This window comes from Hippoglossus hippoglossus, chromosome 9 (assembly GCF_009819705.1).
Source record: "Hippoglossus hippoglossus isolate fHipHip1 chromosome 9, fHipHip1.pri, whole genome shotgun sequence".
NCBI classification, from domain to species: domain Eukaryota; kingdom Metazoa; phylum Chordata; class Actinopteri; order Pleuronectiformes; family Pleuronectidae; genus Hippoglossus; species Hippoglossus hippoglossus.
In genome coordinates, this window is record NC_047159.1 from 3,152,865 (window position 1) to 3,294,413 (window position 141,549).

Sequence of the window (141,549 nt, forward strand, 5' to 3'; positions counted from 1 at the left end):
TTTCCTGCCAGCAGCATCACACAGCAGAGGAATATAAACAGTGTTGATGTTATTACCTGTTGGTTTATGACTGGAATATTTATTATTTGTGTCCATTATATAAACCTTCACTTCCCCCGAGGCAGAGATTCGTTCGGCCTGACAATCGTTTTTCACCTTTAATCACGTCTCCAGCTCTGAGGGGGTTTTATTTTTAGAGATGAAATAATGACAAATTTCCCCAAAACATTTAATTTAAAAACAAAAAAGAAGCTTTTATTCCAGGTTAAAATAACACGAGACTTGTCCCACAGGTTCCATCTGTACCACAGAGGTCAGAGGTCAAAGGTCAATGACAAGACGCATGTTGGCATGACTTTAAGCTCCAGCTCGACAAAATGATCAAAACTGAAGCTCGACTGAGTTTGTTCGGGACAATGAAGACATTAACATAATCTTATTAAAGCCACAGACGGGAAATAAAGACGGACGTCGTGTCTCCACTTCCTCCTCTTAAGCAATAATACATTCAAGGATGTTTTCTCACATTGTTCACATCTCATCTGGTAAGTTTCCACATTGTAAATCAGGGAGAGGAGACACGTACGTCCCGTCGTCATCGCCTCTTCTTGACCCTGATTGGTTTAAAGCTTTGAGTGAAACCTTGAATCTGTAAATGTCACAGAGGAAATCTCCTCTGGTTCTGAGACTGAGTCCGATCAGCGGTTTCCCTGGTTGATCAGAACAGTGGACACACAACACGTTGTACTTATCTGCTGCTGTTCGCAGGCCGAGCGCCGCGTCCTCGAACCGGCAGCTTCCCTCCTGCCGCCGACCTGCGCTGACGCCCGGCTGCTCGGATGTCGACAACATCCTACACAACGGGTCCGAAAACAAATCTGAAATCAAAGAAGTTATTCAGTCGAGCAACAACTTCCTGGCTTTTATCTCAACGGCGTCAAAAAGTCAGAAGTAAAGTTAGAACTTCTCTCACAGTTTGACTTTCTTTGTTGTTGAAAATCTGAGACAGTTCTGTGTGTGATAAATAATCTGTGGTGAGGATGTTGTGTGTTTGTTGTGTGTGATAAAGAATCAGTGGTGAGGATGTTGTGTGTTTGTTGTGTTTGATATAAAATCAGTGGTGAGGATGTTGTGTGTTTGTTGTGTGTGATATAAAATCAGTGGGGAGAATGTTGTGTGTTTGTTGTGTGTGATATAAAATCAGTGGTGAGGATGTTGTGTGTTTGTTGTGTGTGATATAAAATCAGTGGTGAGGATGTTGTGTGTTTGTTGTGTGTGATATAAAATCAGTGGGGAGAATGTTGTGTGTTTGTTGTGTGTGATATAAAATCAGTGGGGAGAATGTTGTGCGTTTCTTTTTGTGCGTCAGGATTGTGCGGTTGCAGACTAGGGGACGTATCAGATGGAGGTCCAGATCCTGCTGGTATTTTTAGCGCTGAGACAGAAGCCAGAAGGTGTTGGATTACGCAACATGGGCACATGCTGCCTTCACAGTGTGTCCCATCTTATATCAGCGCTCAAGGACCATGATGCATTGCAGCGCAGACTTCGGCTGCAGGTTTCAGACCAATGAGCTCAGAGGACGACGATGAGGTCACGAGATAAAACGTAAATGACTGTTGTCACCATCAGTGGGGGTGGTCGACCATTAACTTAACTTTCTTACTGTTTCTACCTGGTGATGTTTGTGTGGTTACACAATCTTCTGAGAAGCACAACGACAACACCTTCACCTGCTGTCACCTCTACTGTGATCACATTAACGTGTGGATGACACATGTGTGAAATCTCTTGTTGGATGATCGCTGCACTGATTTGGTTCCAATATGAGTCGTTCTGTCGGTTCCTGTTTGTTTATGGAGCTGAAATTTCATAAGTGAAATATCTATATCGTTGTTTATTCTCATGTCCAGACACACAAGTCTCTAAATTTGAAATATATACGGATGAAAGATTTTAGGACAACATAAAACTTTCCTGCAGCCTGAGAGTGGAGCTGTGCTCAGGGGTTTCTGCAGTGAGGTCACAGCGCCCTCTGCTGGAGTGGAGTTTCCTCCGAGGAGCAGACACAACCTTCATTTATCTTTCATCACTAGATTACAACTAAATGCCTGAACTGCCCCAGAACCAAACCTGAACCCGACCTTCAGAAAGCAGCTGGGACGACCTCAAGCTCGTCCCCACCACTGGTTCGTGTACATTGAGACGTTGAATTGAACCAGCAGATGGCAGCAGACCTCTGTGAGACACTGACCTGAGATCAGCTGCAGCGGCACCAACACTGGCTGCTTTGTCTCCTACTGACACTGAGGATGAACGTCACTGAATCACAGACCGGCTGTTGTCTCTGCCAAATATTTGATTTCATACAGTTGTTCTCACAGGGTATTTTTATTTTGATCACAGCCTCAGCGCTCAGACCACAGTGTTTCCTAAAAGATGGTGAGCGTTGGAAGCGGCGGCAGTAAACAGGCCCTGCGTGTTCATCACGAGGAAGCTCAGAAGTCCTCGGCCCGATAAAGACTTGTTCTATCACAGTCCATGTATTCTTGTCCCTTCCTGAGACGTCCTGCTTTTCAGGAGTTTCAGCTGAGATACAGAAGATTTGAACAGAAGAAGAAATGTAAACTTTTGTCGTCCAAAGTAATTTGAAAACACTCCCTAACTCCAGCCACTGAAAATAAAGGATTAAACCTGGAAGCCTACTGATGTCACTTCCTGAGAATATATATATAATATATAATATACTGTATATATATATATATGAGATATGACTCGAGCGGTCGAACCGGTGACAAACTTCAAACCAATCGATCAGAGTAAAATCCTTTTGACTTTACAGTGAACTAGTTAGTAATTCATAATTATTTTAGTTCTTTATCAAGCAAACAAATCTGAAAATGATCAGGACAGACCTTGTGCTTTGTCTTTATATAATAAACTGTTTTTAAACACGTATGAATGGGTCACACAATATCCAGTCTTTTCTCAAATGTTCTAAAGTAATAAATAGTGAGTGAAGACATGAAAGATGAAATCTGAATCCCATGTGATGCTGTGAACGCAGCCTGATCCAGCCGAGGTTTAGCTGCTGCACCTGCAGATCATGAGACCGACTGATAACAGAGCTGCTGTCTCTCCGCTCAACACTGGGCTGTATTGTGGAGACGCAGCCGGAGGCCAATCGATCCAGCCGGAGCCTAAAAAACCATCCTGACTTCACCCCCGACAATCCTGAGAGGAAGCGAGACGGTCACGGACCAAATGGGAAAAAAAATCATCATTATATTGTCTGGGTCGACGTCAAAACATCCACAAAAAACAGTGGAACAAGACTTGTCAGTGATAAGACGAGGAAGAAGAGAGCGGTCAAATATGAAGAGCAAATATGAGTTGTTATAATAAGAGTACGAACGCAGCCTGGACGTCATGAGGACGGCAACCAGTTCTCAGACTGGGCGCTCGTCCTCAGGCACGATGGAAAAAATGATCTGAGCTCAACGCTGATCTTCTCTGAAACTTAGAAAATAAGATTTTTAAACCCTGTGAGCTCAACTCGCTGAGTGATGTTGCTGCGGCTGAATCTTTGTGTGATAAGAACTAGCTCAAATTACAGAACCCATAGTTTGGTCCATGTCCCGTATGCTGACATGGAGAGGAGTTTACAACCTATACTGCAGCCAGCCACCAGGGGGCGATCGATACATTTTGGCTTCGCTTTGGGAGAGACATTTGTTTTGTTTTTTTCAATTCTTCTAATTTTCTAAATTACAATTCTATTCACACATCTGGAATAAGAACAGGATTATTATGTGTAAATCACTTATTATTCTTTTAAATAAAACTTAAAACAGTCGCAGAATTAATTATAGCAGCGTGATGTAATCTGGGTCCCTGTGTGTGTGTGTGTGTGTGTGTGTGTGTGTGTGTGTGTGTGTGTGTGTGTGTGTGTGTGTGTTTATCATGTATTTGAGCGTCGTCACAGATCTATTGTAACATCTTCTCTCCGCCGTCCATCAGCAGACGGCGGAGAGAAGATGCTGATGTGACTGTAACTGCAGCAGGAAGTGAACGCTTCCCACGCAAACTAATCACTGTCACCGCCGCCCCTCACTCACACACACACACACACACACACACACACACACACACACACACACACACACACACCCCTAAAACAAACAGTTAATCCTGTATGAATCCCCACAATGTGACTAACTGATTCTTGTCCTCACAACATCATAAACACACACACACACACACACACGGACACACACACACACGCACACACACACACACACACATACACACACACGGACACACACACACACACACACACACACACACACACACACACACACACACACACTGCATATTCTCTGTAGCCGTCCACAGATTACGCTCCTGCTGTATTCAATGATTAATTAGCTGCTGGTTCCATTATTGATGCTCTGTTTATGTGCAGCAGAGCAGCTGAATAATAGATTGAACCCCGACTCTGCTGCTGCTGCTGCTTTTGGGGAGGTGAAGGGGGGGGGGGGGGGGGGGGGGGAGCAGGGAGCATGGAAGGAAGGAAGCACAAGAGGAAGGAAGAAGCAACAGAGGAAGGAGAGTTCATGTGTCTCTAATGAATGGGATCACACCCATCTTCACACAGTTAAGTTCCTCGACTTGCACAGTTGTGATGCTGTTAAAAGTCCAAAGTACACAAACCTCCTCTGTGGTGGATTGGGTTCATTTCTATTTCTGTCATTTTAAAGGCTCACTAGTAGGCGGGCCTCAGTCCAGGTACGGACACAAACGCCATCATATCGGGGCGATTGGCTAAAACCCGCTAAATCACTGAGAATCAAAGAGCGTTTATATTTCAGCCGACGCAGCGTTTACGCACTAGACCAGTGGCCCAGGAAACCCACAGACCAATCGCATGGCTTGTCAATCATCTCACGTGATGTCACTCAGCCAATCGAATCCATCCCGAGCCGAATCGGTGAGTAAGATACGGTGCGAAGTGAGACAGAGAAAAGTTAAGACACCAGTTTAATCGTGTGAAACAACACTACGGCTCACTCCTCTCAGTCGCCGGGAGAAAAGTGATGCGGGGGCACAAGAGCAGGAGAAAGGGAAGCAGGTGTTAGAGTTGTTGTGTTTGTTGAGACGTGTGTTAGAAACATTTATTAAAATCCATTCAGCTTTGTTGATGCGACAGCTGCTGCTGTGCGAAGAAGAATGTGAAAATAAAATGTATTTAGGCCCAAAACTTAGGGAAACAACCACAGAACAGATGATTGTAGTTTATCTGGATTTTAATTCATCCTGATTCGGTTCATGTCGATCATTATTTCGTCTTCTGGGACGTTTTGTTTCTGCATTTTTCTTTTGCATTGTGTTTTGGTTCTATCGTCGTTGTTTTTAACAAAATAAACCTAATATGTAAAAATCTGACTTGACTGGAGCTGACTAACATTAGGGGATTAATAGTGAACACAATAATAAATCAGACAAAAAATGTGTAGACAAAAAAAATTACCTGTATTTCATCTTATCTTCACATCATTAAAGGAAACAAGCACAGAAACATTACTGGGAAAAACATCCTCAGCTGAAACCCCGATGATTCCACTTGTGGTATTTTCATGTTTTTCTTTCAGTCCAATAACTGATACAATTCTTGGAACGCTCAAGTTTGCACAACAAGTCAGTAAGATTAGAAAAAGCTTTGCCCTCAGGCTTTAACAAAGAATTGTTTGTTGGTTCCTGGAGAGCCGACACGTTGGAGATATGAGATCTTTTTGCCGGCGTGAGACTGAAAAGCCGTTAAAGAAAAAAGTGACGGAGAGAAAACTCTTTGTCTCTCTCGTCTCAAAGCCTCAAAGTCCTTTGTATCAGCACTGGTGATATTAATGGTGGATTAGATCCTAAGTGTGTCTCAAATCAGGGGCCGCGTCCTTTTCCTTCACCGACTGAACGTGCAACCGTTTGTCAAATGAACATGAAACTGAAAGAATTGAAAGTCCAAACATCTTGGACGACAGTGTTTTATAGTTTTGTAATGTAATAGTTAATATTCTGCCATTTTAAGCCAGAAGACAATTTCATCTACAAATATTGTGATGAGTAACTGAAGTTCTCGCTCATTTTTCAGATTAAATTCAAAATATTTACTGGTTTGAGCTTCTTCCGGGTTTTTTACTGTCATGCGTGACAGTAAAAAATATTTTGTTGTTGGACCGATCAGTCACAGAAAACTGGAGATATCACTTCTGAGAAAATGTGAGTAACATTTTATAAATGATCAATGCTGTACCTTTAAGACTTGTTTTCACTGCTGCAGATCCACATGATGATACAAGTACAGTACAAACGTGTGTGTGTGTGTGTGTGTGTGTGTGTGTGTGTGTGTGTGTGTGTGTCTGTGTGTGTGTGTGTGTGTGTGTGTGTGTGTGTGTGTGTGTGTGTGCGTGCGTGTTAACATGGATTCCTTTCATTCAGAGTAAATTGTTCAGTAATGTAATCTCCCTCAAAAAGAGGGAAACTGAAAAGGGATCAACTCAGTCACCTTCCTCCTGACGTCCAGTCGCACACGTCTGTCAGAGGACATGTCTGTCCTCTGTCGGAGGACGTTTACTTCGCGTGGTTTCGTTTGTGACCACTTGCATGAAACGCGTCAAATGAAGGCGTGAAGAAAAATGTCAGATGCGGATTCCAGCTCCTACAAACACCGCAAACCTCAAATTAGACCTGGAAATAATTGGTCAACTAACCAATTGGTCAGCCAATAGAAAATAAGCAATCAAATATAACAGCATCTTCTTGAAGGGGCAGTGTGTACGATTTCTAAGGCCCTCATATCTAAGTTATACTAATTGTGTCATAAAAAACATTTATATTTTTGATAGAATGGGAATTTTAAATTCACAAGTATCTCTGTTGGATCGCCGTGTTTGCTGCAGACGCCCAGCGTGGACAAACAGGGCGGAGGGGAGGGGGGGGCGTCTCGCGGTTGTGTACTGAAGAAGCAGCAAGAATTCAACAGAAGAAGAAGAACCGTGCTCTTATTTTCTGTAGTGTTCCAGAAGCTAATGGAAGAACACGAACAGGATAATGAAACGACTGACGGAGAGAGAGAGAGAAAGTGAGTGAATGAGAGGTGAAGAATGACAGGAAGTCGGGATAATGAACAGAGACGGAAGCCGAGTTCATTTTGCAGTTGACCTCATGAGGGTTCGATAACAACATCATAGGAATCATTGACTGTCTTTTAAAAATATAAACCAGCTGATGTGTTGGAGTGGAACATTGTACTGGAATCTACCTCAGCCTCCCAACGTTCCCATCAGTCGGGATCTGGTGAACACAAGTCAAACAAGCCACCGGTCACGTCCGTTCACCGGGAGGTCGCACAGGAGACGTAAATCACATCGGGACGGACTTTTATCGCCTGAGAACGACCGACTCAACGAGACATCCTGTATAAACTGTATTTAAATGCACTGCTCTAAGCAGCAAAACATCATTAAAGCAGCAGTCAAAGATCAGGGACGTGGCAGGGACATATTTCCAGAGAACAAAGTGTGCTTGCTCCCTGTTCCTCTGAGTTCACAGTGATCGTAACACTGCCTCAGACTGAGAGGGGTAATGATTTATGAGTTATTGATGTGAAGGAGCAGCAGATATTTCTTTAGCAGTGCAGAGTTCTAGGGCAACGATAGAGATCAGTGTTTACATCATCTGGTTATCAGGGTCTAACACACACACACACACACACACACACACACACACACACACAGGGACCCAGATTACATCACGCTGCTATAATTAATTCTGCGACTGTGAAAGGTATGAAAGAAAGAAGTGTGTGTGGTCTCTGTTCTTCTGTCTTTGTGAGGACCAAGACCTGAAAGTGGGGACATTTCTTTCCTGTCCCAACTTTATTTAAAGACCTTTTTGAAATTTTAATCTTTAAGTTAAATGTGTGAGGTTCAGTCTCCACTTCCTCCCACGGTTACAGAAATTAAACCAAAATATCTCGCCTACACACACTCCTGCATTAAGGACATAATTCGGAGACTGTGCAGAAGAGTGATCGATGGACGGAGCGGCCCAAAATATATTATATTACTGTATGTTATTCATATTTGTCCTTTTCTCAAAAGAGAACAGAGCACGAGGGATTTACAGACAGAGTTTCACGGTGTTTCCCTGAACTTAAACTCAACTCATCATTTCTGTTTCTCAGAACTGTTCACATAACTGCAGTATGTATGTCTGTGGAGAATGCTTATCTGTGTCTGTGTGTGTGTCTGTGTGTGTGTCTGTGTGTGTCTGTGTGTGTCTGTGTGTGTCTGTGTGTGTGTGTGTGTCTGTGTGTGTGTCTGTGTGTGTCTGTGTGTGTGTCTGTGTGTGTGTGTCTGTGTGTGTCTGTGTGTGTGTGTGTGTGTCTGTGTGTGTGTGTCTGTGTGTGTGATAGCAGTCAGGTGAGTCGTCCTGGCTCCAGCCTCGTCTCCTCAGCCATTAGAATTACCAGCAGCATGAACAGGCGGTTTTCACCCGCCTCCATCTCTCTGATTACAGATAGGACCCCCACCTTCTTATCGCTCAGGATCCTAAGCACACAACACACAACCACCCCGTACACACACACACACACACACACACACACACACACACACACACACACACACACACACACTACACACACACACTACACAGCATCAACAATACAGCCAATCAGAGGCCCACGCTGCAAAAAATGCCACTTGTCAGCAGAGGTGTAGACATTAAGTTTCAGAGGTGATGCAAACAGTGTTCAGACATGAATAATCAATAAGCGAGCACACGATCAAACGTTAACGAGCTACGTGGGTGACTGAGCTGCGGTGTTACCACTTCACACCCCCCTCAGCCTGGACCCTGACCAGTCTGCATTCGACTCTGACATCAATTCTATCTCCCTCGTGAACTGATGAAAACTCAGATTCTGCAGTTGCCCCCCTGTGTTGAGCTAAAAAACACACATACACACACACACACACACACGCACACACACACACACACAGAGACACACACACACACACCCTGTCAACATCAGGGGAGCTGAGGTGAGACGGGTTATCAACTTCACAGAGAACCTGTCGGGTCGGTCATCATTTTGGAGAGGCCAAAGCAGATACCAATATTAGAGGGTAAAACATTTAGTTTACTGATCTATTGAAAACAATTTGGAAATAATTTTATATCATTAAGACAAAGAAATGTTACAGAGGTTTAAAATGTTATAGTTAAACTCTCAGAGACATATATGGATATGTGTGCAGCTTCAAAAGTGAAGCCAAAGCATATTGATTGGCCCCTGGTGGCTGGCTGCAGTGTAGGGTCATAAACCCCTCCTCCTCCATGTCGTCGGATGGGACACAGACATTGATGTATGTGTATACGTGTTTTGACAGTGGACAGTGTCTTTCTAGAGACAACGTAGAGTGGACACAGATGCTTTGACACAGGGCACAAGACTCAAAAGAAAAAAACGGTTGCCGGTAACAAGGTTACAGTAATCTCATTACCAGCCGAAAGCTGTTGAATCTACTGTACAGCCGCTAAACCCCCCCCCCCCCCACATCAGACCATCTGCTGTGTTCAACGGCGTCAACACATAAGTGAAAACTACCAAAGCTGCTGCTGTGACGGTTCAAGGATCAGATTTTGGAGAAGCTGTCTTTTTGGAAACAGAAGCTTAAATTGAAAAACATTAAGGACGTAAAGTCACATCACAAGCTTTTCCCCTCTTTAGTGACACGAAGCCCTTTTACGACACCACTTCAGGTTTTAAGTTTCCATAGCGACGCACCGATTCATACATCCACACTAAAAGAAACAGGGATGAAAGGTGCCTCGGAGCAACGGACCAAGTTTTAGTCCGACCAATAGACGGAGAACGATGTTCAAATGTAAACATTCAAATCCTCTGGCTTCACATAACGTTGATGGCGCATGTGTTCGTGTTTTAGCTTCACTTCTCGATAGTGGGAGGAAGTGGAGACACGTCGTCCATCTTTGTTTTTACAGTCTACGATTTCGACATGTTCGTTGCTAAGTCCTCCCACAGCGCAAAACGTTCGCGAGGAACATTCAAGTTGTTTCGCTTCGTGCCAGATCCCGTTGAAAGTGATCATGTGTGGGCGGAAGAGAGCCAGACCGTTCCAAGCTAAACTCGTCAAGTCAGACCCACTTCTAACCCCCCCCCCACCCCCCCACTCGCGCTCTGCTCTCAGTCCTGGTCCAAATTTGGCACTTTCGGCCTCTCTGTGAAAAAAAAGGACATTTCCCCCGAGGGGCTCTGTGTAACTCTTGACTGCGTCTGACAACATCGTGGATTTTCCCACAGGAAAATAACAACATAATCTTTGACATGACATGTTTTTGAAACAGGATCAAAGTTGTGAGCGACGAGGCTTCGTGGGATCCTGAAACTGCTTCTGTAGGAAATCCTGACAGAAGTCAGAGACGCGATCACACACTCAGGATGAGAAGTCAGAGAAATATGAGGCAGTCAATGATCCTTAGAGTCTTCACGCTGTGGGCTGCTGCTCAAAATCAGATGAACACAATCAATATATTGGTTGGGTGATTCAGAGACAATTATAATTTATATATATATATTTAATATTTGGGAAAATACTCCTTTGAATCAGAGAGTAAATGAAGGCATTGAGGTTTTTTTTTTATTAAATTATTATTTCTGATTTCTATTTGTTGGTTTTTGTACATTCTTAAAACTCAGGGTCACTGAGCAGGTTGATCCCCTTCATGTTTGAGTTCTATCTTTGAAAACACAAACATGCATCAGTGTCTGAACTGAACTGAATGTGCTGGAGAGTTTCACTGTTAGTTTAAAGGCGTTTTTTTGGGCTGAAAATCACATTAGTTTTTTTCCAACGAGGTCCGCAACCATCACAACATGTGTGTTCTGGACGCTCTGCGCTCCGCACCTCACCGGTTGGGACCTCACTGGGACAATCACGCATTGTACACGGGACTCTTAACGTGCTCTCCCCTGATCATTAACGTTTCATGTGAGCCCAATCAGTGGCATCAAACACAAACAGTCGTGTCATGTGAGCGCGGTGGGAACGGCCACTTGGCACAGAAGGGTAACGGTCATGTGAGCCAGATGAAGCAGGACCCTGCTGCGGGGGGGAACGCTCTCGAGACAGAGGAGGGGATCGCAGTCCGATCATCAGCAGGAGGAATTAAAGAGACGCTGTAATCACACCTCGGCTCCCTACGCTAACAGTGAATCTGAAATGATTTGATCCAAGAAATTGGCCGGACATCGACTCATCAAACTGTTCCACACGCTGAGTCTCCTTGTGTCGACAAGTCGGTGTCATCACCCGGACACTCGCTCTCACAACACCTGATGTTTATCAGCAGAAATCACAGGTTCTGCAGGTTTGCCCACAATTGTTCATGAGTTCAAGTTCGGTGACACAAGTTTATCTTCCATCAACTTTTTTGTGATCTTTGTCTGCTGGAGAACAAACATGCTCCAGCAAGATTTAATAACCTGAGTGTTCATCATTATTGTGGGTTAATTGTGATTAATTTAACTCATCAAAGCAAACACAGATTTGGTTTATTCCATTCATTACCACTTAGCCCCGAAGACCAACGTTTACCCAGTGTTTGGGATGTTTTATTGTGAAATGCAATGTTGCAAAGTTATGTGTTTATTTCTTTATGATGCATTTTATTGTGTTCTCACGCACAGATCCTCCAGATAATTTCAGGGACATGTCTAAAGTTCAGTGCAGGTCTGGAAGCAGCGTCAGGTAACTGAGCTTTCCAGACACAAATCAACACAAAAGAGAGTTTTCACATCTCATTTTAATCAGATAATTACAGCCACTATTACACAAGAATCTGCAGCAGATCGAAGTAGCTCCATAAATGACTTATCCACAGTTAATTCAGCCCTTTCATTGGGATTTTACTCCTTTTTACTGACTTGTTGTGGTTTGAGGGTTAAAAGCAGAGCGGCCTCACGCTGCTGTCGGGGGGGGGGGGGGGGGGGGGGGGGGAATCAACACAAAAGTGGAGACAACTATATTTACTGAGACCTTTGGTGCTTTAGCTCGTTTATTTACCCGGCAGCAGCGACAGGCCAGAGGCTTTTCTCCAGGGTCATTCTCGTTCTCTCACATGAACCGTGACAAACAGGAACGCTTCGATATCATGTGTGTTACACAGCAGCAGTTATGATGCGAGGACAAGGCGTGCGGTCAGTAAACTGCTCTCGGCAGCATCACGAGACCGACGCCGGGGCCGGACTGAAGCAGGTGAAGTGTTCGCAGCCACACAAGCAGGAACAGGACAAGTTGAAACCTTCACAGCGAACGTACAGAAACATATGGTCACATGGAAAAGTGTTAGAACTAAACATATTGAGGGCAGCAGGGATGGAGGAGGTTCCATCCCTCCTGCCAGCAGCTGGTGTGTCTCTGGAAACGACCTACAGCTGAACCCTGACCTTAGTCTGACCCCCTTCATCATCATCATCATCATCCTCATCATCATCATCATCATCATCATTGCAACAGCTAATCTTACTGTCACCATGCAATAAAACGAGGCTATTTTAAATGAATATTTAATTCAAATTCATTTCATGTGAACATTTACAATTTCAGGACAGCGCAATGAGCCGACTGCCGAGGAAGATCATGTGATCCAACTGAAAGTCACTAAATGGACCTCGTGCTGTTTCCTGTGTCAAGAAGGAACTGTCAATCACAGCTTTTAGGAGATTTTCACACACCTGTGACAATAAATGTGGATTTGTCATTTTCTTTCATATTTTTACATCAAAGTTTTACCTGGAATATATTTTTAAATTATATTAATACATATTTAATACACAATGTAAACATTATTCAGTGAATTAATGCACAGTATGATCAAATGGACACTCTAGAGAATAGCTGGACTTTTTAATATCTGGACGATAATCTTTGTAATACACCAAACTTCAAACGTTGAATCTACAACCTGCCTTTTAACAGTCTTACTTTTCTGTAGCTTTCTGTCATTTACCATTTGTTGCTAGATTTAAATTCAAATAACTTCAACTACTCTTTAATAAAAATATGTGAATCCAAAGCACAGGTGCTGAACCACAACAAATCACTCGCCAACCTTTAACAAGATTGAGCTCGCAGGTTCAGCAGGTTTCAGTTTGTCTCCATCGTGGTTGGATTTAGCAACTTTCTTATTTATTTATCATATTATCGTGAGTTTCCATATGACAGTTGAAGATTTAGTGTCAGTTAGCTCGAAGCTGATATACTGTAGCTGTGTAATTCTCAGTTTCTCTGTGAAGTGAGTATAAGAATTGCGACAGCAAGGTTCCTCTGGTACATTTACAGTAATAATTAATCTCATCATGTGAACTTTCCCTGTTAAATAAATCAATAACCACATCAACTTGATCACCAAACACAAGTGCACTTTGTTTGAGTGCTGCGAAACTTTTGGGGGAAATTCTACAGTTTTGCAGCAAAATATTTTTAGATGTTTAAACTGATTTAAACTGAGTAAAACTTTGACCAAAGCCAAAGCTTAAGTCTCAAAGTAGCTTTATTTTTTCAAACCCGAAGATATTCTGTTCAAAAATGTGATAAATTTATTATCAAAACAGATTTTTTTCCAATATTTGCAATCTGAGTTCTATGTATTTGATAGTATTTGTGTTTTCTTCCTATTGAGAGTTTTTTATAATCAAGTTTTTGATTAAACTGTTAAATATTGAGCCTTGGTTATATTTCTTTGTTTTATGTTATAAGGGTTTGATTAGGAATCACTACCAAATCGTTGTATATAAAAATATATCCTGATCTAAATTTCTTTAGTCTCTACTTTCAGTATCAGCCCCTAAAAATCCATATCAGTCAGACATATTTTTGGCTGTGCAACATCATGACTCTCTGAACAATCCTCCCATTCAGTTTCTATCTCTTCCCATTTCTACAAATATGTAAAAAATCAAGGAGCGAGACGCCGTCAGAAATATTTCACCGGGACTTCAAAAGCAAACTCTACGTCTTAAATTGTAAGTTCAAGGTCTTAAATCTTCCTGCAGCGCATAAAGAAACACTTCTCCTTGTGAACACTTAAATAAACAGCTTCAGTGTCAAGCCTCTTAGCTGTGACAAATAAATCATCTTAAAAAAAACATTGCACTCTCCACAAAATCGTTTCTAATCCTGGAGGTCGAGAAATTCCCCCGAAAGGCCCATTTAGCCGCTGTTTAAATATTTACACTCTGAAGTGTATTTACATGAAGCCAAAAAGCCACAAGCTCTCAGAAAAGTGCTCCGACCCTCTTGCACCCTTGCGGTCGGGGTCGTGGAGCACAGCGCCGGATCCTCTCCGCCGCTCCTCACCGGTCGGAACAGCAGCAACGTCAAAGATCACAATGGAGTTAGTCTTTAAATCGGAGCCCGTGTGGGTCCCGGGCAGACAGCAGCTTGATTATCAACCCCCGACGACGACTGCGTAACAGGTCAGGAGGTGATTATCTTGCGATGTGACTTGTGATTTAAGTCACATCGCGATCCAGCTGAGATAAAAGAGCAACAGCCCCGGGGGCCGAACGGAGAACAGCTGATAAACCTGAGGAGGAGATGCAGAGAGATTAAAACTCTCCCAGATAATTACACTTTGTTGCCTCATTGACGAGGCTGCACCGCCGTGTGCCGACAGGAAGACTTCCCGGGTCAGCAGCCGTCGTAGAAAGTAGAGCTAATTCTTAAGTCAATATTTCCATGCAAAACCCGAGACTGTGTAAACATACTCAGAGCTTCCCACCGACACCCAGCTTCAAAGGAGAGGAATCCTTTGAATAAAACACACAAGCTCCAGAATAAACCTCAATCTTCTCTCTGGGAAATGAGCTTACAGTCCATCGGACACACATTTTTATCTCACACACACACTGAATGGCTGATTAACACATGATTTCAGTCACTCGTTCGCTCGTCAGTATCTCGGGGGAAACAGATCAGTAGTCAGTTTCAAGTGTTAAACATTTTCTACCCTGGAAGAACCACAACAATGTACAGATTTTTTTTTTCAGTCAGGCGTGAGAAGATCAAGATTCAAACTTTTTTTTGCATTTCAGTATATTGCACAACACAAGTCGCACTGTGAAGTCCTTTTTTTTTTTTTTTTTTTTTGCATCTGGGGTTCCTAAGTCAGTGCAGGAGTGTTCATTAAATCAATTTAATTAAAATACACAAATCTAATTTGCTATCAACAGCAAACTTCTTTACTCTGTGTCATCAGTTTGTCATTGCTGCAGCATCACGCTGATGAGCATCCAAGAGGAAACTTTACAGCCTCAGTTTTTTTTCAGCACAATCAGCTTCTGACACGACCAACAGGCGTCTGCACGGGCACCTCTCCGTGCCCCGTGCAGGAGGTCCTCAGCACATTTCAATGCCGGGACCACAAACACCTCTGTCATGCTCTGCAGCTGAGCACACACAGAGGGCCGTGCCTCCAAAGTGACCAAACCAAAAATTCGTTGTTGCCAGGAATCATACTTTGCATCGAGGGTCTGGTCGCGGGCAGACGGGAGCTGGAGCCTTCTTGGTGGCGCAGCCAAGGCAGGACGGGAACAAGGGGCTGAAGAGGCGGCCGAGACCTTTCCGGAAGACACTGTTAGAGAGGCTGTAGATGAGACAGTTACAGAAGCTGTTGCTAATCGCCAACCACGTCGTTAGAAAGGACGCCACGTTATGGTGATACAGTCCAGCACTCTCCAAAAGGAAGTAGAGGATGTACGGCATCCACAGCACGTAGAAGACGCTGGTGATGCGGAACAACACCATGGCGTAGCGTTTGTCCGGGCAGCCCTCGACCCGCTCCCCTCGCTCGCCCTTGTCACCCTCCGTCTGCGAGCAGAAGCGTGCGTGGCGCTGGGTGATCTCCTTTGTGTGCTGCCGGCAGATCCTGAATATACTCCCGTAGGTGAAGCAAACGATGAGCGCCGCTGGCGCGTAGAGCAGCGCCAAGATGAAGGTGCTGAACCCTGGGTTTGTCTTCCAGGAGTCTGCGCACCATTGAAATATGTCACCATGGTAGCCAGGCTTCCCCCAGCCGAAGAAGGATGGGAGGAAGATCAGAGCGGAGTAAACCCAGACGAGGACAATGCACACCCTCAGCCGGCAGGGTGTCACCAGCGTGGCGTAGGACAATGGGCGGGTGATCGCGATGTAGCGGTCTACGCTAATGCACGCCAGGGATGTCATGGAAACACTCTTCAGCACCGAAACCATGTAGCCGAACGCCTTGCAGGTGAACTCCTCGTTCAGGCCTCGGAGGTAGTGGAGCAGGGACAGCGAGGGCACCAGGCAGCTTACGCCCACCAGCAGGTCAGCGTACGCCATGGTCTGGATGAAGTGGCTGGTGGTGTGGTGGTGCAGCAGAGGGGCGCAGTGGAAGACGAAGATCACCACCAGGTTGCCGGCGATGATCAGCACAGTGAGGAAGAGGATGACAACCACCTCCAGTACGCATGTATCCAGGCTATGGGAGTAACCCACAGCGCCCAGCAGGCAGAACGGGGGAGAGCTGCTTTGGTTCGCATTAGAGGAAGCGTTCATGTTTGAACTAGAGGAGGGAAGGAGCAGGAGGGGGGGGGACAGTTTCAGCTCAACTCAACCCTCATCCTGTTTTCTCAAGTCTCTTTTAATTCTGAAGTTGCTTGTCCCGTCCTCTGCTCCGGAAACAAAGTGTGCCTCCTGTTCTTAAATCAGCACCTTCTCTTCCTCAGCGGGGAGGGAGCCCGTCCCTGAAGAAGCAGGAGTCCATCCATGTGTGCAAAACGCAGTCAGGCTCTGCTGCTGCTGCTGCTGGGGGTGAAATATGTGCATGTGTGCAACCTTGAGAGGCGAAAGAAGTCCCCAATGTAGAACAAGAGATGCCAGTGTGATGCTGCAGTGCCGGTCGTTCTCACTTTGCAGCTGTTTATCATAACCCCCTGCACTACAAGCCCTGAGGTAAGCACTCTGCTCCGGTACGCAGGCACCAGAAGAAAACACAAGCATCCACCTCCACTCGTTGACTTCTGGTTGCAGCAAGGAGAAAGGGAGGGAAACACAAAGCTGGAATTTCCTGGCAGCCCCGATGTTAAAACTCCTTCGTGCCGACAGTGACGGCTGTCCGAGCAAACAAATCAAGGCAGTCCAAACAAACAGCGTCACATCTGGAGGAAGCAGCAGTATCCACAGTCCAGTGACAAGAATGACCACACACACTTACACTTTCACACATATATATACACACAGCGTCTCCAGCAGCAAAAGTCCAAGGAACAGACGAGGCAAACATCCAGAGGTGATGGAGAACGTCACGGAGGTCTCTGCTCTGTGGAGCTTCTTTCAGGCCGAGAGGCAGCCGGCAGACTTCCAGTGTGGGAGAGAGTCAGACAGTCGGGCAGTAAACTGCCTGTCCTCTCTGCTGTAGTGGCATAGTGATGATGCAGCACTGCTGCTTCCCTCTCCTCCCCCTGCTCGCTCTCACTCGCTCGCACACGCACACACACACACACACACACACACACACACACACACACACACACACACACACACACACACACACATTTTTCTGCCTTTCCCTGTTCTCCTTTCCCCCTCTTCTCTCTTTCTCTCTCTCACACATACCACTAAGTCTGACTGCCCTCCTCTTCCTCCCTCTATCTGACACTTGCTGTACTACCACTGAACAGCATGGGCCGGTCTCTGACAAGATGAGAAGATTTCAGATCTCAGATTCTGTCAAATTGTGTTGGAGATGTTTTTCATTGTTTTTCACAGACTAAATTAAATGTAATAAATTCAATCAGGCAACATACTTCTACTGCTGCTCTGGTAAATTATACATTTTGGGTGTTTTTAATGCCTTTTCTCCCTGTTTCTTAATTATTCCCTCTCTCCTGTTGCCCTAATGCAACAACATCAATGTGATCCCACTTCCCGTCCATACATCTTTAAAGCCGTCCAATCATCCCCTTTTCAATTTGTCAAAAAAAACCAATATCACCCACTGGCTTTTCTGCTCGTCCGAGATATTTTACCTTCATTTCTGGATACTGGGAAGTCGTGGAGAAGCGAGGATGAAGTCTTGTTTTTGGAAAAAAAAATCTGTCACAGAATCAGTTTGATGTATTTCTGCTTCAGAGGTGAGTTTTTCTCAGTCAGAGGAAACTAATATCTGCAGGACCAGACTTAACAAACGATCAATTAATGTTGAATGTAATTGAAAGTGTCATCCTACATTAACCAGTGTTGGTACGTTTGTGTACCAGAAACAGTGATGGAGGTTAATTCCTCTATCAAAGTTAAATGAGACTTATTGCTGCCGTGACTTTCTCGTTCCGTCTTCATGAGATTCGTCTTGACTGTTACTGTAACTGTGCCTCCCCCATGTCCCTGCATCCCTCTATTCTTCATCTCCACGAACCCCCCTCGCTCCGCTCAGCGCAGGGAAGCACCTCCCCTTCCACATCTCGTGGCCAGTGAGCAGCGAGCAGGTTTCCCTCTCTACGGAGGCCATTCACACCCACTCACGTGCAAATATACACCCTCTCCTGCAGGCTTCCCTCATGTATGGACTCTACCCGTGCAAGTGCAGCGACATTGCAACACACACACACACACACACACACACACACACACATGTTCAGAGGCACATGTGAAGGGATTCTTTTGATTTCAAGGAGAATTCCCACAGTTACCGGCGTGTAATTGACGGAGTGACGGGTGAAAAGATGGAAGGAAGATAAAGGGCAGAAGAGAGAGATCGAGCCAGTTAAGGCGAGAAAGAAAAAAGGGAAGACTGTCATCTTGATCTGCAACACACACACGCACACGCACACACACACACACACACACACACACACACACACACACACACACACACGCACAAGCCACCTGCAGAGAGACTCTCAAGTTGCAAAAATCCCTCCACAGCGAGGCAGTGGTAGATAAAAGATTTAAAGAGTCAGTTCACACACATTGCAGAAATACATATTTTCCCACCCGGCCCTGGTGGCGTCTCACCACGCACATAGCTTTGGTTGTTCGGGCTCCATCTTAAAAAGCGAGACGCTCTTGTCTTTGCTAGTTTCAGGCTGAAGCAGTTGTCATTTTACCGTAAAAATAAAATAGTATAATGCTCCAATGGGGTGGATACACAACATGCACATGCGCTTGTTCCCCACAGAGATCATCTGCTTACTTTGCATTTGAGCAGATTCATTTACGATGGAAAATTCCTCCAGTATAATAGAAATAAGGGAATCAAAAATCTTCAAAACTGGTCTGAAAGTCCTAAATATCCATTAAAGGGGTTTTCACTCTGCAAACGGACTAAACCACGGATCGTCTCTTTTGGTCAGACAAAAAAAAAACATGCTCCGAGGAAAACAAAGGAAGGCGTGAAACTGCCCTGACCCACTAGGAGGTTACAACACGGAAGACGACCTGCATATCCTGTCAAAAACCTTCATATTTGAATACGATTCAATCTGTGATTAGTGACTGCGGCTGTGCTTTCATGTCCTCCCTGGAAATGCCAAACCTAGGTCTCGTTTTTTTCCTAATACAATTTATATGAATGCAAAAACAAGTAAAGCACCTCAAGTCCCGTAGCCTAATGCGTCACGACCAAACTCTGCTGTCTGCTGATTCACCACATTAAACCAAAGCCCAGAGCATCTCATGAACTTTTTTTAGTCGACGGCGAGAACGTCTTACCCTTCGAGGCCGTTTGTTGGTGGCGAACAAATACTGCTTTTGTAACCATATGGTGAGCACTGACATGGTTACCAAAGCCCATTTGCGTCTGGTTTTGCTTTTATTTTCCAGGCGGAGGGTCAGAGGTGTCACATCTGGCCGAGTTATGAGGTCAAAGGTTGAGGCGGCTGAACAAGCAGGCAGTTGTCTGACATCTGAAGTCTTTGTAACACCACGTTACCAAGTCAACACACCGTTGTTCAACAGCAGCAGGCAGCAGGCAGCAGGCTGCAGGCTGCAGGCAGACCGGCGGGGAGACCACCTTGTGACTAAGTGTCTGGAAAGAAGAGCTTGTAACAGAGTGTCTTCAACAACAAAACTCCGGCGGCTTTCATTGTGGAAATTCACATTAATGATTTTGTCGTTGCACAATAAAGATCAAACTTGTACCTGTATTAAACAGTCTACAGGAAAGAGGTTGAAAGATTGAGAGCGTAGGCTGTATATGAAGAAGAACAACATGGTTGGTGCAGCATCAGCAGTAATGCAGACGTTGTACTGGACCGCTGAGGGAGCTGAGCAAGATTCAGATTCACCGGTCAATCTGCGTTCCAACCAGATCACCGATGGTTACGAGCTCGGGGCAGTGTCCGAAACAACAAGGTCACGGATACAAGTGGCTGTCCAGACATCAAGAAGGGAGCTCGGAGTAGAACCGCTGCTCCTTTTACGTCGAAGGTGGACAGTTGAGGTGGTTCGGGCATCGAATCCGGATGCCGTCTAGACGTCGTCCATTGGATACTTCCCAGAAGCATCCAACTGGGAAGAGCCAGAACTCGCAGGAGGGTCTTCACATGTGGTCTGTTCTGGGAACTCCTCTGGTTTCTCCAGGAAGAGCAGGAAAGCATGACAGGAATGTCCTGAAAGAAGGATGCCTGGAATATCCCGAGCTCAGAGAAACAGAAGACAGTGAATCAATGGACGGATGGTTTCTGTCACTTTAAGTAGTTCTTCTCACACTGATGCATGTTCCCCTGATAAGATTGTGTCCAAGATATTTTGGCTTCATTTCCAGAAAGTGGGAGGAAGTGGAGATCTTCCCATCCATCTTTATCTTCTGTTAATGTGGGAAATTCAAGGGGTTTTATGTAATAAAGGAAGTTCCTGCTCTCATGAAGGCCACTTTGTTTGTTTAACATTTTTACCCCACGTTCAGCCTTCAAGGGGTTTTTCACCAACACCAGTAATCGTTATATAATCTCGGATGGTCAGGTGGCACAGTTGCTGTCATGTTACGAAACAGAACTTCTCACATAACAGCAGGTCACTTTGATCATGACACCGTGTCCTGAAGAGGAATCCAAAGTTCACAGCTCATTTGCAAATAAGCGACAAGGCTCTGGATGTGGTTTCTGGTCTGTAAAATTAAACAAATAAATAAGGAATAAGGAATGCATGCCAACTCACTAATCTGATTGTTCCTCCTCGCTTTCTTGCTTCACACAGAAAACACAGTGGTCCGCCATGATGAAAGTTGTTTTGATCCTATTTCAGCTCCAGGGCTCAATTAATGAGGATAAACAATAACAGAAGAAGTCTTCTACCAAACTGATAGTCCTCTCCTTTGATGGTAAATCCGTCAGTGACTGGAAGCTGCAGGTTCATTGAGGTTTTACACAGAAGCTGACAAGTCAAAATTACCCTGTACATATTACTGTGACTGACAAAGAACTGAATTTACAATTCTTCAATAATATGTCTTAAAACAGCTGGACCCATTTCATACATTCGGACTCTAATCAAAACCAGTTGTTTCTCCTTTCTTTACAATCAGATCACTTTTCGGTCCCTTCACAGTAAAATGTCAGTTGTGTTTTATAGTGGGAAATCAGGGAGGGCAGAGCAGTTCTGGCAAAACCTATTGAAAAATGCTGGTCTACACTGTTCACGACCCAACAGCTTCGTATATAATTCATGTGCTCATACATCAATGTTTCATAAATTCACTCTCAGGTATCAATGCCCCATTTTTCAGGCAGCTCCTCTTCTCCTGCACAGAAGCGATGTGACCCATGAGGGCCCTCGCCCAAATCGAATTAACCTCCGGCACATGGTTCATTAGGGGGAAGGCCTGCCTGTCGCCACGGGCAATTAACGTTTACAGCGCGAGTCTGCACGGCCAATCCTGTGTCCTCGCTGTCAACAGACGCACAAACACAGGCCTCGGACGCACAACACACGCTATTAAAGGAGGATGCAGCCGATTACTGTCGGAGCAGTGTCATGGTGACCGATGACGCTGCGGCAGGGGGCCGTGGGGGGGGGGGGTGGGGGTGTGTGTCACAAAGTCGACTTCATCGCATTCGTCTTTTTAAAAAATCTTGTTCTGTGTCGCTCCGTTTCTTTAAGCCCTCGCGCTCTGCCTGTCAGGTATGAATTTAAATTGTATTGTGTTCACCTTCACATTTATCCCATCAACTCATATAACATAGAATTTTACATTATAGATGTTATAACACACCGTTAACTCAAAAAAGAAAGCAAAGTCCAAATGACGGTAAAATCGCTGTAATGAGTTTGAATTGTGGCACAACAGAATAAACCATAGATGTGTGTTTTATTTATCGTGACACTCAGGTTTTGTATCAGCTTGAATTCATGTTGATTTCAAAGCAGAACATTTTCTCATCACTCGTGTGGAATAATCTGATGTTTGTTCCACACAGTTACACGACCCTGTCAGCGGGTCAGTGGGTGAATGAATTCGTTTTGGGGTTTTGAGCTTTTCACAAGGGTGAAATTGGGGATTTTCCATTTTAACAGCAAGAAAAAAAGGTATTATGAAACTCGAGGAGCGCTGGAGATGATTAGTTTGATGTTACCTCGTGTTGTGTTTAAGGTCAGTGGCGAGCGTGGTCTGTATGTCTGACTGGGTGTTCATCTAAACTGGAAATTAACCACATGAATCACTGCTGAAACAACAGTGGTTCAAGAGGATTAAAAAAAAAAAAAAAAACCTGGTGTCAGATATCTGAAAAACTGACCTTTTTTTTATGTTTACAAAAGGTCTCATTGATGCGCGTTGGAAGAAGCAGCCGAGCCGATCAACTCACAGATCAGTGTCTGACGCTTGAAAATGACCCAGACAGGAGAGAGACAGTCTCTCCTGGTTCTGTTAGAAATGACCACAGAGCCAACACTTATGAAAACACGAACATGAACACAGTGTCTTTCTGTTCCAGACGGTAATCAAGCTTTTGTATCTCTCCAGTTTCCTTTCATGTTCCTTTGAGTTGCTTTAGGTGACGAAACTCCTGCTCTGTTGATACTAAGACTTGAAATAAATTTACTGTATATCTGCATCCGCTTGTTCCAGCTCTACCCTGAAGCTCTGCTGTTCCCTCAGAGCACTCGTCTTAACGACCTGAAATAGATATGTGCAAACTGTAGAATGGTTTCAGGAGCTTGTGTGAGAATAACGTTGGATGTTGGGAAATTCAGCCCAAGCAACATCTTTTCTGTCCAAAAGGGCAACAGAGTATCGGAGGCCACGTTGAAGAAAGATTTCGAGAATATAGTCGTAATATTTTGAGAGTAAAATCGAAATATCACAAGCATAAAGTCATGATTTTAGGGGATCAGCCTGTTGCCTGAGTTGTAATGAGGAAATTTGGAGCATGTCAAATTATACTCTGGTATAGGTTTCACAAATAACAAAGTACTCACAGTAGCACCACACTATCATAAGTTTAAACTGAGTCCATTCTTAAAAAAGAACCACAGGTACTTGGAGGAAAATGTCTCTCCCATCCAAGAGGCCTGCCCAGCCGCAACCCACCAGCGGGGGGGGGGGCATATAAGGGACCCCCCCCTAACCCTACCTGCACAACTTTCTATATCTAATCTAATCTAGAGACTGTAAAAAAAGAAATAGAAAATGGTAAAACACACTAAAAGAACAAATTAATAAATAAAATTCAATTAAAAGCCAGACAGGTAAAGTCACTCGGCCGAGAAACGATTTGTATTGTTGGATTGTGTCGACTGGATTTGAAATTACATCCATGAGAATTGTGAGATCTCTGAAATCACACAGAATTCACAAAAACTGCTTCACCAGTTACAGCAACTGAATCAAAACAAATCGCTAACGTCTTTATCCCAGAGTGTGGCCCCTCGGTTAGAGAGCAGGACTTACTGATTTCACGTTTGGATTTTGTGACGCTCTCGCTCAAACGCCTGCACTTGCACCGGAATCGTCTCTGCTCGTGCTCAAAGTGTGACAGATTTCCCTGCGCTCCAGATTCAGCTCTTGTCCTCACACCGAGAGCATGAAGCATCTCATCAAAATCCCCCAACCAATAGAATGCCAGGAGTAGTGCTGACAAGTGAAGTTGTCCCCACCCTCGTGTGCGTTAGCTTTACTTCAGATGGGAAGCTGGTGTAATAACAGAGCTAATGACCGACTGCACGAACCTCGTTAGAGTAACTGCCCGTAGGGGACTTTCAAACGGGAGATCACCAGATATCAATTCAGAGAGTAATGATCTTCAAAATGCACGTTCAGATCTGCTCAAGAGATTAAGAATTAAACTGTAACGTTTACGGCCGGTTTAATCACTTGATCACGATTGGACCAGAATACTGACACATTCAGAAGGAAGTCAAAAAATGTCAAAGGTGATTTTGATATGGAAATATTACAATATTCACAATGCAAACAGTGCAGCTCAACTTAATCCCACTGTCCAGAAATGAAGCCAGATTATCTCGAACACAAATGCTGCCATCTTGTGCCGACGTCATCATTTGGAGCCAGAGTCTGTGCAGCAGTGATCGTGAACGCTCGACCAATTGTGTCAATGTAATAATTATAAATGGTGAAATTCGACTTTAGGATTCCAGAAAAATATTTAGGCAGATTTCCCCACAAAAAAAAAAAAAAATATATATATTTTTGCACATTATTTGATTTAAAAAGAAATCCCCCAATAATAATCATTGCTTACAGCAGCCCGCTCACACGAAAGAATCCACAGTTGAATTGGAGTTTCTGCTCCAACACAGGAGGCCCAGTGTGCTGCTGTAAGCTGCTCAACCAAGCGTCATAACTACTTAATAATCATAATTACATTCCATTGTTTACACGGAGGGCTGTGGATTCGACGGCTCCCTGTAGGTTAAACAACGGGCGTTTCAGTTAATGGCTCCCTGGAAAGATTCCCACGTTTACAATCAGGCGAACGTGCGGCACACAGCTCACAGATGCTGGGCAGGTGCTAGTTTTAGTTTTTAATTACATTGACCACCTCTCGAAACCATCTCAGGGTTGTGATTGAGGACGATGCTGCGTTGTCCTGATGGGAGCGAGGCCAGGAAAAAAATGACTTCAGGATATTACTCGACGTCGCTTCACACCTCGACTACCCCCCCCCCAAGCCTCCCACCCCCATAATGATCTTCTCAATCAGTGTGGATGAAGTGCAGCGAGGGGGAGGTGTGAGCGATTGACAGCAGGCCCGTGTGCGTAACGCGAGAGTGGTTTTGTGACTTTTTTCAGCGAGCGTGCAGTAATCACGTGTGTCAGCATGTGTTCATACTGTATGCATGAATGTACGCTATGTCTGCATGAATGAGTGTTCGAGCCTCCACTGTGTATGTGCATCCAAATCTCTGCAAGGGGCCAAAATTACAAGTCTTGAAGTTGCTTATTTCCTTTGATTTCAAAGCTTTTCATGTCACTTTCCAACAGGATTAACAGTTTCACAGTTTTCACAGCCTCCAATTAATATAGAGTCTATTCACTGAGGCTCAGGTTTATAAATATACTCAGCATGATGCCAACGTGACTGGAAATACTGAGATGTGAGTATTGTTATTGACCTGCGACAGACAGTTTGTAAAGAAAGAAGGATGCAACCTCTTTCCATGGTGTTGACGAGCAAGTAGTGTCTATTCATCATGGCTAAGAAAGTCAAGTTTTATCTCATGATGCATTTAGTCCTTAGTAAAGTGTGGAAGCTGGAAGATAAATTAACCCTGAAACTAGAAGGTAAAACTCCCTCAGGGTCACTGGGGGATGTGTGAGCTTCTTTTATGAAACTTTTATCCACCAACCAGGAGTAATACTCATAACTTCATTTTGTTGTATTTGTACAATAGGAAAATCAAAGTTTTATTCTATTCTCTACATGGTTGGGAGTATCTGGATCACCGGACCTTTTTTGGCGAATCACCTGAGAAAACTGTGATACCCGACCTTCCATGTTGTGATGTAAAATCAGCTCTGTGGGCACATTGTGGAGGAAGGAGCTGAGATCTGTGGCTCCTCTGACGCTCAAACTTAACATACGAGATTTTCTTCAGCCTCAGGAATACGTTCGTGTGACTAGAAACCTCCGTCAGTGCAGAACAACCACACAACTGCACCATGTGTTCGACTCCGGAGGCGCCAGGGTTATTTTTGATAAACAAGTTCAGTCCAGCGAGGACGCTCGTACACTGGCATTGTGCTGTAGGTGCACTGACTTATCTATCCACCCATCCGCTTAATCTCCGTGTCCGTCCTCCATGCATCTGCAAATCCATCCATGCAACCATTAACCCATCTGCCAGCGTGCATCACATCATCCATCCATCTCCACCTGCATCGGATAATCCATCCACGAAGGCCTTCGTCCACTCACACCTCACATGCACTCGTGCACGGTCTGCAGGTAGAGTTAGAAAACACAGCGGGGATGGAAACATCAACACTCACCGTTCTTAAAATACATTTCTGCATGGAGAACACAGGCTGATCTAATTTAAACTAACCGGCAAACCATCAATTAGCCACCGGTGGGTCCTGTTCGAACGACAGAAACCAGTGAGTGCTCAGCGGGTGAGTAATGGAGGGAAACTGGGATGTCTGCTGCTGAAACAGGTCGTCAGCAGCTATTTCAGACCCGTGGTTGTTTAACAAAGAGCCCTTATTTTTGTCACATGGTCCATTTATAAAGGAAACAATGGTGGAGGTCTGGAGCCAGAGTTTGGGAAAGTGAAAGGTTGAAAGTGCTCGTAAATGTCAAATCGTCCACCTGAAGAATGGCCTGGGGCGCTGGAGGCTAATATTACTCCAGCTGTTATTGTGCTGGACCTGACAGAGGAAGTGTTGGACTTTGTCAGCGGCTGACGGGTTTTTCTCGAAGCTGCACTGGATATATATATATATTTATGTTTTATGTGTAATACGTTCATCTTTCTGGACTACATCTAAATGTGGAGCTGCAGCAAAGGTCGTCCAACAACAACCAGCCGCAGTTTCCAAACTCTAAGGTCATAGTTAGAATAAACAATACTCAAATCACATCATGTTTTGTTCGAATTTCACTATATACGGAAGTTTTCACAGCATTTTGAGACGGTTACCAACTGCTTGACAGCACATGACCCGAGTGTCCGACGTATGACGTGGTGGACATAATGTTGTTGTGCGTAATAATCAGACACATGTAAACAGGATCACGAGTGGAATATTCTATTAGCAACTCATGTAAACATCATTTAAAAAAATCTCATTCAGAAGATGTTTTATAAGTTAATAGATTAGTTTGGATTTATGATCTCTGCCCTTGCTTCTGATCCCAAAATATATGAATTCCTTTACACTATATGTTCTTCATTATTGATATTATTATTAGTTTATTAGTTTAGTTTTTGATTAAATGTATTTTTCTTTATTATAAGTAGCTCTGTTAGTTTTGATGCAGTTCAGGATTCACAGCTGAAAACTTTCAAGCATGTTGTTCTTTCCTGCAAATCAAATTTTAATAAATGAAACCTTGAGAGTAAGGTCAAAGGTCAGATTGTTTGTGTCCATGTTAACGTGGGACTGAGCATAAAGACTGGAAACGGGGGGAAAGTGCTAGCCTGCGGCTGTGAGCAGGTAAGACACCAACCTGTCAGTGCCTTTAAAGTTAATATGTCAGTTGTTTAATTTGTACAAAAGCAAAATTGTCACACTGAAGCAAAACTCTTGTTTCCGTGTGACGGATGCGAGTGAACATTCCTGTCAGGAGACGTCGTCTGAGCAGGTCTGTGATGATAAAGAAGATGTTTCTGTCCTTTTAAAAGGCAAAACGCTGCTTAAACAGTGAAATGGGGAAAAAGAAAATCCTTCATACATGTTTTTACTGAGCAGCCAAATGACAGATGATTTTAGAAAATGCAGAGATTTATCGCCTCTGAGGTTTCTCCTCGTCTTCCACTCAGGTTAGTGAAGTTAATGCATTTCCCTTGACATTGACAAGCAGATCCAACATGACAGCCCTGGTAGAAGGGAACACTCCCCTCACACGTGTCCGTCAGCGCAGCCCTGCATGGACACCGTCCGGGCAGGTGTGAAGCCGCTGTACCGTCCGTCCGGGCTCGGGTACGACTCCCGGACCCTCCGCACGCAGCAGGAGGGGATGGCAGGGTGGGTGTCGGGGGGTGGGAGCCCAAATCTCCAGCTGATGTACTGTCCGTACGCGCAGTGACGCAGGGCCGAGGTGAGGCCTCCATCCACAGGTGGAGACAAGGGTTCCCTGTATAGTAGGACAGCCTCCAACAGGGGGCGATGGAGCACCAGCTGCTTGAACAGAGGGGAGGAGGTGATGCAGGCGCCTTCACTCCGCCTGCAGCACAGCTCCTCCTGCGGGAGAGGGGAGGGAGCGCAGCAGTTACACCGACACCAGGCCGGACGGGGGGCTTTAGGCTTGGGGTCGGCTTCCTGGTCTGGGGGAGGACGAGCGTCGTGATTCATGTGGACATCCGGCTGTAACAGACAGAGGACGGCTCTCAGGTGTCCTGTGTCCTCCTGCTGGGACAAGAGGAAATCACTCAAGCTGTGAAGATGCACTTGAAATGAAAAGATATTTCTATTTGGTTTCGGACCAAGTGACGATGCTTCAAAGTAGAGAGTTTAGATTAATTTGAAGCTAAAGCCTTTCATTGCAATTAATTTCTCCTTATGTCTGTTGATCTAACTCTGTACATCCTGTGTGGATCTTATGGATCTAACTCTGTACATCCTCTGTGGATCTTATGGATCTAACTCTGTACATCCTCTGTGGATCTTATGGATCTAACTCTGTACATCCTGTGTGGATCTTATGGATCTAACTCTGTACATCCTCTGTGGATCTTATGGATCTAACTCTGTACATCCTGTGTGGATCTTATGGATCTAACTCTGTACATCCTGTGTGGATCTTATGGATCTAACTCTGTACATCCTCTGTGGATCTCATGGATCTAACTCTGTACATCCTGTGTGGATCTTATGGATCTAACTCTGTACATCCTCTGTGGATCTAACTCTGTGGATCTTTCCTCTCTGCAGCAGTTTTACCTGACGTGGCAGAACAGACACCGGTTTGACGTCTTGTAAACTTTTCTTCAGTGATTTCTTCACCAGTCGAATGTTGTTCTCGTCCACGTGTGACACACAGAGGACGCACTGCAACAGACAACACACACACACAGTTCACAACTACAGGACATGAACGACAATCACATCATCGCTCGCATCGAACCCTCCATCACCTTCTGTTGGTCTTGGACCGACTCCACTTTCCTCTGGGAGTAGTTTTGTCCGACCTCTGCAGAGTAACAGCTGGTTCCAATCAGCCAGTCGAGAAACATGGTGGTCTGGAGAACGTCATTAAAGTGTCATCCATGTTTTTCCTCTTAAATTAGGATTGTTCACATATTATACACGGACAAATATTCACTGTGAGTATATTTCATCCAATAGCATCATCATCTATAAACAGCTTTGCTCTCTCTGACTGAGGTTACGATGCTGAAATTCCTTAATTTTCTCCAGATGAAACCCTGAATGGAGGACGAGAGCCATGAATGGACACTGGGGGGGGGGGGGGGGGGGTCACTCACCAGAGCGTAGTACGACAGCGTTGATCCGATGTAGATGATGAGCTGAATGAAGCTGAACCTTCCCGCCTGGAAAAGTTCACATCAAACTGTCGCTCGTTTGTGTAGAAAACAGGCGAAAGTTTGATGAATGCAGTCAAAAGGTCAGTCAGTCATTTTGTTCAACCCACAACAACACAAAACTACACGATTTCTCAAAGCCCAAACGTGAATATTTTCCTGAAATAAAGAAAACCCCAGTTCCCACCTGTCCGAACACCATGACGTCAAACCTGATGCCGAAAGCCTTGTAGAGCGTCCGCTCCTCCGCTCCGTTCACTGTGTTGTACTTAGCGAATCTGATCAGACGACAGATATGAGAAATAAACCCAGAAGCTCGATTGGACTTTTAACATGACTCCAGGTTCATTGAGACCAAATTTAAAAAGAGATTAAATGTAAAACAGACGGACACAAGGCAAGTTAGAAAAGAAACAATTCACCATAAAAAGTCAGAAAAACCAGGGGGAAGTGCTACTTGTATTTGAAATGATTCAAATAAACAATGTAAGGTAAATGTGGGTTCAACAATTCATCGAATAAGAAAAGTGTGGGAAATAAGAAGGTGATCATTCGGAACATTTGACCCTTGACCTCCGTGGGCCCTGCTGACCTGAGGTTGAGGCCGGGGTACAGCGTCTTGTTGCTCTCCTTCTCATCCAGGCGTTGGAAGGAGTATCTGGGCAGGCAGCGCCGCATCAGCCAGTCCAGGTTACAGTCCCACTTGATCAGCATGCCGATGACGCCACCCTGTGGTCAACAGAGGAGATGCATCAACATGACTGGAGCGAGGTTATAAAAACACTCAGTTCCACATTAAATGTTTTGCTCCCGAGTGTCGTCTTTATTCTTCATCTTAGCTCTGATCTTATCTTTGATCTGCGTCTTCACTTTCCTCCACACAAACTGAAGAAGGTTTGTTGTGGAGAAACTTCCTACTTTTGGTTTCCACGCGTGTTTCACTTCCACTTTACTCGATCTGTTGCTGGGGACGACAACTCAAAACAAGAGTCATAAGGAGAAATCGAACCCCCGGAGTCAACAAGACTTAAAAAGGAGCAGATCATTTGGTGCCGTCACAGTTTCTTGAAGTCGTTTCATTTCCGACTACAGAAAACTACAATTTCAGCGAAGGCCATTTGATAGAGCTATAAAACACATGAACTCACGAGTGGTCCTCACCTCTACGGCCATGTCAGAGAACTTCTCCCCCGCCTCTCGAACCATGTCTCCCAACCTGAAGATGGGACACAGCGAGTCGTTTTCCCTCTGGCAGCTCTTCAGGTAGGCGCCGTTCATCTGCGGGAGGATGTTCCTCCTGAGGAATTGAATCAGTCAGAGGTTCTCTCACACTCAATAACTGTTATAGAAGTAAATTCTGTTAGGTAGTGCGACTGTACATGACAAATATTTGGCTTGTGATTACTACAATAAAAAAAATAAAAAATATGGAGACACAACAGTTAAATACCACAGAAAGAAAACCCATCATTTATCTTTTGTTTATCGCAGCTTATTCTATTAAATCAATGTTAAAAATATAAAGTGATCTCAAAAAGAGAAAAGACAATGAAAAGGATAAGATGACAAGACGTGAAAGAGTCAATGAATCTGTCAGTTATTGTCTTGATCATTGGACAGTCTCACCGGATGAAGTTGAACACAGGGAATCTGATGTTGTTCTTGACGAGGACGGTGAAGTTCTCAGCTGCTGCCAGAAGAGCAGGTCTGCAGCACAGATGCATAATAATAATAATACAGAAATTAGAATTAGAATGGACAGCCCAGGCCCAACGGTCAGGACAACATCCAGATCTGAAAACACCTTCACTGTAATTTACCTCGGAGGAGCGGTCTTGGTTTCTATCGGGCACCAGGCGGACACCTCACAGGTTTTCGTCAACACGTCAAACTTCACACACGATCCCGTGAGAATCCCTGCAGACGAGGAGACACGCGAAGCTCAGGGTGAAGTCCGAGGTTCATCAGGAGAGAGCGGACGTTACCGCTGATGCTAAAACTGAAGCTAAAGCTGCAGCACCTCAGTGACAAATTCCTCTGCTTCTTGTGGAAACAGTCAACTGGTAACAAGCAGGCAGAGAAATAATCCGTTTCTTCACTTTGCCTGTGTCGTCACTGCTGACAGATATTTTGCTCTTATGGTAGAGTTTTTAATACTTAACTTAGAGGAGAAGGGTCAGATGCTGAAACGCCACCAGACACGAAAAACTAATTAGGATTGACAGGATTTCTGGGTAATGAAGTTCTTAAAAAGTCCCTGAGAACTTGGTTTCAAATCTTATCTTTCTCTGTAACATTAAATATTCATGACAACAACAGGTTTAAATAGGATAATAACTTTCTGACTTTGGAAAAAAAAAAAGCTCCTGTGGTTCATAGATGCATTACACCTTCTCTACTCGGTCTCTGGCTTCCAGCTTCGAGCCCAGAGCTTCTGACTGAAAACAAACAAATGTAATTTCCTCAATTCATAAAGGAACTGCAACAAACAGGAGGAAATAGTGCATCTGTTGGGGACTACTTTCAAACATCAGGTTCTGGACACACAGACACAGACACACACACACACACACACACACACACACAGACACAGACACAGACACACACACGTAAGTAGTTTGCTCATTGTTGGTTTTGGTCTTTTCATGGGCTTTGAGTAAACATATCTATAATGTCATCGAACATACTCTTCAAAGATCAACAACATGCATTTAAATCCATGTCACTGAATCATTAAATTCATTTAAATCTAATCAAGCTGCACCACGTCACACACACTCAGAGAGATCAGTCCTCTAAACACGTTTGAATCAAGATCCACCAAACAGACGAACAGACAGACAGACGAACAGACAGACAGACAGACCAACAGACAGACCAACAGACGGAGGTGAAGACGTGGTTGTGGAGGTTAGAAGACAAGTGGCGTTACCGTGGCTCTGTTGGTCCCAGGCTCCTCTCTCACAGTCTCTATCAGTCTTACACTTCCGGCCGTTTCTGGGAACCTGGAACATAATCACTGCTGCAAGATAACAAACGTTTGACAACGTCTCATCTGAGCCGCTAAAGGCTGTTTAGACTATTTAAGATAAAATGAATAGTAAATGATGAGAATATTATCATGAATAATAAAAACAAAGCACCTCTGGGCATTTCCCCTGCTTCTGATTCTTTGTCACGATAACATTTGTCACCACGAAGAAAGAGTTTTTGTCCTAAAAAGGAGCAAAAGAGATATTGAAGTCGTTTCCTTTAAGAAGAACCTTCACAGCCCCGAGGACCCGGCTCTGACCTGAGAGGTTCCGCTGTAGTCCACCACGTCCCAGACCACGTCCCCGACCCCGGGCAGGAGCACCTGGGCCACACCCTTCACCTTGGTGGTGACCGAGCTCACGACCGGGTCAAACACCTGGTACTGCCTGTTCCACAGCATCATGAGGCTGACAATACAAAACATTAAAGGGGACATATCATGAAAATTCCACTTGGTTAGTGCTTCTACAGGTTAATGTGGGTATCTGGCTCATGTCTACCAACCCCAAAACTCTGGGAAAAAAACACTCGCGCGTTTTGTTTTTCTCTCTCTATCTGTCTGCTTGTGTGCTTGTAGTGGGGGGGCAGAGGGGGACATTTAATTATGTGATTGGGAAAATTAAAACTCCAGGACAACAGAAGGGGAATACAAAGTATGGGATGCATATTTGATAATTTATATCATATAAAATATGTAATTTATATCGTTTAAAATCATGGGGGGAGGGGGGGGCTGGCTCACTAGCATTTAAAGGAACAGGCACTCAAAACAGGTCACTCTGTGGAGGGCTGTTTTATACAGGGTAAAAAGGGTGCTGTTTTATATGATCCTTGTGGTATTTTGACCAAAGTATGTTACAGACATTTCATTAAGACCCCAAGGAACCATATCAACTTGTGGTAAAATGGGCATGCTATGTCCCCTTTAATGCAAACGTGACAAAAACAGACATGCACAGTTTTAGTCTCGTCTCTGCAGGGTTTGTCTCATCTTTTCAGTCTTTTATTCTATTTTAATGCTTTAATTAAAATGTTTTATTTGTTTGCACACACTTTGAAGTTCATTGTCAGGACCATGAAATAATATAAAGTATCTTAGATGTGTTCACAGACTACAGTGCACATGGATTTCAGTGCGGATTCAGTTAGATGTGGAGAAACTGTCAAATGTTAACAGGACCTGAGACAGAGGAACAGCTGAGGAGGAAGAAGAGGAAGATGGAGATAAGATAAGATAAAACTTTATGGAAAACTTTATTCCCCACACACCGGGGAAATTCAGTGAATGAAGATGACGATAAAGATGAAGATGAAGATGAAGAGCGCAGCAGCAGCACAAACAATCGCTCATTGTAAACCCACTCACCAGATCACCAGCAGAATGGCTCCGTTCAGGCTCCACTTCAGAGACCCGAGCCGGACGCTCTGGATCCGGACCAGCTTGCTGGTTTCATACTGACACAGACCGAGAACACGGCCCCACAGCATGGTGCAGAGGAGGAGGAGGAGGAGGTGAAGCTGTCGGGATCGGGGTATATCCTGCGGGAGGAGGTGAAGCAGCTGTGTGACTCAGGGTATTTCCTGCAGCAGGTGATGAACCCCCTGCAGCTGCAGCTTAGTGGATCAGTATATTTCCTGGAGCAGGAATCTGTGACTCATTCCTTGCCTCCTCTTCCTGTGTAAACGGTCACATGTCCAGACTCTGACTCCTGCAGCTGCTGCAGCCTCAGACTCCACAAAGCAGTGTGACCAAAACAGCTGCAGTGCAAGTACCCAGAACTATACTGAAATATAAATATACTACTACTATCAACCAAATGCACTGAAAGTATTAAAAGTCAAAGTCTTTGTTCTGCAGAAACATGTCCCTTGTGGTTTTATTTTATTATAAATGTCATTGATACTGAGCATTTTACAGTTGGAGCTGGATTTTAACTTGAGTTATTATGACTGAATTTATCATACAAAACTATTAATTCAGTAATAAACGAGTGTGAACTTACAGAACCAAATTCAAACTATGACAGAGGCCTCACTAACTCAAACCATATCTACATCAAGAAATCCTAATACTCTTTTTTAAATCATTTTTAAGTTTAATAGGTCGGGAATCTGTTTGTTCTGGAACAGGTGTTTTGGGAAACTGTGACAAGTATTTTAATCTGTTGTTTATTTATGATTAAATAATAATGAAATAATTCCTGATAAAATCATTTATCAAACACAACCTGGACTTAGATTAGAAGCAGAAATGGATGAAGGGATAAACTGTTGAACCAATTACAAATCACTTATTAACTGAAGGTCATATAATTGGTTATATACAGAATATTATAACCCACATTAATGCCAACAGCAGAGATATTTAGGATGTTTATAAATCAGAAGACATTTTAAAACCTAACATTAAAAGACCTGTCGACATCCTGTGCTGCAGATGGCAGCGCTGTCTTGTTCGTGGTCACTGAGGCTCTGATTGTGTTGGAGTGAAATCAGCTCACGGGCTGAAAGAGACACAATCAGCTTCTTTACTCTGCACAAAACAAACTGAGAGCAGCCAACTCTCCCTATGTTATAGAAAAAAATCGTTCAGGGCTACACTGCATGATCTTATTCGCAAATAACACATGAATCAAACATGTTTTCAGTTTTTTTTTTTTCCTGCTCGTCCTCCAGATAAAGAGCTTTTTGTTTGAGTGGGGACTGATGTGTGTGTGGGGGGGGGGGGGGGCGGAGGGAGACACAGAAACTGGAGAAAACAGCGACAGTCTGTGAGTCACTGAGAACGTTCACTCAAAACTATTTCCATCTGGAATTTACATCGACCTTTTCTGTGATTTAAATCTTGGTTCCTAGGAAAGTATCAGAAGCGGGAAGCGTTTTAAATACAGCAGAGGTTCCCAAACTAAGGGTCACGACCCCTGGATGGATCACGGGACGATTTTATAACTCAAAGAAATTTTGGAAAATTGGAGATTACCACTTTTACCCACAACTGTTACAAGTTATATACAAAATAAAAGCACGCGATGTCATCGTATATCTGTTTTGTCCTCATGTGACCCCCGAGGTGATTATGGAGAGGGACAGGTGATCGGTGACATCATCACTTGCAGCAGGTCAGTTTACGTCTTCACAGGAAACTTGAGATCAGATGAACCTTCATTATTAAACATATATACGTTTTAATCTAAAACTTAAATTCCAGGAAGCAGTTTATAAGTTGACACAACATTTTACCCTGGACGCGTTTTTTTTTTGTTGGATATAATGTTGATGCGTCACTTTAATATTTGTGGGACGGGATCATAGGAGTGAACAGTTCAACAGGAAAAATGACACAGTGATTTGTTCCAGTTGCAAAGTTCCATAGTTTCCGTTTTATAAAAACTGTAGATTTTATTGCATGAAAATCTTTAAGTACCTGAAAGTTGGCAAAAATGGTTTCTCAGTACTTATAAAAAAAATTCTGCTGATGGAAAAAAAATCTACACAAACGTGGAAATTGGCAAATCTGATGCTGTTGAGACTCGTCTTCATTTGAAAATCTTCTGAAACTTCGGTATGAGCATCGCCAGCTCTGTGTTGCTCTGCATCGCCTGCGGCAGACTGCTCACAGCCATGATCGACTCGTGGGCTTCGTCAAACAGCTTCTCACCGAGCTCCTTCTTCACCCGCTCTCTCCAGGCGATCAGCTTCGCTCGGCCCTCGAACGCGTCCAGGCCGGATCCCACAGGCTGCAAAATGCACGACACACACGTGTTCTTAAAAACACAACACTTGCATGAATTCACTTTACAAACACAAGCACACGAAAAGTGTTCTGAGACTAATTAATGGATATTTTTCATATAAATATCAACCAGTGCCGCTTCAGCTTCACTTTGTCTCAGTTTTCAACATTTTATTTGAATTATTTTGGTTTTCCAGCAGAAAACAACAGGAGTGAACCACAGATTTGATGTGATTGTGAGAAGCTGAGGTTTCTGTGAGAAGCTGTGTAGGTTCCCTGTGTAGGGACCCGTGTATCTTCAGCCCACAACTTCAACAATGTGCAGAGACGACACATTATCTCTGTCTCATCACTTGTTCTCGCACATCAGTGGGTCAAACTCCAAATATGTGAACTCCTTCAACTCAAACTTTTGAAAACTTCCCAGCAGAGCCGCATGAAGAAATTGTGCAACAGTTCCCATGTTGAGAAACTGGAATCAGTCACAGTAGAAAATCCTATAGCTGCAGCCGTGGAAGCAGCAGCGGTTGTAGCACCAGGTGACCAAGACAAATAAATAAGGGTTTAAAAAGTTGTTTTACCTGCATGACCTCGACCACAGCCACCAGATCTGCCAGAGAGAGTTTGTCTCCGATGATGAACGGTTTGTTCTGCAGGAATTTCTCCTCCAGAAGGTCGAGCGACTGCGTCAGATCCTCGACAGCAGCGTCCATCTTGTCTTTTGGCACCTCAGAGCCCATGATGAGAGGAAACATGGCCTGTTCACAGAGGACATGTAATCAGCCGCTGACCTAATTTATCACGTTTGTTTCACTTAAATTTGAGAGTGATGAATGTTGAAGTTGTGGGAAATCACAGAAAGTTTTTATTCATTCTTTCATGACATGTCTGAGGATATTGTTTACGTAATCGGCTTTACATGCTATATAACAATGTCAGGATAATAAATAACTGATGACCCCTTAAAAGATTAGTGCTTATTAATTAATCTTTCAATATGACAAATAGAAATCAAATTTAATTCAATTAAAAATGTTCATATAGAAACTTTAACTGATAAACGTTACATGGTCCCACAACCCTTCAAATTTGTTTTCACGTGACATTAAAAGTATTGATTATCGCTTCTTCGTGCAGGATTGAATCTATAGAGTCTTGATGTGTTTGTTGTTGTGTTTAGTTGTAGTCTCGTATTATTACACAAACTATTACACGTGTGCTCAAGTAGGTCATGGGAAGTTACTGCACTGGGGCAATCCGGGACTCGTACCCTGAGCAGGAAGACCTTTGACCCGTGAGCTCTCAGGTTCATGTGCTGCCAGGACAGGTATTCATTCACACGCGCTCGCTGCTGCAGGTCCGCCGGGTACCAGTGATCTGCCACTGACGACGAATATTTCTGCACCAAGTACTGTAGAATGGCGACGCTGCAACACAGACAGTGTGAAGAAGGACAAGTTCATGTTCTGACAAACGAGACAGTAATTCACCACACACGTGTTTGTCTTGCTGGATGTAAACGGACTGATCGAGGTTAAGATGTCACAGGATTGTAACTCACTCGTTCGGTTCCTGACGTCTGCTCCGCTAATGCCACCGGATAAAAGTATAGAACTCATCTCTGTTCCTCAAAATCACTCATGTATTCCCATCATGGTTTTGAAATGGACGTAACTCTACACTTTTGCGTCATTGAGTTTGATAAACCTCGGTCCTGATCACCAGCTCTGACTTTGCTCACTTCGCTAACTTAACAAGATGCTGTTAAATCAGCTGACCCTCCTCGTACTGCTACGACCAAACAGGGGTCTCACACGTTTGCTATGGAGAAACGAGGTGATGGGATTGCTTCCTTGAGTCTGTGACAAATGAAACTCAGTTTGAATCCGTTGTTTTCTGGCCTCAGACACTGCATTTCCATTGGAGGGGTCTTTTAAATTATTTGTACATGTGAGGAAATCAAACCCAATTCCTTTGTTGTACCTTTCTGTCAGAACGAAGCTTCCATCCTTCATGACAGGAACCTTCCTGATCACGCTGACTTTGCCGAAGTCCTCGCTGTACTGCTGACCTGAGGCCGACACACAAATCAGGAAGAAGATCAGAAGAAGTTTGAAAACACACAGCACATAACTGAGTGGAAAGGATTGTTCCATCATTTGGAGAAAAAGAGATGAATAAATATCTCTGTTCGTCTTCTTGTCCTTGTTATTTGCTTTGAATCGCTTCTGTGTCCTGTGTTTTCTTTTCCCAGCACGTCTCTTTTATCCTCAATCACCTCAGGGCTGCTGTAATGTTTTGTCTGGAGGCTCTGACCTCTGACCCCCAACATCCCACCCACTGGTTGCTTGTATAGTCTGTTATCTAGGACTTTGCGTAACTCTGCTTCTCAATCTCACTGACTGAGACTAAATGAAAAACCGATAGACAGCTGCTCAGAACAAGTTCAAAGTCTGCAGGACGTTCAACTCCCAGCTTCTGCAAACTGCGCTCACACATTTGAACAAAATGGCAGGAAATGTAACTGGAGCTGGAGCTTATGCAACAAGACTTTGAGTCGTTGGATCACTCAACTCTGCAAACTCTCCAAACATCTGGGAGCCTCCTGTACATTTCCCAAAGCTCAAACACACGATTTTAAAGCCGAATGGGACCCAAAGGCCTAAATCCCTTGAATAAACATGCAAAAATCAACTATGCATGAATTCCTGAACTTTCCTCTCTGTCCCTGTGTCTGTCTGACGTTGTGTAATTACCTGCAGCGAGCTCCACGCGCTTAAACTGGAAGGGAATCCCGACCGCTCTGGCGAACAGGAAGACGGAGCGGCAGGGCTGTGAGACGAGGTCGAGGTAGAGCTCCATTACGCCAGAGTCTCACGGCTGCAGATGTTTCGTGTCCTCTGCGTTTTCCCTTTGTGCTTTCAGTCCTCTCCTGCCGCGCCTGTTATCCTCTGTCTGCCCAGAACTCCGCCTCTCCTCGCTGTAAGGCTCATTGATGTTTAAACAGTGGCGACAGTTCAAAGCAAGCAGGCTGTCATGGCTGAGCAGGCTGACCTTTGGCCTCAGGTTGGCCAAACATTTTGTAAACACTGCGGAGATTATCACACTTGAGTCTGATCATTATGAAGCTGCATTCTTTGCTTTTTATCTTCCTGTGAAGAACAAATTCTCTCAACTTTGATTAAATTTGTCTCAAGGACGTTCCACCATTCATCACATTAGTCAAATCATAATCCTTGTCAATATTGATTAGCAGGGCTGAAACTGTTCATTTAAAACATTGAATATAATAAGTTGACAATGATTTTGATGTTCAGTTAATAATTTCTGTCATTTATCTTGCGAGATGCTGCATCTTATCTAAGTCTAGATTAGTAATTTATTCTGAAAAATTTATAAAATAAATAACAAAATGAAAAGATTCTCAGATGTGCTGCTTTCATTTGTTTGAATCAGTGCAATTTAAAAATCTTTGGGTTTTGACAGTTGGTCAGAAAGAAACATCTGAGGACGTCAGTTTGGGCTTTTTAACTATTGATTCATACCAATTAATCAACAGAATCATTATAATAGTTAGAAAAAGGCTTCAAATCATCAAAAAAACGGATCAGCGAGTGAAACCTTTATTTGACAGTACCTTATAAAGCTGATATGGTGAACATGTTCGTGACCAGTTGCTAAGTTTCACTGAATTACAGAGAAATGGAGTCACTTCACCAGTTTCACACTTCATTTAGCTCCGTATTTGGACTGAGAGCAGTGGGATACTCTCAGCCTGTCTTGTGTATGAAATGAATCCCGTCGAGAAGCCGATCAGGAAAAGGAGGAATGTAGTTTTTGTCTTGAACGCAGATGAGATCACGACTCTCGGGTCCAGAACATCTGCTGCAGGGCAATTTCTCTTCTTGTCCCGGAACACGGGTTGTCGAACTGAAATGCATCAAACTTCCAAGAGGGTGGAACTCTGGACACCTACCTGCAACTGATTTTACACTGCATAAAAACATACATCAAAAGGTATATTCCTGGGGGATTATTAATTTTCAATAATCATAATTACATCACGACAACCTACTATTTTTTAATTTACAGTATGCTTTGTACATCGTAAAACAAAGGCGCAAGGTGATTTCACTGAGGTATGTATAAATAAGTATTTGAAATGATATTGTCAGTAGTGGATACAAGGCTTTTCAGGATACATGTTTATCATTCTGTTACATTACTTAATGACCAAATCTATTTTCTTTTTTGATAACGCAGAAAAAAACACATACAAGGGGACGTGGGGACTGGGAGCTCTGTATGTAATATAATGTCTGCGATGCTGACGGCTTGATGCATAGCAAGATATAATTGGTGTGATGCCTTGTTGAGTAGTTATAGATATCCCTTAAGTGTTTAGAAGCTTTGAGTGGTATTGTGAAAGTGTGGTGAAAATTGTCTTAACCATCCAATGAACCACTATTCTTAATCTTTATTTACCCTCAAGGACGCAGTTGATCTTTTAAAAGACACGCTAAAGGCAGCAGAGTTGTGTGAAACCCAGACCTTTCGAGGCAGGCGCTCCCTCCCCAGTCTCATTGGAATGAACGGGGACCGTCGCATCACAGGAAGAGGAAACCACTATCCTCATGGAACCTTTCATGTTCACCTTTCAGTTCCAAAGGGGCTACGAGGTTTTCTGTGTGGAAGTGGTGGACACACAGAATTTGAGGAGCAGTTGTGACATCATGCAACCTTGTTTATGTAATTATAAACAGATGTTTAGTAAAGTTCATGTTGAAGTCTTGATACATTTCAGTCCAACCCCCCCCCGAGAGATAACAAACTATCCAATAAACTTTCATAAACCGGTATAAATCTCATTGAATAAATTTACAAACAGCTTTAGTTGCTTTCAGACAGTGGTGGCAGTGACAACTGCCTCCAAACAGTGGCAACAGAGGCAGATGCCTTTAAACAGTAGCAGTTTCTGTTGACACCAGAATAGCCTTTACGAGCTCTACAAGGTTCTCAGAAGAAGTTTTTACCAGTTTTCTGTCATGATGCCTTCAGAACGTTTACGACGTGAAACTCTGGAGGGAAAGATATCGGAGAGAAGCGAGGTGGGATAGCATTCGGCTAATTCAGATATTAGCTCATACTGATGTTCACGTTAGCCAGGCTGAGCTAACAGGCTACTACAGCTCATTCAGCTGTATTTAACTGACTTCTTTTATCATCTAAAATAAACGGTTTAACATTTCAACTGAATCGGGATCTTCTCCAGTCACAACCGAACAGAACAATCAGCTGAATGCACCGACACTGAAGCAGCTTGGTGGAAAACATTCAAGTGTATTTACTGCTGAATACAGAGTTTAAGTGTCTCTGTCTTTACAATTTAAAATGGGTAATAGCAATTAATAGATACAATAGTACAGTAAATAAAAGAGATAAATGTCAGTAGAATTAGATGTTAAACAGCCTTCTAATATTAACAGATAATACTTAATACAATTTTTAAATACAAATACAATAAAATAATGTCTATAAACCCAAATCCAGTTTAAAGAGATCTGATTGGTGTTCAAAGATTTAAACATTTACAGCTGCTCTTATCAGGGCAGGTGCTCAAAAACCGTAATAGAGAAACTACATTTTCAAAATGAAAGTTTAAGTTTTAATCTTGAACTTGTAAAAAACACGACAGTGTATTCAAACTACTAATAAGCTGGAGAAAGTTTTTATCATTTAGGATCATTCCCATGTGAAGATTCAAAAGCAGCGCTCGTGCCTGCAGATGTTCCATCAGGCCAGTGTGGAAGGTCTGATCTAATGAAACCATGTGAGATGAGTGGATGTGATCATGCTCTCCCAATAGAAATAAAAGTTATTTGATACATTAAAACTGTTAAAAAACCTTCATGAATGAACCTCACTTGTGTTAAAACGTGTCTTTGTTCTTGCAGAATATTCTGGGCGGCTATAAAGAGACCATCAGCTTGTCTCCACAAGCCGGCCTCGTATTGGACCGTCTGGGCTCCTCACCCCTGCAGACGTCCTCCTTCCTGGACTCCAGCTCTGGACACTCCAGCCCCGGCCTGTCTGAGCAGACCCCAGACTCCATTGTGTCCAGAGAATCAATCTTTGACATCAACGCTCAGGCGCTACAGGTCGAGCGTGAGCAGGCAAGTCTGTCACATCTGAACACATTATAAATTAATGCCCTGACTTTAGTATATGTCTGACAGCACCGTCAATTATTAACTGAATACATGATCCTAAGTGTGTCATCGCCATCATAACCATCACAATAAAACATGAACTGTGGACTGTGAACCAGTTCATCTTCATGTGTATGAACTGGACTTTGAACTGGATGTTTTCAAGAGTGAACTGGTTCAACACGGTGGAGGAGCATGAGAACAGGGAAGTGTCAGACTCCATTTTCACCTGGATGAGCAGGAGGAAGAAAAGTGAGCAGGTGAGTGTGAACACAACTTTCTGAAAGTTTTACTGTCACACTCTCACACCTGCTGTTAACATCCGTCTGCTGATCACACGACTCTAAGTTTGTCAGTTCACACCTGGTGACAGACGTAGTTTCATGTGATCGGATCCCCAGAGACAGATGTGAACAGCAGGTCTGGAACAAAGAGCCTTCAAAGGACTAATTTACAGAGTTCACTTTTTATCTTCATCACATCTGTTCATCAAGTGTTTAATAACAGAACGTGTTTTCACAATCATACGTTACAGCAGTGGTCACCAACCTGTGGAGAGTCTTCACTGTGGATCCCAGTAAAGCTCTGGACTCACTGGCTGAGGAGTGAGGAACATCGACCTGCAGAGCCAGGTACACACACACACATATATATATAAACATAAATCTAAAACAGCTTCATCTCTACATGATATGAACATTATATATGCAGGTTTTTAACTCTATACTGGTTTTGTGTGAGTTTTAAAGTGAATATAAAGTTGAAGAGCTTGTGTTTGACCTTCATTTGGGCACAAAGCCATAGAACTGGGTGGAGATACAGAGTGCTGCTTAAAGCTGCTGACTGATGTGCTCTCAGTGTTACTGTCTATAAAGTTCTGTCATTCATTTCCAGCCTTTATGACGTTAACATGATACTAGATGTTGAGTTTCCTTCTCTTTATGGCAGGGGGTTGAAGGACACATGAACTTCATCAGCTTGTATTGATTCAGTTTAATGTAGTTTATTGGTCTGAGTGTAGATCAGGAAATGCTCGAGTTGCAAAAGTACTTTTTTAGTCAATGTTTGTTTATGGCTATGCAGGTTTATTGGTGGATTTACAAATGACATAAACCAGTATTACATGAAAGGTCACTTTATTATTGTTCTTGTACAATAGCACAACTCCTGCATCCTTTGAGACATAAATTATATTAATTTAATTTCTACGTACTTAATTAAAATGGCTGCAACTGGCTGAATAATCGAGTGGTTGATTGAAATTAGCATCCAAACTAATTGAGGCCTCCTGAGGTCACCTGTCTCACTCCTACAGACAAAGAGTTCAGTCAGTGGAGAACTAATGTTCAATATGTACTTATATACAAGGTAATATTCATATTTATGACCATATTCAAGTCAAAGCCTTTGTAAAAAACATTGTGCTGCAGTAGCAGAACTCTGCAGAACATGTTGAACTGAGAAGATAAAGATTGAACAGATGCTGTAAATATGAATTAATATTAATGTGAATATTGTGCATTGAACAGATAAAGTTGCATAACTGCATTTCTTTGTGAATATTTATTGTGTGTGTGTGTGTGTGTGTGTGTGTGTGTGTGTGTGTGTGTGTGTGTGTTTCTTGAACAGACTGGTTTGTCCTGGTTCCTTTGAGCTCAAAGTGTTTTTCCTCTCAGACTGAAGATGAGTGGTTATGAGGAGGAAGAGGAGGACAGAGCAGTGTCTCCAGTGTTCAGCTGTGTGTCTCTGAAGAGTGACAAGTCCATGGATCCTCCTCTATACTTCAGTAATGAACCTGGACCCTCACACACAGAGTAAGAGACTGTTTCTACTGTGACCTGCTCTGAAGAGGATTTAGTTTCCTCTAGTGTGGCCCCTGCATTAGGACACAGCTTCATTGAAGTTGGTGACTAATCTCTCAGAATCACTCAAAGAGCTCAGACCTCCACCAAGAACCAACATGCTCCTTATGAAACCACTTTGAAATTCACTAGAGACTCATTTTGATTTGGATCTGCACCAAATTCCACACACTGGTAAACATCAGTCCTCTGAACATGTCTGTGAACGAGGAACCCCCCCCGATCTGGTTCACAGACCACAACCTTCCACCAAGTTTACTGGTAATCTGTCGTTATTTATAATCCCACTAACGAACCAACCAACACACAAACATACTGGGTGAAAACAAAACCTCCTTGACAGAAGTAATGACAACCTGTGACTGGGACATGTGAGTTATCAGGAAATGTCTTCACAGAGAGAGGAAGAGGAGGCATGTTTCTGAGGAGGAGCAGTCGTCCTGCTGTGCTTCGTGTCAGGACGTCCTGAAGGATCCAGTCTCCACCAGCTGTGGACACTGGTTCTGCAGACAGTGCATCACCTCATACTGGGACCAGTCTGGTTCTTCAGGAGACTCCTCCTGTCCCCAGTGTGGACAAAGATCCAGAAGAGGAGCTGGAGCTCAGACAGCTGGTCAGAGCAGCACTGTACATGTGTCTGCTGATGTCTTCACTTCTGACAACAGCACATGTGGTTTTATTTTGTTCCTTCATACAGCATCAACATTTAACATCGTTATAAAAGCACAAAGTTAAAAAGCTTTTATTTTCTGTAGTTTTTCTGTATCTGATGAAAACAATCAGCAGATTCTCAGATTCTCTGTCTCTGACATTGTTTCTTGTCTTTCAGCAGATCGTGGTCTGCAGGAGGTTTTAGATGAACATAAGCTCAGTGTGAGGAGGAGATGTGAACATGTGACTGAAGGATCTGATGAAACAGGAAGTAGAACCCTCCTCAACAGGATCTACACTGAGCTCTACATCACAGAGGGACAGAGTGAAGAGGTTAATACTCAACATGAGGTGAGGCAGCTTGAGACGGCTTCCAAGAGGAAGAGCCTCCACGACACTCCCATCAAGTGCCACGACATCTTTAAAGCCTTAACTGACCAGCAGAGCAGCATCAGAGTCGTCCTGACCAACGGCGTCGCTGGCGTCGGAAAAACCTTCTCGGTGCAGAAGTTCACTCTGGACTGGGCAGAGGGTTTAGAAAACCAAGATGTGGGTCTGCTGACTGTGCTCTCGTTCAGGGAGCTGAACCTGGTGAAAGACCAGCAGCACAGTCTTCTCACGCTGCTCCGTGTTTTCCATCCAACGTTACAGAAGCTCACGGCAGAGACGCTCGCTGTCTGTAAACCTTTGTTTATCTTTGACGGCCTGGATGAAAGCAGACTTTCTCTGGACTTCAACCACAGGGAGCTTGTGTCGGATGTCACACAGAGGTCATCAGTCAACGTGCTGCTGACAAACCTCATCCGGGGGAATCTGCTTCCCTCGGCTCTCGTCTGGATAACCTCCAGACCTGCGGCGGCCAATCAGATCCCTCCTGCATGTGTTGACAGGGTCACAGAAGTACGAGGCTTCACTGACGCCCAGAAGGAGGAGTACTTCAGGAGGAGATTCAGTGATGAAGAGCTGTGCAGCAGAATCATCTCACACATCAAGACGTCGAGGAGCCTCCACATCATGTGTCAAATCCCAGTCTTCTGCTGGATCAGTGCTACAGTTCTGGAGCACATGTTGACCACAGACCAGAGAGGAGAGCTGCCCAAGACCCTGACTGACCTGTACTCACACTTCCTGCTGGTTCAGACAAAGAGGAAGAACAACAAGTACGGTGAGGGACATGAGACGTCTCCACAGCAGCTGATGGAGACTGACAGGGACATTCTTCTGAAGCTGGGGAGGCTGGCACTTAAACATCTGGAGGAAGGAAACATCATGTTCTACCAAGAAGACCTGGAGCGGTGTGGTCTTAATGTCACAGAGGCCTCGGTGTACTCAGGAGTTTGTACTGAGATCTTCAGAAGAGAGTGTGTGATCTTCAAGAAATCAGTCTACTGCTTTGTTCATCTGAGCGTTCAGGAGTTTCTGGCTGCAGTCTACATGTTCCACTGTTACACCAAGAGGAACAGAGAAGAACTCAACAACTTCTTGGGAACATATGAGGACACAGACAGTAACTTCTCCTTGGATGACCTCCTGAAGAAAACCATGGAGAAATCCCTCACCAGTACAAATGGTCATCTGGACCTGTTTGTTCGCTTCCTTCACGGCCTCAGTCTGGAGTCCAACCAGAGAGTCTTAGGAGGCCTGCTGGGTCGGACACTGAACAATCCAGAGATCATCCAGAGAGTCATCTACAACCTGAAGAAGATGGAGAGTGATGACATTTCTCCTGACAGAAGCATCAACATCTTCCACTGTCTGACTGAGATGAACGACCACTCAGTTCATCAGCAGATGCAACAGTTCCTGACGTCAGAGAACAGATCGAAGGAGAAACTCTCTGAGATCCACTGCTCAGCTCTGGCCTACATGCTGCAGATGTCAGAGGAGGTTCTGGATGAGTTGGACCTGAAGAAGTTCAACACATCATACCAGGGTCGACGGAGACTGATCCCAGCTGTGAGGAACTGCAGGAAGGCTCGGTGAGTCCAGACATGATCAATAACATGTTCAATCAGTGGAGATGAGTCGTTCTTCAAATACACTCAGTGTTAAATGATTCTCATTGTTTGGGGCAGCATGGTGTTGCAGTGGTCAACACTGTTAGTGCAGCCTTTCTGTGAGGAGGATGTTCTCCTGGTGTCTGCAGGGTTTTCTCTGGGTTCTCCAGCTTCCTCCACAAACCTAAAGTGCGTGCATGCGTGTGTGTCACTGAATAAGTGTTTTCGATGAGAATCACTGACTGTTCCTTTAAACTGAAGAAGCAGGAAGTATCGTTCATTCATCTTTCTTGTCAAACTAGAATTACCACCCTGCGTTTGTACGCCACCAGCAACCAGTGCAGTGTCCGTCCCTCCAGGTTCCTGACATGTTGCATTCACAATAATATGAGGTCACTGTCACCTTTGACCTTTGACCACTGAAATCTAATCAGTTTATCTTTGAGTCCAACTGGTCAAAATGTGAAGAAATCCCCTAAAGACAGACTTGAGACTTCAGGAGGCCATGAACATGTTGTGTGACCTTGACCTTTGACCTTTGACCACCTGAATCTAATGAGTTCCTCTGTTAGTCTGAATGAACGCTTGAACCAAATCTGAAAGGATTCTCTTGAGGAGTTTTTAACATGTTCATGAGGCAAAGAGGGGATTTACCAGGGTGAGGGTCACATGATCACGTTTTGTATGAATGTTGTGTTTTCTGATTTTATTCTAACAGATATTTTCTTTAATTACAGACTCCGTGGTTGTCGACTCTCAGAGACTCACTTTGAAGTCGTGGCCTCAGCTCTGAAGTCAGACCCCTCACATCTGAGAGAACTGGATCTGAGTGGAAACAAGCTGCAGGATTCAGAAGTGAAGCTGCTGTGTTCTGGACTGGAGAGTCCAAACTGTCAACTGGAGACTCTGAGGTCCTTAAATCCTTCTTCACTTTTCAGACTTTCTTTCTTATTGGGTCATTATTTATTTAAATTGTCTCAGTTCTGCTCTGCTCACTGTCCCTCAGTCATCTGTCCCTCACCCAGCCTGTCAGTCACGTCCACCTCATCAACTCCATTCACCTGCACTCACCTGCTCCTGATCACTAAGAAAGTGTCAGTAAATAACATGTGGACTAAGGCCGAGCACTCGTCCTCCTCAGGTTTTCAAAATAAGACACATTCTTATTGAAACACGTTGGACAGTTGATAAGTATAGAAACAAACAGGAAATGACTGTCAGGAGCCATCCCTACTTTAAACAGTGTTTAATTACACAAACCTGCTCAGTGACCAAACACAGAGAAGAAGCTGAAATGAAACAATGGTCCAACATGTCTGATCTGATATTTATCTTCAGGTCACAGACTGGACTGAGGTCAGCAGCATGTTGAGAGTCTGTGTTGACATGATGACGATCCACAACAACAGGAGGACACATTCAAATATTATATTTCTTTATCCAGGTTGAGCTGCAGTCTGTCAGAGATCAGCTGTTCTTCTCTGGCTTCAGCTCTGAGGTCAAACCCCTCTCATCTGAGAGAACTGGATCTGAGTCTAAACAAGACCTGCAGGACTCAGGAGTGAAGAGCTGTGTGGTTTTCTACAGAGTCCAACCTGTCGACTGGAGACTCTGTGGTCAGTTCACTGACTGACTTTGTAGATCTCATATCTATAAAACAGCATTTATACACAATTGTATCTCCTTTAATTCTAATTTAACATAATTCCTCTTCATACATAACTTGAATCCATTCATTAATTAATCTGTGACATTTTAAATATTCAGCTACTTGTTAAAACACTGAGTTTAGTTCTGGATTTCCTAAACTGATCTGCAGGACAGAGACCGGGTCCAAATAATCTGTTTTTACTGAATCAGGACTCGTTTTTAGTCCAACATGTCTGATTTCATATTTATCTTCCATGTTATGAGTCTGTGTGACATGAATATGTGTCTGTTATTTTCACACATGAACTCAGTTTAATTTACAGTTAAGTTTTATTCTTTATCCAGGTTGGAGGACTGCAGACTGTCAAAGATCAGCTGTTCTTCTCTGGCTTCAGCTCTGAGGTCAAACCCCTCTCATCTGAGAGAACTGGATCTGACTAACAACGACCTGCAGGACTCAGGAGTGAAGGAGCTGCTTGATCTAAAGCAGAGTCCAACCTGTCGACTGGAGACTGTGAGGTCAGTAGATGGTTGGAGTCAGTCCACGCTGCTTTCATCAGTATTTTACTAAACACAGTCAGTATCACAGTACAGATCCAGGGTCTGTGCTACCAAGCAGGATTTGTGGTTATCAGGTTAACTTCAGGTTTAGTTTTTTCAGTCCTACGAAGCTCGTCCACTTAACGAGGTAATCACCATGGTAACTTCTGATGAACGCTAACCTGCTCCAGGTTAAGTTGGAGATCAACCCGTATCAAAGCTCCGCCCACTGACCACAGTGACTCTACACTGTTGTGTGGTGCACACTCTCCTTAAAGGGACGGATAAGGGAAGTTTAAATCAACGTCTGGTTGGTTCAGTTGATCTCTAACTCACCCAGAACATCTCAATCTCTCCAGACTCATCCTGTCACCAAAACACCAGATGCACTCAGTCAGCTTCCTGAAGATAGGTCCATGTGTTTCTATTGAGGAGTGATGTCAGAGGTTTCCACCACAGTGAGTGTCCTCAGAGACAGTGAGACAGTGTGTGTCCTCAGGACAGTGAGACAGTGTGTGTCCTCAGAGACAGTGAGACAGTGTGTGTCAAACTAAAGCTCATTCTCGAGGCCACATCCTGGGATTCAAACGTTTCTCATCAAGAATCTTCTTCTCTTCCACTCGTCTTGTTAGTAAACAACAGATTCAGATCTCGTGGCCTCGAGTTATTTATCTCGTTCACACGTTATTATGTCGTGGTCACGTAATATATTTTTACCAAATTCCACCAGGGGGCGCTGTAACTTACACATTGACACAATCCCAGATGTTTTACCAGCTGTTCTTCCTGCATTTAGCAGCTGTGACTGAGTTTCTTTTATTCTGGATCATGTGTTTGTTCTCCTCTGCTTTTTATTATAGAACAGTTTGATCCTGGTTGTGAAATATGAGGCTCTGCTGTCAGTCAAACTGTCCATGTCTGTGATTGGTCATCAGTAACCCCGCCCCTTTTATGTGCACGCTCAGATCTCGTTGAGGAAAACCTGAGTTAACTTAACGAGTTGATAACCAGCGTCATGTGACCACTTAGCCTGACTGTGTCTGTCAGGTTCAGTTGAGCTGGATCTCAGAAAGATCTCCTGGACATGTTGAAGTGTCTTCGTAGTTCAGGCCTCAGTGTTTCCTCAGTGAAGCTGTGAGAGGAGAATGAGGACAGACGTCAGGATTGGACAGAGACACAGAGAGACAAAAGTAGGCCAATCAGACGAGCCACAAGCTGCTTGGGATCATTTGATTGAGTTGACGTGAAGACGACAGTTGTTGTTGTTTTCATGTGAACAGGAAATGAAGCTGGACCACAGCTGACAGCCTCACACGATGAACAGAGACGGTGTCTTCATCTGATCTGAGACAGTTTGTTCTCTCACTTCATCAGTGAAGAACTGATCAGGTGGATCTTTGTCACAGCTCTGAGATCAGTGGACTGAAGCCTCTCATCATCACCATGGTAACCAGGAGCTCTTTATACAGACCAGAACCTCTGCTGAGGTCCATCTGTCTCATCTGGTCCCAGTTTGTCAGAAGCAGATGTTCATCAACACACAGTGAAACATGTCTTCACCTGTAACAGCAGTAAATCCACCTCTCAGGTGTCCACTCTGCACTTTGACATGCAGAGGAAACACACTTAGCTCTTAGCGTGTTCATTCCAACACGTGAACATGAAGCAGAGAGGAAGCTGCTCCACCTCTGAACAGGACTGAAGTCCCTGCTGCTCTTTCTACTGGATGTGCTGCATCACTGACTCACAGCTGATGAAGTGAGTCTCTGTAACGCTGATGTCTTCTTCTCTCAACAGATAGGTGTCTGAGTGAAGGTGAGTGTGAAGAGGACAGTGTGTGTGGACGGAGGCTGAGCTGTGTCCTGAGGATCCAGAGGCTGAAGCAGCAGCAGCTTGTGTGTAGAGCGGCTCTGACTGGGCCTTGTTGCTGGGAGGCAGAGTGGAGACAGAGCTCCAGAGGAATCAGAGGAGGTTGTTGTAATATGTGACTTCACCACTAGATGGCCCTCGCTACCGATTGTGTTTATTCACATGAATGATGTGTTTATTGAAATAACAAGCACAAGCAGAATATATAACCCCTCTATAAAGAGTCACATATATGTGTTTAAGTTTCCTTTATTCTGTTCCACCTTTGTCCCTCAGTATGTCTCCATGTGTGTAGAACCACATTCTGTTTGTTTATGAGCTGAAAGTTCCTGGATTCACGTCACAAATTGATTTAGTTCAACACAAAGTTAAACACAATCAAATCACTTTGAGTTTAAAATCAGACTTTTGTCTTTGACACAAAAGATCAAAACTTTTTAAATTCAAACACACAATGAGCAGAAGAAGAATCTGATCTTATCTGCCGCTGTTTCACAAGACGTTCATTAACTAAGTAGTTTCAGGTTTAGTTTAGGTGAGTTTAAGTTTAGGTTAGTTTAAGTTTAGTTAAGTTTAAGTTTAGGTTAGTTTAAGTTTGTGTTTAGCTCAGGTTCAGGTTACGTTTAACCTCTCTCTCTCTCTCAACGCATGTTTGCGGTAAACCGGAGCAGAGTGAGACATCTGTCTAACTTACGACCATTTCTGAAATGAGAATATTTATTTGTGTTATTTGTTCTTAAAGAGTTTCGAGGCTTCAGCAGCAGAGGAGTGAGAAGAGAAAAGAGTTTTTATCTGATGATTGACAAAGAGAAAACTACAGGATATCACAAGACTTAGTGTGGAAATGAGGACGGGAAAGTGTCTCCGTCTGATTTCTGTCTTCAAGAGACGAGTTGGAGAGTGGGGGTGCAAGGAGGAATTAGAGATAATAACAGTTTAAAGATGTCTCACGTTGAATCAATGATTTATCCTGAGTTTTATTCATGTTCAGGTGAGTGTAGTTTAGTTGTTGACCTCTGATATAAAAGTTCACACGACGCAGCTTCGGTTGAAATACAGGAACTAACACGCTGTGTCTTTTTGTTTCTCAGATTAAATACTTTTGTGTTTTTAACGATGAATCAAAGTTTTCAGGTCGTTGTCGCCTCCAGACAGTGACAGTTTCTGGAGTGTGAACAGACTGTGTGAGGACGTCCGGCCTCGAGGTTTCCGTACGTCGCAGAGTATTTTGATACACGGCTCCCGTCTACGTTTTGCACAGAAATATTTGACTCTTGTACTTGTATGTGTCCAGTACATCCAAGTGTTTTCTGGCTCTGTTGTCTTGCTGTGTGGATTTGCATCCCAGTCTTTTACTGACTAAAACCTCCGTCAGCCAGGAGACGTCATTTTAGCCGGAGAGTCTTTTGCCTTTTGATTATTTCATAAATACTAGATGCAGTAGAATATAATTTACTGAGTATTCACATGTTAACTGTGTTGGTTTTTGATGGCATTTTAGAAAAGCTTTTATTTTCCTGCATTAAGCTTCTTTTTCTTCTAATGTCACCAGTGCTAAGTTTTTGATTTAGTGTGTGTGTGATGACGGATTATACTAAGTTTATTTACATTTGATTTCAAATGATATATCGCTCAGTTATGTTCTTTTTCCACACGATTATTGACACACTGAGAAAAATGATTTTTTTGGCCCTGTAATGTTTACGTGGCTTTTTTGTTTAAATTCTACAATAAAATATTATTGAAGGGTTTTTACTTCAAAATGCTGTGTGTTATTTAATCTGCTACTTGAAGTTTGTTAGTAATTATGAATCATCATTTTGATAAGTAGTTTTTATCATTCATGCCAAGTAATATTTACTACCCTTCTGTATTGACTGCACGACCCGACACAATTAAGTAAAGTTTACTTGGGTAACTGAGTGAAATTCGAAACCCTCTTCCTGCTCAGCCAGTGACGTCAGAGGACAGTTAGCGCTCCTTTCACACGATAGGTTAGATACTGACCAGAGCAGCAGCACTGACCCAGGAGGACAGACAGCACTGACCCAGGAGGACAGACAGCACCTGGATGATTTTATACCTCATTTGATGAGACAGTTCGTGGATGTGAAACCACTGGGGTAGGTTTTATGCTTAATTTACTTTGTACATTCATGTTAGCTCATCTGCTAAAGTCAGACTACTTTGCTAGCATTAGCTTAGCTTGCTAGCTATTATCATTCTGGCACATGTGCTGCTTGTCTAGACACACACCAGCTCATTTTTGGGGACAACATTTTATTCATTACTATTTAAAAATAACAACTTTTCCACAGTGCTGGGTTTCAGGCGCTTTCTTTTTTTTTGAGATGAGGCTCTATAATGCCTCGGCATAGATGAGGTGTTGTTGTTGTATCCAAGTTCTTTTGAACACAACAGACACTTCACCTTTTAAAATACCAGAAATTAGAAGAAAGACATTAGAACAAGGGATACGCTGTGTTGTCACATTTATTTACAGTATATTACGCTAGTTATTATTACTATGTGCATACCTTATGAGGAGAGATCAGCTCAAAATCCCAGACAGGGGAAAATCTCCTCTTTCTTGCTGGTTCCATCGCAAAAAAAGAAGCTCGAATAGATTGCAAACAAACGCGCAATAAAGTCCCAGGTCCACAACATGTGAGGGGGGATCCCTTGCGTTTCGCTGCCCCTTATATTTCGAATCGCACGTCAAACCCGTGAACCATCTCCTGAATCAATATTTGGCGGAGGTGGTGAGAAAGACGGCAGAGGTCAGTTTAAGTTCAGGTTCAGATCATTGTTCCTTCTTACACTGACAAGGAACAAGTCCAGAGAAATGGGAGATGATTGTGAACGTGTTGAAGGTTTTTGCAACTTGGTTTGTATTCTCTTTTTCAAATAATCTAAACAAGCGAGTTAAATTAAGTCAAGAAACTTGTGCAGTCAGGCAAACTCATTCCGACTTGTCAAAAACAATCAATTCAGTTTCAACTACTACTTTTCAACATCTGTAATTACATAGTAAGATTCAAACTACTTTTGTTACTCATTATAGAAATCTACAATTCAGTAGAAATATAGAATTATCTGTAATTCCAGTTCAAGATATCTTTAATTTGGCTCAATTTAAGATTCCTTTTATCTTACCTTTAAGATACATTAAATTTGAACTTCTGAGAATGTTGTAGATATCATGAACTTGAATTGTGAGTATCCAGAATTAAATGTAGATATCTGAATCTGGAATTATCATCATAATTAAGTTGCGTTAGAATGTAATACTTATACGTCCTAGAGAGATGTATACTGTGAATGTTCATAGTGACATAATAGATACAAGTTTATAAAATGCAGCTATTTGAGTTTAGTTTGATGTAATTTATCAAATATATAAAGTTTAAGCTATTTTAATTAGGGCCCGAGCACCGAACGGTGGGAGGCCCTATTGAAATTTTTCGTAAGGATTTTTCGTATTATTATTTCCCTTTTGGGCTTTTTCAGGGCCTTGACGTGCTCAAATCCTCACCAAAGTTTGCAGGAAGTACAAAGCCCAAAAAAGTAATTGTATTCTGGAGTAATTTGAAATGGGCGTGGCAAAATGGCTCAACAGCGCCACCTACGGAAAAGCCCCTCATTTAGCTTTCGCTGATCCCCACGGACCAAACTGTGTGTAGGAAAGATGTAATAACCCTGATATAGAAGTGATCATTAACTTAATCTGTCTCTCAGGTGGCGCTCAGACAGCGACAGGAGATGCAGGAGCAGTTTAGAATGGGGGTTGGAGGAGCTGAAACATTTCCAAGAGTTAGCTGTGTCGAATCGGAGCGAGGAGGCACAGAGCATGAGCGACCAGATGGACAGAGAGTAAGAGCCAACAGCAAGGACGTGACGAGTCTCATTGTGTTTCACTCATTTCATTTCTGAAACGTTGTGATCAAAACGGTCTGGTTGTTATTCTCTCTGCTCCGTAGAAACGAAGAGATCATGGAGCTACAGAAGACGCTGATGGGAAATCATAGATACAGTTGTCAGGCTTGTTCATCAAATGAAACGCAAATAAGATGTTTGCCTTTTAAAGATCCAGTGTCCAAATCCTGTATTTATCAAGCACCTTGTGGTAGAAAACCGTTTGTTCTGGTAACACTGGCTCCGTTTTTGTTAAGATTATGTTTTAAAGAGCTTAACATCATCAAGTTTTCCCTAAATCTCTCCCTGCTGAACTAAAGATAAGTTTCCAGTTATTTTATAATTGATAAAATGCTTGAAGTTGTCGTCCTCAGATCCTGGAACAGCGAATGAAAGAGGAGCAGCTTGCGCGCGAGGCCGACATGGAGCGGCAGCGGCAGCGGCAGCTTCATGTGGAGGGCAGGGAGAGGAGTTCAGTAAAGTTGGAAAGATATTCACAGAGTCGGACTTCCCGGATCAATGAGTCAGAAGCGAAACGTTGTTTAAACACAAATGCTGCATAACTCCCACCGTAGCAAGGTGGACAACGTGCTACAGGCCAGTTTTCATCAATATGAGTCGTCCTCTGTGAGGGACACAGGACATTGGTGTCTCTGTACAGCCTGCTGTGAGACGAGTGCGCAGGGACCGTCTACAAAGTGCAACACCGAAAAGAGATATTACAAACTTATTCAATAACTTCACTGTAATACTGTATATTCTCACCAAAATCATGTCACAGGTCCAGCGAGTCCTGCTGGCTATGCTACAGTACTAAGTTTGGGGAAAAGTGATTTTGCTTAAGTTTTGGAAATATTTATTATGAAATATATTCAATAACTTCTCTCAATTACTGTATATTCTCACCAAAATCACGTCACATATCCAGGGTCTCCTGCTGGCTATGCTACAGTACTTAGTTTGAAAGAAATTTCATTTAGCATAATCTTTGGAAATATTTTTTATGAAAATTATTCAATAACTTCACTGTAATACTGTATATTCTCACCAAAATCCTGTCACAGGTCCAGCGAGTCCTGCTGGATGGATCTGTGAGATGATTTTGGTGAGAATATACAGTATTACAGTGAAGTTATTGAATAAGTTTGTAATATCTCTTTTCGGTGTTGCACTTTGTAGACGGTCCCTGCGCACTCGTCTCACAGCAGGCTGTACAGAGACACCAATGTCCTGTGTCCATCACAGAGGACGACTCATATTTATGAAAACTGTCCTGTAGCCCGTTGTCCACCTTACTACGGTGGGAGTTATGCAGCATTTGTGTTTGAACAGCGTTTAACTTATGACTCATTGATCGGGGAAGTCCGACTCTGTGAATATCTTTCCAACTTTACTGAACTCGCTCACAGGACTCAGTGTTAAAGTGAAGATCTGGATTCAGGATCCGACCCCGTCCATTATTAACATGATCCTAAGTGTGTCATCGACATCATAACTATCACAATAAAACATGAACTGTGAACTGTGAACCAGTTCATGTTCATGTGTATGAACTGGACTTTGAACTGGTTGTTTTCAAGAGTGAACTGGTTCAACACGGTGGAGGAGCATGAGAACAGGGAAGTGTCAGACTCCATTTTCACCTGGATGAGCAGGAGGAAGAAAAGTGAGCAGGTGAGTGTGAACACAACTTTCTGAAAGTTTTACTGTCACACTCTCACACCTGCTGTTAACATCCGTCTGCTGATCACACGACTCTAAGTTTGTAAGTTCACACCTGGTGACAGACGTAGTTTCATGTGATCGGATCCCCAGAGACAGATGTGAACAGCAGGTCTGGAACAAAGAGCCTTCAAAGGACTAATTAACAGAGTTAACTCACAGTTTCACTTTTTATCTTCATCACATCTGTTCATCAAGTGTTTAATAACAGAACGTGTTTTCAGAATCATACGTTACAGCAGTGGTCACCAACCTGTGGAGAGTCTTCACTGTGGATCCCAGTAAAGCTCTGGACTCACTGGCTGAGGTGTGAGGAACATCGACCTGCAGAGCCAGGTACACACACACACACACACCCACACACACACACACACACACACACACACACACACACACACACACACACACACATATACATATATATATAACAACACTATATATGCAGTTATGAGTTTTAAAGATAATATAAAGTTGAAGAGCTTGTGTTTGACCTTCATTTGGGCACAAAGCCATAGAACTGAGTGGAGATACAGAGTGCTGCTTAAAGCTGCTGACTGATGTGCTCTCAGTGTTACTGTCTATAAAGTTCTGTCATTCATTTCCAGCCTTTATGACGTGAACACGAACAATAGATGTTGAGTTTCCTTCTCTTAGTGGCAGGGGGTTGAAGGACACATGAACTTCATCAGCTTGTATTGATTCAGTTTAATGTAGTTTATTGGTCTGAGTGTAGATCAGGAAATGCTCGAGTTGCAAAAGTACTTTTTTAGTCAATGTTTGTTTTTGGCTATGCAGGTTTATTGGTGGATTTACAAATGACATGAACCAGTTTTACATGAAAGGTCACTTTATTATTGTTCTTGTACAATAGCACAACTCCTGCATCCTTTGAGACATAAATTATATTAATTTAATTTCTACGTGCTTAATTAAAATGGCTGCAACTGGCTGAATAATCGAGTGGTTGACTGAAATTAGCATCCAAACTAATTGAGGCCTCCTGAGGTCACCTGTCTCACTCCTACAGACAAAGAGTTCAGTCAGTGGAGAACTAATGTTCAATATGTACTTATATACAAGGTAATATTCATATTTATGACCATATTCAAGTCAAAGCCTTTGTAAAAAACATTGTGCTGCAGAAGCAGAACTCTGCAGAACATTGTTGAACTGAGAAGATAAAGATTGAACAGATGCTGTAAATATGAATTAATATTAATGTGAATATTGTGCATTGAACAGATAAAGTTGCATAACTGCATTTCTTTGTGTGTGTGTGTGTCTGTGTGTGTGTGTTTCTTGAACAGACTGGTTTGTCCTGGTTCCTTTGAGCTCAAAGTGTTTTTCCTCTCAGACTGAAGATGAGTGGTTATGAGGAGGAAGAGGAGGACAGAGCAGAGTCTCCAGGGTCCAGCTTTGTGTCTCTGAAGAGTCACCGGTCCATGACACCTCCTCTATACTTCAGAAATGAACCTGGACCCTCACACACAAAGTAAGAGACCTGGTACAAACATGTGAACCTCCAAACTGAATCCTCAGAGAATGAACCAGTGAATGATGTGTTCTGAATAAAAACATGTTTGTGTTTGCAGAGGTCAGGACCACAGACTGAGAGCAGAGTCTCCAGGGTCCAGCTTTGTGTCTCTGAAGAGTCACCGGTCCATGACACCTCCTCCATACTTCAGTAATGAACCTGGACCCTCACACACAGAGTAAGAGACTGTTTCTACTGTGACCTGCTCTGAAGAGGATTTAGTTTCCTCTAGTGTGGCCCCTGCATTAGGACACAGCTTCATTGAAGTTGGTGACTAATCTCTCAGAATCACTCAAAGAGCTCAGACCTCCACCAAGAACCAACACGCTCCTTATGAAACCACTTTGAGATTCACTAGAGACTCATTTTGATTTGGATCTGCACCAAATTCCACACACTGGTAAACATCAGTCCTCTGAACATGTCTGTGAACGAGGAACCCCCCCGATCTGGTTCACAGACCACAACCTTCCACCAAGTTTACTGGTTATCTGTTGTTTTTTATAATCCCACTAACGAACCAACCAACACACAAACATACTGGGTGAAAACAAAACCTCCTTGACAGAAGTAATGACAACCTGTGACTGGGACATGTGAGTTATCAGGAAATGTCTTCACAGGGAGAGGAAGAGGAGTCATGTTTCTGAGGAGGAGCAGTTGTCCTGCTGTGCTTCGTGTCAGGACGTCCTGAAGGATCCAGTCTCCACCAGCTGTGGACACTGGTTCTGCAGACAGTGCATCACCTCATACTGGGACCAGTCTGGTTCTTCAGGAGACTCCTCCTGTCCCCAGTGTGGACAAAGATCCAGAAGAGGAGCTGGAGCTCAGACAGCCGGTCAGAGCAGCACTGTACATGTGTCTGCTGATGTCTTCACTTCTGACAACAGCACATGTGGTTTTATTTTGTTCCTTCACACAGCATCAACATTTAACATCGTTATAAAAGCACAAAGTTAAAAAGCTTTTATTTTCTGTAGTTTTTCTGTATCTGATGAAAACAATCAGCAGATTCTCTGTCTCTGACATTGTTTCTTGTCTTTCAGCAGATCGTGGTCTGCAGGAGGTTTTAGATGAACATAAGCTCAGTGTGAGGAGGAGATGTGAACATGTGACTGAAGGAACTGATGAAACAGGAAGTAGAACCCTCCTCAACAGGATCTACACTGAGCTCTACATCACAGAGGGACAGAGTGAAGAGGTTAATACTCAACATGAGGTGAAGCAGCTTGAGACGGCTTCCAAGATGAAGAGCCTCCATGACACTCCCATCAAGTGCCACGACATCTTTAAAGCCTTAACTGACCAGCAGAGCAGCATCAGAGTCGTCCTGACCAACGGCGTCGCTGGCGTTGGAAAAACCTTCTCGGTGCAGAAGTTCACTCTGGACTGGGCAGAGGGTTTAGAAAACCAAGATGTGGGTCTGCTGACTGTGCTTTCGTTCAGGGAGCTGAACCTGGTGAAAGACCAGCAGCACAGTCTTCTCACGCTGCTCCATGTTTTCCATCCAACGTTACAGAAGCTCACGGCAGAGACGCTCGCTGTCTGTAAACCTTTGTTCATCTTTGACGGCCTGGATGAAAGCAGACCTTCTCTGGACTTCAACCACAGGGAGCTTGTGTCTGATGTCACACAGAGGTCATCAGTCAACGTGCTGCTGACAAACCTCATCCGGGGGAATCTGCTTCCCTCGGCTCTCGTCTGGATAACCTCCAGACCTGCGGCGGCCAATCAGATCCCTCCTGCATGTGTTGACAGGGTCACAGAAGTACGAGGCTTCACTGACGCCCAGAAGGAGGAGTACTTCAGGAGGAGATTCAGTGATGAAGAGCTGTGCAGCAGAATCATCTCACACATCAAGACGTCCAGGAGCCTCCACATCATGTGTCAAATCCCAGTCTTCTGCTGGATCAGTGCTACAGTTCTGGAGCACATGTTGACCACAGACCAGAGAGGAGAGCTGCCCAAGACCCTGACTGACCTGTACTCACACTTCCTGCTGGTTCAGACAAAGAGGAAGAACAACAAGTACGGTGAGGGACATGAGACGACTCCACAGCAGCTGACGGAGGCTGACAGGGACATTCTCCTGAAGCTGGGGAGGCTAGCGTTTGAACATCTGGAGGAAGGAAACATCATGTTCTACCAAGAAGACCTGGAGCGGTGTGGTCTTAATGTCACAGAGGCCTCGGTGTACTCAGGAGTTTGTACTGAGATCTTCAGAAGAGAGTGTGTGATCTTCAAGAAATCAGTCTACTGCTTTGTTCATCTGAGCGTTCAGGAGTTTCTGGCTGCAGTCTACATGTTTCACCGTTACACACTCCACAGAGAAGAACTCAACAACTTATTGGGAACATATGAGGACACAGACAGTACCCTCCCCCTGGATGACCTCCTGAAGAAAACCATGAAGAAATCCCTCACCAGTACAAATGGTCATCTGGACCTGATGGTTCGCTTCCTTCACGGCCTCAGTCTGGAGTCCAACCAGAGAGTCTTAGGAGGCCTGCTGGGTCGGACAGAGAACAATCCAGAGATCATCCAGAGAGTCATCAACAACCTGAAGAAGATGCAGAGTGATGACATTTCTCCTGACAGAAGCATCAACATCTTCCACTGTCTGACTGAGATGAACGACCACTCAGTTCATCAGCAGATGCAACAGTTCCTGACGTCAGAGAACAAATCAGAGGAGAAACTCTCTGAGATCCACTGCTCAGCTCTGGCCTACATGCTGCAGATGTCAGAGGAGGTTCTGGATGAGTTGGACCTGAAGAAGTTCAACACATCAGACCAGGGTCGACGGAGACTGATCCCAGCTGTGAGGAACTGCAGGAAGGCTCTGTGAGTCCAGACATGATCAATAACATGTTCAATCAGTGGAGATGAGTCGTTCTTCAAATACACTCAGTGTTAAATGATTCTCATTGTTTGGGGCAGCATGGTATTGCAGTGGTCAACACTGTTAGTGCAGCCTTTCTGTGAGGAGGATGTTCTCCTGGTGTCTGCAGGGTTTTCTCTGGGTTCTCCAGCTTCCTCCACAAACCCAAAGTGCGTGCATGCGTGTGTGTCACTGAATAAGTGTTTAGGATGAGAATCACTGACTGTTCCTTTAAACTGAAGAAGCAGGAAGTATCGTTCATTCATCTTTCTTGTCAAACTAGAATTACCACCCTGCGTTTGTACGCCACCACCAACCAGTGCAGTGTCAGTCCCTCCAGGTTCCTGACATGTTGCATTCACAATAATATGAGGTCACTGTCACCTTTGACCTTTGACCACTGAAATCTAATCAGTTTATCTTTGAGTCCAACTGGTCAAAATGTGAAGAAATCCCCTAAAGACAGACTTGAGACTTCAAGAGGCCATGAACATGTTGTGTGACCTTGACCTTTGACCTTTGACCACCTGAATCTAATGAGTTCCTCTGTTAGTCTGAATGAACGCTTGAACCAAATCTGAAAGGATTCTCTTGAGGAGTTTTTAACATGTTCATGAGGCAAAGAGGGGATTTACCAGGGTGAGGGTCACATGATCACGTTTTGTATGAATGATGATTTTATTCTAACAGATATTTTCTTTAATTACAGACTCCGTGGTTGTGAACTCTCAGAGACTCACTTTGAAGTCGTGGCCTCAGCTCTGAAGTCAGACCCCTCACATCTGAGAGAACTGGATCTGAGTGGAAACGAGCTGCAGGATTCAGCAGTGAAGCTGCTGTGTTCTGGACTGGAGAGTCCAAACTGTCGACTGCAGACTCTGAGGTCCTTAAATCCTTCTTCACTTTTCAGACTTTCTTTCTTATTGGGTCATTATTTATTTAAATTGTCTCAGTTCTGCTCTGCTCACTGTCCCTCAGTCATCTGTCACTCACCCAGCCTGTCAGTCACATCCACCTCATCAACTCCATTCACCTGCACTCACCTGCTCCTGATCACTAAGAAAGTGTCAGTCAATAACATGTGGACTAAGGCCGAGCACTCGTCCTCCTCAGGTTTTCAAAATAAGACACATTCTTATTGAAACACGTTGGACAGTTGATAAGTATAGAAACAAACAGGAAGTGACTGTCAGGAGCCATCCCTACTTTAAACAGTGTTTAATTACACAAACCTGCTCAGTGACCAAACACAGAGAAGAAGCTGATGAATGAAACAATGGTCCAACATGTCTGATCTGATATTTATCTTCAGGTCACAGACTGGACTGAGGTCAGCAGCATGTTGAGAGACTGTGTTGACATGATGACGATCCACAACAACAGGAGGACACATTCAAATATTGATATTTCTTTATCCAGGTTGGATCAGTGCAGACTGTCAAAGATCAGCTGTTCTTCTCTGGCTTCCGCTCTGAGGTCAAACCCCTCTCATCTCAGAGAACTGGATCTGAGTAACAACAACCTGCAGGACTCAGCAGTGAAGAAGCTGTGCGGTTTTCTACAGAGTCCGACCTGTCGACTGGAGACTCTGAGGTCAGTTCACTGACTAACTTCTGTAAATCTCATATCTATAAAACAGCATTTATACACAATTTATCTCCTTTAATTCTAATTTAACATAATTCCTCTTCATACATAACTTGAATTCATTCATTAATTAATCTGTGACATTTTAAATATTCAGCTACTTGTTAAAACACTGAGTTTAGTTCTGGATTTCCTAAACTGATCTGCAGGACAGAGACCGGGTCCAAATAATCTATTTTTACTGAATCAGGACTCGTTTTTAGTCCAACATGTCTGATTTCATATTTATCTTCCATGTTATGAGTCTGTGTGACATGAATATGTGTCTGTTATTTTCACACATGAACTCAGTTTAATTTACAGTTAAGTTTTATTCTTTATCCAGGTTGTGGACCTGCAGTCTGTCAGAGATCAGCTGTTCTTCTCTGGCTTCAGCTCTGAGGTCAAACCCCTCTCATCTGAGAGAACTGAATCTGAGTCTAAACAACCTGCAGGACTCAGGAGTGAAGGAGCTGTGTGGTTTTCTACAGAGTCCAACCTGTCGACTGGAGACTCTGTGGTCAGACATCATGTTTAATGTTAAAGGTTGAGTGTGTAGGATTTAGTGACATCTAGTGGTGAAGTGTCATGTTGCAGCTAAACACGGGGAAAAACTACTAAAAACCCTTTTAACAGTGTAAACAAGGTAGAAACCTCAGAGAGCAACATGTGAGGATCCGTCTCCCAGGACGGACAGAAGTGCAATAGATGCCAAGTGTAACAGAGAACATCAGAAAGATCAGAGTATTTACAGCTTTGATTAGAATAAACAGTTTGTATCATAATGGAAGGTCAATGAATTGATGGAGTATTGTCAGTAATGGTCGAGTGTCTGAGGAGACATATTGTATATCAAGCAGTCCTGTTGCAATCATAGTCCACGGTCAGCAGCCACCTCGATTGTGGTGCACCACCATTATCAGATGCCAACACGATACAGGATCCGCCATACTGGATCCACCATTACGATCTCTGATACGCGAGCCACCATCATAATCCACAATGTGGCCGCGGCCCTGCATCTGCGGACGATAAGGCAAAGGGACTCCGGGGAAGAAGTCGAGTCAGTAACATGTATTGATGAGATATTAATTTCTTTGATGTGATAACGATTGAGAAGAGGAAGGAGAAGCTGGAAAGAGAAGCTCTGTGTGTCATGTGTCCCTCGACCTTCTAGACCTATAGCAGCATAACTAAGATCAGGTCTAAGACAAACCTGGACCGGCTCTAACTATAGGCTTTATCGTAAAGGAAGGTTTTAAGCCTACTCTTAAACGTACAGATGGTGTCTGCCTCCCGAACTGAAAGTGGGAGATGATTCCACAGGAGAGGAGCTTGATAGCTGAAAGCTCTGGCTCCTACTCTACTTTTAGAGACATTAGAGAGCACAGTGCTCCAGTGGGTTGATAAGGTACTAACAGCTCTTTGAGGTATAATGGTGCCATGTTATTAAGGGCCTTGAAGGTGAGGAGGAGAATTTTAAATTCTATTCTAGATTTAACCGGAAGCCAGTGTAGCGAAGCTAATACTGGAGAAATGTGGTCTCTTTTCTTTGTTCTTGTCAGGACACGTGCTGCAGAGTCTTTAACGACTTACTGCTGGAGCCTGATAATAAGGAATTACAATAATCAAGTCTGGATGTAACAAAGGCCTGGACTAGTTTTTCAGCATCTTTTTGAGAAACGAATTTATATATAAAGTATGTAAATATAAAGGATTTAAATATAAAGTATGTAAATATAAAGTATGTAAATATAAAGATAAATGTCTCATTCTAAAGTAAAGAAAACAACAACTGGTACATTTCAGATGAAACTAGTGAAAACATCTCTAGGATTCTTTTCCATTCGTCCGACTCGTTCACAGCAACAGGAACATGTGGGAACATTCAGACGAGGGGCGGAGCCAAAACACATATCTCCATGATAACCATGGTTACGTTAAGTTATGTTAAGTTACAGGTTCACTGTGAAGGAGTTAGTGACGTCTCCAGGTGTCGTACATGTGAACGTAGTCCACTTGTTCACGTGTACGACTCCTGAACATGTCCAGCAAGATATTAAGAGACATCTAGTGGTGAAGTTACATATTACAAACAACTGAACCCTGAGGACACGAGGACTTTCAAGCTGTTTTCAGTCATGAACTCTGTAAAATAGTGTCTGGACATTTTCTGGAGTTTGACTTTCACATATGAAGAACGGGTGGAGCAGCAGGAGGCCGGACATGACGTATAAATCCTGCTGTGGAAAGATCAGTGTTGTTGTTTACAGCTCATCCGGACGTCGGCCCTCATCACCAAAAGCTCTGGAATCTCCTCGTGTTTCCAAGTTGACGTCTTCGTCTTCTACGTGTACGGCTCCTCTTCTTCATCCTGAGATATTTGTGTTCTTCCAGTTTCACGTCCGTCACGTGTTAGAAACCTCATCAACACGTCCACTCGCTCTCTGTGAATCCTCTGGACATTCACCTGCTCTATTCTCACATGGACTTTATTAGGAGGCTGCAGGAAAAGTTCCAGAAAATGTCCAGAACAACTTGACTCAGACTTCAGGTCTGAAAACAGAGACAGTGATGTTTAGTCAAAGTCCTTTATTTTCACACATGAACTCAGTTTAATTTACAGTTAAGTTTTATTCTTTATCCAGGTTGTGGACCTGCAGACTGTCAAAGACCAGCTGTTCTTCTCTGGCTTCAGCTCTGAAGTCAAACCCCTCTCATCTGAGAAAACTGGGTCTGAGCTACAACAACCTGCAGGACTCAGGAGTGAAGGAGCTGTGTGGTTTTCTACAGAGTCCAACCTGTCGACTGGAGACTCTGAGGTCAGTTCACTGACTGACTTCTGTAGATCTCATATCTATAAAACAGCATTTATACACAATTTATCTCATTTAATTCTAATTTAACATAATTCCTCTTCATACATAACTTGAATCCATTCATTAATTAATCTGTGACATTTTAAATATTCAGCTACTTGTTAAAACACTGAGTTTAGTTCTGAATTTCCTAAACTGATCTGCAGGACAGAGACCGGGTCCAAATAATCTATTTTTACTGAATCAGGACTCGTTTTTAGTCCAACATGTCTGATTTCATATTTATCTTCCATGTTATGAGTCTGTGCTGACATGAATATGTGTCTGTTATTTTCACACATGAACTCAGTTTAATTTACAGTTAAGTTTTATTCTTTATCCAGGTTGTGGAACTGCAGACTGTCAGAGATCAGCTGTTCTTCTCTGGCTTCAGCTCTGAAGTCAAACCCCTCTCATCTGAGAGAACTGGATCTGAGTCTAAACAAAGACCTGCAGGACTCAGGAGTGACGAGGCTGTGTGGTTTTCTACAGAGTCCAACCTGTCGACTGAAGACTCTGAGGTCTGTTCACTAACTGACTTCTGCAGATCTCGTATCTATAAAACAGCATTTATACACAATGTATCTCCTTTAATTCTAATTTAACATAATTCCTCTTCATACATAACTTGAATCCATTCATTAATTAATCTGTGACATTTTAAATATTCAGCTACTTGTTAAAACACTGAGTTTAGTTCTGGATTTCCTAAACTGATCTGCAGGACAGAGACCGGGTCCAAATAATCTGTTTTTACTGAATCAGGACTCGTTTTTAGTCCAACATGTCTGATTTCATATTTATCTTCCATGTTATGAGTCTGTGTGACATGAATATGTGTCTGTTATTTTCACACATGAACTCAGTTTAATTTACAGTTAAGTTTTATTCTTTATCCAGGTTGGAGGACTGCAGACTGTCAAAGATCAGCTGTTCTTCTCTGGCTTCAGCTCTGAAGTCAAACCCCTCTCATCTGAGAGAACTGGATCTGAGTCTAAACAAAGACCTGCATGACTCAGGAGTGACGAGGCTGTGTGGTTTTCTACAGAGTCCAACCTGTCGACTGGAGACTCTGAGGTCAGTTCACTGACTGACTTTTGTAGATCTCATATCTATAAAACAGCATTTATACACAATTTATCTCATTTAATTCTAATTTAATATAATTCCTCTTCATACATAACTTGAATCCATTCATTAATTAATCTGTGACATTTTAAATATTCAGCTACTTGTTAAAACACTGAGTTTAGTTCTGGATTTCCTAATCTGATCTGCAGGACAGAGACCGGGTCCAAATAATCTATTTGTACTGAATCAGGACTCGTTTTTAGTCCAACATGTCTGATTTCATATTTATCTTCCATGTTATGAGTCTGTGTGACATGAATATGTGTCTGTTATTTTCACACATGAACTCAGTTTAATTTACAGTTAAGTTTTATTCTTTATCCAGGTTGTGGACCTGCAGTCTGTCAAAGACCAGCTGTTCTTCTCTGGCTTCAGCTCTGAGGTCAAACCCCTCTCATCTGAGAGAACTGGATCTGAGAGGAAACGACCTGCAGGACTCAGGAGTGAAGAAGCTGCTTGATCTACAGCAGAGTCCAACCTGGAGACTGGAGACTGTGAGGTCAGTAGATGGTTGGAGTCAGTCCACACTGCTTTCATCAGTATTTTACTAAACACAGTCAGTATCACAGATCCAGGGTCTGTGCTACCAAGCAGGATTTGTGGTTATCAGGTTAACTTCAGGTTTAGATTTTTCAGTCGTACGAAGCTCGTCCACTTCTGAACGAGGTAAATCACCATGGTAACTTCTGATGAACGGCTAACCTGCTCCAGGTTAAGTTGGAGATCGACCTGTATCAAAGCTCCGCCCACTGACCACAGTGACTCTACACTGTTGTGTGGTGCACACTCTCCTTAAAGGGACGGATAAGGGAAGTTTAAATCAACGTCTGGTTGGTTCAGTTGATCTCTAACTCACCCAGAACATCTCAATCTCTCCAGACTCATCCTGTCACCAAAACACCAGATGCACTCAGTCAGCTTCCTGAAGATAGGTCCATGTCTTTCTATTGAGGAGTGATGTCAGAGGTTTCACCACAGTGTTTGTCCTCAGAGACAGTGAGTCAGTGTGTCCTCAGATTCAGTGAGACAGTGTGTGTCCTCAGAGACAGTGTGTGTCCTCAAAGTCAGTGAGACAGTGTGTGTCCTCAGAGCCAGTGTGTGTCCTCAAAGTCAGTGAGACAGTGTGTGTCCTCAGAGCCAGTGAGACAGTGTGTCCTCAGATTCAGTGAGACAGTGTGTGTCCTCAGAGTCAGTGAGACAGTGTGTGTCCTCAGAGACAGTGTGTGTCCTCAAAGTCAGTGAGACAGTGTGTGTCCTCAGAGCCAGTGAGACAGTGTGTCCTCAGATTCAGTGAGACAGTGTGTGTCCTCAGAGTCAGTGAGACATTGTGTGTCCTCAGAGACAGTGAGACAGTGTGTCCTGAGATTCAGTGAGACAGTGTGTGTCCTCAGAGACAGTGAGACAGTGTGTGTCCTCAGAGTCAGTGAGACAGTGTGTGTCCTCAGAGACAGTGTGTGTCCTCAGAGTCAGTGAGACAGTGTGTCCTCAGGGACAGTGAGACAGTGTGTGTCCTAGGAGACAGTGTGTGTCCTCAGAGATAGTGAGACAGTGTGTGTCCTCAGAGATAGTGAGACAGTGTGTGTCCTCAGAGACAGTGTGTCAAACTAAAGCTCATTCTCGAGGCCACATCCTGGGATTCAAACGTTTCTCATCAAGAAGCTTCTTCTCGTCCACTCGTCTTGTTAGTAAACAACAGATTCAGATCTCGTGGCCTCGAGTTATTTATCTCGTTCACACACGTTATTATGTCGTGGTCACGTAATATATTTTTACCAAATGCCACCAGGGGGCGCTGTAACTTACACATTGACACGATCCCAGATGTTTTACCAGCTGTTCTTCCTGCATTTAGCAGCTGTGACTGAGTTTCTTTTATTCTGGATCATGTGTTTGTTCTCCTCTGATTTTTATTATAGAACAGTTTGATCCTTGTTGTGAAATATGAGGCTCTGCTGTCAGTCAAACTGTCCATGTCTGTGATTGGTCATACTCAGTAGACCCCGCCCCTTTTATGTGCACGCTCAGATCTCGTTGAGGAAAACCTGAGTTAACTTAACGAGTTGATAACCAGCGTCATGTGACCACTTAGCCTGACTGTGTCTGTCAGGTTCAGTTGAGCTGGATCTCAGAAAGATCTCCTGGACATGTTGAAGTGTCTTCGTAGTTCAGGCCTCAGTGTTTCCTCAGTGAAGCTGTGAGAGGAGAATGAGGACAGACGTCAGGATTGGACAGAGACACAGAGAGACAACAGTCGGCCAATCAGACGAGCCACAAGCTGCTTGGGATCATTTGATTGAGTTGACGTGAAGACGACAGTTGTTGTTGTTTTCATGTGAACAGGAAATGAAGCTGGACCACAGCTGACAGCCTCACACGAGGAACAGAGACGGTGTCGTCTTCATCTGATCTGAGACAGTTTGTTCTCTCACTTCATCAGTGAAGAACTGATCAGGTGGATCTTTGTCACAGCTCTGAGATCAGTGGGACTGAAGCCTCTCATCATCACCATGGTAACCAGGAGCTCTTTATACAGACCAGAACCTCTGCTGAGGTCCATCTGTCTCATCTGGTCCCAGTTTGTCAGAAGCAGATGTTCATCAACACACAGTGAAACATGTCTTCACCTGTAACAGCAGTAAATCCACCTCTCAGGTGTCCACTCTGCACTTTGACATGCAGAGGAAACACACTTAGCTCTTAGCGTGTTCATTCCAACACGTGAACATGAAGCAGAGAGGAAGCTGCTCCACCTCTGAACAGGACTGAAGTCCCTGCTGCTCTTTCTACTGGATGTGCTGCATCACTGACTCACAGCTGATGAAGTGAGTCTCTGTAACACTGATGTCTTCTTCTCTCAACAGGTGGGAGGGTGATCTGTGGATGAGTGTGAAGAGGACAGTGTGTGTGAACGGAGGCTGAGCTGTGTCCTGAGGATCCAGAGGCTGAAGCAGCAGCAGCTTGTGTGTAGAGCGGCTCTGACTGGGCCTTGTTGCTGGGAGGCAGAGTGGAGACAGAGCTCCAGAGGAATCAGAGGAGGTTGTTGTAATATGTGACTTCACCACTAGATGGCCCTCGCTACCAATTGTGTTTATTCACATGAATGATGTGTTTATTGAAATGACACAACACAAGCAGAATATATAAACCCTCTATAAAGAGTCACATATATGTGTTTAAGTTTCCTTTATGCTTTTTTTGTTGTTTTTACATCATAGATAGGGGAGAAAACATTCTGGCAGATATAATGAAAAGAAAGACCTGCTTGTATTAAAATGATTTTTTAAGAGGTGATTTTAAAAGATGTCAGTGATTCTGCAGCCTCAGATCATCTGGCAGGAAGCTCCAGGGCTGAGGAGCTCTGACCCGGTCACCTCAGGACGAGCCAGCGGAGCCACGCTGGAGGACCCGAGGCTCCACTGCAGCTCGCAGGGGAGCAGTAATGTTAAGTGAATACAGATACATGTTTCCTTTTCGACACACAGCCTTACCTCCTAGCACCAAAAGACTCATATCACATCACTTTTTACTTCCTGATGAACATGGTAACACAATTTTGTTCACTGGTCAAAAAAACCCTCTGACTCTCACAAACATCTGGCTTTTGTTTGCAATGGAAAAGGCAAAATGAGTCAATCGCTTTTCTAGCAGGTTTATCTGAATTTAAAAAATTGAATGTGAACACCCGCTAATGTTGGGTGTTGAAGAAGTGTTAAGGAAAAGAGAGTATTTTTTATATTTTTGATGCATAAATGGTGAATGGTTTGCATTTATATAGTGGTTTTCTACTCCTGCTGACCATTCACTCATTCACACGCACATTCATACAGTGCAGATATGCGCAGGTACATTTTTTAACTCAAAACGTTTCAAATAAAGGAATATTTCAGATTGCAAATTGGATTTTAGATTTGCTGACGATCCTTGGAAATGGAACTGAAAACTACTGGATGTTAGTTTGAGCAGCAGAATGTAAATCTGACCATTTGAAAACCAGACAAACGAGATGAATCCTCTCTCCTCTCTGGGATGCAGCGCTTGACACAACGTTTGGTAAAATGACGACACCACGCTGCCCCCAGGTGGAAAGGAGCAGCATGGTGGGAATTGTGGGAAAACCAACAGACCCTGCCAGGCATCATGTGACCCAGGAGCTGCACGTCGGCTGTTCCTGTCTGAGTAAAGAACAATGACACAGATCAGGAGGTGAACATGTGGGGGTATAGCTCAGTGGTAGAGCATTTGACTGCAGATCAAGAGGTCTCTGGTTCAAGTCCGGATGCCCCCTGAGCAACACTTATGCCACAAACTCCTGTCTTCTACACACTGGACAATGAACATGTCTGAAGTGACATGAATAAAACCAACAGGGGGAGAACAGAGTCATCATGTGTTTCTTTCTTACACATTAATGTACGTTAATACTAAATAACATTAATAACACATTACCGACGGTCCAGACTTGCCTTCAGGATGATGCCTGCTTCCTGGTTGTCGTTCTCCAGCTGCCTGCTCATCTCCTGCAGTAGCTCCATTCCCAGCTGATCCACCAGGGTCTTTTTTTTGTGGTACTCCACAGCCGCTGAGACCCAGCCCGCTCTGAACAAACCATAACAATATAAGCACTAGTGTAGGGGGGGGGGGGACATACCTGACACAGCAATGAACCTGAGCTTACGTGTGGAGACGCCTTTACCTTAGAGCCTCGATCCTGGCCTGCAGGGTTTGGAAGCTGATCCTCTGGTCCTTTAGCTCCACCATCACCTCCTGACTGCTCAGGCTCCGTTGCTTCAGCATCTGAAGAAGGAGAGAAACAACATTGAAACCCGGTAAAGACAGTTCCATCTTTTTGTTGGACAGGTGCAGAACTCATCAGCTGGAGATGAGGAAGTATCCAGTGGAAACTGATTGAAACATTAATCTGTTGCTTTAAAAATCTACATTATACGGGAAATTCTTTGGTCAAAAGCATTGACCGTGACAGTTGAAGTGGTAAGATCTTTATCGACCCGTCCTGCAACCAAGGTCCAATAAAAAATGAAAAAGGATAAAGAAGAAACCTAAAGCCTCTGTGTTTTAGTTCTGCTGCTGCGGCACATGTCCTCACCTGAAGTTTGTTCACCTGCTGCAGGTTTTAGACCTGTGTGATAACCTTCACCTCTCATGTCCTGTCTGTATATCCTACAGTATCATTTCTCTCATATGCACTGAACATGGGGCGGGGGGGTATAGCTCAGTGGTAGAGCATTTGACTGCAGATCAAGAGGTCTCTGGTTCAAATCCAGATGCCCCCTGAGCAACACTTATGCCAACTCACAACAGCCACACGCTGCCAAGGATAAAACAACGTCCGTCTCATGAAGCATGTGATGAAAGAAGTGAACAGGAGAATATATCAGTGTTAGACAGAGTTCCCTCTTTCACCTCAAAATGTGTTCATTTCTTACATCGTGACATGGCTCCAACGACAGTCAGTAAATCATCACATCGTTGATTTACAGTCTCGTGACAAAGCTCTGGTAACTTGTGTTCCTCTCGTATTTTTCAAACTTAACCAACAACTGATGAATCCTCTCTCCTCTCTGGGATGCAGCGCTTGACACAACGTTTGGTAAAATGACGACACCACGCTGCCCCCAGGTGGAAAGGAGCAGCATGGTGGGAATTGTGGGAAAACCAACAGACCCTGCCAGGCATCATGTGACCCAGGAGCTGCACGACGGCTGTTCCTGTCTGAGTAAAGAACAATGACACAGATCATGAGGTGAACATGTGGGGGTATAGCTCAGTGGTAGAGCATTTGACTGCAGATCAAGAGGTCTCTGGTTCAAGTCCGGATGCCCCCTGAGCAACACTTATGCCAACTTAGACTCAGTGCCACAAACCATATTCCTGTCTTCTACACACTGGACAATAAACACACAATGAATGTCTGAGGAAACATAAATAAAACCAACAGGAGGAGAACAGGGTCGCCTTCTTCTCGTCATCATGTGTTTCTTTCTTACACATTAATGTACATTAATGCCAGAAGAACTCTGTCTGTTGCATCTGAGGTTTTTATCAGTTTGTCAGATGTTCTTACCTGAAGTTTGTTCACCTGCTGCAGGTTTTAGACCTGCGTGATAACCCTAACCTGTCATATATCCTGTCTGACTATAAACTGTACAACGGGGGGTATAGCTCAGTGGTAGAGCATTTGACTGCAGATCAAGAGGTCTCTGGTTCAATTCCGGATGCCCCCTGAGTCTAATTTATATCAACTCTCCACAGAGATGCTGCCAATGACCATGTGATGTCTGTGTCTTCTACATTCTGGATAACACATGATAAATGTCTAACTACCACCTATAAAGACTTATTTCCACCAAACTGTCACACATCTATATTTCTATAATATTCAGGGATTAAATAATTTATAATCTGAGTATTGAAAAGAGAAATTTAATCTCACCTCTGCAACTCTTCGTCCATATGATGCAGTTGTGTAAAACCACCTTCCTCTGTTTCCAGACGCCATGTTTGTGTCTCTGTCTCCTTCCTGTAGATTTACTGGCTTCACGTTGTTTATCTGCACTTTTAAAATCTGGTTTCATACAAAATCTGAAGAAAAATAAATTTATACAAACTAAGGAAAAAAAATGCTGCCTTCAAGGACAGCTCGTAAAGTTCCAATCTTTATGAATAATGTAATTTAATGTAATGTAATGTAATGTAATATAATGTGATGTAATATAATATAATATAATATAAATAGGATTATATTTTCATAAAAGACATTGCTATGTTGGTTACCAGGGATCGCTCCACTCTTTTATCAATTGTAATAATATATAATATGTATATAAAAATGATCTTTTCTCCAAGACACTCTGAATGCATCAGTGAAGTAATTCCCCACTTGTTACTGATTACTAAAACAATATAAAAACAACGTGAACATGTAATGTAATGCATTATAAAGATGTAGTGGAGTAGAAAGATGTTTGCTGATACGTGGAGTAAAAGTGAAAAGTACCTGAAAATGAAAAATGTACTTAAGTACAGTAACAAAGTAAATGTACTTTGTTACATCCCACCCCTGGTGGAGACTTCTTCCATGTGGTCTGGTTGAGGCTGAGTTTCCATGTCGCTGCAGCTCCAGCTCCTCAGCGACAGAGGTCAGTCAAGGCCGCGGGTTCCAGATCCCTCCTCTCAGGTCACATCAGTTCACATCGGCAGCTGTGCAGTGGAAATCAAACCTGCTGCAGAAAAACATCGTCGTGTTTACACAGACGTGTTTGTGAGACAGACAGACTGACAGACACACACTCTCTCACCTGCAGCAGGAATGCAGCCAAGTGGAGCGACGAGAAAATAACTGTTATGAAATGTGAAGAGGTCAATGAGTCAGTTCATCAGACGCGCTGACTCAATGTTTTTCCAGTGTCCTGAAACCTCACCCGGGAATACCATTGTGATGAAGAGCTGCAGGAGGCTTTGTGTCATTTTAAGATATTCATGCAACTACTCGGAGTCCAAATATCACAGAGCAGAAGATCATCAAGCATGAAAACAAAGAAATACAACACTGTAGTTTTTAATTACCTATATTCAAGACTTTTAATATAATTTAACATAACGACTTTGCTTGTCACGTGACACATAAACAGAACCACCCATCCCTTATCTAGATTTCTTATCCTGTCTCCCATGTGCTACTTCACCTTGAGTTTATCATTTCAGACACACAACCAACCCCTGATGAAAATATTCACCCTCATTAATCAGTCCAATAAATCCAATAAATTATCATCATGGAATGGAAAGGTGAATGGATCTTCTGAGTACTGATATGACCCTGAAACACAATCAATCTTCACATGCTTTAAGTATCACAAGTAAAAGTATGCACTGCAGAAAATAATCCCTGTTGCACCATTATACATAATATGATTAGATTATTATTTGTCATGGATTCATGTGCAAAGCAGCATTTTACTGTTGTAGCTGCTTGAGGTGCAGCTCATTTTTAAACTCATTTAAACAAGACTGAAACTAATAATTATTTTCATTATGGATTGATCTCCTGGTTGTGTTCTTATTTTATCGTTTCATTTAAAACTGAAGTAATTTAAAGTAATTCAACTAAACAATGTGAAATATCTGGATCAGCTGCAGATAGTTTATCTTAACGTCGCCACACTTGAGGTTTGATGTGAAGTAAAAATGCTTTGAAACGCAAAAGATTCCCACCACATCCGACTCGGATTTTATCAGAAACCTGCAGCAAGTGGAGATTTGCTGACGCGAACTCAAAACAACTCATTATTTGGCCGCAGAAGATGATGATGCATGACACGCATATGGGGGAAACAAAGATAAGGAGCCGCAGCAGAACACATTTCTGTCTCTGTTTTGATCCCCCGTCTTTCCGCCTTCACCACTTTGGCCTTTTTCGTTGTTGTGGCGAGGCCTGCCAGGGGTCAGCCGGGGTCGCGCCAAACACAGAGAACGAGGGTAAATGCCCTCAAACTCACTAATAACCCCTGGTGAGGTCGCCTAACCCCCTCCAAGGTCATTTTTCACAGCGTCGGAGGAGGCAGGCGGCTGGACGGCGGCCGCTTCCATCCACTCGTCTGGTTCGCATTAAATGGACACATGTGGTCTCCGTTTTGAGAAGTGCGGCTGACACGAACCCATAACCAGCCGTATGACAAAAGGCAGCGGATTCAGGCAACACTTTGCTCAGGGTCAGTGTTTCACTTTAAACAGGAGGTACTGCATGGGCAGGAAGCGTGTACGATTTGATTTAAGCCCTTCGTTAAGGATGGCGGAGTGTCACTGCGATATGGAGCAGTTGATCTGAGGGGGACTTTGTGGACGATGGGAATCTACTGCCAGGAGGACGCACGTTTGATGTTTCGGCTCAAACTTACATATCACATGTCAGACTGTTACAGCTGCGAGTTGCTGTAAAACACAAGACGACTCTTCTGTCCACGACCGAGATTTATCCTCCAGCTCCGCACACAATAGCTCAGTGTGTAGCTCAGGGACACATGGCGGGTGATGGACACGTTAGCTGTGGCAGGGATCAAACCTGTGACCTTTTTTTTACGAGCGGACAATCTGTCTAACTACCGGACCACCCTGCAAAGCCGAACAGCCACTGGATACTTTGATAAAGGGGACGAGTCTGATCCAGAACCAACACTGAACACATCCCACTAACAAGCATCGTGTGATTGAAACATCTCTTTCCTCTGTGTGGACCCTATCACCTTCTGTGTGTTTGGTAGAAACTAGATAGAAGCTTATGGATAATACTGAGGAGAGAAGGTCTAATCAGTGGCTCTTCTGGAACCTTCACTCACATCCCATGATCCTCTTCAGCACATGGTCGCTTTAAGCACTTTCTCCTCCATGTTACTTTAAAAGCTTGAGGTCAAAGTTTCGCAGTTTGCGTCACAATTGAGCTGATGTTCTGAAGCGCTCGACCATTTCAGGTTGATGATTCACGTCTTCAGCGAACAGTTTTCTACAGGCAGGGGAACCAGAACCTTTGGATTTGTTTATATAGATAAAATATAGAAAAAAGACGTTATGGTTTAAAGGACGATGCTGAGGCCTTTCTGAGTTTTTCTCTTCTGAGGGAGGTGAAAGTTTGAAACGTCGGCTTAAAGTAGTTGCAGGTGTCAAAGCTCATTTCCCTCTTTCACGGGAATTAATTCCATCAGTGATTCATTGTGTCACACTCTCTGCCTGTTCTCAGTCACCTGAAACCAACAGGAAGAGCCTCCTCAGCTCGCCGACTTTCACGCAGCATGAACACAGATGATTTGCACACACACACACAGTAGCTCACGTTCAGAAGGTGGGACGTCATTGTTTTTTCGCAGGTAGGAAGTGAATCTCAAGCCTCAAATTCTCACGTCGAGACCTCAAGAGACAAAGTAGAGTGAATTCGGGGATAATCTGGGACTTATTCCCGAAACTCTGTTTTATACATAAAATCAGTTTATCATACCTTCCTGTTATCCTCAGGATGTTTCCTAACCACACCAGAAAAGAGAAAGAGGAGACATGGCCCAGCTTCTTGTGATCTTTGGGCCAGAACAGAAAATACTGGGATGGGTCACTTTTTAATCTGGGACACTTGTATTGTGTATAAGTGTTGACTGACTTTATCACTGAATGTTAACATGTTGAATTGTAACAAACAAATCTGGCTTAAATAAAGAGTCGTTTGCCGTTTGGCTCCACACTTTGTTACTTCTAATGGTTAAGCAGAAACTGAATCAAACGTTTTCCAATAATATTGTTTCGAAGAGGCAGAGATTTTAGGATGATCCCTGCTCTCACAGAAACAGAAAATTGTAAGATTAAGGTCGTTTTCACTCCCGTGTGTCTCTTGGTGCAGAGACTCTTCCATACGGGTGTGAAAGGTGCTTCGGACCACTGTTCAAACCCAGTGACCCAGTTCATTCATTTTCCCCCGTCCAACGTCATCAGATCCGAACGCGTCTACAATCAAAGTCATGTGTAGATGGATGCCCACGTAGGTGATGACGACAGGTTCAAGTCCGTGTGGTTTGAAGTCAATTTCACAAACAGACTTCGTGCTCTACTTGGGTCAAACTGAAATATGAAGTTTCATCTTCACACTGTTTAGTATTTCAGAGCAAAGCCCTTCATGTGCACATTAACCAGAAATAAATATCCATAACTTCATTAAAAAAATTATCCGATGCTAGCAGCTGCAACTTAGTTCCAGGTCTGCATCTAATCCTTTCAGCATCTCCCCCTCGCCCAGGTGAAATCAACCCAGGGATCTCTTCAGATGAAAAGCCTTTGTGGTTTCCATCTGGTCCCGAGGCAGCAGCTGTTGCTCCGTCATGAATGGAAGCATGGACGTGTTTATCGCATGCACAGGCTCTCCTGATAGAGCGCCGTCTTTTGCTTTTGGTAAAAATTCAGAAACCATAAAAGGCCCACAACAAAAGTGCCCAGCGTGACATTCCTGTGAGCTAATGCTGAGTTGGTGTTTGCATGTGTGTGTTGGGGGTTGCTCATTCCAAGAGCTTGGCTTGGTTAACCCTCACTGCATCTGCTCGTACACACACCTGGGCGAGGGGGAGCCACCCGGACTTCAAACTCTATTGATGAAGTTCATTTAAAGGCACCTATACGTTTTCTCTGGAGCAGAAAGTGGTTTTGTTTTACCAGGAGCACACGGTGGCAAAGTTTTCTTTCCAAGAACTTTGGCCATCTTTGGGTTTACAAGACAAGAGGTTGTAATACGTGCTCCGGTTAGAATTAACTGGACATAACAGCGACTCGCTTTTGGAAAGTGACGGGGCTAGCTGGTTAGCATATTCACTTTGGTGGAAGCAGATCAGAAAAAGCTTTGTTTTCCACCACTAGCTACATATAAAAATCTTACAAAATTCGCCCTTAAAGACTTAGATATGAAGATATGACAATAAAATCAAGGCTGGAGAAGAAAGCTTGTGTCCAGCATGATAAAATCTGAATATAATCACTCCACCATGATCGCCTGATGGGCCTTTGAGCAAGGCACAACATCCTGTGACTGTGGTTGGACTTGACAGAGAAGCTTTTGATTGTTGAGGTGTGGAAAAGTTTGAAGTTTGGACAACAATGTTGATACCAATGGAATGTGGGATACCCCACGCCGATCATGAGGGGAATTGGTATTGATTGATTTCAGTCAAAAGAAAACTGGTTCCTGCTCGTTGCAAACCAATAATCTTTCAAACTGTAGGCGGCAGTGCATTGAAAACTTGTGGATTCCCACGTGTCCCAGTCCGTGTGTCTGAGATGAGCGGACAGGTGAAAGGAAAAGAGCATCTAGTGGTCACGAGAGAAACTGCATCCCAAAGCAGTTCATCATTGTTTTTCCTTTTTGCGCTTGACTATGTCAAGTTGACTATGCCATGTTCTCATTAGGACTTTTACAGTTGCTGTGTTTAAATGACATCATTGTCCTGACACCCTTAATCACCATGTCATGTGAAACTCCAGTTGTTTTTCAGCATTCCCCCGCACCAGTGTCACTTACGCAGAATACTATATTTATGGGACTTGGCAGTGACTTGAATCCTGATTCTGAAGCGTATTTCTGGTGTAATTGAGAGCCGCTGTCATCTGCTGGAACTCTGCCACCTCTTGTAAAAAACACTGAGGAGGAAAATGTATTGGTACCATCTGTGTGGAGCATGAGATAACTTGTTTATATAATTCACGTTACGACAATGGCCAGTGCAGTGCAGGTAATTTAGAGCTACATGAGCAGGTAAAGAGACAATAAAGAGTTTGTGGAAGGTTCAGATCAAAAACACTCTTCTCTCGAACACAATCAAAATATACAGAGTGCGATTAAAACCCAAACGATCTGAGGTGAAGCTACAAACCTTCCTCAGATGCCCGAGATGAGATGAAGCGAACTGGGGAACTTAAACAGGAAAAACACTTGTGCTTGTACCTATACACTATAATTATAATGACTTATTACATATAGCAAATGAGCTATTGCAATGTAAACACTTAGGTTAGTTCAGAACACCACAGCCAAACAACAGGATCAAACACAGAAAGCCCAATTACAGCCAACTTTTTGATGTTGATATTTCGATCGCTTGTTTCTGGATCGTTATGAGTTTGGCACGATATCTTCATTCCCTGACCAACAGTTATCTGGCAAGTGAAAGCAAAACTTTGTGGTTCTGTACCTGATATAAAATTCTAAAAAACAAAAATCCAGCTTTGGAACGGATCCCTTTTTTTAATGGGGCTCGCTTCATATGTTCAGAGAGGAACCAGCGCCCGGCAAAGAATGAATGAGGAAACATTTGGTATGTTTGCAATTACAATTCAAACCGAGTTTACACTTCCAGCCTCCGGGAAATAACCAGAATATTCCTGCAACACATGCAGACAAAAGCTCTCACCTTGTCCCACCTGATGCCATCTGACTGCAGCCATGTAAAGGAAGTATTAAAACCTTTCATCGTGTTATACTTGTTACAGTTCCCGTTTCCATTTCATTACTTCAGGAAACTCCTCCGCGCTGCAAACTACTCGCTGAAAGTGGGTTTTGACCAATATTTAATTTGTGCAATGACACAGTTGGTAGGTAATGCATTTGTAGAGGAACAAGCCATTTTAATGACAGTGCTCCCCCCCCACACAAGTGCAAATGTACTACCAACCTAAATGCTCTACAAAAAAGTTCTGGGTCTGTTGTTCTTCTAAATATAGCTCCACCACACTGGAATCAAAAGCTAGCCAGGCTAACTGCTTCCAGTCCTAATGGTGAGCTAAGCTAATTGCCGGACTCCAGCTCTGTCTGCAAGAAAACAAACCCTTCTTATCTTTTCATCTCACTCTGCAAGAAAACAAACAAGCACACTCCCCGAAAAAATCTTGAACCTTTCATTTTTGCCGCTGCCCCTCGGATGGACTGTGCATCACACGAGTCAAGACAAGAGTCATTCTGTGAGGGGATACGATGTTAAAAATACTCAGACAGTTGTTTGTTCATAGCTGTGACTTGTTTCTGGGCCAATGTCACAAATGCAACCTACAGGTTTTATCACCCAACACACTTGCAGCTTAAACATGAGGGTAAAGGCCAAACAGCGCTGACATTTGACCAATCCAGTAACCGCCTTGAATCTAATTGGCCACCGTACGTAATACATCTGCATGTAGTAACATTAATTACAGTTTCCTCTCCAGAAATGAGCAGTGTCACCTTCCTGGAAAGCTTTTTCCCTTTTCTCTTTCATTACACTCAGATTTTATTAGAACTTCTTTTTTCATCACCAAAGAGCCTGCGGAAATCTGACAGCCATTACACAGGAAAGCACCGCTGAAGTCTTTACTGCTATTAGTGGTCGTAATTATAGAAATGATCTCAAACCGACTCACAAAGAGTTATTTTCTGAACAAAGGGACCGAGGCGGGTCACAAACCACCGGTGAGTCCGGCAGGGGAGCTTCATTCTTCTGCCTCACACACTCTGAACCCCCTTTTCTTTGAAACATTTTAATTGAGTACTTTGCCTTATGGGGGACTTTGTTTCTGAGGGTTACACGAGAGGATTGATTAATCTCCTGCCTGTGCATTAACTACAGGGCTGAAGTGAGGAGGTGGTCGGCCTAACTGGAACCAGACTGGCTCAGTTCAAAGTTCAAACATCCACCTTCCAGCACCTGCAAAGCCCATTAAACATCAGGCTGTATCCTGTTTGTTTAAACTGTGCAAATACAGAAATGTATATGTTTAAAAAAAAAAAGAGGAATGTATTTATCTGCCAGAACTTCTGTGCAGTGTCTCAGCTGTGATTCCCCCTAAAACCTCCCTTATTTGGAAGTTTACATTCTACAACGGTGGATATTTTATAGGTTTTTCCTGAATCTCACCTCATGTCATGAGGAAATCAAGCCGTCCATCTCCAAGTGTAGTGATTTAAAAACTTTCTGAAGAATTAAGGATTTAAGTTACTTGAATGTAAGTTTTCTCTGCCGCCAAATGTGGATTCTCTCCAGGAATAGGTGGTGGTGATGGTGTCTGGCTGAGAGATTCAACCACTGTTCACACAAGAGATCATGATACTACTGCCTCCAAGCAGCACTTCTTCAGTTCTACTTCTGGATGCTACAACGACTCGTAATTGCAAAAGTGACGAGACAGGCTAGCTGGTTAGCACGCTAACTTCAGAAGAGAAGCACAACAACAGTCAGCAGTGATGTTGCTTTTCAACCACAGACCCAGGATGGACGTGGGCGCTGCCGTCTCGCGATCGTGACACCATTTGGAGCCAGAATCTGCACAGTGGAGATCATAGAGCGGAGCCGCATCATCAAATAACTAATAAAAAACCCAAACTTATGAGCTGCGTCTCGGTCCAGGGGTCGCATCCATCGGACGCTGCGTTTAAAGACCCATTAAGTCACAGCGGACTTGACTGTCCCATTTCGAACGCTCCTTCAAATGTGTCCTTCAATCCCCAAGAAACGAAGGCTCCAACGGGTGGATCCTTCCCGACCGAACCTATCCCAGGGTTCATTGGGCTTCAGTGACGAGGTAATGGCGCCTGCAAGCGACAAGATGATCAACGGAACAGCTAACAGTGCACGTATAAAAAAAAACAAGGCACATTAAAACTTTTACGTTGTGTCGTACTTCAGCTCTGTAGCTAGGCAACAGCTGTGACATCAATCTGGGAAAGTCACAATACGCCAGACCGTCTCATTTCGGTTCCGCCTTCGTGGTCGACACAACCCGTGGGGGTCTATGACCTATAGTGCAGCCGGCCACCAGGGGGAGACCGAGATGTTTGGGCTTCACTTTTGCTATATCGTCCATCTTCATACATGTTCTTTGTGCTGAATCTTGCTATTTGTGTGCTAGTCTGATAAGTAAACAGCTGTTAATGCTAACGATGGGATGGAAATAGTTAAAACTTACATATACCTTTAAATATTCTATTGGTTGACGTTTTAGGCTTAAAATCTTATCTGAAGCTGCATTGTCTTCTTTGATATTAAAAAAATAAGGTAATTTTTGTCAATAATTTTTGTCTCAGTTAATCTGTTGTGAAAAATTAAAATCGCCTTCTTTTAATTCACGTATCTGCACAGGAGTGTTGTTCTCAACAATGACCAGTCTACGTTATTATCCTTATAAAAAAGGGTTTAGACAGACCAACAATGGCGGTTTAGTTGTTACTGTAGGTGATTGTGTTCCTGTAATACTCTTAGAATAATCCCATAATATGTCCATAGGTGCTGGAGTGTGTCTGTCTGTGCTCTGATCATTGGATCTCTCCTGACAAAACTCCATCTTGGATTTCTTGGTCTTTATGAAATCAAAAAGTGAAAAAAATCATCATCATCATCGTCATCATCATCATCATCTGTTTCGAGTTGACGGGCACGCGGCGGAGAAGGGGTTAAGAGTCACGTGGTCGCGGTTGGTATTGTCAGCCTCGGGCTGTTGGGGAGAAAACTGCATGTGGAAGAAGAAAAAAAAAAAGTGAGGAGAGAACAAAGAAATCAGAGTCTATTTAAAGAGGAGCAGCCCGTGAGTCCCGCACTGCGCGCCGCACACACCGCCCGTGCACCTCCTCGGCTCCGGACGGCGGAGAGGATGCGGACTTCCCTGCTCGCGTGCTGCTGCGTCTTCGCGCTGCAATGCCTCCCGAGCACGCTCTGCCTCCCGCTGCGAGGGTCCGGCCGGTACAAGGGGGCCCCGGTGAGTCGCTTTCTGTCGCTTCCACTTCGGGCGGAGGCGGAAACTTTCCCCTGCAGCAGGTTTGGAGACTTTCGCGAAGGTTTTGGCGCAGAACGAGACGCGTCGGTTCGACTTGGGTCGATATTGCACGAATGAAAAAGAACACGCGTGATTTTGCATTTTCTTTAATGTTCTGCAGTGTTGACTTATTCATTCTTTACCCCCTGCACACACACATGCACACATGCACACACACGCACACGCACATGCACGCACACACTCATGCACAACACTTGTTTTCTTGGTCAGACTTTGCAGTAGAATGAGTCACTTTGCTCCAAAATAAATAGCATCCACTTGACTGCATGAAGAATTAGTTTCAGGGTTTAAGTAAATATACACTTGTCTGCAGCTACTAGCCCCCCTAGCCCCCCCACCCCCCAACCCCATTCACGGGCGCGCACACGCACGCCCCCTCTTCTTTGGAATCATCAGCACCAATGACACTGATGTTGTAATTAAGAAAATGGCTATTTTACGCGCGCACACGGAGCTGACCTGTCACTGTAATTAGCCCGGGAGCTGCTCTTACTTTGAAGAAATGACTATCATCACTCAATTATTTTGACTACTGTTTTTTTGTGCGTGCTCAGCAGCACTGCAGGCTCCCGGGACTTGGCAACACAACCTGACGCGCTGTGCTCTCCGTGCGCGCAGGATGACAGCAGAGAGGTTTTTGGGGGGGGGGGGGGGGGGGGGGGGGGGGGGGGGGGGGGGGGGGGGGGGGGGGGGGGGGGGGGGGGGGGGGGGGGGGGGGTTGACCATGGTCTGATCTCTGGGGAGGAGAGAGAGAGGAACTAAATGCTGCTGAGTTGCCCTGTCTGCGGGGCAGGAAGCTGTAATAACAGGTCTTACAGGCATTTTGTCAACAACACCATAAAAGACAGGGGTCCTCCATATGGACCCGTCATGACGGCGTCAGTGGCACGAATACATATTTTTATGACTTTATAGACTCACTCATACCGCGGTGTTAAACCTCTACCATGTGTGCACACACTTTATGTTTCCTACTTTTTTTATTATAACATTTCTATTGTAGTGTTGTCAGTTTTAATTTACAGCCTCACGCAGCTCATTCCGGTACTACCCCCTGAAGCCAAACATCTAAAACTCTAACGCCACAGAGGGTTGCTGGTTCAGCATTTGTGCTTTTGCACAGGAAAATAAGTCATTCATCAAAACAGACGGACAGCTGGGACGAGAAGACTGTGGGATTTCAGTGAGAGCTGTTTCAGAGGAGGATGCCAGTGTTTGGAATTTAAATCGTTTTTTGTTGCTGAAGCATCACGAGACACATAACGAGCACAGATTGAGATATAAGGGCCGCGGCTGGCCCTGCACAGCAATATTTAAAAGTGCAATATCCTTTAGATTAAAGATCATTCAATCATCAGAACTGTATCTACCTGCTAGTTGATGGTTGTTGGGTTCTGTTCCTAACTCTGATCCTGTCGACCTGCTGGGTGTGTGGAAGTTTCTCATGTACCTGAGCTGCTGGTAGACGCTTGATGCTCAGTATCTTCTCTTTTGGTCCTGGGCTCCTCCATGCACATATTTAAACCTGTATTACTTTAAGAACACAAGGAGGAAAGAATGAGCATAAACAACACTTGTAGAATTCAATGTTTTTGAGAAACTGCAGGAATGGAATGAGACAGAAGAAAGATGGTTTTAAGGTGAAATAAAAACTAGAGCAAACATTTCTCGAGCAAACACGTTTATCATTCAAATGTATCACGATCAGCAAAACTTTATTTTCTCTAAGACTGCATGCATACAGGAAATGAAAACACAATTGAGAGGCCACCACTTTAAACATTACATAAATGAGTGACAGCTGCAACAATCACTAGTATTTTCCTGCATAGTTCTGTCAGAGCAGAAGAATCCCAGGCAGCAGATGGCTCGTCTAACAACATCCGGACCAAATGACAGGGAGGTGATTACATGACACGTTGCATTCAAATACAATCGGATGTCAAATATATATGATCACCATACAGGAGGAACCACACAATTTAGACCTCCTGGTTTTTCCCATACTGCACCATGCACAGCTGGAGCCACTTCTTCTACGATTGCAAGTCGTGAAAACTTGCTGGTGATTGCTCAGGATCCAACCCTGGGGGGGGGGGTCAGGGGTCAGGAAGCACCACAAGATAAATTGGAGGGGTCACAAGACGATCGACAGAAACTGAAAAACAGAAGAAATAAAAAAAAAACATTTCCGCTGCAGTTATTCCTCATTTATCCACACTTTCCTCCAATCTTTGCTTTTTTTACTTTCAAATGAACGGATATGTTTGTCTTCTTCAGGTCTCAGATTAGGACAGTGCAATAAGACCATATCAACAATTATTGAAAGATGATTTTCATCTATAGCAATGTAACAAAAACTCAGGAGCAAAAAAAACGTATCGTGATCATTTTTAATCTATATAAATAATTGGCCGTATCACGCAGCCCTATCTCCAAGCTGGTAGACGTTCAGTGTGCGATGGTGATGAGGAGCTGCAAGAGCATTAAACATAATCTGACACCCCCCCCCCCCCCCCCCCCCCCCTGTCTCAACAGGCAAAAACATCGTGCACGTTTGATCGTGTGTTTCCATTAGATTGATTCTGTTGCATTAACGCTGTGTTTTTCCAGGCTTGAGTCTTTCAGACGGTTTAATCCACAGTAATCACAGTCAGGCCACTGCAGTGTTGTGACACATCGTTTGTCGACTTTTACTCGATGTTTTGATATTTAACCAGGTTTCCACACGTGAGAAATTCAACAATTTTCTGGCAACACATTATCAGGACAGTGCTGCACATGGGAAGACAGCTTTGCTCACTCTGCTGGTCATTTCACTGCAAGGTCTAATCTGTAGTTTTGTCAATTTGTTCCCTTGTTGTTGACAAAAGAGTGAGCGATTGCACAGGCCTGGACAGGCCCCAGTGTCTGGAGCCTTCATGGCAGTGGGAGACACACAGTGCCTGTTTTCTCTCTGCACTGAAAACCCGAGTCCTTCGGCTTACGTTTTTTTGTTTTGTCCCATCATGTTGGTGTCTTGGGGCGAAGTGATTGGTCGGGGGAACTGTGAGAGCAAAGGTGACATCAGAGCCGGTCCGGGTTCCCATTGAGCAGATCTAGGTCACAGCTGCGTCGGCCTGTGAGTGGTCAAGGACACACAACAAGAGGGGGTGCAGTTAAAAAGCAACATGCACCCTCCATCAGGGGATCAGATGCTTTTGTTAGTGAGCATGAGGAGGGACCATCAGCCGGGTCCTGAATCCAGCCATAACAAGGTGAAGGGGGGGGGGGGGGGGGCAGTAAACTCATTAGGATTCAGCTAACTCCATGAACCCTGTCACCGGGTACGATCGGCAGGATGGAGTCGGTTCTTAAATTCATTAAAGTGCACATCACTGAATTTAAAATATTAAAAATAATCCCAAATAATGAAAGGAAATCAACTTCCTGATATAACAACTCTTACATCATCATTTGATAATTTTGAAAGGCGTGTTTTAGGTTTTTCAGCACGAAGTGACAGATTTAAACAGCAGTGCTAGCTCAGAGGTTAGCCTATATGCTGCTGTAGCATCAGGTACAACAGAACCGGAGAGAATTCATTCATTTAAAGAAAAGCAAACAACGGCACTTACAGATTCATAGTTGTGCTCCGATGCTCACTACATTGTTGAAAGGAAGCGTCCCGAGGTGGTTCCGTGTCACAAATCAGGACATTTAACAAAAAATGATGAGCTTCAATTAGTTTAAAGGATGATAATGTCAGTACTTTTGCAGGTACTTGGTAATAAACCAAAGTATTGGACATGTTGACGCTTTGGCCCGATGGTGGTGCTTGACCACAACTGAGGGAACCACCAAATCTTCAATACTTTAATTGAATTCATCTCGATGGGGACGTGGATGTTGAAACCAAATGGCAATCCGTCCAAATTACTTTAATTAGATTGAGCTAAAATTATGGGTTTGGAAACAATCCAATTTCCCTTAGAAGTAGAACTTGATTGAACCTTCAAGCCATAAAACTGCGATTTCCCGACTTAAACTCTGACCTTTAGACTCGACTTGTCTCTGAAGCGGCCGTCTGTCGAATCAAATAATGACTTGCCAAAAAGAAAAAAAAGCAAAGATACCTTAAAAGCAAACTGAACAAAAGAGAAAGACACCTGGTAACCATCACTCCCCTGGGAAAGTCTTCTCTCTCATTATTTCACCTCAGTCATCAGTGAAATCATCAGTCGGTCATCGTGCAGACGAACAGACGATCTGTGTCTGACGATCCGGCGGAAGAGTTTTTCTTTGTGCCAGGAAAGATTCGAGATTTGTGTCCAGATGTTGTGCATCACCTTCCACCGCCGTGTGTTTCTCATTTTCTGATGATATATCGGATGAGGAGATTAAGAAGAGCGATAACAAGGGATTTCCCCCCCCCCCCCCCCCCCCACCCCCCTGTCTGGCACAATGAATCCTCTCTACTGGAAGCACACCCTTCAAATTGAAATCTTATCCGTCTCCTCAAGTAAACACTCGCTTATGACTTACTTCCTCTCATCCAGATTAGTTTCTGTTGGACAGTGAGATGCCATGTTGACGAGGCACTTCTCAGTTTCCTGTGAGAAGCGCTGGCAGCATCACCTGCAACAGTCAATAAACCAGTTTGTATTTTTTGGATTCACACACGTACATGCACCTCAGGTACATGTTTTCTTTTTAGTTTACATGAGTTTGTGACGTTCATAGAACTTCAGGAGGAATTCTTGGATCAACTTTTATCATTTCCTTTCAGATTAACCAAATTCCTCTCAACCTTTTTTTTCTACCGCTGCTGCAGTTATCGATTTCCTACTGCACTTACACGGAAAACACATGTTGCGTGCATTCAATGTATTTACGTGTTTTCATTATTTATGTACAAATTAGTCTCTTGTGCCTTTTCTTCAGTGGATGTCCCACAGAATATATATTTTTTATCGACTACGTCCAACATCTCTCTGACGTCTTTACTCTGCGTAGTTTTGATTGGTTATAAATTATCAGCAGCTATTCTGATCGTCAATTAAAGCGTTCAGGTCATTTTGAAAACAAAGAAATTGAGAAATTATTTAATTAAACAAAATTGCCTAAAATAGTTTGTCAGAGTAATTTTGTTTGTTGAATCAAACTTCACTCAAACAGGAGGAAACAGTTCATTTGTTTGGGGACTATTTTCACCAGCGGATTAATCCACATTTGGCGCTCTCGCTAGTTTTAGGGGAAGCACCCGTCGCAAGTTAAGTCCTGCATTCAGGGTTTGAAAGAACTTGAAGACGTGAGAAATAACAGGAAGGAAAAGACACAACAAATACACACAAACAATGTGGTGCAGGGCGAGTAGAACGTGGGACAGAGTGAGGGAAGTACCATGAGTATCAAACTGTCCTGTGTTTAACTGCTGCCGTCTTCAAGTACAGTACTTGAGCTACTGCACCTAACTGCTTCCACGTTTGTCTCTAATGTTTTAAATGAAGGGTCTCGCTCCTCAAGTGAAGACGTGAAGCTGCTCTAAGGTTTCTCAGTCAGACCGTCTGCTCCGCCCCTTCTGTCTCAGGTTCTCGGTCACGTTAAAGCACGGTGACCTGACGGGGGTGACGGAGGTGGGTGGGTGGGTTTGTTGTTCCACTGGAGACGCTCCTCAGACGCACCGTGCACAGACATGCCCTCTGAATACCACTGTCAGATCCCCTGCACCGCGTCTCTCCCGTCTTGTCATCACTGTAACCAGAAGCTGGATGTGTCCATACTTGCAATGGACGCCCCCCACCCACCCACTCCTCCTCCACCACCATCACCACCATCTTCACGTGTTCCCGCCGTGAACAAGCATCTACGAGGCCTTCAGGCTTTTAGGGGAGTTTCAAATCTCATCACCCACTTTCTGCACTCTCAGCGGAAAGTGACAGACTAATTGTCCCGAGGGGATTTTTTTTCTCTACCCCCCCCCCCCCCCCCCCCCTCGTTCTTTCTCAGACATCGTCACACAGTCTCCTGACAGGATTTCCATTGTCTGCTCTGAAATTACACGTGAACACGCAAGCACGGCCACAAGACCCGTGTCTCACCGGTTGACTCATGGACGTGGTATCATCTCCTCCGAGTGAAAACAACCTCTAATCTCACTCTTTAGCTTCCTCTTACAGCTGAGCCTCAGATTTAAAATAAGTGCACGGAGCTGTTTTACACAGGTTAAGGAAATGGAACAAATCAACCCATATTAAAAACTAGTTTCCTGAGTATCAAGACGTTTCACCCTGTTGTTATGCCATCAAATAGGTAATTAAAACCAAATTTACCGAAAAAATATTGCTGCCAGCCACCAGGGGGCGGTGGAGGTAATAACATTTAAGAATATTTAGTTTTTTGTTGTTGTTTCTCAGAGGAAAAGAGTTCAGAAAGTCATTAGCAGGAAACGTACCCGATATCGTAGATGGAGCTAAATCTGTTGTTTGGGTTTTAACCTTGAACTTTGATGTGAAGTCTGTTGGGAATCAGGAACCTTTAGTGTGTAACCGTGCTGCGGGGTCAGACGGGTCAAACAATCCATTTGACACGCCGGCGGGAGGGGAGGGGTGGGGGGGCGGTTTAGTCCTTTAACCACTTTTCTCCATCTCCCTCTTTGAAATGACAGAGGCGGCTCCCCCCTCCTCCCCCTGTGCACACACCACTTAGAATTAGCCCAAGTTTTTACGACCCTGTAAGCCGACACCCCCCCCTCACCTGATTGGGATCAGGCAGCGGGCAGCGTCGGTCTAAACTGTCTCGTTTGAGGACAGAGGTTTGCTTGTGACCAGGTGATTGACAGCTCAAGTCCCAGTCCCTAAAGACCAGAGTGAAGTTGTTGATCAGGACGATGTCCTCCCCGACTGAGACTCGGCGAGGCTGCTACCTGCCACCGAATATGAAATGAAATAAATACCAAATCCTAATTGAACATTTTCCTAAAAGTCACATTTATGAATAAGCCTGTAATTGTTTACTGCTCCTCAGGTCTTTAAAACACCCAAATCCTCATCAGGTGAACCCAGTGTCCTCGCTGGCAGCGACGTGTGGGCTGTTAGCTTTCCTCAGGGTGTATAAATGTTTTGTTTTTTTAAAAAGCAAACAAATAGAGATTGAGTTCCATGCTGGTTACGATTTCCATCAGTTTCATGTCATCAGTCTTTGCTCTGATACGTTTCAAACCTGCTTCACACCTTGATAAGGGTTTCGTTGTTTATCATGAGGTTGACACATGCAAATAGAGAAACGCGCGGCAAAAAGTGAAAACGACAACGGGAATGTTTCCAGGGAACCTAAAAACAGCAGGTCCATCACTTTTTTGGGTCCCCTGGAAACATTTCAGTTGTCGTTTTTCCGCAATCTGCCGTGCGTGTCGTCAAATCGATGAAGATGTTTTCTTAATTTTCAGTTAACCTTTTTAACGTGAGTAAGTGCTGAGGGCGTTAGAATCCAGGCACTGAGATCTCCTTGAAACAAAGTGAAACCCAGGAGGTGCAGGGGTCGGAGGGGCTGTTAGAGGAGGTGTGTACTGTTTGTTCTGTGATCCAGGCCCATCAGTCACAGTGTTTCCGCAGTCTGGAGCACATTCCTCCATTCCTGCTGCGATTTGTTCCCCATAACCTACAAACAACAACCAGTTTGAGTCCAGCAGAGCCCGGGGGGGAGGCTGCTGTACACACAACACAAGCACAACTTCCACTTGGCTCAGATAAACATCCTGCAGTTCGTTATTTTAGATTTTATGGATGAAGTGTGAAAAATGTGATGTCAAAATACTACAGTTTATATGTCTAATCACTTTGGTTGGTTCCGCTTGTCGAGGCTGTAACTTTAAGTTCAATGTTTCATGTGATGTTTGATTTGAAATGAGTTGCATGAGGTGAAGTTGTATGAATAGGATTTTGTATTCATACATAGTTTATCCATAGCAAACCAGAATTGGTGAAGTATTTAACAAGCTATGTTTGCTAAAGTAGCTAAGTCAGAGGTCAGGACCCAGGTTTAGCCGACGTTAGCAACACGTTATAAGCGGCATAGTTCATAACCCAGTTATATTAACTTTTTTAATGCAACTTTCACTTTACGACAAACTGATTAAAGCCGACAGCTTCTCACCTGCAGCTCTCAGCGGGAACCTGCCTCCATCCCAACAGTTCAGAAACAGGCAGCATGAGGGAACATGAGGTCAAAGGTCAGAGTGATGGTCGTCTTCAGACCCTCTGGAGAAGATGCGGGAAGATCCATTGGATCTGATGATAGAAGTAAATAGTTGTGTCCCTGCACAATATATATATATATAATAAGGTCTTTTCCCACAGGTTGTCGTTAGTGGCAGCGGAAACGGAAGTGCACTCATCATTTTGCGATACGAGGAGAACACCCAACATGTCCGTTCAGTGCAGCGCTGCAGATGAGGGCTGTCGGTCTGAGTCAGGCGATGCAGATGGGGCGGCTCTCCTCTGTAAATTGTTTTCGTGGAAATGAGCAGAGCCATTTCCTCTGAGGGGGGGGTGGGGGGGTGTTAACGCTAACGGGACACTCTGGGACCGAGCGTCTCCTAAACTGGGGCAAACTACTTGTTTTTGGGGACCTGATTATGAGTGTGTGCCGTCATTAACCTCAGAGTTCAAATTTAATTCTAAATGACGCTGGTTCACGTCCAGGACTTTGTTGTTGTTTGTCTAATACTACTGATGAGTTTTCCTCTAGCGCCACCAGCAGGTTGACATTTGTCAACAATCATTGGATGGATAGCAATTAAATTTAGACCTCATACCTTCATGTCCCCCACAGGATGTGTAACAACCTTGGGGATGAAATTTATCATGTGATTTCTAAGATTGTAAATGATATACCTGCTTAATTCCATGTGAGGGTGTGAGCCTGACGAAGTGCACCTTTAGATTAACGCTGTAGCCGCCCTCTCCGACCCTCTGCTTGTCGCCGTGAACCACAACCGAGCCACAGAAGACTAACTGAGCCGCTGTTGTTCCAGGTCTCTGAAAGGTTCCCCGACCTGAAGAAGAGAGGGAAGGCTCCTCACGCTCAGGACGTAGTGAAGGAGACGAGTTTGTCAAACAACACCTCCAACACATGGAACCGACCGCGCTGTGGTGTACCGGACTACCCCGCCCAAAAGGGGGTGCACCATCGTGGACGACACCGCCAGAGACGCTTTGTCCTCTACGGAGGACGTTTGGAAAGAACGGACCTCACCTACAGGTACAGATCCGCACACACACAATCAGTTCTTAACAGTGAAAGCTGGTGACCCCCTGCTGGTAACCACATCACAGCCGCCTGTTAGGGTTGTGTTACTGTGCACGTCTTTTCCTCATGTGATTCGAATGAGAAAAGGAAATTAAAGTTGGTATTTTCATAAGATTCCCTCCAGCTGGCTTCTTCGTCCGGCAGGAAGCAATTTGAGGAGGCAAATGTAAACAAAAACTACAAAATAGTTTATTTTCAGGGAATCAGAAAATCTTTTCAAAGACACATTTCAACACAGTGGAACGTTTAGCAGCTATAGAGCAAAGATATTTCCCTCAGGAGTTGGTGGAGACCAAAAACAGAGCAGCAACTGAAGGATTAATGGACCTGACATTCATCAGACGGAAACAAACATGACTCCATGTTTAAATGTTACATGTTAAATTGGATCGCCTGCATGAAGCACGTCGAAAATGAAGTCTTGAAATTATGATTCTGACAAAAGGGGGTGCAGGTTTTCTTTCATGTGAGGCCTTGGCACCACCGAGTGTCTGGCAGTCGTCTGGTGGCTGCTGCCGCTCTGTCTGTGTCTCCTGGGGTCCCTTTCATTGTAGCCATTCTTTAACTTAACAGTATATTAAGACAAGCAGAGGGAGAGAGAGGGAGAGAGAGGGAGAGGGGGGGCAGAATGCTTTTATTAGCAGCACCGGCCGCAGACTAATAAGATTCTGCTGCTTTGGACCAATAAAACACTGACGACGGTGACACCTGACAGAGTGATGTGGTCAAACGGGACCATGGCAACAACCCACAAAGTCAGAGGAGACTCCTGCACGACCTCACGGGGCCACTTCGGCTTCTGGGGCCTTTCAGCAGCTAACATATGAGCGTTGACAGAGTGGAGCCACGCTAATGATTCCCCCCGTGTTTACTTCTTTATTCAGAATCAGCCAGGATTTTGTGCTTGGGGAAGCAAGTTTGGGCATGACCCCCCGAAGTCATGCCGGGTCGGCTGAGAGCGCTGTTGTTGTAACTGATTTAACGGCTGTTAGCGAAGCTGAAAAGAGGCTCTCAGGTGGTCGCGAAACGTTAAAGGCCTGAGCTGGTTGTGGTGTCAAAGGTCATTTGTTTCCACACATATTCATATTTACAACCTCATTCTTTACATATTTACCTCAATCATTACACACACACACACAGACACATACCGCCCTGCAGCCCCAATTACTCAATAGAGCACCAAATGTAAATTAATCCACGACTGAAAGTAGTTCCCAACTCCCAACAAATAGTAGTAGAAAGTACTATTTCCCCTTGTTTGTTTGATTAAAAGCTCCAGAGACAAGTGAAGCATTAAATTCCACTGGAAAAGAAAGGAACCAAGACCAATTTGTACATGAGCATTAGCATCGCTTGTCCAGAATAGAGTGAACACACACATGTGTTTTCAGTAAGGACAGTAGGAAATCGATAGCTGCAGCAGAAGGAGGGAAAGAGGTTGAGAGGAATTTGGTTTATCTGAAAGGAAATTATAAACATTCCTCCTGAAGTTCTCTGAACGTCACAGACTGATGTGAACTAAAGAATAAAAGAAGGATCTGAGGTGCTTGTGTAAATCCAAACGACAAACTGGTTTGTTTCCAAAGCAGCAGGTGATGATGCTGCTGGTGCAGATACAACATCTGCATTTCCCCTCAAATAAAACCTGGTGTTGAGTTATTCAAAGCTCAGCCATGTGTTTCTGAGGAGTCATATTCAACAGAGTGCTTCATCTTTAATCTGGAGGGTATTTGTGCGATAAGTGATAAGCTGGAGGATTTCAAGCTACGTGAACTTTGCACTGAGGAAAGTCCCTTTGTGCAAACTCCAACGCAAATATTTGCACCGTTGCAGGAATCTTTTTGTGCACAAGAACACGCTGTTGATCAAACAAATTATTTCCAGCCAATTTTTAATACCATGTTGTTCCTTTGTGCATGTGTCTTAAAGGTTCAAATCTTTCAGACATTTTCCATGACTGTGCTCCACCTCTCTTGAATGATAAATTCCAGTGGTATTCATATATATCGAACGTTACTCTAAATTAAGACCACATTTCCCATAACCCCTGCTGCTGGTTGTCCCTCTTGACCCTGGTTGCATAAAGACAGAGCTGATCCCGGCCTCAGGTACAGCTCACATGCTCTGGACTGACATGACCTGAATTCTGCTTTGTGCCATAAAATGATGCAGCGTTTTTCTTTTTTCCTTCTTTCGGAGGGTGGAAGAGCCGTCTCCTGTTTGTCCTGCTCGTCCACACAGCTGCAAATGTGCGTCTCAACTCCACAGAATCAGAGACACTTAGGAACTTGGTGAAGAAATGAAAAGGAGATGCTCACACATATCTCATCTCGTCAAAAACTACTGGAACGGATTTCCTCAGAACTTGGTGGAAGGATGCAGTGTGTGTAGTTGTGTGCAACTTGATTTACGGAGACTGTTGGGCCTTGGTGGAAGTATGAGCTGTTCTGAGTGACATTCTAGTTTTATTAAATCATCCTTACATAGCCATCAACATGCTGCTGCTCTGCTCTCATCATGATCCTACACGTCCGGACTCCGCAGCGTATCATGGACCTTCTGCTCCCTCTCCACCCAGGACTTTAGATCCAGGTCACTCCCAACACGAGGGTCCGTCCGTCCACTCGCTCGCCCTCTAAGCTTTGGAATAGTCTCACAATAAGCTTTAGGTGTTGGGACACTTTGGTTTTATGTCTTTTTTATTTCATCTGACTCTATTTGACGTGAAGCAGTTTGTAACTAGTGTCTGTGAGAGGTGCTGTATTAACAAACGCTTGCTTTGTTCATTCAGACTCAGACCTGAAGATGAGTCGAGCTCCTCCGTCAACAATCTGCTCGTGTGCTGAATTAACAGAAAACTAGAGGTTAACACATATTTCTGGAGTCGGGACATGTTTAACCCAACTCAGCGTAAAGTCTGGAGACAGGGGGGGAGGGAGCAGCTTGAGTCTAAAGTTCAGAAATACTCCCACAAGGAAATCACCCTGATTAGCAAGCTCTATCGTATCTGTGTTTAATCTGCATGCAGCAGGTTTATTGGGAGTTTCGTTACCGTGCTGCAGTTGTGTATTTCTGAGCAGTCAGGTTGCCAGGTCTGGTCGCATTGTGCCAAAACCCAAAACCTGCACTTACCAGTAGCAGCTGGCAACATGTGCAGTAGACGTGAACGCTGCGCGATTAAACACGTCGGGACAGATTCACACTTCACCCACAAGAGAGGTTTCAGTTTTCATCAGCATTTTTCTCAGAATGCTGAACTGTCCCTTTAGCTGTTTGGCAGGGAGACATGTTAGGAGACTGTTATTTAAAGGAACAGTTTGGGAAATTACACCTATATCATTTTTGAAAACTCTATAATTAACGCATTATTGTTCAATTAAAAAATATAATCCACGTCTGGAAAATGCTGTTTTCACACTTTTGATTTTGCGCAGAACAAGGTTTGAGCCCGGTGGCTGAAGCCTGTAGCTTCCACCTGACTCCCTGTGAACTGCAGGTTGAACTTGTGGCCTTTCTGCAACATTTTCATCTCATTTTACAAAGTCAGTCAAATTCCCATTTTTAATTAACAGCTGATTATGTCGCCCTGTCATGTCGGCTGACGGTGATTTATTCCAAACTGACACGGGAGCGTTTATTCTCATTTCACTGATTTGATGCCAAGTGTACCCGATGCTCTATATCATTAATGACGTGTTTATGTGCCGTGGGTAAGACGAGGAGGTTTCTCCTCTTCTTCCTTCGGTTATCACGCTGGGTGGTTTCATCTCAGAGGAAACGGGAGGAGACGATGCAGGGTTTTGTTAGCGAGCCTGAGGGCCTGAGTAACAGCTCACCTCCCCGCTGACGAGACGGCTGCAGGTATCAGATTAGAGGGAGGTGTGCGAGGCCGGTGGTCCCGCTTTGCCACTGCTGCCGTACATCCTGTGTGCAGTGTGTGTGCAATGTGTGTGCAATGTGTGTGTGTGTGTGTGTGTGTTTGACACCTGCACCAACTTCCTGTGCAGGATCGTCAGGTTCCCGTGGCAGATGGGCGAGGAGAAGGTTCGACGCGTCTTCCGGGAAGCGCTGCAAATCTGGAGTGACGTCACCCCGCTCACCTTCACTGAGATCCACAGCGGGAAGGCCGACATCCGCATCGACTTCACCAGGTGGGAGCACGGAAAACACACAAAGAAGTTTTATTAAGTGACAATGAAAAGGAGCCTGAACACGAGATGTGAAGAAAACATTGATAAGATGCTCAAACAGGATCTATTTCATAAAAGTACTAAGAGTAATTATAAGATTAAAAAAGGACTAAGTCAAAGTATGAAATACCTACTCACCAAGTATGACATCGGTATCATCGTTGTTATTATCAAATCATAAACATACGACATGTTTATGATTTGATATCATCTCCGTCCTGCAGAGTTCTGCTCTCAGCTCTTGTTTAGTTTCCTCGCTGACGATGAGCAGATGTTCTTTCTTCTTTCTTTTCGTGGATTTCTATGATTTCCTCTCGTCTGCAGTCGCCACAAACGGTCCCGAGCTTCTCCCGTCACCTGAGGCACTCGCAGTGTTTTCAATCCACTGTGTTTATGAGCGAGTGCTGGGCAGAATCAGATCGGATCAAATCTAATTTGGACAAAGATCTTTGGTACAAAAATCTTCACGGAGCCACAAAGATACAAATGAGAGATAGTCGAGCAACAAAGAGCAGAAAACAAACAGCACAGTTTCATCTGAGTCGTCTCTGAAATGATTTAATCCTCTTTTATGTTGCCTGGTTTCTTTGTTCCTGCAGCGATTTCATGTTTTTCTGATCCGTGCCTCATTGTTATAACTGTCAGACTAACTGATAATCAAATATCATCGAGAATGTTTTCAAAGGTTTTGATTTCATTCATCTTATGTGAACCCGAGAGTTTGTTTTACGAACTTGTAGATACTGGCACGGAGACAACCTCCCGTTCGACGGCCCGGGTGGGATCCTCGCTCACGCTTTCTTCCCCAGAACCCACCGACAGGGGGACGTTCACTTCGACTATGATGAGTCCTGGACGCTTGGAAACCACATGGGTGAGTGAGACACTGAGGAAATACAGACAACTGTCTCTTTACTTTAATGCTTCTGGTAGAACAGACAGATCAGAAAAAACCTTCATCAAACAGCTGCAAGTTAAACTGAAGAGTTTGTCAAAGAGAAAAGTCCAAATTCGTCTAAAAAGTGATTTTATAAAGGTTCATTTCTCGGAGGCATGATGATGTTTCCGTGGCGTTGGCGCTGCATCGCCTCGGGCCTCTGCCAGCGGCTCTAAGCAAACACACAGGACCTTCAGACAGTGAGTGAAGCAGCTGTGGTTTTGCATCATCTGAGGTTTGTGGAACCTCCTCTCCTGCAGGCACAGACCTTCTCCAGGTCGCTGCCCATGAGTTCGGGCACGTCCTGGGCCTGCAGCACTCGCGCGAGCCAGGAGCCATCATGTCCGCATACTACACCTTCTCCTACCCGCTGAGGCTGAGCGAGGACGACAAGCAGGGCATCCAGTATCTGTACGGAGTTCATCCACAAGTCCTGCCCTCGCCTCCGCCGCCGCCGCCGCCGCCGCGGCCGCCGCCGCCACCGCCACCCACCCCTCCTCCCTCCAACCCGGAGACCAACGAGATCCCCACTACGGTGAGTTTAACTGATGAAGGTTCAAAGGAAACTAAAGACAGGATGTAGTTCATTTTAGGAATATACGTGATACATGACGTGAGATCAACTCATTTTCATGGGATTCACTGGCAAGGAGTAAAATATAGAAACCGTCGCCTCTGTCCTTTAAGAGGAAGTCGTCTCTCTGCTTATAAACCAGTTGAACAGTGAATATTAATGGAACCGCATCGTGACAAAGTGTATTTCTGAACCGTGGATGATAAACGAGGGTCAAAGACGAGAGTCTGGGTTTCCTCAGATCAGCTTCTCCTGTAAAACTTGTAACTGAGAGTTTTTACACCGAAATAAATCCCCTGAAATTCTTTGTGATGGTTTTGTGGCGCAAGTCGTATTCGGCTGGAGCTCAAACACAAACCCCTGCTCTGATTTACCTTCAGGCAGTAAAACGCCTCTTTATCACTTCATCTCGCTGCAGTTAAAAATCCCTGTCGTTAGAAACACTGCGTTGGCGTGCGTGGCCTCATGTTGGAAAGGAATGAACGATGTGTCTTCTCTCCAGCCCGACGCCTGCCAGACGGACTTTGATGCCGTGTCTATGATCCGAGGGGAGCTGTTCTTCTTTAAGTCGGGCTACGTGTGGCGGATCAGGGACGGGCATCTGGAGAGTGGTTACCCGGCGCTGGCGTCCCGTCACTGGAGGGGGATTCCCGACAACATCGACGCCGCCTTTGAAGACAAGTCGGGGAACATTTGGTTCTTTCAAGGTGAGCGGGGTCATGTGGTTTGAGATTTCACGTGAGGACATGAAGAAGAAACAGAAAGTGTGACACGCGCTCAGGAAAGTAAAATAAAAAACAACAACTTGTTTATTTTCATATTATATTTTCATTAGTGAGAATTTAATTTAAGTTTAAATGTCTCGTGGTCTCAAGGCCGGACTTTGTTCTCTCAGGGATCTGCCAAAGATTATCTAAAAAAAGATTTAATATGAAGTTTATTTAATTAGAGTCACGACTTCACAGCTCATTAAACCAGGTAACGTGAAATATGAGGTGAAGTCTGACGGTGGCCGTTGCTCCTGGGAAAAGTCAAATCAATCGATTTTAGAAAGTGTCTCCGACAAACCATCCTAGATTTAATAAAGTCTCGGTAATAAAACAACTCGTTTCAACTTCAATCTTCTTTCGTCTCTGAGATATGAGAATAAACAGAGTGTTATTTTTCACCTGTTTATGCTACAAGCTTTAAAAGTGCTGTTGTTGCTATTGATTCCTACGTAGTTATAAAAGGTTTCTAAAGTTAAAAAATTGCTATAATAAGAATAAATTGAAAAATGGGGGGCAAACAGAAATTAGGATATTTCATGCATCTTAATGAAATTACATATATTTAATAAATATAAATATGATTGAATAAAATGGAAACAGAGGTGAGGATTATTGGATGAAATTGCACATAATGATCATAGATAAATATAAAAGACTTTGTTTATTGCAATGCACGGCAAACAGAGACTTAGTGAAAATTGTATTATTATGATTTGACGTGGACTCACCCTCTTCCTGAGATGAGGGATCGAACCTGTGACTGAGTGGTTCAGTGTCATCTTGCTCTGACTCTGCGACAGACTGAAACAAAGGTCAGGTCCCTTCAGCTCCATCAGGAGGAAGACTCTCTGCAGGGGATGAAGCTCTGAGCGGACGAGAAAATCTCTTAGCTACAGACACAAAAATAAATGTACCAACCAGACTTAAGTGCCGTCCGTGTTTCTCCGTCCTCCTGCAGGTGAGAACTACTGGGTGTTCGATGCCGAGATGCAGATCCGAGGGCCGGAGTCCATCCGCAGCTTGGGCCTGTCGGTGTCCGGGATCCAGGCGGCGCTGCGCTGGGGCCACGACTCCAACTACAACACCTACTTCTTCAAGTCCGGCAGCTACTGGAGGTTCAGCCCCCGCGAGAACCGCCTGGAGTCCGTGTACCCGCGCAGCATGCAGGACTGGAGCGGCATCCCCGACGACGTGGACGCGGCTTTCAGGGACGTCTACGGTAAGATCCAGAAAAACAAGGGAGCAGAGTTTATATATTTAAAGCTTTTCACGATTGTTGACACTGATTCTTTGACATGAAATCGCCGGCGGTGTCTTTCAGGCTACGCTCACTTCATCCGAGGACGACAGTACTGGAAGTTTGACCCCGTCGGTATGAACTCTTTGGAGGGATACCCTCGCTACATCGGCATGGATTTTTTCGGCTGCAGAAACGCGTGAGTCTTCATCATCGGAGAATCGCGCGACTTTTTTTTTTTTTTTGTTGTTGTTTCTTTTTGACAATGAAGAGGAGTTTTTGTGAACAAAGACGTTTTGTATGTTCGGATTTCAAAAGGGGGCGAGACGACCTCCTTTGAATCTGTTTGTGCTTTACTCCATTTATTGGTTCTCAGATCGACTTCAGCTTCTTCTCAGGAAAACCAAGCGACGTTTCCTCAGACTTGGCGCCTCCTGTGCAGCTATACTCATATTTATTTTTTCACATTCTGTCACCAGAAGCCTGAGATCTGGGCCCTGCATGAACCACATGTGAACTGTTCTCACCTCCTGTCTTTGAGCCTGACGATGACATTCTGGTTCCCAGACAGAACAGACTCTTGTTCCCTTTATTTCTTTGTAAAATCGTGGATGAGCCTGAGATTCTCTTGTGTTTGAAGAGTGGCGTTAAACAGGCGGATGTGTACGTGACTTTAAACCCACATATCAAAGATCCTGCGATTTTAAAGATGTGAGCACACGCGCAGGAGATTTTCTGTCCCTCACTCACACGAATCAGACGTAACGTTGTCGAGTCACTGAAACTGAAGCTTTATGCTAATTTGAACCAGAAAATTAAAATCAACGTTTGTTGCGTCGGGATAAAGTCCGAGGTCATTAAATCTTTACAGAGGAAGAAGAGGGAACATCAGGTTAATACGTGGAAACTGGGATGGAAACATAATAATTCTGTTTAAAGTATCATTTCAGGTTATAGGTTTTAAATGTGTCCCCCCCGTCACTGACAAGCGACGCTAAAGTCACGTGCTTTGAGCTCAGAGCATCGCAATTCATTCCCCTTCGCTGGTTTCAGACCTGCACCGAAGTCCGAACATTTCCCTGAAGTTTCCCCGAGAGGCTGTAGGTGAGAACGCAAACTGGACATTTTAGAAACTTTTCCAAGGAGATTCGAGATCTTTCTTTCAGGCGATAAAGATGAAAATGAAAACACGGAGCTTTCTGCCGCAGAGAGAACATTGTCCTGTTGTTGTGGACGAGTCTGATCCGGACAATCTCCTGCTGCTTCTTCACACGTGAGAGACAAACTCCTGACAATGTCCAGGGTTCATGTCTGAAAACAGCTTCAGTCCGTTTTCATTTGCACTTTATCGCATTTACTTTTATTCCCACATCAACGTTTCCCCAGATGAACAGAAGAAGCACTTTCCCACAGTGAGAGAGTCTGGACGGTTCTGGTCTCTGACGAAGACCTGAAAACTATTTATTTTTCTCGTCGGGATCAGATGCTTCTTTCTGTTTCTGACTCGACTTTCCTACATTAAATCCAATGTTTCCTTCGTTTCCTCCCTCAACAAAATATACATTTTCCAATTCAGTTTCCACATGGGAAGAAAATGTGACAATATTAGCGCGCGTCACGTCTTGGTGTCACTCTTCCAACACAGCGAGTCATCACCACTTATCAGTCTGCAGGCCTCTGCTGCAGGACAAGCTCCAGGGCGCCACCTAGGGTGCAACTCTGTCTCCCTGCAGGCGGAGACAGTGTCCTCATGTTTTTTTTGAATCTCTCTCATCCTGGATGAAGTCGTTTCTTCTCCGTCACATGGTGCTGTGTTCAGGTCGGGGAGTGGAACACGTTCAGGGACGTTCAGTGGTTCTCAGCCGGCTCAGTCACTCAGCAGCAGACTTTAGCTTCCACCCGGATCCGAAAACACAAAGAGACAAATACTTTAAAGCTGGAACTAACTCCTTTTAACGAGCTGCAATCTCTGCATGTCTTGTTTTTTCATTCATATTCCAAATACGCTCAGTTCACTGTCATGTTTGACGGTGAAAAATCTAATCTTCACATGTGAGAAGCTAGAATAAAATGTATATTTGATATTTTGCCCCAGAAGATCGGTTAAATGTCCAAAATCTGAGTATTAATCAATACAACAAGGAAATTTACCACCGTCCATAATTTATTTTTAATGTTTTTAGTCTGTACAGTTTCTCTTTTTGGAGGAAACTTGAGTTTATTACTAAAAGGTCATAAATGGTTCCAACATCTTAATTTCATTTAAACCAATTGAGGTTAAAATCATCCAGAAGTTAAGAGAAAAAGGAATATAAAATAAAAATATAATTTCTTGCCTCGTTCTCACGACTCTTCAGATTTACCCGATGAACTAAACAAAGTAAAGTAGTTAAAAATTCATAACTTAAAATATGATAAAACATCAGTCACAACAGGAACTTCAGAATTCAGGACTTTTACCAGAATATATTTTTACTCACATGGAGGAAGTGAGAACTTCTCCTCTGCTGCCGAGTGGAAGGATCTGGAGGTAACGCGCTCTCTGTGCGTCCAGACCGGCGGGTTGAGACCCACTGGTCCTGCTGATGGGGACGTCTCCTCCTCTGTGTCCCTGCAGCACTTGAAGTGTCCCTTCATCTCGTTTGTCTTTCAGTGCAGGACACTGAGTCGTTACAGTTTCAGTCATTACAGACGTTGTTGTTCGAATCATTTCTTCAACTCATCTCAAGTGTTAACTCTTTTACTGCTTTGAAAAAATATTTATACGCAATCGACTTAGCAAATGTTTTCTTGTACATACGTGTCCTTGATTATTATGTTTTCGGATTAACTTGTACATTGAAATGTATGAACCGCATATTGTTTCTTTCTAATAAAATTATAACCTTTTTACCAAACTCTGCCTGTGGTGAGAGAAATTTTAAATACACACACACTATATATTTATATTCTATTCATACTTGATCAAAAAGTTAATTATTGAATTTGGATTTGCAGAGAAATTAATTTTTATCTAAATGTCAGATTGTGTGAATTTAACTGTGAAATTGACTTTTCAGCTAAATCTAAATTTCTATCATCATCGATCATGATCGCTAATTTGCAGATCAAACAAATATATAGATATAAATATAAATCATTTATAAGCTTTGAATTTTTGAGTAATTTCTACATAAAAATGTCAAATTTTGTAAATTAGTTATCGTCAAAATATTTGTTTTTAAAAGTATTTTAAAAGAGTATTTAAAAAATATTTCAATCATCTTGTCTATTGTGTAATTGTAAAAAATACACAGTTTAAATTCCTGCATGTGTTTTTATCATTGTTTTGAAAGTAATGTGTTGACGGTGTGTGGGGTGGATGGTGTTAATTGATCGGTGGATCTGATTGGCCGGTGCCGGGGCAGTGTGTGGGGTGGGGGGGCTGTGCTGTTGAGTCACTGATGGTGGAGTCCTGGTCGACAGTGAAGCAGCAGCAGCAGCAGCAGTGATGGCTCACAGCTTCACTCAGGAGTATTTTCAGATCCCTGTGGTGACCCGAGCGTACACGACGGCCTGCGTCCTCACCACTGCTGCCGTGGTAAGAGACAACAACAACAACAACAACAACAACAACAACAACAACAACCACTCAGGGGATCCTAAACTCTGACCTCCAGGTTGAGATGAGCCTGAAAACATCCACTTCAATCAGGATAATTCATAACACTGCTGAATATGAATGTTTAAGACTATATATTTCTAAACTAGACACTGGTTACGTTAACATGATGAATACAATTTGTTTTCCCGATAGGTTTTTTCAAATTCAAATAATTCAATGATCACTTCCAGGAGACAGTTTCTTTATTTACTGAGAAATTATGTGTGAATAATGTTTCTTATCTTCTTGAAAAGTCTCTGAGCCAAAGAAGCTGAGCTGCAATAAAATGTTAATTCTTCTTGAGACGTGATGTTTTAACTTGTGAAAGACGGAAGCAGTGGAAGTGTCATGTAATTGGGGAAAGTCGTACAAAGAGACAATTTGAGTTATACATTTTAAACAAGTTTACTCGTCAGTTGATATGTAACAGACGAATGCAGCGTAAATTAATGTATAAAAGAAGATTTATTTCAAAGTGTCACTTAATGAGTTCAAGATGGAAGTAGTTAAAGTGCATCTTTCAAGTAAAGAAGTAAAGAATTGAAAAGTAGCTGAGTCCATCCAATTGTGTGAGTTGAAGGGACGAGGTTCAGGATCTAAATCACTCAAAGCAATGAAAGGAGTTGAGGTGTAACAAATAAACCAACTACTAGTTAAAGTGGAGGCACTGGAAACATTTGTGTGAGAGCACTGACAGCGATGATTCAGGTTTCCAGAGCTGACACTTTGAATCATAGAGGAGATTAAACCCGGAAGCAGCTGAAGCGTCGTCTGAAGTTTGAGCCACAAACTGAGAGATTACGATAAATAATGAAAGTACTTCAACATCTGGCTTCAACACGTCTCACCGTGTTTTCCTTTTAGCAACTTGACGTCATCACCCCCTTTCAGCTCTACTTTAACCCCGACCTCATCATCCGCAGATACCAGGTAACATGTGTCCACTATTTGAATCAACTTAAAACAATTTGGACCCATGTGTAATTTTTCTTGTTTTGTTTTCTTGTGTTTGTTTCATCGTCTAATATCGCTGCACTAGAAACTTTGTGCATTTTGTACGTTATGTTATATTTGTATTATTTTATTGAGAAAAGAACATTTCATTATATATTCACACTATTTTTTGTCTCCGTCTCTCAGATATGGCGTCTGATCACCAGCTTCCTGTTCTTTGGTTCTCTTGGATTCAGTTTCGTGTTCAACATCATCTTTCTGTATCTTTTTTTTTTATCAGGTAGAAATATCTCAGATTATGTAAAGACACTCTTCCATAAACCACCTGCAGCAGAGAGAGACCTTGACTTCAGAAAGGTATCGATACTGCCGGATGCTGGAGGAAGGTTGTTTCCGGGGAAGGACGGCAGATTTCGTGTTCATGTTCCTGTTTGGAGGAGCCGTGATGACTGTATCCTTCGAGAGGCTTAAAGCGAAACGACGCAAAAAACAAAGACACACGATTTTAGTTTGTTCACAACAGGGAAGTTTCGATTAGATTCAGGTTTCTGATCATTAGAACCAATGGAACCAATGGAACGAAATGCAGTTTGAGAAAAAGGTATCAAACTGCCCGGACAGGAGATAAAGCCGGTGGAACTAGGTGGCTTCAGTTTTGGATTGTGGGAGGACGTGGAGACGCGTTATCTTTATTTACTGTTTGATTGGAAACCATCAGTTTATTCTATTAACAGCGAAATGAGCTCATGTGTTTTTATATGTGAAATCTTTATTCGTCGCCCTGTCAGATAAACGTAGTGGACTCAAAAGTACAGTTCAACAAAGGGAACTCTATTTCACCGTTGACTGTTTTTAAATGTAAATTCCAAAGAAATCTAACAGGACAAGAGAAAAATCCAGAATCTAATTATCTGCAGCGTGAAATACCCCAAGGTTATAACGTGTTGTTTTCTAAGTCGACACTTTTCACGTGACAAGCTGGATGATAAACACTGAAGTTTTAATATGCTCCTGTTTACTGAGGGGTTTCTTTTTGTTCCTTGGTTCTAAATTAGGACGTCCACTGTCCATAAACATGTAATGGACACGAGCCTGTGTGGTTTTGATGATGCTCAGCAGTTTGTAGCCAGAAGCTCTTGTCCACATTCCAGGGTAATGGCACAGTCCTGGCGCTGTTTACTGCCGACGTCCCTCTGGGCTGTTGTGAAACTGTCGGTGGGCAGATTTATGGTTTTTCTCCGGAGCCGCAGGTTTAAATGCAGGTACATGACGACTAATTGTACAGTAATGTCCGGGTAGTACAGTGTTGACTGTGTGTCAGGACGGTAAGGGGATGGCTTTTATTGTGAAGGGTTCAGCGTTTAGTAAATAACAACAGGTCAGGTCTGAGAAAATGTCTAATTATTTAGGGAGGAAGTTTCAGGTCTTTAGTCAAGAAAATAGTTTCCTAAAAAGTTTTTAGGAAACGGCATCATCCGTACAGTACCTCACATGTTAGGGATGTGTTAATTATCGTTTGTGTACGTATGGAAGCTCATTCCTGTCAGGAAAATAAAAATACAAGCTTTAAAGAATAAAAAAAATAGTCCTTACACGTCACCATGAGTCGAGATTAAATTGAAATTATACGACAAGTTGAATTTTGACTTTTATAGTCGAGTAAATCATAATTTATTCTTTTAATATCCCTAATGTTGGAGTAGGAGTGGGCTTCCATACGTGTGAGATCAGAGATATGTTTGACCGCTTCACACTGGTTGGACTGGTTGAGTTCCTCAGGTCAATATAACAAACAGAGCAGCTTTATCTTCTGGGAAACTTTTGTCAAACTGAAATCAGCATCTGAACGGACTCAGACGCTGATTTCACTGTCGCCATGAAACACAAATCAAGTGATGAGCTGAATTTAACCTGAAGCTCCGCAGCTGTTCGGTCTGTTCGCCAACGTCTTCTTCCTGGGTCAGGCCTTCATCATCATGCTGGTGTACGTGTGGAGTAGGAGACATCCGCTCATACGCATGAACTTCTTCGGCCTCCTCAACTTCCAGGCCCCGTTCCTCCCCTGGGTGCTCATGGGATTTTCGCTGCTGCTCGGAAACTCCATTGTGGTCGACCTCCTGGGTGCGGTAACAAGTATGAAGCCAACACTGTATTGATGCAGGTGTTTTGTACGGCCTGTCAGTTCCTAATGTCATCTGATGTTCCTTCCCCTCCGCAGGCATCAGCGTCGGCCACATGTACTACTTCCTGGAGGACGTGTTTCCAAACCAGCCGGGAGGAAAGAAGCTGCTGGCGACACCGGAGCTTCTGTGAGAACCAGAATTCATCTCTCTGGAGTCGGACACACGTTTTTTTAAATAGATCACAGGCCGGACACATTATGACAAACACTCACAGGCACTTCAGAGTCAATTATTGTAATCTGCACGTCTTTGGATTGAGAGAGGAAGCTGGATGAAACCCACACAGACACAGGAAGGACATGCTCGACACATAAAGGTCTTGGACGGTCATGAGGTCTGAACCCAGAACTTCTTTGGATTAGTGTTATTAGGGTTTTGGGGTGATATCTTTACACAGAAATTTACAGTAAATAAGTTCAATTGCAGCAAACAAACAAACCTTACAATGTTTGTCAGTTGTTACTTTAGATAGATAATGAATTTATTATTGTAACTTATAATTGCTAACGTAACCTGGTCTTGTTCTCTCCTCGCAGGCGAGCAATGTTTGACGCGCCGGAGGAGCCAGACTACCATCCCCTCCACGACCAGCAGCCGGAGGAGCCAGACTACCATCCCCTCCACGACCAGCAGCAGGAGGAGCCAGACTACCATCCCCTCCACGACCAGCAGCAGGAGGAGCCAGACTACCATCCCCTCCACGACCAGCAGCAGGACGAGGAGCCGCACGACTTAAACTAAGATCCTGAAATCATCGGAAATCCGCTAAATGAGCGGGTGGAGGATTTACACCGAGTCCAGAGCCGGAGGAAACTCAATCATAAACCATTTTTATCTTTTCTTTAGGATTTTGGGATTCGATGACACCGGATGTTTGAACGTGTTGAATTTGTACTTTGAGGGCTGAGAGGACCGAACCGTGACCCCCCCCGGCTGCTGGTTCACACAAACTGCCGACGGCCTGAAATCCCATCAGGCCCGTCTGCACACTCTGCACTTTCACCCCGCTGCCTTTGTGGCTGCAACGCTGGGGACAAAATGGAAACTGCTTAGCACAACAACACGCAAACAAGGATCTGTGGGAGCCCGACAACAAAAACACAAACTCCATGCTCGCTGAGTTTGGACTGTTCGACGATATGAAGAAACCAGGTTTATCACGTCAGGATGGAAAATCATCTCCAGGATCGTTTACAGTGCCACAAAAAAACCTCAATACTAACTGGCCTTCATATGAATACTCTAAAATTAAAATGTAAATATTTTTTGTCTATTTCCAGGCTCAGTGTTTTTTCTCAGTCTTGATTTGTAGCTCTACTTGTTGAGGTTTACCTGCTGTAATGTTCATAATAAATGGGACTAAATATACGTGGAGCCTTTCTCCACGACCACTGACAGTTCACACACACATTCATAGCACTCGCTTCACGTAGTTCATTGTCCATGACTCACACGTCCCTGCCACTTAGTTCCAAGGTCACGTGCACATGGAGTCTGGAGGAGCCGGTAATCAACCAAACAGACCTCGAACACACTTCCTCCTTCGACCCAGAAATGACACTAAAATGTCTCAGATACAAACGCTACCATCTTTTGCCGATGACGTCATTTGGAGCGAGCATCTGCAGTTTTATGCTGGTGGGGACAAGGTCATTTTACACCTTGATTCAAGCCTAAATGTCCTCTGATAGCCTCCTTGGAGCGACGTTCACGTACTCAGGGGCACAACGGGAGGCCGCGCAGACTCCCGCCCAAGGGCACGCGCAGAGTGTTTCTTCACTTAGCCATTGATCAGTGATGGTCTGATAATAATCGGACTATTTCCTCTCTTGTTATGTGTCGTATAATAAATCGTGTTGTGGCTGATGTTCCTCCTCCAGGTCCCAAACTGTTCAAGGAGCCCAGCGCCAAGTCCAACAAGCAGATCCTCCACAACGCCATCTCTCACTGCTGCCTGGCCGGCAAAGTCAACGAGCCCCAGAGGAACCAGATCCTGGAGGTACGGACTCACTTATGTGTATTTGAATGTAAGGGAAATTCTTGATAACTGTGTTCTAGCTCCTCGTTCACCAGGAGTTGGAGAAGTGCGAGTCCAACCACCTGATGATCCTGTTTCGTGACGGCAGCTGTCAGCTCAGGGCGCTCTACACGTGCCGCCCCGACAGCGAGGAGATCAAGAAGCTGACAGCCGCCAGACCCAAGAGCATCAGCAGGAAGATGATTGACAAGCTGTACAAGTACAGCTCCGACCGGAAGCAGTTCAACGTCATTCGTGCCAAGACTGTGTCGGTGAGCGTGGACGCCCTGACCGTCCACACCCACCTGGGGCAGGCCCAGAGAAGTCTAAAGGTGGAGGTTGTGTTAGAAGCACCAGACACAGAAGATGGCGGTGATGCACCTGGATGTTGGCTGCAAAGAAGAAGAAGCAGCAGAAGAAGCACAACCTGCAGAGCCCCTTGTCTCCGCCCCCAGCCACCGATTGAGACCCACGCGTGCGCTAATCATGGAACAACCGTGTAACGCATGCGCCACCAGTTTGATATCCGCATACGCAGGAAATCAGGAGAAGCCAACTCTATCAAAACTGCCAACATTATGATTCAAATTATATAAATAAATACATGTATATATTCATCCATTTTCTTGTCTTCTATAAAGTTTGTGAATATATATTTTTAAAATCAATATATACATTTATTAAGTTAAAACACACACACATATATCTATATATATATATATATATACACAGACACTTGGATGACACCACGCGAGCAGTCTGGAGGCATGTTGTGTTCCTGTGTCAGTAAACTCACATTCTGTAGAACTATAAACGATTTACAACAGAACCGGACAGGAAGTCAAGTTTTCAGTTTTTTTATTTTGTAAGAATTATTAAAATGTACAAAAAGACAACAAGTACAACATAACAATATATTATCTGAGACTGGTTGTTGTTGTTGTGATGTTTCTCCCTCTGGTCAGGAAAAGAGAGTCAGTGGTCAAAGTGAGGGAGCAGCTTCTCCACGCCGAGGGTCGGGAGGAAAACATGAAGGAGGGAGATTCGTTTCTACCGGGGATTTCGTCCGAGACGACAAAATATCAATAATAACAAGAATAAAAAGCGACATGGAGAACGGCGGGCCGAGCAGGAAAGACATCCAGCTTCGTGATGGAGGGACATCTTTGTTGCTGCTGTTGGGAACCGTGACAGAGTCATACCTCAATCAGGAGAACACCGTTCTTGTAGAGGGTGGGTGGGGTGGGTGGGTGGGGTGGGGGGGGTGGCGGCGGCGGCAGCTGCCTCGTCTACCAAGCAGGTGCCGTGTTCGCCAGTCGCCTCATTCGCCTGTGAAGCAGACGGGAGAAGAGGGTCAATAAAACAACCTGAACATATTCAACAACTAAAACAAACGATAAAGCTGCAGAACTGTTTTAAGTTTTGCAACAAACCTCGATTCAAATAGATTAAAATGTTAAATGGCCCGACACTCACCTCGTGTTTCTGTCCTGGTCTCTGATCTTCTTCTCCATCTCTGCGTCTGTCAGGGTCTCCAGCAGGGGGCACCACTGGTCAGCATCGCCTGTGTTTCTAATGGCTATCTCCACTGTGGGGAGGGGGTTCTCACTGAAAACACAAAACACCAGACAAACAGGGTTGAGTAGCAGTACAGAACTGCAACACTGCCTCCTGCTGGACCTCGAAGTTCCTGCCGATGTAGAAAAGATTCCAACACTGAGTGAATCCAGAAACATACAGATTGTACTTGAAGCTTCAAAGACATTGGACATATTTTCCGTAACTACAACTTAAATATTTTGACATGTAACTGGAACATGTATCATATGTTGTGTCGATCTGAAAAGTGTGCGTCATGAAAGAAAATCTGATCCTTGACTTTGCTGATGTTTTTACAACATCTCAGCTCAGTGGAAACAAAGTGTGAGAACAAAGCACGAGATGAGAAAGAAAAACAACACGTGTGATCGTCCTGTTTTGGGAAACTTACGCACAAACATTTGAATGAATAAAAGAAACTTGTTGTTTACAGATCTGGGATCCGACAAACATGTTGTTTGTGATGAAACACACGTTACACATCACCAGCTCTGCAGTGTTCTGGAACGACCTCTTAACTCCAGTCACACACGGACGGAACAATAAGACCAACAAGTATTTATTCATGACACAAACCTCCAGGATGTAATAACTCATCATAATATAATTGATTCATTGAATGTGAATATTGAACAGATTTACAGGCACGGACTGAATCTTAGAAGAGTTTACAACTACAGGTTTTCAATTTGTTTACCGGGACACAGTGAGGACTTGATTTGGCATGTTTCCCTTTATGTACAACACATAAAAGATAAAGAGCGGAGAGAAGATAATGAGACAGATAGTGGACGACAACACATGGACTTTGTGCTGGATGTTTCTGGTGGTTAAACACGACTTGAAAGTGGCTCAGTGTGAGATGGTACCTGAAGGCGTACGTCCTCTGGTGCCAGCTCAGCTGACCGCGGATGCTGTAGGCGATGGTGGTGACGAACTCCCCACCCAAGCCGAGCTCGGAGCAAAGCTTCAGGGCAAACTTCTCCGGAGAGTTCTCCCTCTCGGACATGTCCCACTCAAACTGGTCCACCAGAGAGATGTTGCCTACGTGGATGTTCAGCTGTGAAGCAAAGGAAATGTGTCAGTCTGCATTAGGAGCGTTAGTCTGGGGACAGTGTGGCATGAGGCCATTGAAACCCTCGGTGTGAGCTACTGGCAGAGTGGAGCAGCACCTTGATGATGACCCTCTGGTCCGACTGCTCCTCCAGGATGCTGTCGGTTGGGTAAGACTCGATCTGCTGTCGGATGGCTGAGGCGATGGCAGGGACGAAGGCCAGTGGGTTGAGGTCCAGGTCATCGCAAAGGATCTCAGCAAACATCTCGGGCGTCATAAGCTTCTCTGAAATGTTCAAAAGCATCGGAAATAAACGTTTGTCTCTTTTGTGGCACGAAAATCTTCTGAGTTCAGAGAAAGTGATGTCGGGACGTTACCGTTCATGTTCCAGGTGAAAGCATCTCTGAGCTTCTGCCCCTCGATCTCCATGTCCAGGCGGATCGGAACCAGGACTTCGGACTGAGTGGCGTTCTCGTGGATCACAGCTGGATCATGGTCGTCAAAGCTGGTCAAGAGAGACAGGGGACAAAAGGTTAAAACGTACGCCAAGTGTCGGAGGTTACACAACATTGTCCAAGCTGTGAGGAATTGAACATGGGTTTAATATAGTAAGGACCTTCGTGGCTCCAGCAGCCTGAGCTGGTTCCTGTCACTCACCACAGTGGGAAGGTCCTCTTCTTGTCGCGGCCCAGTCGGCTGCGGTTGATGGTGGTGGAGCAGGGTACGGCGTCCAGGTGGTGAGAACTGTTGGGCAGCGTGGGAACCCACTGACTGTTCCTCTTCCCCTTCTGTTCCCTGGTGACACAGACACATGAAAATGCGTCTCAACTTTGTCCACTTCAAACTGTCACAAAATGAAAACACTGAGGACCTGAAACTCTAACACCACAGATTAATAACACAGATATTAATGCAAGACCTAGGATCTCCACAGTTTTCCTTTACCTTCACATTGTTGAACTGAACAACGCTGCTTTATATAAGCCAGATTGAATTCCAGATACCAGCTGATTCTTTACAAACCTTCATATGAAGTTTTTACAGGTTCAGAGAGTAAGTAGACCTTTAACTCTGGTCGACTAAATCTAACCACTCTACGTTTCATTTAAATAACCGATCAACAGTTCCTTTAGAGACCAGTTGAGATTTTACCTGAGGTAGGCGGGGGGCTCAGTGCTGATGGAAATCGCTTTGTACTTCTCGTCGTTGCCTTCGAGGATCTCCTCGACCTCGGAGGCCTTCAGCAGAGTCACGCTGGTCGCCAGCTGAGTGTAACCATGATCTGAGTGAAGAGAGAGACGAGTCAGAGAGAACAGCCTCTGACTGATGGTAGGGCTCAGCGGCAGGATTTCAAATCAGTCCCACGATTGTTCCAAACTTTTACCTCCATTAAGATTAATGAATGATTATTTTTAATATTCTCTGACAAAAGAAACCTGTGATAAAGGAGGAAGTTTATAATGGTGGAGATTCAAAGCTGGACACAACCCCCACTCAGCTGTAGATGTTTAACGACTACACTCCACTGACCGTGAGACGACTCCACTATTTTCTTCCGTTCTTCTACCGATGCCAGTTTCCTCCATAATGACGGATATCTTTTATACAGGGAGCCTCTGAACATACGGAGGTAGTTTCCCACCTGAGGACAAACACAGAGACACAGAGATGATTCGTTGAAGCAGATCATGTGAAGCTCATCAAGGGATTTGAGAGGAGAATCGTGTGTTTGGTCCCTGAACCACAACAACTCCGGACATACAGAGTCATAACGAACTATCGCGATTGGAACACGGAGGAACAGTTGTTGTCCAATTAGTAAATTGGTCTATGAATTTGTTAGCGGTTCGGAAACGTATAAAATGACGTCTTCAAGCGTTTTATATTCGACCGAGTGTCCAAATACACAAAAATATTCTGTTTACAATGATATATGTGAAAGAAAATCAGGAAATCCTACATTTGAAAAGGCTGCAATTGGAAAACTTTGAGACAATTTCATTTGTTCTACCTACCTACCTACCTACCTACCTACCTACCTACCTATCTATCTGTCTGTCTGTCTGTATCTATCTATCTCTCTATCTTTCTATCTGTCTCTCTCTCTGTCTATCTGTCTGTCTCTCTCTCTCTCTCTATCTATCTGTCTATCTATCTATCTGTCTGTCTGTCTGTCTGTCTCTATCTATCTATCTATCTCTCTATCTATCTTTCTATCTGTCTGTCTCTCTATCTATCTGTCTATCTGTCTGTCTCTATCTATCTGTCTATCTGTCTGTCTCTATCTATCTGTCTATCTCTCTCTCTCTCTCTATCTATCTATCTGTCTCTCTATCTATCTATCTCTCTCTCTCTATCTATCTTTCTATCTGTCTGTCTCTCTCTCTGTCTATCTATCTTTCTGTCTCTATCTATCTGTCTCTCTATCTATCTATCTCTCTCTCTCTATCTATCTTTCTATCTGTCTGTCTGTCTGTCTCTCTCTCTCTATCTCTCTCTATCTATCTCTCTATCTGTCTTTCTATCTGTCTCTCTCTATCTATCTGTCTGTCTCTCTGTCTCTCTGTCTCTCTATCTCTGTCTATCTCTCTATCTATCTATCTATCTATCTCTATCTATCTTATTGTCCAAATTAAAACAGGAACACGTGAGATCTTTCTTTCTTTATAACACATTATAAATCAGCTGACTGATCATTCGCTGGTTCAACAGAAAACATCTGGAGACGAGCTCCTGAGTTGTGGTGAAGTGCAGCAGCCATTTCCTCCACTGCTTTCTGGGCAAAGTGGTTCATATCGGGACCAGCGTGTGTATTTAGCGCGAGGGGAGCGAACGCGTCGTGGATTTAAAACGCGCGTGAGGGTCTCAGAGGACAGGAAGCAGCTCGTGTTGTGATCCGCGCTGTGCAGACGCCGTTAGCTGCGGAGCTAAGTGATGCTAAGCTAAGCTAGGCTGGAGAAACCCCCGGGGCGGACGCGTGAGGAGAGGGAAACACGCACCCTGCGGGTTGAACCTGGATCCGGTTTAACGATCCGTTAGTTTAACGTGGATTCACAAACAAGCCAAATGATCTCACGAGTAAATAAAAACAAATGAATGAGTGTTCGTGCGTCTCCGTTAGCATCGTCGGCTAGCTGCTAGCGGAGCGACTGACTGGGGAGGAAAGAAAACTCCCACAAATCTCCGCTCGGACGATTCAGTCGGTGAAATGACGGTTTGTGAAATAAACGACCGACCTCCGATCCGATCATGTAGAAGTCTCCATCCTCCTCCAGCTGGAATTTCACCGGTTTCTGTCCGAACGTCTTGCTGAGCGCCATATTGACACCAAACAACAAAGATCTGTGCCACTGCGCAGGCGCGTCCCGTCGCGCGGAGATGACGTCAGAGCAACGACACGACAAGGGTCATTAGTTTGCGTTTATTTGTTTTACTTAAATAAAATGATTAAATACCTTTTTATATAATCATCTAATGATCTAATTCTGGTTGTATTTATATGATTTTTACTCAAATGAAATCTAAAATACAGGAGTTTTACTTGTAGTTGAGTATTTTTAGGGGTATTTGTACTTTTACTTTAGGGAAATATGTGAGTACCATTCCAGAATTATAAATATTTGTATTTCTTCTGAGCTGTATGTGTGTGTTCTCTTCATTAATATTAATGTGAATGTTTGTCCTGTCTTTAATAAAACAGTAGAAAACAAACTCATGTTGAATTTAAATCAATAAAAAATAATTTCCCTTTGTTCTTTTTTGTGTGAAATCGCAGCAGAGACAGATTCACGTCTTCTGATCTTTAACACGCAGCAGGAAAAAGACAAAAGAACAAAGAACTCTCTTTTTTACCTTCAGAAACTTAATGTTTATTCGTATATACATGAATATATTAATCTATAACCAAGAAAGGAGAGAATGTACAATGCAAAAAAAAAAAAAAAACTCTATATACAAATCAATAAATAAACAAAGAGATACTTAAGGACAGGTTGGTTTTTTCTCCACAGGTTTAGTTTTCTTGGGAAAGTTAGGAAACGTAAATGAAAGAAGAGACTGCAGTTAGAAAAAGTTCAAAACCCTTTGTTAAAATGGAAAATGGCACCCGAGCACAGTTCAGGGGAACAAAACCCAAAAAGAGAAATAAAATCAGACACACCACGCAGGCTGGGTTTTTTTTTTTTGTCATCTTCTTGTAAACGCAGCTTTTTTTTTTTGATTTAATTTTTTATTTTTTTTTTGTTCAAACTCGCACAGAATCAGGTCAAATCACAAAAGGTACGTCATGTCAACACGAGACGACACACAGACCACCCCCCCCACCCCCCTGGGAATCCACAACATGAGCACAAGCTTCACCTTCTCGAACCCAGCAGAGGAACGACCAGCAGAGGAACGACCAGCAGAGGAACGACCAGCAGAGGAACAACCAGCACACGACAGAAGCAGAAGCTGCTGCAGAAACACCAGCGACGCGAAGAAACTGCGGAAAAACCACGACCACTCTCGTTGGCATCGGTTTATCAGGGGGAAAGTTTTTGTTCCAAACAAAGAAGTGATGCTGGGTCCAAGTTATGTCGGAGAAACTGGTCAGGCCCGATTTTCCCCCATTGTCATCAACAGATCTCATGTCAAAGTCAAACCAACAGATATTATATATAGAAATAGATAAATGTGTGTGTGTGTGTGTGTGTATCTCCATTGTTTCCAGTGACAATTAAAACGACGTCAGCGAGCTACACTGTGTCACATGGTCCTTCATCACCACACACACACACACACAGAGTTTTGTTGCCCCAAATAATCGCTGGCACGGACCAATTATGAGACAATGCCCCCCCCCCCTCTCTGCGGTGTACGATAGGAAACTGAAAGACTCTTTTGTGTGTTTTTTTATTATTTGCTTTTGTCTTTGCTGTCGTGCTGAAAGTCTTTAGAGAAATGTTGTGTCCCTCTTCAGTCGCTTTGTGTCTCTTTGTGTCTCTTTGTGTGTATTTTTACTTTTTTTGCGTCACTTACACCCTACACCCCCCCCCCCCCAACCTGTGAAGCCTATTTTATTTGATGTTTACATTTTCAAAATTATGTTACAATCTTCTATTTCTATATGTAAATGCTATATAAATCAAGTTTATTAGTATTGTTATTACTAAAAGACCAAATGTGGGTTTATCTGCCACTGACAATAGTCCCCGACAAATTAATATTTTCCTCTCATTCCCATTTTGTCCAGTTGTTTGGAAAAAGAGCGACTGAGTGGAGCTGCAAGACACTTCGTCTTGTTGAGGAATCAGTAAATCAGACACTGTTTCAACTCATCAGGTAAGAAAAAGTACGAATTCTCTCCGATAATCTACGATCAGAGGAGGAGCTCTTAAAAACCGGACTGCAAATGCCTGAATACATTCAGAGGGAAATACTCGTCTCTTCACTCTTCATGAACGTTGGTGTTGGAAGATAAATGTTTTTTTTCTTTTTGAAAAAGTGGTTTTTTTTTTTATCCCTGAAACATCCACAAAAAGAAGCAAAACTGTCTCTGCTGTTAAAGGTCGAGCACCAGTTAGAGGGAATGTGCAGCGTTCTAGAAGTTTACAGTTTGGAGTAAGTCTTTCTGGTGAAGCCCGACACCATCGACCCCTTGTGTTCACGTTTCTGTTTCTGTCGTCAGTTGCAGCGTTTGTTTGGAATAAAAACCTGCTTCATGGATGAAAACGCCGCCAACATGAAGAATTCATGAACGTGACGTCTTCACCTTCAGCTCCTGACAAACACCTTTGCTTCACGTTTCCTGGACGTCTCTCTAATCCTCCACAGGGAAACGTGACCCGGTTGTATTGTTCATAGTGTTCAAACCCCTTTTCTTAGTTTTTCCAGCGAGAAAAAAAAGCAACAACAGTAAACATTCAAACTTGTATTATTTTTTTTCCACTGTGAAAGGCAGAAGACTCGTCAGGTAAATCAACCTTCTCTCTCTCTCCTTGTTATTTTTGGCACATGAAGAGTCAAGCCTGTCACTACGGTCACTACGACACCGTTACCGGGGGAATGAGATGGTGTGTGTTTTGCTCACAGTGCTCGACAGTGAAAGGGTTGAAGGTCACAGTGTTCAACAGCGAAGGATTTCACGCCACAGTGGCACCAACAACATCCACCATATTGCTTCCGCAGGGTTTTTTTTTTGGGGGGGGTGCTTCATTCGTTTGATGGATTATGAACTTCATGAAGGCAAAACAATAAAAAAAAACTAAAGAAAGAAAAAGGCAGAATGTGGCGACGGTGCAATCCAGGCAAAGTTTAGTGTTTTGTCTTTGTTGCTGTGGTTTGAAAAAGGTCACGAGGAAAAATCCAACCTTTGTTTTGTTTTTTCTTGTGTGAACCCACTTTCCCCTAATCACAGATTTCCTACATTTCCCAGAATTCTGTGAGATGTGAAAATGTTGCTGTTGATTTAATTTGAATTAACATTATTATCATGACACATGGACTCACATGGTTCCTCCTCATATCTATTATCTTAAAACTCAGTTACTTTTCAATACAAGAAGAATCCTGCCTAACAAAATAAGGTCGTCTGAGTGAGTGACATCTTTAAGATTCTTCTTTCTTCAAACAAACTTTTATCAAAGAGACGATCCTGGTTCAATTTGAGTTTGAATTTAATTTTGTATAACTTCTATTTTCTTTTTCCGTTTATCCTTCACCTCTAATAATAATTTCGATATTTCTTTGTTTCCCTCTGCCACGTGAAAAGGGCTCAACGAATAAACATGATTATTACATTATCATTATAAAACCGACAAAGTTCTCACTCAGTGTGTTTGTGCAGAGCTGAACAGCAAATAAGACGAGCTGGGGTTTAGTTAATCATATTCAAAACCAGATCTTTTCTTTAGTGACTGTTGTGTGCGAGCAGATAAAATCCAGAAAAGAAGCCCCGACACCAACAATGATCCATGAGAGTGAAACGTATCTGAATGGACAGCACATCCCAGATGGTTTTTTAAAACAGTGCTTAGATGTTTTCAGGTTGGATTTTTCCTTGAAGAGACGCAGCTTGAGAGCAGCACAGAGAAAAGGAGGGAGTTCGTTCCCTCGTGTGCAGTTTGGAAGCATCGTCATCGTTAATCTGGGCCTCGGACGCAAAGTCTCCATCAAGACGTGACCATTTACGGAGCTTCTCTGCATTTTTGACTCATTTTACAGACGCGAATCATCAAAAATCCATCTTCTCCTCACCGGCTGAGAGTCGGAGCCCAGAGAGGAGAGACTCCGCCGTCATCACCTGCACGTTAACCACAACCGACACGCGATTAAAACATCCTGCAGGATAAGTCAGCAGGACGTGTCTGGGGGCGTCTGAAACACACAGGCCTGTCACGGCACATTTAGAAAGTGGTTAAGATTGAATATGAAGGACGAGCCGCCATGTTGGAAGAGCTTCAACAATATTATCTGATAGAAGATCCTGGTTGACTTGATGTTTTTATTCATTCTGTAATAACTATCTTGCGTATCCCAAAGTTTGTCTTGTGCAGCAGATGATGATGTTACAGCTCAGGTTTGATTCACCTCATATAAAATAAGAGATGTGAACACAGTCGGCCGGCCGTCACTGCCGCTAACACTCAAATCATTTGTTAAAGATAGAATTCAGTGTCAACAAGTATTTTTAATGGTTGTTAAGAAATGGTTTGGATCATTTATCCAAGCAAAAAAACACAATTATCATTACTTCATTTATTTTATGTAATATTATATTTATTATGACTGAGACTTTAAAGAAATGAAACAGACTCTTCTGCTTTTTTCGGACATAAAAAGTTATATTAAAACTATGAGATTGTAACTCAAAATATTAACATTTCGACTTTGTCTCATAATGTAGATTTTTTTTTTGTCTTTTGTCGAATAAAACAGAAAGAAACAGAAAAGGAGAAAATCCTCACAACTCTTATCCAATGAATATTTGAAGTTTTACTTGAAAAATGACAAAAACAAAAAATATATTTTAAAAATGGATTTAGATCAATTAGTGTGTTTGAGAGACATTTCTTCCAACATGGCGGCCGGCGGTCAGGAAGCCGAGGAAGCCGCGGCCTGCGTCTCGTACGACCTCTTCAGAAAGATGATCAGCACCAGAGCAGGATGCAAAAAAAACAAAATGTACAAAGCCAAATCCAAAGAGTGTTGATACCGTGTGAACGAGTCTACAAACAAAATCTCACGGTCCATTTGAAAAGAAGACACTGCACAGTCGGTGTTAATGGATATTTACACTTTGTGTACGTTTTGTTGTTTTCAGCTCGTTTTGTTCTTCCCTCAGAATCGGTCCCAGTCGAGTGCGATCACACGACCGACGCTTCCCTTCTCGCTGTAGTGGTTACGATTCATTAAAAACAAACAAAAGAAACATGGGATTCATGGCTGTGCCCACTGGACGGGACTTTGACACTGTCTCCATCTCTTTTTTTTTTTCGTGACATGGCAGCGTTCAGAAGTTAAGAGCTCAGATTCCTCCTCGTCGGTGTCGCTGGTGTGAAAATGCCGACGTGAGTCCCAGCGTCCGAAAGACAAACGTTCAGTGCTGCGGTCCCAGAATCACTGTCCACATCAGGGACCGGGGGGGGGACGGGACGGGACAGTAAAGGCGGCGGTACACTCATGATAAAAGTTCCCTGAAAAAATAGAAACACATTCGAACACCCAGCTGAAACACACATCTGCATTTTCCCGCCGTGGCTTCGTTTAGTTCATTTATGTACACTCCATGCCAGGAGGGGGCGCGCTTGACGACCGCGGAGGAGAACACGGGGGTAAAGGCTGTCGAGGGATTAAAAAGTGTTTAAGTGAAGGTGCAAAAAAATCCTCTCGAGGGAGGAAAAAAAAAAACGTAAGAGCTGACCAGGTGACGTTAAAATGTAAACAAATGTAAACAGAAATGAACGAAATGAATCTGCTTTTCCACGAGCCGACGCAAACCAGAGCACCGACGAGTTGAGCCACCGGGCGGCAGCACGCGACTCCAACGCAGCTGTTTGTTTTCCCACAAACGTCAGATACAGCTTCTGCGTGGGCGTGTCCCGCGAGCGACTCCGCTCCCTTCAAATCCTCGGAGCGTCCCGATGACGCGGCGGCTGTTTACAGAGAGCGAAGGCGTTCCTCTGCGTCCTGCTCATTCCGCAGAAAGGCGGCGTGGTCGTTTTCTCCTCGGTGATCTCAAGTCTTTGTCCAAACCAAAACTCAGATACTTCGGGCTAGTTTCCCTCCGGCAGACGCGAAACACAAATGTTTCCTCTGAGGAGCGGAGACCAGAGAGGGTTCAGGGGGGTGAAGGGGGAGACAGAAAGCTGCGCCCGTCGCCTCAGAAGATCCCCTTCGCGATTTTCAGTCCCTTCTGCTTCATGCGAGGCAGCGTCGAACTGGCCACGTTCTTGGCTCGCACCGGCCGAGCCAAGCCGCGCTTCTTCAGCACAAAGTCGTAGTTGGCAGTGGAGTTCATGGCGTAGAAAACGTTGGCGTTGTCCGGGATTCGCAGCTCTACAGAACGGGAGGAGAGAGAAAGAGAGGAAACACAGAGCCCATTAAAACTAACCGTCAAGAAATGATCATGATAATAAACAACCAACCCAACCCCGAGGGACGCGTCTCTCTGTTGAGACGTGAAACGCCGTGTTTACCTTTGTCCTCGGAGATTTTCTGCATCAGCTCGTAGTCCTCGGACTTCTCCCGCTCCAGGTTGTGTTTGATCATCGCCTTCCTGATGACGGCCGGAGTCTTGTCTTGACTCGTGACCTGATCGAAACGACACACACCACAGCGACATCAGTGGGTTTGACGTTCACACTACATCTGTTCCTCCACATTTCAATATTTTTTATCTAGATTAGAAAAACTGTGAAAAACAAAAAGCACTCAAATTCTAAATCTCGCTTCCTAAAAAACTAAAATCTCACATAAAGTATATCTTCTGTGTCCTGACGTTTTTATCTATTGTTTGCGTTTAGCAAATTCAACAATGTCCCAGTATCACAGTTTTTTGCAGCTTTTCCTGATATTTTCGAGATGTAATGTCCCCATAAGTGATGGAATGACATCAAATAAAGCAAATGTTTAAATTTGTTCGTGAAACACAGTGAGAAAAAATTGAAACAGGACTCATCAAACAGATTTTCTTTTTGTTACCGACACACACACACGCACGCACGCACGCACGCACACACACACACACAGTAGCATGAACGTGTTTCCTCACCAGGATGCTCTTGTACAAGTTGCCGTTCTCCACGTCCAGACTGACCCTGATGATGCAGCAGTCGTCCACCTGCTGGTTGTACAGCGGCAGCGACAGGGTGGAGTAGTTGGAGACGGCCGACACCGAGCGCTTGTGTGAGCGGGACGCCGACAGCGGGGTGGACGAGGAGACGGAGGAGGAGGAGGCGCTGCTGGAGCCGGAGGCCGAGCCGGAGCTGGAGCCCATCCCGGACGTGTCCAGAGACGACAGAGACGTACACTCCCAGAACTGAGCGGGGGGGGGAGGATAAAGCATTACAGTGCATTGTGGGCATTTAATACATATTACAGTAAAAACATCAGCATGTGTGTAACACAGTCTGCATCACAAACTGAGGGCGAGTTTGAAAAATCCAAATTGCATGATGGTTAATGTAGTCAGGATTTCTTCAAACTGTGAAACATTCACATTCAAAATATCTAAATATGACAGAAACACAATAATAATAATGTTTTGTCAGTTAACTAATTGTTTAATGGACTGATCCTTTTAACAACACCCACACTAATACCATGAGGATTTCCGCTATATAACATTTTGCATTGTTAGCTTATTAGCGTTAAATGGACATTTTGACCAGCAGGTGGCACTGCACAGGATTAACTCTCCAGGCACCATGAGCATCTCTGCAGAACTTCATGCTGAACCATCCAACAGTTGTAGATAGTTGAGAAGAAGATGATAAAAGTGCAAATAGTGCAGATTTAAATAAAGTTACCGTCGACGTAGTATCTGCTGCTGGAGCTTCTCTCCCCAGAGCGGAGACGGTGAGTTTCACAGAAGGAGTCGATGTCTAAAAAAACAAAACAGAAATCAAACAGCATCAGCTGATTTTTCTCCAGTCGTGGAAAACGCTCGTGGTTGTCTGACTTACAGGAAGTCAAAAAACAAGTTAGGTTTGCTGGTGTTTAATATAAAAACTCACAAACTTTACTGCAGCTTCCTTTTCGCTCACCTTCCTCTCGTGTCCCTCAGGGGAGTCGGACAAGAAGCTGGCGTTCACGTCCTCCAGGTCCGAGCCACTGGAGCTGACGGAGGTGACGCTGAGAGCATCGCCGCTGTCCCCCCCGCCCCCTTGGTACGGTCTGTAGTGTGACTGGTCGAAGGACTTGGAGTGAGAGCCTGCGGCGCCGCTGCAGCCGGCCTCGGTCAACTGACGACTGAGGGTAACAGGAGGAAGAGTCGTATTGTTATTTCCAGATTTATGTGGCAGAATGTTCTGTGCTTCCCTTCTGAGCGGCGGCGTCACTTACTCGCTCCAGCGCTTCATGATTCCTCCGTTCTTCTTGGCCCTGAGCGTGTTGCTGGCCGACTCCGACAGAGGCTCGATCTCACAGGACAGGTTGTAGCTGCAGGAACAGGAAGTCAGGACGGAGAATGGGTTCATTTCACGTCATATTAAGGATAAAGAGGAGTCATTCCTTTACAGATGGTTTGTTATTACACTGTATGCATTGTTTTCTATCTTTCATATTTCCTCATGTTTACATTTTTATTACTCTTACGGATCTTTTCATTTTTTATTATGTCCTTTGCTGCTGTAACACTGCAAATGTCCCCATATTGAATTGTTTTACTTTTTATTTTGACCCTGAATGAATTTGCTTCAGTTTGACGGCACCATCCCCCTTTTGAAGAAGTAACGTCTTTCACCTTCGACACAAATCAGTGTTGAGAATTCAGTTTGGGGCCCAAGGAGGGACTGAGCCTTCACTGCCCCCCCCCCCCCCCCCCCCGTAGACAGAAGTGACAGCAGCTGTCTGCTTCACGCACAGTGTGAGCGGACTGACTGACTGACCTCTCGGCCTCGCTGAGCTTCTCCACGCATGCGAACCACTCTCTGAAGTGGCTGTCCTGAGTGAAGCTGTAGTTGTTGGAGGCCAACTGAAGCAGCTTGATCTGAGCGATCACCTCGAACTCCTGCAGACAAAGAGCAGGAGACCGGGAAGAGCAGGGATTAGGAATTAGGAACATCATTTCTTACAGTGTAAAGAGCTCTAATGGGCTTGTTAGGTCATTAAACCCAAATGAGAAGGTTTACTTTACCTTTCTTCTCTTCTCAAAGTTGATGAGACCACCCTGGAAAAGAGACAAAAACGTGAGCAAGTGATAGAAACAAGTTATGACGGCGTCAGCTTGGTGCAACGCAGGAGTCTGACCTCAGTGTAGTCCTTCATGGCAGTGTCCATCATCACCAGGTCCGTCAGAAAGGTCCCCAGGTAGGGAATCGTCCCCTGCATCACCCCCTGTTCACAGAGACACAGTCAGAGCAGGTGAAAACTAAAACTACTTAAACGTAATGAAAAGATAGAAACACGTCAGACAAAAAACCTACACATGATATATAACAGTCAACTGATAAATTAACACTTGATGAAATAAGTTCAAACAGTGAAATATCATGTTTTTGCATGATTTAAACAAAGTGAAGGGACTTTGTTTGCCACCAGGTGACGCTGTTGGTACAAATTGAACGATGTTTAACGCTCTTGTCGTTCAGGTGACTGATGGACAGAGTTTTTATTTGTGTTGAATGGAACCAGTTTGTCTCCAGCGGACTCACCAGGTCTCTCTGCTGCTGGTGTCTCCTCTGGGCTCGTTTGGGGTTGATCTCCAACGTTGCAAACTTAGAAGTGCCCTCCTAAAAAAAAACAGTAACAGACATCAGACGTCAGTTGTCACAGATTCTTGTATAAAAGTTTCCCTTAATTCACCTACAAGGCTTCAAAACCTGCCAACACAGACCACAACTTTATCAGTCCTATTGTCACACTTCCTAAATTCCTTTTATGTCACTAGAGGTGCAGACAAAACATTTAAATCAAACATCTGTTTCATTTTCAGGTGTGTGAAGTATTTTGTGTTATTTCAAAGCAGGAACACGAACAAACGTGTCCGTGTTTCAACGCCGACTCGTCTTCAAAACACTTTTGCTTTGTTACTTAAGTTCAGGAGGAGAAAAAACGTCTGCGTAACCTCAGAGAAAAGAGTGGGGAAAACCCCCCTCTGAGCGTTTCCAGGCACATTCCTCCGAGCGACGTCAGAGAGGCCTCCTGCAGCCCCGAGCAACTGGAGCTCACTGAGTCCAGGAACCAGCGCCTGGCCCGAGCAGATACAGCCAGAGACAGAGGAGGTTTCACAGATCACTGCTGTTATCTGCACCTGCACCCGGAAGGTTCCCTCCCTGCGACGTCAGCAGGGATTCCCTCAGAGGAAACCCCCCCCCACCCCCCCACCCCCGGCCGTTACATCAGCCAACGTCTCAGCTTAATAAATAAGTGATTACACATTCACCATCTTGTGTCGTCACCTGGACAATATTCAGGGAAGGAAGACGTCAACTGTTTCCAGTCGTTTTAAAAGTAAAAAAACATCGATTAATTTATCTTACATCCAAATTCTGATATATTTTATTAAATAACCCCCCAACAAATGCACTATTTCATCATTTGTTTGCTCAAAACTTCAGTGAGCAGCTGTTTCAGGAAATTATTGAGCCATTTACAGAATTAACATATTTTTCTATGTCTTCATAAGGAACCAGTGGCTTCACTACTTTTTGGTTGTGTTAAGTCTTTGCTTTTCTATTGGGGGATAATCCGACGCTGCATTTTCCCACAGACGCTGTTTTCAGACATGAACTCCAGTAAAGAAGTTTGCAGTTTATGGAGCACGTAGATTCTGCATCTCATTTCCTGTGTGTCGGCTCCTGCTGTTCTTACACCGACTCGGGAGGCATCAACACCTCTTTGCATTAACGTCACGCATAAATCCCAATAATGATGACAGCAATCTGTCGGCTGCTCGGCGCCCAGCCAGGACATCATGAGCGATATGTGGACGCGGGGATCCAGAGCAACGCGGCACACAGCGTTCTGCCCTGCAGGATGTTCCTCTGCATGTTCCTCTGCAGCTGTTGTGAGACTGACACAAGGAAGAGCGCTGATGGGACGGGTCACTGAGCCGCTGCCATCTGTTCAGGAGTTATATAACTCGTACAGATTGATTTATTGGTTTTATTATATCGCGTCCGGTTAGGTTCGGTCTCTCTGGCCATTTTTTCTTTTTGTGACACTCATCTACTGTGTCTTACTATTTAATCCTTATTCAGGTTGACAGAGAACGTTTATGTCTCAAAAACTGATCTTTACACTTTCTTATTGGAGGTTGCTTCAGAATAATGTTATTCCTTCCACATGAGCACGGCTGTGAGGGGCCTCCTGCGGCTGCACGTCTCGTTCACGACCCCACGAGATGTGTCAACACTTCTGCGTCAAGAAGCTGAGACTCACCTTCACCAGCAGCTCTCGGCTGAGGGAGTAGTTGTTGTCGTCTGAGAAGATCTCCGACAGCTCGCGGAAGGTGCGGAAGCTCTCTCTGTGGACGGAGAACATAAAAGTTTGCACAAAGATAGAAAATATATTTGTGTTTTTGTGAAGCAACAGGACTTTTACAGAGGAGAGATGGAAAAACCTACCGTGACACTTCCTCCCAGGTCCTCTTCAGGCGGTGGATGGCGTTGCACTGCAGGGCGGAGAGGATGGCACGCAGCGACGAGAAGTTCTTCAGGATCCGACACTCCTGAACATCAGGAACCATCAAAACAAACTGGGTTTATATTTCATGTCTGTGCCTCGCGACTGCTTTTGTCTGACAATTCATTTACATCTCGTTAAATAATTTTTTAAGTACGCAGTCGGCGGCTGCTCACCCGAGCCACGTCTATCCACCGCTCCAGCAGCCGCGCTCTCTGGTTGGGCTTCAGCGTCGGGTTGCTCAGGCAGGTGGTGATGACGCAGTTAGTGACGGAGTTGAACTGGGCCACGGTGGCTCTGATGGTGGGAGCCAGGTGCTCCTTCCCCTTCTTATCCCGCTGAGACCAGATGCCGCCCAGACAGTGGTAGGACACCACCTTCTTAAACAGATCCTGATTCACGGAACACAATGAGAATAATCAGTATTTTGTTCATTTGACAGACAAGTTCCACAGGGAAAAGGAAAAGTTTTGGAAAAGTGTCAACAGTGATGTGAGAGCTTCTCCAGGTTAATGGGATAAAACACAATCTGTTGTTTTTAAACCTGGTGCCATCAGTTTCTTTTCCTGTAAAACTGAAACAATTGGTTGATTCGTCAATTAGTCCAAAAAAAGGGAGTAAACAGGGGCAGAAGGAGACTAAATCAAATAAAAGTCTCACCGCGTCCATTAACGTGAACTGCTCTGCGACCATGATGGGGTCGAACGACAGGAAACTGAAAGCAGGAAGCTCGTCCTCGAAGCCGCTCTCTTCCTGCGTAGCGAACGGGCAGCCGATGTGTTCCCCTGAAGAGATGAACAAAAACAAAACAATCTTTTTTCATGACACCGTCTCAACCTGAGCTCAACCTCAACACGGCTCCTGCTCTTCTTCTCTTTCACCACGTCATCCTTTCTGTGACCTTGGCATTTGTTTTCCTCTCTGCGCTCAGTCTCATGTGAGCTGATGGGAACTGTCAACATGTTCTTATCACTGGTACAACCGAGCTGCTATTTAATACGTGTGAACTGACACTGTGTTTACAGCTACACTACATGTGCAGTTTCTGTCCTTTTGTTTGCACTTTTCTCAACGTGATAAATCAAATGTAGCTTTTGTTTCCCTGCCCTGGTGTCCCTGTCCTCTCCTGCCCTCTTCGTACCCTCAGGATCAGGCTCACACTGCTGTCGGCGGTGGAAGTGGGCCACCAGGTTGCGGGCGCGGCGCTCCAGGTCCGAGCCGGCGAAGTGGTGGTGAAGGTAGGACAGCAGCTGGTGCAGGCAGTCGTAGTTGGGAGGAGTCCAGAAGTCCTCGGAGTACTGGTCCAGCCACGCGCCCAGGATGGACGAGACAGTGCTGCAACACACAGACGCAGAGTTAGAACTACAGGAACTTAAAGGTGGAATTACGGAAATGTGTTAAATAAATATGGAATATAAATCTGAGGCAACATTCTAGGTGGATTTTAAGTGTTGTTGTCACTGCTAAATAAATTCTTTGAGAGAGGAAAGCTAAACTTATTTTGACGATGCTAGAATCCTTAATAACACGGGGTTCAAATCGAGGCTTTTTAAAAATCACATAGATTAAAATCTTGAGTATAAAAGTACAATAAGGCCCACGATTGTATCCAAAGACGTTTAGATCTACGACAAATAGGAGAAATGTTAATTCAAGAAGAAACTGAATTCAATGATAACACACAGCAGCAGCTCTCAGATCTCTTCACTTTAAAGTTCTGCTGGAAGTCTTTTAAACTCTCAGTGACTCAAAGTAACTCTGAACTGAACCTTCTCCAGTGTTCAGGGGGACGAGCTGTAACTGCTCCCACACGGCAAACTAAACATGGACGAGCAGCTTGTGGTTCAACACTTATCCTACTTATCCTGTGTTTATGTCTCTGCTCTTAACTTTTTAATGTCCCTTTCTTTTGAGTTGTGTTTAGACATTTGTGTCGAGGTTCATTTTAGTTCATCTCTTCAGATTTCCTGTTTGTCTTTGTTTAACATCTTGTAAAAATGGCTTCTCCCCACATGCATGGTGTAATTTAGGGGAGGGGGGGGGATAAACTCGCCAGTGAGTCGAACCACTCATTTTTGTCAGTAAATCAAAAATACATGAAACAACACTGGCATGTATATAAAAAGATAAACACATTTTTAATGGTAATCACTAGAGAAGTTCAAGTTTATAAAATATATTACTCCACTGTCTTCACACACAAATACAGCTGAACTGTACTAAACTATTTAAAATATTAAAGAACATTATTAAAGGAACATCCTGAACCGATGCCAACAAAGCTTCTGTCCTGTTTCAGTAAAACTGAAACTGCTGTCCTCCCTGGGATTCATGACATTTTTATCAGTTCACGAACTGCGTTTTATCAAACTCGAGCAGAAAAGGGCCTGACAGGTGTCTCTCGGAAAGAAAAATAACCCGCTGCAACTTTAAACTGTGCTGATATCCCTTTAACCTGTGGAGGGGAGGCGAGGGAGGGGAGGGGGACGAGGCGAGGGAGAGGAGGGGGACGAGGCGAGGGAGGGGAGGGGGACGAGGCGAGGGAGGGGAGGGGGACGAGGCGAGGGAGAGGAGGGGGACGAGGCGAGGGAGGGGAGGGGGGACGAGGCGAGGGAGAGGAGGGGGACGAGGCGAGGGAGGGGAGGGGGGACGAGGCGAGGGAGGGGAGGGGGACGAGGCGAGGGAGAGGAGGGGGACGAGGCGAGGGAGGGGAGGGGGACGAGGCGAGGGAGGGGAGGGGGACGAGGCGAGGGAGGGGAGGGGGACGAGGCGAGGGAGAGGAGGGGGACGAGGCGAGGGAGGGGAGGGGGACGAGGCGAGGGAGGGGAGGGGGACGAGGCGAGGGAGAGGAGGGGGACGAGGCGAGGGAGGGGAGGGGGACGAGGCGAGGGAGGGGAGGGGGACGAGGCGAGGGAGGGGAGGGGGACGAGGCGAGGGAGAGGAGGGGGACGAGGCGAGGGAGGGGAGGGGGACGAGGCTCAGCGCTGTGAATGTTCTTGCTGATTAATGTTGGCAGCTCGACACCGAAGGTCGCGGCACACTTACTTTCTCAGCTCTGTGCAGTCGTCCTGGGAGACTCTGTGTGCTGTGGCTGCAGGCACGTTTTGGAGCTTGGCATACCTGCGGAGAAAGAAACACAAGATATCGTGATGAAATAAAAGAAATAAGAATAAAGAACCTGTGTTCAGACTCACTTACACACATTCATATAGATACAGCCAAACCTACTTTAACGTGAGGCTTTGGGGATTTTGATTTCCTGCTTCACTCATCTTGAAAGAAAACATCTTTCTTACCGTAACTGTTTGATACTAATCTCATTTAGGAGTCATCTGTTGTTTATTACTTCCGACAAGGAAGTCATGTTTTTATCTCTCTTACTGCCCAACTTCCATGAAAGGCTGTGGAAGCGTGTGGCTGATGGAATAAACGGGCAGATCCAGGAATCGTGATTCACTGTAACATGGTGATATCAAGCATTAGCCTTGGCGGAGGTATGCACCCTCCCAGCCAGTTTCATTTAATTTAGATTCAATTATGATTTATGGGAAGTTTCCCCCAGTCTATATATATTCGTTTCATTCCTGTGCTCGCTCTTTCCTTCTGGAGAAACAGCGTATCTCATATAACATGTATTCAGCCAGGTGAGAGGTCAGCCATCGCTTTACCTGTTGAGCAGGAGATCCAGCACCTGCTTGGTGGAGGCGAAGGAGCGGTAGGTGCAGAGGAAGATGGTGACGTAGGTGGAGTCTTTGCCCCTGAACGCCGACACCATGTACTCCACCAGCCTCTCCAGCGTGCCGGCCTTGATGGTGCGCACCTTGCAGGTCTCGTAGAGGCTCAGGGCCGAGTCCGTGTCCACGCCCAGCCATCGCTGCCCCTTGCTGGCCGACTGGTGAAGCTGCACCTTCCTCAGCGTGATGGTGAAGATGGCGTCGTCCTCGGCCTCCTCACCGATCTCCTGCGTCGAGCTCTAAGAGACACAGAGGGGACAGACAGTGAGACATTCTATTCTATATTCTACATAAATAAGTGTAAATGGTTGAAAACAAAGGATTCGATTTCCTCCTGGTGGAAACGTCTCTCTAAATATCTGTGTGGAGCAGATTACAGGGAGTTGACGACTGAGAGGAGATGTTAGGTTACTGTACAGAATGTAAAGTTAAACATCTCTTTTTGGGGCTAAACCCTTTAATTAAGACCTTGCTCTCTTCTCTTTGCTCTGACTGAGTCATACTCTTTTTGAAACATGCGCATAGCAATAATAGCTTGTTGCTAAACAGAGCTTACTGGATAAACTGCCACTACAATGCAGGCTGCAGCCTGTTTGTACCCAAGCGTGGAATCAACACAAGCAGCTTGTTGCACGAGTGGGAGCGCTATCGGCTGCCGAAGATGCAGAAAACCACGAAGCACCAAAGTGATGATGACGGAGCAGAATAAAAGTCACAGTGATGATGCACGTTCACATTCAGCGTGTGTGCATTTCATTTTAAGGACGTGAGACACCAGCAACGCCGAGTGTGACTTCAGTCCCTTCAGTCTGGTTGCAACATGAACAGAGACTCACAATGATCCGTTCTGGAGAAGAAAGAAGGAGGAATATTCTCTTCAAAACACTGTGATACTGCGTTTTGGAACCAGTATTACATGAAGACATAAAGAATGTTATTTTGTTGAAATAGGAAAATCTATTTGTGTGTGTAAGCACCAGAATAAAACTGGTCACAGCGTCAGTGCAGACAGGGAGAAAGTCTGTACCACAATATGTTTCTGGTAATTTTAATGAAAGCATTAACAAGGACACTAAACAGCTTCCGCTTGTTCATTTATAAACTCTACGTTAAGATATTAAAGTATATTAAGTAAAATATTCAAATTAATTTCTGATGTTTTCATTATTTGAACTGTGGAAAAAAAAAAACTAAATAAAAGTGTTCTCCTTGTATTTCTAATAATTCCTAAATAAAGAGCCTCTCTCTCTCTGTTACTATTACAGTTTGAATAACAACCTGCCTGCTCTCACTTCATCTCATTCCGGTTTGATTCAAACATTTCATGCAACTCAGCAGCGTCGCTTTTAGGTCGTGAATAACTCGCTCTGTGACACAGGAAGTAAAAGTTCATCACACCACAGCATGTGCTTCCAATCAGCAGTTTGTGTCACTGCAAGAAAATAGACACTGAGACACTGAGCGCTGAAGCCGCCCGACATATCGACCGTAAATAGCAGAGCTGCAGCGGCGTGAATCATGGGGCGAGTGCAGGCCTTGGCGGAGGAATGGCATGTAATCTGGCGTGCCACAGTCATCTGTCACGGCCCCTTGTTGTGTGTCCTGGGAGCGTTAGTCATCAGAGTCAGTTTCAAAGGCTCAGTGTGAATCGGGATCTGCTCGCTTACATTAGGTCTACCCTGTTGTGTCCGCGTTACCGTGGAAACAAGCTGCGGCGAGGCAGTGGATGTGGGGAAACCAGCGTGATGAGAAGTAACAGTATCTACAGCAGCTGCTCGTGTTGCTGTGTTTTAGTTTTAGGATCAAAAAGTGAAAAGACATGAAGTGAAACCTGAGAGAGGCTCAAACAAAAGAAAAAAGAAACGAGGCCACAAGGTTCACGATCATATTTCAAAAGAGCTGGGACACAAATATTGAACAGAACAAAATCTAATAATAAAGTTATATCAAATCACACAAACCTACTTTTTACATTGTGAACGTTTTCAACTTTAATATATCACTCAAACATTCTATAAACCGCTCAAACAAATCAAATACCTCCTTCTGCTGCAGTGGTTTAACGACAATAACTGTTTAACTAATATTCACTTAAAGGCTGTGGAGGGAAACTCAAATTAATCTTTTGCTAATCTTCTGTAATATTTTGCACAAACTACAGTTGAGTCCTGTGTTTTCACGTTTCTCCATCATAACATGCTTCTCTCCCCAAACACTGATGGTTTCTTTATAATAAAGATTTATATAATCCACACATTAGTTCTCCAATAAAACAGGATAAATGTATTTGCTTCATATTTCTGCTTCCTGCATTTCAGTCACTCCCAATAAACTCTTCATTCACAGGAGATGATGTGATATCGGGCAGATTCAGACATAGATAATAATAAGAACTGTTTTCCTTTTGTATCAAGCAGCAAAAAAGTTAATTTGCCTTAAGTGACTTTTGGGCATGCTCACATCTCGATGATGATGCTGAAGTGATATATTAAGGAGCCTTACTTTATAATCATCATCTACAGCATTAGTAAATAGCATCACTATCTCGACAACCAACAAGAAGAGCCTGAAAACAAACGCTGTGGAGTTGTGAGACTCTGTTTCCCTGATTAAAGAAAAACTGACTTTTCCACAGGGATCCGATCAATGACAATTCAGCTCGTACAGAACCTGAGCCGCGCTCCGGCCGAGATCCTGACAGAGTGTGTGTTACAGAGGGAGGGCGAGTGTGGCAGATAAATGGGGAGAGAGAGAGGAGACAAACCCCTGGACTGTTGTAAATCATGCACAGTAAAATGGCTGAGGCACAGCTGCAGCTGCCTTGACAGCAGGAGAGCTGCTTATCAGCCAAACCACAGAGGCCTCGACGCTGCTATCACTTCAACAAAAAACACACACAAAAAAACAGCTCAAGGGCAGAGCCTCGCTTCATCCGCAGAGTCAATTCTCACCATAATGCCTCCATTCATCCCTGTTCCAGTGAGGATGAGCGTTGCCATGATAACCACGCTCCTCTTACTACTTCAACAAAACAGTGAACGGAGGGTTCAGTGTCACCTCATGACGACGGAAACAGGTAAACAAACCAAACAGAAAAAGCCTCCAACGCTAAAACATTCAAAATATCAAAAGTGGCCATGAGGAGAAACATGTGAGGACACGAGGTGAAGACCAAACGTTTGCTTTTTAACCAGGCAGGAAGTAGCTGGGTGTGTTTTCTAACCAGGAATCTCACATGAGACCACTTCAATAAGAGGAAAGATGAGCTGTAGCCTCAGACGCCGCTGACTGGTTGAACTTTAATGTGACAGCTGCTGTAGAGAGGGACTTTTTCTCAATGTCATTTTGGGAAGCACCTGATTTACATAAAGAGTCTGAAGGGGGACGACACCCCTCTCGGGACGTTTTGTTCAAAGTTTGAAGTAGTTTGAACTTCAAACTACTCAGATGATTAGAAAAAGGGCAGAAGCTGCAGTCGACAGCCTCCTGAACACGTCCCGGTTCAAATAAGCTTCAGCAAACAAATAAAATCAATAAGGAATTTTATGGAAATTCCACTGAAATCTTGACAGGAACCTAACCCCCACTGTTTCCCTTTTTAATTGAGGTTAGGATCACATTCCTTCATCCTGACTCAGCGACCAGATCTGCACCATGCTGGTTACAAACAGACAGGAAGTGGCTCCACAGTAATTCAGCAGCTAAAAATATGTCCCAACACTTGAAATATACTAGATTATGACTCAGTAGAGCTCAAGACCCAACACTCGCTTAAACTCAAATCAAGCTGCACCAAATTTTACAAGCTCGTAAATGTCAGTTCCCTAATATTTTCTTCATAAATATCTCTACATGTTTGCGTTAGAGAAATTCACAAAAGCTGCTTTCGGTCATGCACTGAAGACTGGATTTTCCAGAGGTTTGGGGTTGGAGTTAATTATATAGTTGCTCTGGGGATTTTCCAGAAGTTTTTTCCTTCCAGCTTCCTAGAAAATACAGCAGGAAAAATGTTGTCCCGCTGACAAACAGACAAACTGCACTGAAAACATCCACATCCCGAGTGGATGTAAAAAAAAAAAAAGCTCATTCAACACCGATGCACTTGTAGCTTTAAGGCGTTTGACCCCCACGCCGAAAACGCCACTGTTACTTTCTCTGTGCTCACATTAACTTAACCACGAGGCCGATGCTGTTCAAAGACCCATGTGACCGTTGAACAGCATCACAGCCTTTTACACCGGCGGTTGGCTTTTATTCAACGGCTGCTCTCCTGCACAAACTGGTCAACGTATGTCTTTTGTCTTTTATGCAGATGTATTGGAAGTTTTATTCTATTACTTCAATCAATGCCAAAAATCACTTTTCAATTTAAAAGATGATTTAACTGCAACCCATAGACTGTTTATAAAGATGGACGACATGACAGCTCCCCCCCATAAGAGAATCCAAATCCTTTGGAACACCTCCTGGTGGCTGACTGCAGTAATGGTCTTAAACTCCACCTCCTCCACGTTAGCGAATGGGACATGGGCCGAATTCTAAAAAATCAAAGTACATACACTTTTCAAATACACTTTTCTCCAAGATGGTTTCTGTTATTTTAGGTTGTTCTTTACTGTGTCCACGCAGAACTCAACAAATTTAACTCTGCAGTTAATGATCTGTTCAGTGTTTCTCTGAGTTTTTGAATAAAATCAGAAAGCAGGGTCCACAGAAATGTCTGGCATCCACAATCAGCCGCCTCCGCACTGGTTCCAGCACTTATCAGATCTACGCTCACCTACGCCGTCCTGAGTGTGAATGACCACGGACGTTCATGTGGGCTGGAGGAATGTGAGGCGAGTACGAGCGTCAGCAGCGAGAGATGAGGCAGAGAACAGGAAATAGGTTTACAGGGCGAGGGAAAGGGAAAATCATATCACATGAGCGATGGTGGTTTGTTCTACGACTGGATGAATGGATTTACTGTTTATTTATTAATAGTCATTTTAATGACCGTTAATAATAAACCAAGGAACTGACATGGTGCTATTTTCTCTTGTCACACAGTGAACTTTCTAAAAAAACAAACACTGAAATCTTCACAATGTAGTTTGGAAAATTGTTTACTTGACCCAGTTCTACATTTAAAGCCCTGTGGTCAACCCTGACCTTCCCTGGTTTTAAACCACAGCGGATTCATCTGCCTTCAACTAACCCCGATAGAAATGAATCAGTGCTGAGTTTAATAATCATTAAAGGAGACATATGATGTTTTGTGAAAAACACTGACGCTCATGTGTAAACTGTGATGGATGTTGACAATGACACATTTGGACAATAACGTTACTTTTTGCCTTTATTTTGTTATTATTATTATTATTACTGATGAGGATGATGGATCAAATTACAAGTAAAAGCTAAGTTAGGTGAAAATATCCGTCACAGCCTGGAGGAGTGAGTCTGAGAGCTCCGGACTCACCCTCCTCAGTGGGTTGGCTCCACTGCTCAGAAACACAATCCCCATTCTTCGTGTGGAGTTGAACAATGTTTATCTCTCACAATAAAAACCTCCCGTCTTCATATCTGATGGTTTACAGTCTCTGCAAACACAGCCACCTGGCACAGGGACACACTCAAACAAACACACACCACGACTAAAGTAAAGCCTGACTTGCTGCCAAATCCCCTCAAGGCCGAACAGCGCTGTGGGAGCATGTTCGGAGGCATCGGCCAAATTATGATGCTCATCAACAGAAAACACACCTGCTTCCAAAGTGGCCGTCCTAAATGAGCCCACTGAAAGCCCCCGAGAGCTCAGTTCTAAATGTAGATCAGCAGGGAAACTCCCAGTGGAAAGAGAAACCTGCCGGCTAAACAGTCAACGGCTAAACAAAGCCAACAATAGCGAGCATCCATTACAAGCCTGTGGCACAAACCAGCGAGTTCCCCTCGCCGACAATGGGCGCTGAAAGCCAGTGAGGACAGAGGAGGAGAGCAGGGCGTAACTCATGAGGCGTCCTCCTCGTTTTTATCTCCCACTGTCACTGGAGCTGGACAAGAGACGGTCAAAAATCGAAAGGTTATCCTCCCTCCTCTTTCAAACCCACTGATTGAAACAATGATCCATTTATTTATTATTTTGCACGAAAACACAAATAATTAATATCGAGTCACGACACTGCAGCTAAGATAAAACACAGATAATCAAGTCAGAGAATCAACAAAGAAACGAATGTGAATCTCATAGTGATGCTAGAATGTGTGCGGAAAAACTGTGGAAAGATCACAGGATCCTCAAAGTCAAGAGGGTGCAACCTCTGGGCACCTTGAATGTCTGTTTTAACTTTCATCCAGGAGTTGACTCATCGTCTTCCACCACAACGACAGTCCTCCCCCTGCAAAGGCTCGGGACCGTTTCTCTTTCGCAGTCACCATCCTGACAAAAGGTCTATTTTTATCTGTGTTGTCGCCTCTTCCAGCAAAAAAAACTTGACATGATCAGTTTTTCCTGTGAGACCAAGCTGGGGGAGCGGCCGCAGGCCAAAGAACGACTGATTAGATGGTGGAGATGACCTCAATCTACATGTCCTGCCATCAGATGACTGTATTTTTTTATTCAGCTGTTACTTCCAATCTTCCAGGCGAGTTCAATATCAAGTAAATTCAACGTGACAGGAGGGATTTAGTGTCAGAGAAAGTTGGAGGAGGTTTGTTTTTGCTCAAGCGCCTTCAGGTCATTTTCCTTCTTCAAGTCGCACACAGTTTGTTCATATTTTTCACTTTCAATCCTTGGCACAGCAGAGAAGCATAAAGTCTATATTTAAACCTTGATGTAACTCTTGGCTTTATGTTCACTAATACTTGAGCTGTTTTCAGACGAGTACTAAGGTCTGGACATTTTCCTGAAATCTTCCAGAGGGGCTGAGTGTTCGAGTCAGTTTCTCCGGACATTTTCTGGAACTTTTCCTGCCCACTAGTGAAATGTCCCAGTGAGTCCATGTGGGAACACAGCAGGAAAAACAATTTGAATAATAAATCTAATAAACAAAGTAATGAAATGATCAAACTGGGAGGTTGATTCTGAAGCTTCCAATGTGTGGTTCCTTGATTGCACCAGTCCAGTCCCAGAGGAAGGGATGTGGTTGAAAGCTCCGGAAACGACAAATGAATTATATGTGTGAGATGTTTTACGCCAAACTGCTGTTTCCGAAGACAAGAATGAACCTCAGAGGCCAAATCAAACAATTAGTTGGTTGCGGCTTTTTAATTATTTGGCTTGCTCTTCGTATTAACTTGCTTTTTGTTGCTGGAAGATTTTTTATAAATTAACTTCCCTTTCCTCGATGCAGCCAAACAACTGTAATCAACATATTTTTATGTAAATAAAAGGCTCATATTGGCATATTTTGGATTTGATGTTTTGTCATTTTAAATTCTTCGGTTATTACTCCCCCCCCCAAGCAGAGTAAAATTTCAAAAAGCGAAACCTGAGCTGACTCTGTAAACCAGTAAACTGACTCTTATCAATCTTCTCATCTAATTTTCCAAAATCAAGCGAATAAGCACGTTTCCAAAATGCTGAGATTTCTAGCCCCCCCAACAGATTCAGATTCGAGGTTCACTCAGGCTGCACGACTCAGAATCTGATTCCATCTCACATATCTTATTCCGTGTGGATGAAAAGGAAACAACAGCAGCTTGTTGTTGTTATTCAGGCCGATTCGAACCCGTCAGATTTGAGTCACAGGGAGAACAAGTCGGATTCGGACACTTGGAGCTGCACCTCTGATCAGAAGCTTCCGTTAACATGTCCTGAAAGCTTCTGTGTGTCGGAGCATCCTGGTGATTACACCACAGCGAACACACAGCCGTGCAGAAGCAGACGGTTTTGAGAGAACTTGGAGAATTGAGTATTTTTCCAGGCGTTGGAACTTCACATTCCTGCCGCTGTCTGTTTCTGTCGTTCCGTCTGAATCCGAGCTGCGGCACTCGGCTTCTCGACTCTTTTCGAGATGAGCCGCGGAGACAAAAGCTCCTCTGTGCCGAGTCCGCCGAGTCCGACACGTGAAGCTCGGCCAAACTCCCGCCCGCCGTACTTGAATCAATGCTAACGCTAAACGAGGACACATCCCAGATCACCTCCACTCACACTGCGTGTCCCGGTGTGACTCCCCCTCTCCCCCCCCCCCACACGTGTCTCAGACCTGATGATTCCTCATTAGTGTCGACAACGAAAGGCTCATTGAAGTCACATTTCTCCACAGCACACAGATAAAAATAGATTCGGAGACACTCGGTGGAACCTGCACACAACAAGACATATTCATCTGCTGCCGGGTCCTGTCCTTAAAGTCTGTTTTTTTTTTAACTGCACATGAGATTATTTCTTCCATGTGGTGAAGCTACAGTTGCACCGTGTTATTATGTCATTCATCTGGGACGGCTTGTAAGCTTGGCTGAGTCCCAGCGAGCAGCACTGAGGACAAGCAGACCATGATAGAGAGAGAGCTCCAGTTACAGTCTGTTCACTTCATTACCGCTCAGGGCGCAGATATCTTCTCAAAACAGAGCAGAAGGAGTTTGTCTTTCACAGGATGAAGAACGCAGCAGGAGATGGTTGGAGTAAGACTCTTTCACAATAGAGAACAAACCTGACCTGACACTAGAGTTCACAGAAACAAATTTGTCCTTTACACACAATTTCCAGTTTCACGTCCGTCGTCAACACGTCGACTCGCTCGCTGTAATTTTCCAGACATTTTCCTGCTGTATTCTCACATGGGCTCTAGATAACGTCCGGAGCAACTGACTCAGACACTTTGGTGCATGTCCGGAAGCAGCTTTCTTCATCATGTGTGGTGTTGAGATCAGGACTCTGTGGGCGGGTGGGGGTCAGACCATTTGTTGAAGGACTCCTTGCTCTTCTGGAGACGGTTCTTTACAACCCTGGCTGTGTGTTTGGGATACTCGCCTCCCCGATGGGATTATACGATGGATAAGAGTCTAAATATCTGAAGTGCCTCAAACGTTCGCAGAGCGCTGTAAGTCCCAGTGAAGCATGAAGGTGAGCAGAACCCACAGGGACAATCGAAGCTCTAATGTAGTGACAGTGTTGAACTGAACTGACGTCCAGGCCTCGTTTGACGTCCTCAGCTCTCGATGCAAACTGATTTGTGACTGAATGAGCTGTTTTCTGTGTTTCAACGACTTATTGTTTGAGGCCTCCTGAGACGGTCTCAATGGACAGCAGTGTTTTCTGCAGGTCTGGCCCCTAATCCCGCTGGTTGGGACCGGACTGCCACATATGGAGATCTCTCACAGCTCCGCTCCTGTTCTGTTCTTAGCCTGAATCTGCTGGTTTGTAAACAGTTTATTCCATGACTGCAGTTTTTCTACATCTATACGTCAGTGCTGTGAACTTGGCACCCATTAGTGTGATTACTGTGGGAGTACTTAGTTACATAAAATCAAACAAAACATGCAGTATGGAAAAAAGAGGCTTAATCACATGTTATTCAAACAGCTCAGTTGCACACCACCCACTCTTTACCATCACACCCAACTGCAATCAATCAGTCAGTCAGTCAGTCAGTCAGTCAGTCAGTCAGTCAGTCAGTCAGTCAGTCAATCAATCAATTCTGAGCCAACTGCTTCCTCTGGTTTGTCTTCTTAAAAGTTTAATCTTCGATCCAACAGGTTCAGATCAAGATAAAAGCCCCGACACGTTCACTCTATACCTCCAACTTAAACTCACCAGATGAGTCCTGACACTGTGTCATGAGCAGTGACCCCTTCACCAGACAATAATCAAATTATCCTGATTTATGCGCCGACGTCAGGTTTCAGCAGCGATTCACTGATCCAACGCTCACCTCAGATGTTTTGTCATGTAGAACACTAACAGAAACAAGTGTTGAGAGTAAACGCAGAATTTACTGGAGCAGCTGACGATCGTTTTTCCTGTCAGAAGTCGAACACACCAGTAACTTGACCTCCGTTTCAAAAGACATTGGATCCTCTCAGCTGCAGGATGTGATACAGTACGTACAGACTGGCGCTGCCGATCTAAAATAAAAACTATAATAGTTAGAACATAGTTAGTCTGTCGTCATGTTTTAGTTTGTGCGGTACAAATGTGTTGATAACGTGCAGTGACGTCAGAGAGTGATGAAAGAGTGGAAGACACAAATGTTCATATCTCAAAAACTAAAAACTGCTCATAGTTCAAATAGTTCAAAGTTTATTTGGTATTTCTGTAGTTTTTAAAGTTATAACACAATTTCTGGACTTTTATCATTTATCCAGGTTTATTGACTGACTGAAACGTCTAGCTTAGGTTGTAAAGAGTTTAGAGATATGAAGTGTTTAAAGATTCTCCGGGAAACGACAGGACGGGAAGTACAAATACCAATGTAGACACTGGAGGAGCATTTCTACTGCAGAGTTCAGAGGTCAACATGGAGCCAGAGAGATCAACGAATGCCTGAACCTGAACCAGTCCTCCTCTGTGACGCATACATACTGTAACCGAACCTCGGCATCAAATCACGCCTGTGTACCGAGGAGAAGAAAGGCAGCGATTGTGGAGGAAAGCTCTCAGCCTCTGCAGGAGGGGGATTAGGCATTAGGTAATTGTGTTAGAGGGGAGGATTAGATCAGAGCGAAGAGACGAAGCAGAGCAGGTTAGCTGGAGACGAGAGAGAGTGCCGCTGACTCCCCCCCCCCTCCCGGGCTCGGGACACGCTCAGGCAAACGCAACGGTTTTAATAAGAGGCGTGTGATGTCGGTCCAGCTCTGATTGATGACAAACAGAGCAGAGAGTCAAAAAGAGAACATGTTAGACTGTCTCCCGTCTCTCGAGGACAGAGGACACCAGGTCGTCTCCATGTGGGACCAGTTAAGACGGTGTCCTCATCCAATCCTGGGCCTTACATAAGAGCGGTAAACACCCCCCTCCCTCCTTGTCTGATCGATGTACAGGATGTAAACCATGTAGCGCTGGAGAACGTTACGCTTAATCCATACAAATGGGCATTTTTACGGAAAACTGTGAAACTGTCGCTTCGGGTTACGGGCATTCGGGTCGGATAAGGTTTGAGTGAAAAACACTTAACTGCCACACAACCACAGATAAAAACATTCATCTATATACCTTGTTGTCATTAATGCTGTAGATTTACATAACTTGATGAATTATATCATCTGAATTGGATTTTTCTGCACCACAGAGACGTCCAATAA

The 141,549-nt window shown here is 43.9% G+C and overlaps 7 protein-coding genes, 5 long non-coding RNA genes and 4 other non-coding genes across 27 annotated transcripts in view; 9 read left to right on the plus strand and 7 right to left on the minus strand.

Annotated features, from left to right (window-relative positions):
* The first annotated feature begins 6,380 nt into the window (after positions 1 to 6,380).
* LOC117767640 lies at positions 6,381 to 36,015 on the plus strand. Its single transcript, XR_004614920.1, has 3 exons — positions 6,381 to 6,417; positions 22,548 to 22,550; positions 35,545 to 36,015. It is a non-coding gene; the product is annotated as an uncharacterized LOC117767640 (long non-coding RNA).
* LOC117767636 (probable G-protein coupled receptor 21) lies at positions 13,618 to 29,302 on the minus strand. Its single transcript, XM_034595430.1, has 2 exons — positions 29,289 to 29,302; positions 13,618 to 17,317 (listed from the first exon to the last, which is right to left on the minus strand). Exon 2 carries the CDS (start codon positions 16,662 to 16,664, stop codon positions 15,597 to 15,599), a length of 1,068 nt encoding a protein of 355 aa, XP_034451321.1. The 5' UTR covers positions 16,665 to 17,317; positions 29,289 to 29,302; the 3' UTR covers positions 13,618 to 15,596.
* p2rx7 (purinergic receptor P2X, ligand-gated ion channel, 7) lies at positions 27,983 to 34,407 on the minus strand. Of its 2 annotated transcripts, none has more exons than XM_034595428.1 (13): positions 34,171 to 34,407; positions 33,064 to 33,211; positions 32,915 to 32,986; positions 32,704 to 32,776; positions 31,592 to 31,688; positions 31,398 to 31,478; positions 30,933 to 31,068; positions 30,364 to 30,500; positions 29,959 to 30,049; positions 29,715 to 29,780; positions 29,364 to 29,468; positions 29,170 to 29,277; positions 27,983 to 28,638 (listed from the first exon to the last, which is right to left on the minus strand). In XM_034595428.1, the coding sequence occupies exons 1-13, from the start codon at positions 34,290 to 34,292 to the stop codon at positions 28,129 to 28,131; spliced, it is 1,746 nt and encodes a 581-aa protein (XP_034451319.1). In that variant the 5' UTR covers positions 34,293 to 34,407; the 3' UTR covers positions 27,983 to 28,128. The 2 variants fall into 2 exon arrangements, with proteins under 2 accessions (XP_034451319.1, XP_034451320.1); XM_034595429.1 differs by having other exon boundaries at positions 27,984 to 28,635.
* Positions 36,016 to 36,164: 149 nt separating the features above from the next.
* Positions 36,165 to 39,506, minus strand: LOC117767637 (glutathione S-transferase theta-3-like). Its single transcript, XM_034595432.1, has 5 exons — positions 39,294 to 39,506; positions 38,521 to 38,608; positions 37,808 to 37,964; positions 37,119 to 37,295; positions 36,165 to 36,541 (listed from the first exon to the last, which is right to left on the minus strand). The coding sequence occupies exons 1-5, from the start codon at positions 39,397 to 39,399 to the stop codon at positions 36,341 to 36,343; spliced, it is 729 nt and encodes a 242-aa protein (XP_034451323.1). The 5' UTR covers positions 39,400 to 39,506; the 3' UTR covers positions 36,165 to 36,340.
* Positions 39,507 to 42,847: 3,341 nt separating this feature from the next.
* LOC117767638 lies at positions 42,848 to 59,169 on the plus strand. Of its 4 annotated transcripts, none has more exons than XR_004614915.1 (5): positions 42,848 to 43,204; positions 57,177 to 57,288; positions 58,307 to 58,444; positions 58,545 to 58,664; positions 59,110 to 59,169. It is a non-coding gene; the product is annotated as an uncharacterized LOC117767638 (long non-coding RNA). The 4 variants fall into 4 exon arrangements; XR_004614917.1 differs by lacking the exons at positions 57,177 to 57,288; positions 58,307 to 58,444 and adding exons at positions 43,282 to 43,378; positions 44,423 to 44,560 and having other exon boundaries at positions 42,850 to 43,006; XR_004614916.1 differs by lacking the exon at positions 42,848 to 43,204 and adding an exon at positions 56,742 to 56,904 and having other exon boundaries at positions 57,192 to 57,288.
* On the plus strand, positions 49,598 to 50,772 carry LOC117767639. Its single transcript, XR_004614919.1, has 3 exons — positions 49,598 to 49,642; positions 50,224 to 50,225; positions 50,638 to 50,772. It is a non-coding gene; the product is annotated as an uncharacterized LOC117767639 (long non-coding RNA).
* Positions 59,170 to 71,195: 12,026 nt separating the features above from the next.
* Positions 71,196 to 71,267, plus strand: trnac-gca. Its single transcript has one exon. It is a non-coding gene; the product is annotated as a tRNA-Cys (tRNA).
* A 934-nt stretch (positions 71,268 to 72,201) lies between these two features.
* Positions 72,202 to 72,273, plus strand: trnac-gca. The gene has a single exon. It is a non-coding gene; the product is annotated as a tRNA-Cys (tRNA).
* A 480-nt stretch (positions 72,274 to 72,753) lies between these two features.
* trnac-gca lies at positions 72,754 to 72,825 on the plus strand. Its single transcript has one exon. It is a non-coding gene; the product is annotated as a tRNA-Cys (tRNA).
* A 327-nt stretch (positions 72,826 to 73,152) lies between these two features.
* trnac-gca lies at positions 73,153 to 73,224 on the plus strand. The gene has a single exon. It is a non-coding gene; the product is annotated as a tRNA-Cys (tRNA).
* Positions 73,225 to 82,926: 9,702 nt separating this feature from the next.
* On the plus strand, positions 82,927 to 101,031 carry mmp11a (matrix metallopeptidase 11a). Its single transcript, XM_034596848.1, has 8 exons — positions 82,927 to 83,242; positions 92,334 to 92,560; positions 96,616 to 96,759; positions 97,539 to 97,672; positions 97,996 to 98,270; positions 98,812 to 99,016; positions 100,038 to 100,298; positions 100,401 to 101,031. The coding sequence occupies exons 1-8, from the start codon at positions 83,138 to 83,140 to the stop codon at positions 100,517 to 100,519; spliced, it is 1,470 nt and encodes a 489-aa protein (XP_034452739.1). The 5' UTR covers positions 82,927 to 83,137; the 3' UTR covers positions 100,520 to 101,031.
* A 2,775-nt stretch (positions 101,032 to 103,806) lies between these two features.
* On the plus strand, positions 103,807 to 107,226 carry derl3 (derlin 3). The gene is made up of 6 exons (XM_034596851.1): positions 103,807 to 103,896; positions 104,824 to 104,889; positions 105,100 to 105,173; positions 105,271 to 105,364; positions 106,839 to 107,034; positions 107,132 to 107,226. Exons 1-6 carry the CDS (start codon positions 103,807 to 103,809, stop codon positions 107,224 to 107,226), a joined length of 615 nt encoding a protein of 204 aa, XP_034452742.1.
* A 2,728-nt stretch (positions 107,227 to 109,954) lies between these two features.
* On the minus strand, positions 109,955 to 115,133 carry smarcb1a (SWI/SNF related, matrix associated, actin dependent regulator of chromatin, subfamily b, member 1a). Its single transcript, XM_034596850.1, has 9 exons — positions 115,003 to 115,133; positions 113,297 to 113,408; positions 112,919 to 113,048; positions 112,424 to 112,561; positions 112,144 to 112,271; positions 111,885 to 112,051; positions 111,582 to 111,772; positions 110,590 to 110,721; positions 109,955 to 110,442 (listed from the first exon to the last, which is right to left on the minus strand). Exons 1-9 carry the CDS (start codon positions 115,084 to 115,086, stop codon positions 110,403 to 110,405), a joined length of 1,122 nt encoding a protein of 373 aa, XP_034452741.1. The 5' UTR covers positions 115,087 to 115,133; the 3' UTR covers positions 109,955 to 110,402.
* Positions 115,134 to 115,610: 477 nt separating this feature from the next.
* On the minus strand, positions 115,611 to 116,782 carry LOC117768481. The gene is made up of 2 exons (XR_004615072.1): positions 116,271 to 116,782; positions 115,611 to 116,093 (listed from the first exon to the last, which is right to left on the minus strand). It is a non-coding gene; the product is annotated as an uncharacterized LOC117768481 (long non-coding RNA).
* A 2,880-nt stretch (positions 116,783 to 119,662) lies between these two features.
* Positions 119,663 to 141,549, minus strand: part of LOC117768474 (ral guanine nucleotide dissociation stimulator-like) — a 39,756-nt gene continuing 17,869 nt past the window's right edge. For 4 of the 7 annotated variants that reach the window (XM_034596844.1, XM_034596842.1, XM_034596843.1 and 1 more), the window contains exons 2-18: positions 130,261 to 130,565; positions 129,638 to 129,712; positions 127,734 to 127,927; positions 127,253 to 127,377; positions 126,769 to 126,984; positions 126,535 to 126,638; positions 126,350 to 126,434; positions 124,621 to 124,698; positions 124,217 to 124,303; positions 124,104 to 124,136; positions 123,856 to 123,977; positions 123,311 to 123,406; positions 122,983 to 123,217; positions 122,776 to 122,850; positions 122,019 to 122,285; positions 121,444 to 121,558; positions 119,663 to 121,303 (exon numbers count right to left, since the gene is read on the minus strand). In XM_034596844.1, the coding sequence (XP_034452735.1) occupies positions 121,128 to 121,303; positions 121,444 to 121,558; positions 122,019 to 122,285; positions 122,776 to 122,850; positions 122,983 to 123,217; positions 123,311 to 123,406; positions 123,856 to 123,977; positions 124,104 to 124,136; positions 124,217 to 124,303; positions 124,621 to 124,698; positions 126,350 to 126,434; positions 126,535 to 126,638; positions 126,769 to 126,984; positions 127,253 to 127,377; positions 127,734 to 127,927; positions 129,638 to 129,712; positions 130,261 to 130,565 (2,388 nt within the window). In that variant the 3' untranslated portion in view covers positions 119,663 to 121,127. The remainder of the gene's footprint in view (positions 121,304 to 121,443; positions 121,559 to 122,018; positions 122,286 to 122,775; positions 122,851 to 122,982; positions 123,218 to 123,310; positions 123,407 to 123,855; positions 123,978 to 124,103; positions 124,137 to 124,216; positions 124,304 to 124,620; positions 124,699 to 126,349; positions 126,435 to 126,534; positions 126,639 to 126,768; positions 126,985 to 127,252; positions 127,378 to 127,733; positions 127,928 to 129,637; positions 129,713 to 130,260; positions 130,566 to 141,549) is intronic. The other 3 variants (XM_034596846.1, XM_034596841.1, XM_034596840.1) reach the window with 2 other exon arrangements.
* LOC117768482 overlaps positions 141,067 to 141,549 on the minus strand; it is a 1,907-nt gene continuing 1,424 nt past the window's right edge. For both annotated transcript variants that reach the window (XR_004615074.1, XR_004615073.1), the window contains exon 3: positions 141,067 to 141,549. This exon is cut by the window's right edge and continues 161 nt beyond it. This is a non-coding gene — a long non-coding RNA (uncharacterized LOC117768482).

Bases quoted from the DNA above. Each gene is read 5' to 3' on its own strand.
- smarcb1a (XM_034596850.1), bottom strand. From the start codon at position 115,086: ATGGCGCTCAGCAAGACGTTCGGACAGAAACCGGTGAAATTCCAGCTG. The intron at 113,409-115,002 runs GTCGGTCGTTTA...GTTTGTCCTCAG, and splicing joins TCTACATGATCGGATCGGAG to GTGGGAAACTACCTCCGTAT. The intron at 111,773-111,884 runs GTGCTGCTCCAC...TTTGCTTCACAG, and splicing joins ACCAGAGGGTCATCATCAAG to CTGAACATCCACGTAGGCAA.
- LOC117767636 (XM_034595430.1), bottom strand. From the start codon at position 16,664: ATGAACGCTTCCTCTAATGCGAACCAAAGCAGCTCTCCCCCGTTCTGC.
- p2rx7 (XM_034595428.1), bottom strand. From the start codon at position 34,292: ATGCTGTGGGGCCGTGTTCTCGGTCTGTGTCAGTATGAAACCAGCAAG. The intron at 33,212-34,170 runs GTGAGTGGGTTT...TTGTATTGTCAG, and splicing joins GCCATTCTGCTGGTGATCTG to CCTCATGATGCTGTGGAACA. The intron at 31,479-31,591 runs GTAAATTACAGT...TCTGTGCTGCAG, and splicing joins ACCAAGACCGCTCCTCCGAG to ACCTGCTCTTCTGGCAGCAG.
- LOC117767637 (XM_034595432.1), bottom strand. From the start codon at position 39,399: ATGGAGCTCTACCTCGACCTCGTCTCACAGCCCTGCCGCTCCGTCTTC. The intron at 38,609-39,293 runs GTAATTACACAA...TGTCGGCCTCAG, and splicing joins GCGCGTGGAGCTCGCTGCAG to GTCAGCAGTACAGCGAGGAC. The intron at 37,965-38,520 runs GTACAACAAAGG...TCTGTGTTGCAG, and splicing joins AGCTTCGTTCTGACAGAAAG to CGTCGCCATTCTACAGTACT.
- mmp11a (XM_034596848.1), top strand. From the start codon at position 83,138: ATGCGGACTTCCCTGCTCGCGTGCTGCTGCGTCTTCGCGCTGCAATGC. The intron at 83,243-92,333 runs GTGAGTCGCTTT...CTGTTGTTCCAG, and splicing joins GCCGGTACAAGGGGGCCCCG to GTCTCTGAAAGGTTCCCCGA. The intron at 100,299-100,400 runs GTAAGATCCAGA...GGTGTCTTTCAG, and splicing joins GGCTTTCAGGGACGTCTACG to GCTACGCTCACTTCATCCGA.
- derl3 (XM_034596851.1), top strand. From the start codon at position 103,807: ATGGCTCACAGCTTCACTCAGGAGTATTTTCAGATCCCTGTGGTGACC. The intron at 103,897-104,823 runs GTAAGAGACAAC...TTTTCCTTTTAG, and splicing joins TCCTCACCACTGCTGCCGTG to CAACTTGACGTCATCACCCC. The intron at 107,035-107,131 runs GTGCGGTAACAA...TCCCCTCCGCAG, and splicing joins CATTGTGGTCGACCTCCTGG to GCATCAGCGTCGGCCACATG.